The following is a 144,179-nucleotide window of genomic DNA, read 5'->3' as shown; positions in this document are numbered from 1 at the left end:
CATGTCAGGTGAAAACCAATGCCTCTTGCTGTTACCATGACAACCCTTCCCCCACCCTCATTGATGCATTCATTTTGGGAAATGCTATTGTACGTGGAGAGACTTTTACCCCTGCTCAACCACAGTGGAAGTTCTGTGGTCTTCAGGAGAGGTAGGGGCCTTTACCAATCGGAGTCACATCTGTCTTGTGAGAAGCAACTTTACCTGTCCTTGGGAAGAAGCTTCTAGAGAGTGAGGCCTGGAAGGAGCCAGGGCTACTGGGCTGAGCACCATGTAAATATCTCCTGCCTTCTAGGTGAACAAGGCTGATCACCTTTCACAGAGATAGCTCGTGTGTGCGTGTGTGTGTGTGTGTGTGTGTGTGTGTGTGACTGCAGTTTGTGAAGAAAATGAAAACGTTTGCTTCAACAGCTTCCCAAAAGTATCTGTTAAGTATGAATGTGCCTGCCTTGTTGCCTCCTGTGCCAAACGCATTCCTGGATGCATTGTTTTTAAATAAAGTGTTTTCTTGTGCATTGGAAAATGCTGCTGTCTGTCTCTGTCCCATCCAGAAGGCCCGCACATCCACCAGCACTAATATACACTCGCGAGCAAAACAAATGCATCCCCCCTCTTTTCACTCCCAGTGAGGCCTTCTCCTGCAAGCTTGTGGGACAAGTCCACACAGGTTGCCCCTGGCTGTCTTAACAATAAATAAATGCCAAAAATGCCAAAAAAAAAAAAGAGATTCATCATAGGACCCTTGAATGATATGACAACTAATAATACATTATTCCTGACAATTGGCAATTATAGGCATCGTTTTATTTAATCAGTAATTGAATGAACCACAAGGCTGAGGCAGCAGCTCAGGTGGTAAAGTTCTTGCCTAGAGTGCACAGCGCCCTGGGTTCAATCTCAAGCAGCACATAAATTAAGTATGGTGTTTTGTACCTGTAATCTCAGTACAGGCCAAAGTCACCCTTGGCTATATATTGAGTTCAAGGCCAGCCTGGGCTATATGAAACTCTGGCAGGGAAGGGGGGAGTTGGGTGAGCCAAATATGGTGGTGTACGTCTCTATAACTCCCAACAGTTAGGAGCAGGAAGTTTAGAGTTTAAGGTCATCCTCGGCTATCTGAGATCCATCGCAAAATGAAAGAATTGAGTGAGAAGAACTCGATCATAGCACACTGGCCTAGTGTCCACAAGATTTGGAGTTCAATCTTCAAGAGGGAGGAGAGGGAAGAAGAAAGAAATACTGCGGTAGGGGAGGAAGAAAAGAAGGAAGAGAGGAAAGAAAAAAATTTTAAAAAGGAAACAGAGAGAAAAAGAGTTGAGGAGAGAGAGAGAGGCACTTAAGAACTTGGTCCACGCTGCGCCTGATGATGAGGCAAAGTGAGGGTTCAGTCTGACAGTAGCCTTGGGCCTGCTACTCCCAGAATGTCATTTACAGCACCCCTTGGCCGTCATCATCAGCTTCCTCTCTCTTTGTGTCATTTCTACCCTTTGTAATTTTTTTTCCTCATAACTAGAAATGATACACTATCTGGCTATGTTTCATACTGTGTGATAAGTTCTACCTTATATAAAGCATGTAACTCAGCCTGTTTTATTTATGCTGTGCCCTTAATGCTGAGAACAGTGCACAGGTCTTCGTAAGCTAACAGGCACCATCTACAGGGGAGAGGGACAGACGTGCAAATAGGTGGTTGGTTGGACAGCACGGTACAGGCACTGGTTCAACTCTTCCTTTACCATCTCCTCTACATCTTAGAACCTGCACCCCCGCATTCACCAGAAGCCCTGGCTCTCCTCTGACTCTGCTGTCTCAGACGGCCCTGTGAGCAATACTCAATAAGAAAGTATAAAGGAAGGAAATGACAGAGAGAAGGGAGGTACCGGAGCAGAGAGGAAACAGGACACAAAATTGGCAAAGACAGTGAGAAGAGGCTGTCTGTAGCCTGGAACCATCAGTGAATGCCAAAAATGTCCAAAAAAAATTTCTCCATAGGACCCTTAAATGATACGCCTGCTAATAACAGTCTTGAAGAAATCAGAAGTCTTGTTAGAGAAATGCCTCATCATATCCCAGAGGATGCTGGAAAAGCAGGTGAAGATGCGCAGGATTTGCCATCTCACAGAGAGCAGAGGCAGAAGTTGTGGGCCTAGAGTACACAGTCTTGGGAGAGGAGGGAGGTGGGAGCGGGGGAGAGAAAGGGTCAAGTCAAGTCAAGACAATAAAAAGTTTAGAGCAAGTGCAATGCAATACTTGGAGTTTTTATTTTCTGAAAACCGTATTTAAAGACTTTCCTCCCACCCTACACATACGCACACTGAGAGAGACAGAAAATAGGGAAGGTGGGGCAATCCTAAAACAAATCACATCACAAACTTCAACAAAACATGAAATTGACATCAAGTTTATTGCAGGCTCTCTGCCTGGGGCTGATTAGTACAAATTAAATTTTTTTTTTGCCGGACTTTTTTTCATAAGAAAATTCATAGCCACGGCTTGATCAAAACAAAGAGGACTTTAAAAAAGAGAGAAATCCCCTTCATCAGGACCGAGATGAAAAAAGATGAGAAATTCCCAAGACCAGGAAAGAAGTAACGCTTTCTCTCCTCTCACCTGAACAAGCGTTGGCGCTCCTGTTCTAAACCGGCTTCCTGCAGGGCCCAGCGGAAGAGCAGCGGTGGGCTGGTGCCTCTGTGAGTGTGGGACTTCAGGGAGAGAGGTGAACTCACAGACCACACTTCTCCTGACCCTAGCTCACTTGGAGCTTAGGTTCTCTGTGAACTCCATGTTCTTGATTGAGGGTCAAGAAACTGCAACTTGGGGCAAGGATGGGAGGTGGGGGACACCTGACTGTCCCAAAGTGCTGTCCCAACAGGCTGTGGTTGAAGTGCTTCGTCAGCTTTCAGAGAAAGGGAACGAGCTTCGCTTTTATGTCAACTCATAATTCTCCACTCCAGATTAAAATATTTAAAGAGACAGACTGTTCGCTTTACGTATTTTATTGTGATGAAAAAAATTACAAAACATTAGAAAATGGAGGTAAACACAAGACTATCTTCCTCCCATTATTCTGAGTGTGTGTTTAGTATACACCATATAGTTCCATCTTGTCCGCCTTTTACATTTATAAAATGACACCAAGAACATCGTTCTGAGTTATGAAATATTAAAGGATAAGCTCTCAGAATGAGCATTAAGGCACTGTAACTTTTTTTAACCAATTCACTACTATTACTTCAAATTTAGGTAATTTGAATTTCTCATGATTATAGACAATGCTCTGAGAAATGTTAAATATTTCATTGTTTCCTTGGGGGAAAATGCCTTGAGGTAAATTTTCAAGAACTTTAAAACAAATTTTGGCAAAAGGGATTTTTTTTCAAGGTCTAGGGAAGCAGCATGACATATAGTCACAAGGACGTGAGTTCAGTTCCCAGAACCCACACTGAAAAGCTTGGCATGGGGCCAGCAAGACCGCGCAGTAAATGACTGCACCAGCCTGCGGACCTTAGTTGAGCCCCTGGGACCTACACGGTGGAAGGAGAGAGAACCAACTCCAAAAATTTGTCCTGTGATCTCCATGTGTGCAACACACACACACACACACACACACGAATGAATGAATGAATGAATGAATGAATGAACAAATGATTTGGGGGATATGGTAATCTGGATATGATAGTATGCACCTGTAACCCCAGCAGTAAGGAGGAACACCAGGTTCTCACTGGCCAACCAATCTAGTTAAATTGGCAAGCCCCAGGGCAATGAGAGACCCTATCTCAAAAAACAAAATGAACAGTACCTGAGGATGATACTTAAAATTGACATCTATCCTGCATATGCACATATATGTTAATCACACAAACATGCTTGTCCACTTACATCCTCATACACGTGATCATAGGAGTGAATGCACACACACACACACACACACACACACACACACACATCTTTTCAGAGCCAGGCAGAAATGTTCAAAGAGAAATTCAATGATCAAATTTTTAACACTTGCAAAAGGTTAGGAAAAAATCATATATTGTCATAACTTCCTTAATGGCAAAATGATGAGTTTTATACACAAAACTCTTAGGTAGATAAGCTATTATAGGCTTCTTACATTCAGTTTCTATGTCTCTGTTTCAGGAGCTGGGAGACCTTCACACTCAAGGAAAAACTCATCTGCTTGTATTCTCATTACTAATCAAATAAGAGGCACCTAGATCATGTGGTAAAGACAGCCCTTCAATACAATGATAAATAGTTCTTTTCTTTATTCTAAGAGTATGTTTATTGCTTACTCGATCTACCAACCTAATAATGTTTCTAATTTACATTAAGTCCAAGAAGTCAAAATGAGGAGGTTAAACCAAACAATCTACTTTGAGGCTACATAAAATGTACAGATCAGTTGTTTTTGTTGAGCTTCTTTTAGTCAATATCACCAGTTCTATAGGAGAGATATGCCTTAACCAAATTCAGAATGTGGCATAAATTTTTCGAGGTAGATATTATTAAGAGCAGCTGGAGTCGCCATCACCAAATCCCAACCACAATTACCCTTCTTGTTTTGTTTTGGTTTTTGGTTTTTGAGACAGGTTTCTCTGTGTAATAGCCCTAGCTCTCCTAGCACTCGCTTTGTAGACCAGACTGGCCTTCTTCCCAAATTCTGGGATTAAAGGCGTGTGCCACCACACCTTTAATTGTTTTTATAAGTAAATTTGCATCAAAAAAATCAAGTAACATAGTCATCTCTGTGTTCCTTGTAGTTTCTGTCAAGGTAGCTCAACTCCTCTGTTTCAGCACAAAAGCAGCCACAGAGGATATAAACAAATGACATGGCTATGTTCCAATAAAACTTTATTTGGGATATCAGATAACAACTAGACTCAGGCCATTGGGTCCTAATTAACAAATTCCGCTTAGGTAACAAACTCCTTAATATATGTTAAAAATTTAATTTGATCTTCATCATACTGGTTTCTAAGGATAGCCAAAATTAATATCTATACTCGTGGTGACTTGAAGCAATACGTGGTTCTGGAGGGCACATGTGTGTAGTCAAAGTATCAAGCAAGGTTGGTTCCTTTGAAAAACCCTGACACACAATTGTTGTACATCTCTTCTTGCTTCTGGCAGCTGCCAGAGCCCTTGGTATTCCTTGACTTATAAATGCAAAGTGCTGCGTCCATCTTCTACTCTAAGGGCTCAGCACTGAACTTCGAGTACAGCTGAGTCCAGGATGACCTCATCTCATGCTGCTTGCCTAGGTACTTTTATGCCTTGACTCTTATTATAAATAAGGTCACATTACAAGTTTTCAAGTAAACATGTTTTGAGGAGCCACAATTCAGTTGCCTACATCCATTTAAAATCCACACATAGGAAGCAATCCAAGAAGCCAAAGAGAGCCACAGAACACCACCAAATGATGCGGACAGACTCCGATACACTCTGTGTATGATTACCCCCTTCCACGGCATCTCATCACTCTACAGAAGCTCGGCGGTAGTATTGGGTGATGGAAGTTATATCTTCAAATTAATTAGATTTTTACAGAGCTCTCCACCGTCCGTTGACAGTAAATGGGTGTTCTCGTAACAGACTCTAAGACAAATTACACAACACCAAACCAAAATCAACAAATTCTAAAGACATTCCTAGCAGACAAGATCTCATTTCCCACACCAAAGAGGTGTTCAGCACTAGTGATATTGATCTTGTGTGAGTGGGCTTTCTGGCTGGGGTCCATGCACAATGTTTAGCAGAAAAACACATGGATAAAGAAAATATGAAAGTTGACCAACCTATGACATGAAGTGATAAGTTTAAAAGAAATCTCTAAAATGTTTCAGTGGACACATTTGTTCAACACCTTGAAGATCAATTTAAGGCCCATTCTCATCTCCGCAGCAGATAACTCAGACACATAGATATAGATCTAAGCAACTTTAGTCACGGACACTAACACGTCTGATTTAACATCCCGAAACCTTGTGACCTAATCAGCAAACAGAGTCTATTGGGAAGAAAAGTAGAAATTCAGTTGGAGATATTTTTCTAAAATAAAAAAATAAACAGGCTTCGGTAAAGTCAACAATGTGTATCCAGTAACAGGAGCTGATTGAGTGTCTTAAAGAGGAGGAGAAACCAGAGTTCTATAGGAAATGGAGCCCAAAACTTGCTGCCTTCCCTTGTCAGCACTGAGTCCTGGCTGTAAGAAAGTTTTCTCCATTCAGGTATGTCCAGACCAGAATGAGTGTGTTCAATGTGAGGCTCCATGTGAGAAAATGGCCTACATTTTACACAAGTAGCAAGGGGTATCCAGATGGGACATACATCCCACCACACACCTGCCCAGCCTGTGTGTCAGACAGCTATGGGGCTTTCCCCTTCTCTTTCTTTGATCCAGCTCTGAGACAGGAGATTTTTCACATGACAGACCTAGCAAACAAAGGAAGGGATGGTGGAAGAGGTAAGTTCAGAGAGCCTTTGGAGAAAGGAGGTTGGATTAACCCGGATACTATATAGACATTCATGACCACCACTAGGGACAAGGGATAAGAGGGCTTTATCACACACCCCCATCTTTGTTAATCTCTAGGTTCTTTCTGGTGGGTACCTAGACTCTTGCCATCTTACTGGTGGGGTTCATTCTCGGGTAACCCTTTTGGATGATCTGCAGTATTCTGAATATTTGGTTCTTCAATGTCTGATGTTGGAAACTAATCTCAAATGAGATTAGAAGATGGGGACCATTGGGAAGTAAGTATAGATCATCAGGTTAAAGCCACGTTGAAGGTGCTCCCTGAGAATTGTCCCTTTCCACCACATAAGGACATAACTGAAGTGTCCCATATGTGAATCAACAGGTGGGTTCTCTCTAGATACTCAACCTGCCAACACCAACCTTGGACTTCCCAATCACCAAAATTGCTGTTGCTCATAAGCAACCAAGTCTATAGTACTTTATTATAGCAATTCAAACTCACTGCCATTTTTCTGAGGCTATCAGGACACAGTCCAAGATTATGTATCAGAGTAAGCCCCCTTGTTTTCATTCTTCTATTTACACAGACCTTTCTTGTGACTCCAACCCAGAGTCCTTCCCCTAGTCAGCTCTCAGGGTTGTATCGACTTCTCTGTGCATGTGGAAAGTTAAGCAGTTCCAACTCCAGATCCCACATTGTTTTTTAAAGATTTATCTATTTATTATATTATTATATGTAGTGTTCTGCCTGTGTGTCTGCTTGCATACCAGAAGAGGGCACCAGATCTCATTATAGATGGTTGTGAGCTACCATGTGGGTGCTGGGAATTGAACTCAGGACCTCTGGAAGAGCAGCTAGTACTGTTTATTTCTGAGCCATCTCTCCAGCTCCACATTATTTTTGTAACCAGATTTCTTCAATATGCCTAAATTTTGGTTTAGTGTACCCCTCCAAACCAAAACAAAGCCCCTAGAACGACTCACCCAACCCATCTAAAGAAGACGTTCAGCTATCTTACTGTCTGACTGAGAACTAGAGATCTGGCATCCTTGGAGTGGGAAGCCCAAGTGGTAAATGGGAGGTCATAGTTGGATAGAAAAAAGAAAAGAAAAGAAAAACTTGATGGCATTAAAGCACTCTCTAGGTGAGCAGGCCCCAAGAGTATGTGCTTCCTGAAAGTGTTACAGCTCTAGGGGGAAGGTATCCTGACAGTCAAAAGCCAAGAAATACCACAAACCATACCACACAACAAATCTCACTAAAGAGATTTATTGGGAGGGAAGAATCCAGGAAGGTGGATGCCTCTGCTTGGGCAAGATGCAGCAGAGAACTGAGCAGAAGACGTGCTTTATATAGGATTTCAGGGGAGGGGGGCTTTCCAGGGTAAGGATTGGTGGGATTTCAAGTTCAGAGCTTGGGGGGAGCCCAAGAATTGGTGGGATTTCAAGTCCTGAGTTTGAGCTTTTTTACACTGTAGGGAGAGGACTGGGTCCAGCCATAAGAGCAGATAGAGTGTTCTGTGGGTGGAACCTGGTGGTTGGAGGTCCTCAGGGGAGGGGCCTGGCCACTTGTGTGCCTTTACACTTCCCAGATGGAAAGTCATGGGCTAGCAGCATAAAAAAGTAATACCAGGTGTCTCATTGGTTAAGAGCACTGGTTGATCTTCCAGAGGACCCAGGTTCCATTCCCAACTCCCACATGGCGGTTCACAACCATCTGTAACTCTAGTTCTGACAGATCTGATGGCCTCCTCAGGCACCAGGCACACACATGGTATATAACACACAAGAGGCAAAGCACCCATGCCCTTGAATGTTTTAAAAGAAAGGAACAGAAGCACATAGAAATAGACCTACTTCTCCTAAATTACATAGAGTGTAAATGGCAGAGGAAAGGCTGAAATGCAGGTTCCCTGTATCTGGCTCCTAGCCCAGGTTTACTGTACACAGCACAGAGCCTCATAAGCAAAGATAGCCTTCCTCCTGTATCCCTGATGGCACCACCTCCTCCACTTCCTGCTGCTACTGTAGCCTGCCAGGCATTTCTGATGCCAACCCCGTGTTGTACTCTTACTCCCTGGATGAAGATGAAAAGGCAGCAGCTCAGAGCTGAAATAACCCCCATTGTGCTGTAATTTGTAATTAACTTCTCGATATCACAGCAGCAGCAACAATGGACTCCACTAAAAATTAGAACAGGAAGACAAAAATAAAGCAGGGTGTTTTTTAAAAAAATACATAACTTAGCAAACGTGGTCATTGGGACTGATGCCGGTTCTTTGTTGAAGGAAAGGCAATGGTGAGGAATATACTGTCTTCGACAAAGACATTACATCATACCACGGTGCTCTTGGAGCAGGACCTTAATCTGGGGTCACTGTTCGTCTGCTCCCAGCTGAAAGTCCTAAGTGCTCGGAAATCCCTGAGCCCCCGGTAAACCGTAACAGTCGATCACCTCAGGTGGAATCACCTCAAATGATCCTTGAGACTGTATTGGAAATGGGATACATCTTTCTTTTCACTTGCCCCTAACTAAATTGACAAAACTCCTTTAAGTATAAAAGTGGATCACCAACAGAGCCCGTATTAGCCACAGCTGTGCCTTCATCACTGCAGGGGTCCTAGTTGTCTCTAAGTCACACTCAATGCCCCGGCATCTTTTCATACTCTGTGTGTATCACAACTTGAACATGAGTTCAAAGCCACCACAAGATCTTATTTAGTACATTGAAAAAGTATGTATTACTTTGTCAAAACCTCGTTATATACTATGTAATTACATTTAAAGAATTCTCGAGTCTGCAGGCTTTAGCAGAGTACTAAAGAGATCCAATAACACACACACACACACACACACACACACAGACTGCGGTATTAGGCAGAACCTTGCACTAACTTCCTAGTGATTAAAATTATGTACCAAGAATTATGATATAGAATTACTCATTTCATCTTCGCTAAACATCCTATAAAGTAGTGGGTAAGTGTATGAATTTTATCAGTGTGACCCTGGAATGTTAGCCAAATAAATCTAGCCTTCTCAGGGTGGGTCTAGCACCAGAATCATCTCCCCTGGTTTTTAACATAAGATAGATATCCATAGAAATTCTATTTGGAAATACAAAAGTAGAAGTCTGGGACTAGGGAGACGGCTTAGTAGATAAAGTATCTACTGTCCGACCATGAAGATCAGAGTTCAAGTCCCCAGAACCTACATAAATGCTGGATGAGTATTGTGACCTACCTGTAGCTCCACTGCTCCAAAGGCAGAGACGGGATTCATTGAGCAAGCTGACTAGTTAGACTAACAATCCCATTTTCCAATTCTAGGTTCCATTGAGAGACCCTTCAACCCTTCCTCAATGAATTAGGTAAAGAACAATTAAGAAAGGTTCCCAATGTCAACCCAAGAACTGCACACAAAGCCAGGAGTGGTGGCCCACACCTTTAAATCCAACACTAGGGAGGCAGAGGCAGGTGAATTCCTGTGAGTTCAAGGCCAGCCTGGTCTACAGAGCAAGTTCCAGGACAGGCAGGACTGTTGCACAGAGAAACCCTGTCTTAAAGAAAAGAAAAAAAAACTGCACACAAATATGAACACACACACACACACACACACACACACACTTCTTTAAAGTGGAAAGCTATCTCCTGCTCTAACTATAAAAAAGCTGGGTATATTGTTCTGTCTTTTTAACTATTCCATCTAAATCTCACTTCCCTCCCTTAACCTCAACCCTAGGTAGCATTTCCCAGTGTTCTTCCTAATACTCTCTGTTGCTTTTTCTCTCGGTTTGCTTTGATGCTCAGATATGCTCATTGGATATTCTCTAGGACTAAATTCCAGTCATCTAGAATTTTAGTAATGGGGACTCCATCAACTTTATGTTCTAATATTTTACAATGGCCAGAATTTGTCACTAAGGACCTGTACTATTCCTTTAAAGGTTTGGCAATGATAAGGTAATTCTGACAGCTACTGACTCTGTGACTCATAAACACAGGGTAATTGTCTTCAACATTTGGGGAGAAGTGCCGGTTGTAAAGTAGACCCATTATTTTCATATTATCAGGGCAACAGAAAGCAGAATCCATTTATCATCCTGTTGAAAAATTAGCTTCATCACAATAGTTTTTAAACTAGAAGTGTCAATATTAGAAAGTATGAATTATTCTGCCAGTGTGGAAAGCAGCAACCCATGGGCTGCTGCGGGCCTTTGTACTCTCTAGCTAGCTTGCAAGCAGCTGAGATGACCGAATGTAGCAAGGCATCAGATCAGACAGAATCCTTGAGATCACTTGGAGCACCCAGCTTCTGGATGCACACAGCCGGAGTACCACACAGTCACTGGACACACACTGCCGGAGCACCACACAGACGCTGGGCACACACTGCTGGAGCACCACACAGGCACTGGGCGCACACTGCTGGAGCATCACACAGGCACTGGACACACACTGCTGGAGCACCACACAGACGCTGGGCACACACTGCTGGAGCACCACACAGGCACTGGACACACACTGCTGGAGCACCACACAGACGCTGGGCACACACTGCTGGAGCACCACACAGGCGCTGGGCGCACACTGCTGGAGCACCACACAGACGCTGGGCACACACTGCTGGAGCACCACACAGACGCTGGGCACACACTGCTGGAGCACCACACAGGCGCTGGGCGCACACTGCCGGAGCACCACACAGCCACTGGACACACATTCCTGGAGCACCACACAGATGCTGGGCACACACTGCTGGAGCACCACACAGGCACTGGGCACACACTGCCGGAGCACCACACAGCCACTGGACACACACTCCTGGAGCACCACACAGACGCTGGGCACACACTGCTGGAGCACCACACAGGCGCTGGGCGCACACTGCCGGAGCACCGCACAGGCACTGGACACACAGTGCAGGAGCACCGCACAGGCACTGGACACACACTGCTGGAGCACCACACAGGCACTGGACACACAGTGCAGGAGCATCGCACAGGCACTGGACACACACTGCTGGAGCACCACACAGGCACTGGACACGCTCTACCGGAGCACCACACAGGCACTGGGCGCACACTGCTGGAGCACCACACAGGCACTGGACACACACTGCCGGAGCACCACACAGGCACTGGGCGCACACTGCTGGAGCACCACACAGGCACTGGACACACACTGCCGGAGCACCACACAGGCACTGGGCGCACACTGCTGGAGCACCACACAGGCACTGGACACACACTGCCGGAGCACCACACAGGCACTGGGCGCACACTGCTGGAGCACCACATAGGCACTGGGTGCTATTCAAACTCTTATTGACAGAACAGCTGTTCATTTCCACTTGCCTAGGGCAGGGATGCTTTACAACACTTCTCCATGTGTAACTATCCCTTGAACTTCAATTCACTCTCTAGAATGCCATGATTCAGATGACATGCAATGATATGATCACACTATTAATTGATCATCACGATCAGCCATTTCTTTTCATAGAGAAGAGCCCTAAAACCCAGAAACATGTCTGAGAGACTACAGCTCGGTAGGGCAAGATGATGACACTTGTCTCACTTCCTTTCCTGTTACTGTAACAAATACCCTGACAAAAGCAACTGAATAGAGATAGGGTTAATTTGGACCCACAGTTCAAAAACAGCATTTCCTTACAACAGGGAACTCACGGCTGCAGGATCTTGAAGCAGCTGGACCTTTGGACATGCCTGTGGGGGATTATCTTGACTGTGTTATTTGAGATGACAAAGCCTGTTCACCGTGGATAGCACCACGCCCTGTCTGGGAACCTGGGCTGTAAAAATGGAGAAAGGCAGCTGAACAGCAGCAAACATTTATTGACTTCAGCTTTTGGATTGTGAATATGCTGTTAAAGACCCTGCCCATCACTCTTACACTGGTCGTTCTCTATGACTAATTCTATCCGAATTCTCTGTTGCAGTGATTAGACACCATGGCCAAGAAAACTTACAGAAGGAAGAGTTTACTGGGCCTCACAGTTTCAGAGGGTGAGTCCCTGACCATCATGACAGAGAGCACAGCAGCAGGAAGGCAGACAAGTTGCTAAGCAGTATCTGAGAGCTTACATCTGATCCCCAAGCATGAGGCAGAGAGAACTAACTGGGAAGGGCATGACCAGAAACAATCAAAAAATGGATTAAGGAAGAAACACAACCTGTGTTATAATGTAGCATCATATTTGCCTAGCATATATGATGCCCTGAGTTCAATTCCCAGAACCCCTACACACCACACACACACACACACACACACACACACACACACACACACACACGACCAAACAAAACAAACAAAAAGCTAACTATAGAGCAATATAAATAAAATACTATTCAGCAATTAAAAGAGGTGAACTATTTGACTATTGATATACTCAGCAAAACTAATGAATCTGAAAATAGTACTGAGTAAAAGGAGGAAAACCTAAAAGAATATATACTGCAATATTTTAAAATGCTAATGCCAGGTGTGCAGGTAAATACCTTTAATCCCAGCACTCAGGAGGCAGGGCCAGCCAGATAACTTGAGTTCCAGGTCAGGCTGATCTATACAGCAAGTTCCAGAACAGCCAGAACTACATGGCGAAACCTTCTCTCCAGAAACTTTAATGTTCTTATTAGTGAATATCAATTATATATAATAATGAGTTCCATCTGCTTTCTGATGATATCATTTTTGAAAATTGAAATTGTAGTGAAATTATAGAAGATCACGGATTGTGTGGGAGACGGAGACTTCATAGGATAGAAATAGGGCATGGCACAGAAAGACACTTTTAGAGAAAATCAATAATTCATTGTTTTGATTTTGGTTGCTATGACTTGGATGCAACATAATCATGCCCAAACTCATGCTCGTGCTTAATTCTTGATGTGGTGGTTTGGAAGGGTATAGGGTAGTTCATGACGGGATTGGTGGAGCTCCAGTGAGAATGGGTTAGTTCCTTCAGTGCATTGTTTCACAGCAAGTCTTACTTCCTCACAGAGGAATAGCACCGAAGAAAAACAGCTAATTATCCTGGGATAAACAGTAAGAGCTGGTTCCAGCAATCGAGTTCCCACATCTAATGAGGTGTTGTTGATGAATGTTAAAGACTTAGCACTGCTTTCATATCATTAGCTGCAATAGAAAACCCCCAGGTAGGGCTGGAGAGGTGACGCCAGCAGTTATGAGCACCTGCTGCTCTCGCAGAGGATCTGGAATTTGGTTTCCAGCACCCACATTCACAACTGTCTGTAACTCCAGTCCTAGAGAATCAGGCACTGTCTTCTGACTGTTGTGGGCATCTGCACACATGTGGCCCACACACACACAGTGAATATATATATATTTTTTTTTCAAGGCATGTACACATGTACATTAAATTAATTAATTAATTAAAAAAGAAAACCCTGAGATAAATTTGTCAGATATTTCCAAGGCTAAAAAAATATTTACAAGTGAATATTTAGTGAATGTAAATTAAAAGCCACTTTCAAAGGGAGCCTTTTTGCCATACAGGGTAACTTAAGGTCAGTGTCCCATGGGCATATAATGTACTGGAGCACACTACACAGTCATGCATTCTCTTCTTCTCCCATTAGTCCCTGTTGCTCTTCACATCCACTTTTGTGTCATCGGTAGAGGGCACACATGTCAACAGAGGATTCTATGTGTCTATAATGTCTAGGGCCTACAAATGAAAGAAAAAAATGTGATGTTTGTCTTTCTGAGACTGAGTTTATTAAAAATTAAGCCCAAGAAATGTTTGAGTTGTTGAGGATACAGAAATGATGAAGGCCTGAATCCATCTTAAAAGCGCTGTTATTTAACCCATCGGTTAAGATGATAAGCAACGGTCATCTCTTCTTCGTTTACTGTGAAATCAGATCATTTAATAATAGTGTGGTTCTAATCATGCAATAACCAGTTTAAGGCTTAAAAGTTCAGGAAAAGTCTTCAATATAGCCTTTGCCTATTAGAGCTCTTTTGAGATGAAGCAGTATTGCTGGAATTAGAAACCCGTGTCTGAGGATGCTCACTCTAGCAGATTTCCCCTGCACCCCCATCCCACAAAGCAGCCACAGCTGGAGGCTGTATCACACAGAGGACAGAGCATCCTCTCCCTGAACAAATCTGACAAGCTCACTGCATTAGGTTGTGACATACAAAATATGGCATAATTGTAGGCTCTAATCATCACGATGATAGCTGCCTTGATAAGAGAGGTCAAATCCCATTTTTATATCCCGAATTTCTAAAATATTGTTTCGTCAAAAAAAATCAATTTCTCATTTTTCTAGTGTTAACTTGAAAAGGGTATAATTGATCAAGCCTAAATCCCTTACATCACCCCGGACTGTGTGAAAGGCTCACACACCCAGCAAGCCACTTGAGTTGGGGGCAGGCGAACAGCAGCCTTCAGCATCTAACACCCATGGGCCCAAAGGGCTGCAAAGCAAGAACACATTTTACATCCTTTGGTTAAGACTGTGGCGAAAATATCGGCTCATGTAATATGCTCAGCTGGCTCATTGGGGTTTTGTGGTCCAATTTGCGGATAAGATATTTATAAAATCCGGTGATTACAATGCCATCTCATTAACATTTGTTAAGTGAAAACCACAGAAGGCAGCATTTGAGCTCCAGCCCGAGAGGAGAGAAGATGAATAAAGAGGCTGACTCCCCTGCCTCAGCACAGCAGAAAGACACCCCGATAGGCAGGCACCCTCTAGCTTCCTTATAGTTTGATTTGGTCCTTCCAGAAGGAAAAGTCTGTGGGAAGAAGCACAGCTTTTGCTTTCTTTTGTTCGCTACCTAAGCACAACAAAATTAAGTCAAGACCAAATCCATTGCCCCACAAATTTACGTTCTCCACTGCTTACGCTATTTTCCAGGAAGTCACTTGCTCCAGGATGTCTGCCTAGATTAGTGATCACACTGGGTCTTTGCAAGCTCGAGGGAGTTCTAGACTTGACTGGACTTGCAGTGATGACAGTGCAATTGCTCTCTCTGCCTTCTGCTTTCCTGTCCCTAGTCCTAGGAGGAGTTCCGGTGTAAAAATGGCTAGACTGTGTTTCCGTTCTGACACGTGCTGGTTGTAGCATCTCTGACAATGTCTACTGTGTGAGAGTGTGGCATGGTGGGGGTGGAGAGCACTATACAAATTGCACAGCGGGCACTCGGTCAACAGTAGTACAATTACTGTGATCACACGAACAGCTGACTTTCTCCTCTCGAACGTTTCAACTTCACAGGTGGTTTAAGTGATGCTTCATGCAGAGAACCAGCCCTAGGGCTATCCACATGATGGGAATCCTATAACTACTGAGAGAGCCTATGCTGTGTCCAGAGCTGGACTCCATGTTCAATGACTAATCAAATCTGGTGATTATTACAGTGATGTATACGACAGTACATGAGGACTCTGCAAAAAAAAAAAATCTACAAGCAGCTCCTCTTTCTTTGTCAATTACAAATGAAATCCAAACTTCTGGCACCCCTTCCCTCCTAATGTCTACCATAATTTCTACCTCATCATGGACACATGTGTACATGGGCATGTATATGAAGAAGGGTGGGAAGAAGAAAGGAGGAGGGGGAGGGGAGAGAGAGGAGGAACAGAAGCAGGAGACTTTCTCAGTGGTACTTAAAGTCATTGAACATACAGACAGTAATTCCAAATAAAGATGCTCAGGCCCAGAGCAGAGTGCTAGACTCCGTCACCCAACTGAAAACTAGGATTCGCTTTTGTGGTTCTTACCCTCCTTGTGCGTCTGAGAGCCAGGAACAGAGAGCCACTGGCTAGCAAGGACTGCTGCGACAACTTTAAGTCCATGCTGCCTCTGGTACTCAGCCTCTGCAAGCCAGGGATGCAAAGCAGTGAACCCTCTTCAGGCCAAGTACGAAGCACCAGGTTATTACGCCATTTCCAACAAGAACAGAAGACTGGCTCTGTCCTGAGAGCCAGAGACCTGGGCTGAGCATTCCCATGAAGACAGCTTGCCAGCCTTACCAGCCCAGAAGCCATCAAATGATGAGAATGAAATTCTTGGGATGATACCCCAGGAAATATCGCACGAAGAATACACGGGCATAGCCAGTTTCCAGGGCTCAGTCTCTGTCTCAGATCTACAAGGCAGCACTGTAAAAGGCTGGAAGGGAGATGAAGAGGTAGCTTCGGTTGCAAAATTCTTGTTAAAAATTATAAAGACCTGAGTTTGAATCCCTAGTACCCACATAAAAAGCCAGGCACAGGAGCACATGTCTATAACTCCAACACCGGGGAGGCAGAGACTGGCAGACCCTTTGGGCTGGCTTGCTGGCCAGCCAGCCTAGTTGACTCAGTGAACTTCAGGTACTCAAGATACAGGGAGAGACCCTGTCTAGAAAACTCAGATTTCCAGAAAAGCTGAGCTGTAGCTCAGCAAGAGCGCTTAACTAGCATGCCTGAGACCCTAGGATCAATGCTGAGTACTGCTCCCCAAAATAAATAAATGGTTATTTGAGAAAGACACCCAACATTGAAAGCTGGCCTCTACATACACATTCACATCCTTGTATATATATCATACTAAGAAAGAGAAAGAAATCAAGAGGAAGAAAGGAAGGGAGAGGGATGGGGAGGATGGAAGGGAAAGAGGGTGGGCAGGGAAGGAAGCCGGGGTGAAGTGCTCTCCGCTTACATGGATATACCTCCTTGCTTACAGTGAAACATACACCAGATATAGTAGGTGTTATTAGTAAAGACATTTTTGTTGTGTTGTTTTTAATAGATTTTATTGAGTTTGTTCTTTGACAATTTCATACATTCATAAAGCACATCGTGGTTATTGTAACTCCCCATGCTCTCTAGCTTCCTCTCACTCCTATTACCCCCCCCATTCCTTTCCAGCATCATGACTCGCTGTTGTAAGTTTTATGCTTTATTTTGTTTTGTTTTTGAGAGCCACTAATTTAATCAGGTTCATCTGCGTGACCATGATGAGTTCCTCAATGGGTTCACAACTGTTGACAATGGCTGCCCTTCCCCCAGAATCCATCAATAGCCAATACTTCAGTAGGGAGGAATAGGGCCCCATAAGCTCCTCCTCAGTCCATGATTGATCACTAATAGGCCAACATTTGTGTGAATCCAGTGCAGCCAGCCACAGCTACTGGGAGATCGTGACTGCATTCATTGTTCCGTATACAGAATGCAGTGTTCTAAATCCCTCTCCTTACCTTCCTGCTCTTCCATTCCTTCTGCCCCCTCTTCTGCAACCCTAGAGGGTCAGAGACACATGCTGTTTAAAGGATAGGAAGACAAAATCTCTATTCTACCCATTAGAGGAGATGTTTTCCTGGTCATGTCAAGCATCAGCACTTGAGTCCTTGTCCTCTGGTGGCTTCTTCCCACAACTGGTCAGTCTTCATTGTCAACTTAATCAGATTGAGAGGCACCAAGGAGATCATGGGGCACATGTCTGGGTACATCTGTGAGACTATTTCCAGAAAGAAGAGAGAGAGAGAGAGAGAGAGAGAGAGAGAGAAAGAGAGAGAGAGAAGTCATAAGGGTTCTGACTTAGTAAATGTGTTGATCATGATGGTTTCAAATTTGGAAAGGCTAGTCGCAAGGTGGTGGATCTGTGGACACTGGCTACCATCTTGCTCCACTTCCTATCTACCATAGTGTGAACTGCCCTGCCACACACCCCTTGCCATGATAGTCAGAAACCTGTGACACTGTGTGCAAACTGTTATCCCTGTTAAATGTTTGGTAACAACGAGAATAAAGCTCACACTTTATCACAGCTGTAATATCTTAAATTCCCCACTTCCTTTCCCAGACACACACTCTTACTGTGTGTAATTCTCGCTCTCAGTTCTACCTCACTCTGTATAATTAGAAGGACCAGCAGAGAGCCCACGGTGATCGGAAAGACATTAAAATTCCTTCCCACCAGAAATCTAGCTTGTCTAATAATTTGCAATTGCCCTTGCAGCAATGACCTTCAGAGGCAGAACTCTGGGTTGAAGCAGCTCTCCCAGAAAGTCTGAACACCCTAAGTACTGAGACACGTTATCTCATGAGCTTCCAAGCAATTGTGGAGTCAAGAAAAGGGAAGAAGAAAGACCAGAAGATCTGGATGGGTAGAAAGCTGAGTGCGCAAATGAAACAGGAGCCACGGAGGAGAGAAGGGCAAATCCATGAGAAAGCATCAAATTCAGGGAGCGGCGTGAGTAGCCCACAGTTCTGAGGTAGAGTAGAAAGAAACTATCCAAACATGAAGGGCGCAGAGAAAAGGCTTCGTTGATATTAGTTTGTTCATTCACTCAGTGTGCATGTCTGAAGTTTCTATCAAGTCTCAGACACTCCGGGCACTGGCTGGTTGAGTGAGAAAGCCCCGGTGTTTGGTCAACCAGGTCTGTATTCAAACACCATCTCAGTCTCTTCTCTGCTGTGTATTTGAACCTATGAGCACTGGTTTCCTTCTTTGTTGTATGAAGAGGCTGAATGTGATGATTGTCCTCACACAATCTCTCATACATACTCACCATTTCTACCCACTCTCAGCTGATGCAATTTGGCTCAGATTTACTCTTTCAATACTAGAATTCCCAGTTGTTTCAGGAGACTACCCTACCCAAAGCATGTAACCTGAAAGCGGTACTCAATTCCAACATCCCTGGGCCTCAGACACATGGCCATCAGCAGCACTGTGTTCTCTCCAAGACCTCAGAAAGCATCATCTGAAGCTTACTCGGTGGCAAGTGATATTTTTCTTTTAAAATACAGATGAAATAAATGACTATATCAATAACCTAGCAATCTTTTGAGAGATAATGTAACCCAGGAGCCAGGCAATGTGAGATGTAAAGGAATCAACTGAGCCAACTGTGTTGATAATCTACATTTGCTTTGAAAGGAAGAGAAGACTGGTCCAGATAGCATCCACATTTGAGTGAGCCCTCAAATCATTGCACCAGGCCAATACACTGGCATAGGAGCATGGAGAACATTGCAAAGGCAGCCACTAGACTGAAGAGCCTGTGATACTTCATACTGTTTAGCCAAGCCAAGTTGTGTCTGAGTCCACCTACTGGCAGAGTATCTAGCTTACCAACAGTCTAGCAATGGTTGGATTTAGCCAATTGAAAATATCTCATTCACTTATTGAACAAATGTTTATAGAGGACGTATTATGTGACAGAAAGCTATGGTATGAAGGACACATGGAGATCTTGGGGCTTGCATATAGTGAGAGAAGACAAGACAATAAACAAGAAAAGAAAGGAGGGGGAGAGGAGCAGTCTTCATCTACTGTCTAAAATAAAACACTGGGATCCTATATGAGAGTTAAAAGATGTCACGCAAAGATCTGAGTGACATAGACTCATGCACCCTTCTTACTGGATGGGACTTTATTTTTAAACACTCACTGTATATATGATGGAATTGAGAAGTAACCAGATATCTCTGAAATCACACTGAGGATTCTCTGCACGGGGACTTTTCTGTTTATTTACTGAATAGTAATTATTTGACAAATATTAATTGAGCCAGTCTTTTGCATTCTCAGAGCACTGTGACAGCTGTTCTCTAGAGACCAAACTCCCTAATGTAACATAAAAAGCAAGAAGATGAAGAAAGCTGAGGTCCATCCTGAGCTAACTATGGCCCTGCCTGTTTCACATAAATGACAAAAAGAAGGGAAAGGGAAGAGACGTGAACTCACCCAACAAGACTGAACAGAAGAGACGGAGATAAGCGAAATCTCAGAAATGTCAAAAGGGTGATTGAAGCTCAGCAAACACCATGCAGGAAGAATGGTGGGGGGGGGGGAGCTGAAGGAAACTAGTGAGTAGCCAGGGTGAAGTGGGACATGGTTCTGTCTACCATACTAGAGAGTTCAGGTTCCCAGGAGCCTAATTGCAAAGGAGAAATGTTAGACACAGTCAGGCTCCCTTTACACTCTAAGCTTTGACACTCTATTGCTGTCAAACAACTTTGGGGACTTCATGCTAAGACACCAACAAGCAAAAAAGAGATCAGTCAATCTGGCAAGGGTAATTTGGTCCTGGTTGGCAGGAGGGACTTTGTTTCTGTTGTTATTCAACACAAACAGAAACTAGCTGCCCTCTGTCAGGTGCTCCACCAAGGACCTCTTGATGCTCCCATGCTCACCATTGAATGTCAGGTGGACAAGGACAGCAACCATAGCCTGAGATGGGCATAGGAATCTTGGGCTCAGAACCTGAGCTTAGAGGCTTGGATGACTCCAGAAGACTAGTACAGAGACTAGTCAGGTTTAGAGACTTCACTGTGTAGTGAAGAAGGGCAATAATGTCCCTTGAAGTCAGCTAGTCAACCCTGAGATCAGTGTAGCAACAACAGTTACAGTGTGTCCGTTAAAATTTCACATGAGTGATTTAAGACCAACTCAAACTCAATAGTGAGTATTCTAGTAGGGGATTTCATGATAAGCAATAAGTTTGAATACCACTAAAGTGTTCCACCAAGGCTCCCTCCTCATAATAATGCTCACGGCCCCGAGCTGATAAGAATTCTAGGTGCTGTTGATCCGAGCTGAGTGACCTTCATCTCTAAGCATTCTCTTGATAAACTCTCCCAGAGAGAAGCATATGGCCAGGGATCAGCTTCTGTGGAGATAGAACAACCCCCAGGTCTTCATGCTTCGGTATGGGACATCTCTGAAAGAGAACCCTAGCTCCCTGCAGAATCAGCAGAGGCTGCCCTGTTACAGAAATACAAAGCATTTTCTCAACCAACCCGCTCCTTTCCTCCCCATCACGTTACAGATACACATCCTGAAAAGACTAAACTTTCCGATGGAACTCTGTCTAGACATTTATTTCTGAGCCCATGAATTAGGAGGACCACGTATGCACAGCGACCACATCTCCCTAGACAAATGGACAAGAGTGGAGAGCCGTGGAGCCTTCTGTCTTGGTTTCCTCTCTATTTCACCAAATGTAATAACTATCTCAGAAATCGAGACGGACAACCCCGCATGCCTTGTTCAGAACTGATGAGACTATACTACAACCTAGTCAATAAAGCGTTATATGCAACTTGCTTCTTCTAACACAACTGGCCAATAAAGAGGAAGTGAAGGGCATTTCAACAGCAGAAAGTTAATGCCTTGGTTTCACTCCTGGAGACTGGCCCATGAGAAATGGTTAAGAGGATATTACTGAGGACAAATGACTCTAGAGAAGTCCTTCAGCTCCACCAGACTCTTTCCTAACGTATTTTTTATTCTTTTTTTAATTTATTATTTTTTATTTATTTTTCTTTTTTTCCTAATCAATTTAAAAAGCTTCTTCTGACCACACTCGAAACTTTCTCTTTCAAGGGCCTATCTCCTGGGTTACTGAGAACAATTAAATGAGGTTTTGTAACACGAATTCTCTGCATAGTACACACTAAACCTATGTCTAGTATAAATAAGATACTTGCAAATGCACCTTGGGAACTCTAACAGGTAACAAGAAGTGCAGTTATGATTACAACGTAACACATCTGGTACCTAACACGATACATTTTTTTTCAGAGCTTTAACCACATCTCCTTAACAAGAGCAGAAGCTTTCTCTCCCATTTCACTTAACTTCAAAGCAAGTAGTGATTGTTTGCTGTTGGCCAAATGCTATAGTGTTTTCCCTTACCTAGAAGGCAACAGTCTACTGCATAATACTATGTCCTCACACCTTGTGACTGCCAGGAAGTTCAACTGCTTCTGTCGTGTCCCTTAAAAGTGACACTGAGCTTTTGTTTTGCATCAGACTGAAAAAGGAGAGAGAGAGAGAGAGAGAGAGAGAGAGAGAGAGAGAGAGAGAGAGAGAGAGAAAGAGAGAGAGAGAGATCAACCTTTCCCCAAAGTCACCAGAAGTGTCATCCTGAGGTTTCAAATGCATCCCTCTGCCTGAATGTGTCCCCACCAAAACCCACTTCTAAGTACCCAGTATCTCAGGTTGCTGGTGTGTGTGCCCCCAGATCCATCTGCACCTTATTAAAAGAGGAATTGGGATTGCATCTATCCTACACTAAAACTTTTTAATGGAATAGAAATCCTTTAAGGATTATCTTAAATCTGGGCAATATTGTTAAGTGGAACCTGAATGTAGCCAAATAGCTGCATGGTTAGAAAAAAAAGTCTGTCTTCCTCCTCACAATGATCCCATGAATCAGGGCTTCTGTGTCGCCGATCCACTTCAGTGTTGGCACATGTACTATGAGGATATTAATTGATGGAAATACAAAAACTACTCAGAAATGCCAGTGTGTCTCGAAACAAGAATGGTTTGGAAACTCCATCAGAGTAATCTATCCCACTGAATCTCATCTTTAGGAGGACTTAAATCATGACCACCTTTCAGTTGAATAGAGCTAACTGCTTTCCTTGCTCACACCCTCCCCTGCTCTGGGCCAGGGTCCTGTCCCTGCCGCAGCCAAATGGCTCACTTTCCCAGAGTTAACTCCACTCTTGTTTCTTCTCATCATGCAATTAGTTCTAGAGCCCGACCCATTTAAGAAACTTGGAAGACACCCCCCTCAGATGAAAACAAGCCAGAAAATGTGACCGGTTTTGTGTCTCCGTGCAGGCTTTTTTCAAGGCACTGGCGGCTACACATCATAAAGGTGTAATCATAATAATTATTTAATGCATTAAGTAGTTTTTGGTCTCTGAGTGACAAGTCTTCATTTTATAGAGAAGATATATTGCCAAATATTCTTTATTCATTCCTATTACAACATGCTATTTCTTCCCATTAATTATTTGCGTTGACGTTGTGCTGGAAGACACATAAGATGTGCTCAGAAGTTGAGTGCAGATGCCCTTAAATGACAGAGGTTGGGTATTATCTGACTTATACAGCACCTGAAAACATTTCTGGTGAGTTCTACTGTTGGAGGAGGCTGCTTGTTGGTTCCCGGCTACCTGGCTAGCTTAGACCCGAAATAACCACAAAGAAACTGTATTAATTAAATCACTGCTTGGCCCATTAGCTCTAGCTTCTTATTGGCTAACTCTTACATATTATTTTAACCCATTTCTATTAATCTGTATATCACCATGCGGTTGTGGCCTACCAGCAAAGTTTCAGCACATCTCTCTCTGGAAGCTCCATGGTTTTTCTCTGACTCCGCCCTTCTTTCTCCCAGCATTCAGCCCAGCTTTCCCTGCCTACCTAAATTCTGCCTTGCTATAGGTCCAAAGCAGTTTCTTTTATCATTAATGGTAATCACAGCACACAAAGGGGACTCCCACATCATTCTACACCTTTAGTAACTTCTCTATGCTAAAATAATGTGGTTAAAACAATATGCAGGGGTCTTTGTGGCTGATTACGTGTGTCTTTTCTGTGTCGTCTCAGTTTTTACACAAGGTGCACACTGGCTAACCTTAAAGAACTAAGAAGGAACTGAAATGTTAAAACAGTAACAAGGCAGGGAAATAGCCACATTTGCAAACTAAAGTTCAGAAGTGTTACCAAGTCCATGCCATATAGGTGGTCACTTTTTAGGTCAAGGAAAGGCTTCAGAGCGCTCAGACGCTATTTATCACAAGGTGTAAACAGTACAGTTGTGTGAACATACAGGGGCTCCTGAGAAGGGTCCAAGCTAAGGAGCAGGACTCTTCTGGTTCCTCAGACCGAAAGCTGAGATAAACAGTTCATTTGACTTGCCCATCGTGCAGCTGTCCAAGGTACCGTTTCTGTCTTCTCCTTTTCCCACAAGCTTCAATATGGATATCACAATAAACACCAGTGCTTCTAATTAACTAGACTTAAAATATTCTGACCACATTGAGTGATAATTAAATACATAGTCAGGAATACCTCCGTTATAATTCCAGCTTCACAACTTACTGACAATATGATCAAAATACTAGATCTAATCCTCAGTTTTTCCTTCTTTGAAATGGGAGGGGCCATAGCACTTCCAATTTCACAGGCTTAGTTAAGGATAAATGAGATAATGGGTAATCATTAAACAAACACAGCCCACAGAAAAGGTTCAATCATTGCATTATTTTAGCCAATATTTGACTGCCTAGAAATCCAGCCCACTACCCAAACATATCAGGGGCAAAAACATCATTGGTATTTTCTTCTCCGACCACAATTGCAAGGGCAGTTGAGGGAGTGAGGAGGCAAACACCTCTAAGATAGAACTAAGAGACTGAATACGTTCCAGTCCTTGCTTTGTCAATAACTGGGTGAGTTCATGGAACTGACAGGTCTTTCCTAGGCTTCACGTTCTTCCTAGATAAACCAGGAGTGAAATATCACATATGCGCTCCAGCAAATAATGTAGATAAGTATATGATATCTATTATAGCACACTGAAGCTACAGAGTGATGAGAGGGTGTGCTGATAATAGCATAAAACCTACAACAAATAAAAAGCAATCAAAGCAACGGTCTATAGGATACTATTCATATGGTCTATAGGATGCTATTCACATGGTCTATAAGATGCTATTCATATGGTCTATAGGATGCTATTCATATGGTCTATAGGATGCTATTCATATGGTCTATAGGATACTATACATATGGTCTATAGGATGCTATTCATATGGTCTATAGGATACTATACATATGGTCTATAGGGTGCTATTCATATGGTCTATAGGATACTATACATATGGTCTATAGGATGCTATTCATATGGTCTATAGGATGCTATTCATATGGTCTATAGGATGCTATTCATACCTGGAGTCAGACCCTCATCCTCCCACCTCTCTAGATGAACAAAAACATCAGTTCAACTGAAATAGAGATTCTTTGTTGAAGTCCTTTGTGGTATGAATTATAATTGCCTGTCCATGTTTGGCCACAATAATCTGCAGTGGTGGACCTTCATTCTTACTCCAAGTCATTAACACAATTGCTGTGTGGGATTGTCACAATCAAATCTGTCTTGTCTCATTCATCTTTGTGTTCCAATGATCAGCGGCATTATATGAAGTATTTTATGTGATGGTCGAATCACTGTGTAAAGAGAGAAGGAGAGGAAGGGAGAGCAAACAGACAAGAAAGCTGGCTCATGTCCAGTTCTCTTCCTGAGCAACATGCTCTAAGCCACATGACATGGAACTCGATCCTATATGACTTATTTGTGAAAGATGGATAATGATATATCATCTCTTGATATAGAAAACTGGAAGAAATAAAATCTTATTTTAAAGACTAAACATGGGAGCTACTAACATCTTGTCAGTACAAAGGAGGGGTCAAACTAGGGTCCTAGGTCTTAGTCTTCACAAGGACTTCTGATTCACTCTGGGATCCAAAACCCTCTGGAGTATATAAGACAGTCGGCCTGATCTGACTAGGCAGGGAGCTCCAAAACTACACTTGTCTCTCTCTACCCAACGTAGGGATTGCAAGTGTGCCTTTAGGCTTAGCTTCAATCAGTGTGTTCTTCAAATTAAACTTGGGTCCTTCCTCATGCTTTAATAGAAATCACTTTTCCAGCTGAACTATCTTTCAATCTTTTATTTTTAATTGAAAAAAAGTGTATATATTTGACAGAAACAGCATGATCTTTTGATATATGCATCTACTGCAGAAAAGTTAAGTCAGTCTAATAACATACATATTGCTTTGCATATATATATGCAAAATGTGACAATATAATCTACTGAAAATATGACACCCATACATATACACATGTACACAGAACATATATGTATATACACACACATACACAAACCTATACACATATACATATAAAAATTTAGAAATCTTACTCGTTAGTGATTTTTCAGAATATAGTATCTTGTTAAATATGGCCCTCAAGTTGTAGTGAAACCTTACATTATTTGACAATATCTCCCCAAACCTCCCTTCCCCAGACTCTCAGTAATGGCTACTTAGATTTTTGTCAGCTTGACCCAAATTGGTCATAAAAGGTTTTTTGCTAATTTGGCAAGAGTAGATTCATCTGGAAAGAGGAAACATCAATTGAGAAAACACTTCACAGGATTAACCTGCAGGCAAGTATGCGGGTGTTTTCTTGATTAATGATAGATGTAGGAAGGCCCAGCCCACTGAGGGCAAGGTGGTCCTGGGTTGTATAAAATTTTAATCTGAGCAAGCAATAGAAAGCAGGTCCATGAGCAACAGTTCCCCTGATGGCTGTTTCAGTTCCTGACTCCATGTTTTTGAGTTCTGGCCTGACTTCCCTCAGTGATTGCTGTGACCAGGATAAGCAGGCCAAAGAAACCCTTTTATGCACGTGTGTGTGTGTGTGTGTGTGTGTGTGTGTGAGAGAGAGAGAGAGAGAGAGAGAGAGAGAGAGAGAGAGAGAGAGAGAGAGACATTTTCAACCAATTCATCTTCTGGTGTGCAATTAGGTTGAGTCCATCCACATCTTAGATAATGTTAATTATTGTTAGCAATGAGTGTTTAGTTTTCAGGTACAATTGGCAGTGTCCTTGTCGTACTGATTTCATGTCCTTTCACTGTATGTACAAATACGGTTCTACTCTAACAACTTTAAAAACCCTCCATATCATTTCCCTAGAATTTGTATTAATTTACACTCCCACTGACAGTCCCTAATTGCTCCTCTTCCTAAAATCCTCTCTAAAACTAAGCTCCTGGTGTGTGTGTGTGTGTGTGTGTGTGTGTGTGTGTGTGTGTGTGTGTGTTCTGTAACAGCCATTGTGTGTGTGATTAGTGCAAAATCTGTCACTATCTTTAAGAATAGGAGAAGTCTTCTCAATTTATTTTACAAAGCTAAGATTGTCCTGATATTAAAACCAAACAAACACAACACTTTAAAAGAATAGATCTGTGCACCATTATTCCTCATAAACATAAATGTAAAAATCTTTAACAAAATATTAGCAAATAGAATCTAGTAGAATACAAAAAAATTATAAACTATGACCAAATGAGTTTTATTACAGGAACACAAAGTAGTTCAATACTAGAAAATCAATCAATGTGGTGCACTATATTAACAGAATAAAGAAGAAAATTATACAATCATATCAGTCAAAGCATAAGATGCATTTTATAAAATTGAACATCTATCCAGAAAGTCTTATAGGAATATGGAGAAATTTCTTCAATTTCCAAAACAAAGCCACAAAGCGTTTCAGTTAAATTATAATAGCTGATAAAATAAATAAATAAATGTGGTTCCTGCTAAGATTAAGATCAAGGATGTCCATTGTTACCAATCAGTGTGTTAAACACAGTAGCTGTAGTGAGAACAATCTGAAAAAGCAAGTTGTGCAGACCAGAAAGGATAAAATAAAATCTGTCCTAATTTCAAGATGACATAAATATCTATATAGAAAATTCAAATAGATCTACAAATAAAATAAAGTAGAACTAACAAGTTGCAAAAGGCAAAAAATATCGATTATGTCCTACACAGCAACATTATGTGGACATCAAAATTGTAAACATGATGTTATTTATGATTCTTATCACCTAGAAAAGTGAAGTTCTTGAGAAAGATAAAACATAATTTTCACACTGAAAACTAAGTGAAAGTGGTAAAGAAATCAAGCAAGATATAAAAGAACAACATGTCATACCCATGGGAGAAGTAGTGAAGATCTCAGATGCCTCCAAAATGATATGTGGCTTAACACAATTCTTATCAAAGCCTCTGAAAGGTTCTTACAGCTATAGGCATGATTATCCTAAAACTTAAATAGAAGGCTAACCAAAGTAAAATGGATAAAAACAAGTATTTAAATAGAATAAGAAAGGTGTAATAAATAACTAATCCACCTAATTTGAAGACTAACATAGCTGGAGTAATCAGTAGCACGCAATAGTAGTGGAAGGAACTTAGACTCATAGAGAACAGAGAATTCATGAATAGAGAGCCCACATGTTTGTCAAACTAATTTTTCAAAATGGCACAAAGACGATTCATGGGAGAAAAGGTATGCTTTTCAATGTTTGGAACTGAGGCGATTAAACACTCACTCATACAGAATAAAATACTAAAAAGCATTATAAATTTCCTTATTAAAAAATTGGCTAAAATGGATCACAAATGTTAGGTTAACTACAAAGCTATCGGGAAAAAATGTGTGAGGATATCTTTAGGATCCAGGTCCAGGGAAAATTATTCCTACCCTTGAAGCAAAAAACATAGTCCATAAGCAAAAATAATAAATTGAACTTGATGAGAATTAATATTTACTTTGTGAAATGTATATTTAAAGGGTAACAGAAACATTAAAAGTGAGCAAAAATACTTATACATAATATATATGGCCAAGGACTGCTATCTAACGCCAAAAGGACACTCAAGATTCAATAATAAAATATAAATATGCTCAAAAACTCCACTTAGGAAATGGGCAAGATACATGAGCAGACATTTCAATGACACATACATAGAAGTTGCAGATACACTCATGAAAATATTGTGTTACATCAGAGAGAAGTCTATAACGTGAAATTATTACACACTGCAAAACTGTCTTGTCTTCACCTAAAACACCATCAACAGCATCAATGCTGGCAAAGGTGTGGTGAAACTGAACTACTCTCCCGTTGCTGGTGGGAATCGAAAGCCGGAGTCCCTCTGAGTAGCTTCTTCCTAAAGTGATGGAGGTGAGGTGAGCTGAGATTATGGCTCAGGTGGTAGAGCGCTTGCCTGGTATGCTGGGTTCTCTCTCCCCCAACACTGCATAAACAGGGTCTGGTGGTCTGTGCCTGTAATCCTAGCACTAGGAGATGGAAGCAAGGAAATCAGAAGTGCAAGGTCATTCTCAACTCAAATAATAATAATAATAATGGCGATGACAAGGCAGCCCACTAACTACCATACTGTAGGGGTTTGAATGAGACTATCTTCTATAGGCTTCCATATTTGAGCACTTACTCCCCAGTAGGCTATGCTGTTTGGGGAAGTTTAGGAGGTTTGGTCTTGCTGGAGGAAGTCCATCCCTGGGGACAGGCTTCAGGGTTTAAGGTCTCACCCAGCATGCAGTTCACTCTCTCTGCCTCTCTGCATTGTCCTTGCATTTGAAGACGTGAGCGTTCAGCTTCCTGTTCCTTCCACAATGCCTGCTACTTTCTGCCATGCTTCCCGGCCTTGATGGACTGATAGCCCCTTGGAATCACAACCCCAAGCAAACTCTTTCTTCTGCAAATTTCCTTGTTTCTGGTGGTTTAGCAGCAGAAAAGAAACTAAGGCAACTACTGAGCATTTGTTCCAGAAAAAATACAGATGTCTGTTCACACAAAAGCATGTGTGTTCATACCACCTATGTTTATAACAGCCTCAGACTGGAAACTGGCTTTAAAGACTGGATGTTTACAAAAGTTAACATCTATGATACATCTTACTATGAAATATTACTTATCAATAAGAGAGAACATGCCGTTCATACACAACAACTTCGGTGTGTCTACAGATAACTGAGTGGGATGAAAGTCTATGGGTGACTGTACCTTTAAAACACTCTTGACTCTAGAATGACAGAACTGAAAGTGATAGAGACATGAGAGAGCCGAGTTTGGCTCTAAAGGGTAACACTTAAAACCCTCGAGAGGAAGGAAATGCTCTGTGTCTTGACTATCAGTGTGACTATCCTGACACTGCACTTAATTTTCCAGTATTTGTATTGGTGGAAACTGTGTCAAGGGTACAGGGGGTCTGTGTGTATTATTTCTCGCACATACATGAGGATACACAATCTTAGAAAAGAATCCACTACTGCTGCTTTGCTAAACCAGCTTAATTCCTTATTACATCTAAACCTTATTCTTAGACCCACAGGTAACTATAGCTACACGCCCCCCCCCCCCCTGTCGCAGAAGCCCCTCTTTACAGCATCACAGAGAACCACAGTGGACACAAGGGACCACTGAAATCAATGGACCATGGGGAGTCCAGCTCCAAAAGATACGTCTACATCACAGCTCCTGCATCTATGGTTCTGAGAACGTGGAGGAAGAGGAGGCAAAAGATGGGGAAAGCCAGAATACACAGAAGTCTGCTGGGAAACAATCTTTCCTAGAAACTGCTACATAAACCAAAACTGAACAATGGCAATCTCCGTGGACATACTAACACGGGAGAAGGGAGTGTTCCTGGGGTCCCACCCTAGACAAAGAACTACAGGCAGTTAATGATTGCCGAGAGAAGGAGAGTTATCCACCCCCAGGCCCCTCATTACCTGTCCAATGCAGAGTGATCGATCAGTATGGAAAAAAATATACACACCACCAACAAAAATAGACTCGTCAGATTATATTTATACACATTTGTATACACACACTCATATGCATATAACAAGGTCCAAAAGAGACTATCAACTTGGAGGGGTCAGAGGAGGTAGTTGGGAGGGGGTGGAGGGAGAAAAAAGAGAAAGGAATACTGTAATTTGATTTCAATTAAAAAAAATCTTAAAAAAATAGCCAGACATACCTTTAATCCCAGTACTCAGGATTTAACATATATATAATGAATTTTTAAACAAATCTCTACACATAGGCATGAATTATTCTGAGGATTCAGGTAAAAAGAAGTCTACACTAACAGGCTGATAAGAAAGTGACTTTTTGTGTCAAACAACAGTCTCAGTAATGTAGGTGTGATACAGTAAAAATATAACTAGAATCTGAATCAAAGCCTTGGACCCAAGTCCCAGTGTGGCACTTACTAGATGTATGGTCCTTAGTAAGTCGCATAAATTCCAGACTTCACTTTTCCATCTTTAAAATGGGAGCAGTAAGGACTGGAGAGCGGGCTCTGCGGTTAAGAGTACTTAGCTACTTCTGCAGGAGACCTGAACACACAGAACCCACATGGGTGGCTCATGAACACCAGTTGCTCCGGTTTCAATGGATCTGAGGCCCTATTCTGGCCTCTATAGGCACCTGCACATAAATTCACACAGGCACATACATGCACATGTACACACACACACATGCATGCACTCTCACACACACAATATTAATAAAGAAATGTTTTCAGTTAAAATAAAATAAAACGGGAGCAGTAATATTTTCCCTGCTCCCTCACATATCCCCCGGAAGCCCTGATGAATGTGCGATTCCACCGAGGAGCAGCCCCCGGCCTCATTCATCTATGTGACACTCCTGCCAGCTGAGGACCAGCAGGAGCAGGTATCCCATAATAGCTACTGAATGAAGAATAGTTTTAGGAAGGAGATGTAAAATGAAAGCCATTAATTAAGTGTGATGCTAAATCCTCCTGCTCAGCCAGCAAAGGGTGCTGCTGTCATCTAGAGCCAGCTGCAGATGAGATCACGTATTCTTTGGGAAGAGACCCTCAACACTGACCGTTTTGCCCAATCTCTTTATTAAAAAAAAATACGGAAATGGCAGAACGACTCACTGCGTCATCATATAGTATGGCTTTATCTGATAAATTCTTTCTGTGGCAAGTTTTACAGGCTTATTTATCCTGTAAATAATTCGAGAATTGTTCTAGCATGAGGGGGTAGGTACTGTATGGCTTGTTATCTAGATTTCGGGCCAATGAATTCAAGTCACTCTGAGAGAATAGGAAGTATCTAGTTATATGACTACTAATACTACATTAGGGCACAATCCTTAGGGCAGACTTTTTAGAGATAACACTTGAAGGTTCTCAGATACTTGAAAGCTATAAATGGTAAGTATCATATATTACTACCTCCCGGCAGAGTCTGGGTCCGTACCTGTTCACTAAACATAGAACCATGTCTGCAGACATATATATGTGTGTGTGTGTGTGTGTGTGTGTGTGTGTGTGTGTGTGTATACGTATATATATGTATGTATATATATATGGGTGTTGTCTTTTTTTGTTTTGTTTTGTTTTGTTTTGTTTTTGAGACAAGGTTTCACTATGTGTCCCTGGCTGGCCTAGTACTCACTGTGTAGACCAGGCTAGCCTCTACCACATGGAGAGCTGCCTGCCCAGCTTCCTGAGTGCTGGGAGGGAGTCAAGGTGAGTGCCAGCATGCCCACTGGGGTAAATATGACTTGCAAAGTGGAACAAAGATAATAAAGTATCTCTTTAAAATATAACTGGTGAAGGTTATTTCAACGTATGAAATCCAAGAGCAATTGGGTTTTTAGAGCTTTATTTAATTGTAGAAATCCAGGCAACAAATAAACAATGACTCATACTTCTGAAAAGAAACACTTTTGTAGTGCTCTGTGATAGGAAAGTCTCAGCATGTATATTTCAAATGTATAAACTTGGAAATATTCAGCGTTAATTTGTTTTTAAAGCTATATGAGTCAAATCACTGTCACTGTTTACTTTTTTAATATTCAATTTAGGAAATCTTGTGATTCGCTTAGAGATGACTCATTTGGACCCTCTGCCTACCTCTGCTGATACCTACTAAAGGCTCCCTCACCCAGCAGTCCCAGAGCCTTGGGGGAGCCCTGCTGTGCGGCAACCCACTGTGTTCTCTGGCCTCAATTGCTAAAATCAAAAGCAGACTGTGTTACCTTTTGCTCCTAAATCTGAACTAGAGCAGGAAAAGCTACGTGGCCTGTCCCAACCATGTGACGAAGAGTCAAATATTTGAGAGGGCAGTTCTGTGCCAGACCACGTGCCTCTCTTCTAGCCTGAACTTCTGCTCCAGGTTTTTTTTCCCCTCATATCCTGAGGGTCTGTGCTGAGCTCTAATTTATCAATGTCCAGATTAAGGTGAGGTTAAAGGACAATTAATAAAACTCGGTGACAGATACTGGGGTTCAACCAGAAGATCTGAAAAGCAAAACAGCCAGCCACTGGCTCTTACCTCGACCTCAGTCTGAAATGGTGATCCTGCCTCCAGGATCTCAGAATGAGACTGAGACTGTGAGCTGTCTTCTCCCATTTTATAATCCTGTCTAGGGCTGGGATTAAAGGCATGCACCACTGGGATTAAAGGCATGCACTGCCCATTTTCTATGGCAACTAGTGTGGCAACTGGGATTAAAGGTGTGTGTCACCATTGCTTGGTCTGTAAGGCTGACCAGTGGGGCTGTTTTACTCTCTGATCCTCAGGCAACCTTTGTTTATTTATTAAAATACAAATAAAATTATTTACTTAATAAAATAAAAATGAAATTATTAATTTATTAAAATACAAATAAAATGCCACTACATGAGGTGACCAGAGTTGAATAAATTGGCAGCCTACAATATAGGGCACCCATTGTCTACCCTATAAGCTGTACATCATCTTTTTTCTTATATTTTTATTATGTTATTGTGCATGTGTGAGAGAGACATAGACAGACACACACACAGAGAGAGACAGAGAGATATGGAATGTGTGTCGAGATAGCTTTATAGAGTTGGTTCTCTCCTTCCACCATGTGACTAAATTCAGATCATCAGGCTTGGCAGCCAGCACCTTTATCAGATGAGCCATCTAGCTGATTCTGTATACCCTAGTTTTCATAATTCAGTCTAAAGTGTATTGTGCAGCCAAAGAAAACTATTTCATATTAATGCAAATTAAGCATGTTTAATTTAAAAATCTTTGAGCACCAACATGGTACCACAGGTGGAAAATTCCACACTTAAACTCATCCATCATAGACTCCCTAGAAAGACTGTGTAAGATTACTTTCAGGATATGTGTATCTAACGTATGCAAAGCAAAAATGAATTTCAATTTTATGTTTAGACAGGTAGATCTCATTTGAAAATAAATGCCCTAAAATTCCAAAATTGACACACCAAACATTTCTGGCCTCAAGCACTTGAAATAAGAGCTGCTCAACCTACAGCAAATTACCTCCATTGTATTTTATTTTTAATTAATTAATTTATTTTTAAACAACCTTTTCTCATTTTACATACCTATTCAAGTTCCCACTCCCTCTCCTCCTCCTGCTCCTCCCACCTTCCCCCACTCCACTTCCTATCCAGCCTTCAGAGATGATACAGCTTCCCGTGGGGAGTCAACAAAGTCTGACACATCACTCTGAGGCAGGACCAAGGCCCTCCCCCTATAATTAGGCTGAGCAAGTTATCCCTCCAAAAAGAATGGGCTCCAAAAAGCCAGTTCAAGCACTAGGGATAAATCCTGATCCCACGGCCAGTGTGGCCCCACAGACTGCCCAAGCCACACAACTGTCATCCACATTCAGAGGACTTAGCTTGGATCTATGCAGGTTCCCCCACTATCAGTCCGGAGTCAGTGAGCTCCCACTAGCTCAGACCAAGTGTTTCTGTGGATATCGTGATCTTGACCCTTTTGCTCATACTATTCCTTGTCCTTGGACTCCAGGGGCTCAGCCCAGTGCTTTGCTGTGGGTCTCTGCCTCTGTTTCCACCAATTGATGGATGAAGGTTCTATGATGACATTTATTGATGACAGGTAGTCATCAATCTGATTACAGGGGAAGACCACTTCAGGCACCTTCTCCACTATTGCTTAGGGTCTTAGCTGGGGTCCTCTTTGTGGATTCCTGGAAATTTCCCTGGTGCCAAGTTTCTCACTAGACCCATAATGGCTCCCACAGGCAAGATATCTCTTTTCTTGTTCTCCCTTTCTGTCCTCCCATCGTGACCATCCCATTCCCACATTGTTCTTCTCCTCCCTCCCCTTATTCCCTCCCCCATCTCCTTCTACCTCCCTCCCCCTCTCCTTCTACCTCCCCCCCCCATACACATTCCCAATATTCTCAGGACATCTTGTCTATTTCCTTCCCAGGGGGATCCGTGTATGTCTTTCTTAGGGTTCTCCTTGTTACCTAGTTTCTTTGGGGTCGACCACAGGCTGGTTATTCTTTCTTTGCTTTATCTCTAATATCCACTTCTGAGTGAGCACATACCGCGTTTGTCTTTCTGGGTCTAAGTTACCTCACTCAGGATGGTCTTTTCTAGTTCCATCCATTTTCATGCAAATTGCATGATGTCATTGGGTTTTTTTTTTACTGCTGAGTAGTACTCCATTGTGTAAATGTACCACAGTTTCTTTATCCAGTCTTTGGTTGAGGGGCATCTGGATGGTTTCTAGGTTCTGGCTACAAACAATGCTGCTATGATTGAGCAAATGTCCTTGTGATATGAGTGTGCATCCTCTGGGTATATGTCCAACATATCATTGCCACAGTCCAGGTTTATATTTATATCTTTCAACTTAAATAAAGGGTGTTCAATTGTTCATTGCTAAATTATATCATGTTGTTTGAGTCCTAACATTTGTATTTTATGGTGAACCCTGATTTTCTGTTCAGTGCATAGACTCTGTTTTCTGAAGCTTTGACGAGCAGCCCTCTAGCCTGCAGCAGAGACTTGATTGAAGGCATTATACAAAGGAGAATCAACAGTTCTGTGACTCGCCACTGGAAGCTTCTTGGCAAGGCAGCATCCTGCAGCATCAACTAACAAAATGCTCAATACTGCATATGCAAACAGGAATGCGGGCCCACCTCAGGTGGCAGGTTCTGAACGGGATGTAAAAACGGAGAAACAAAAGCAGACGAGCAAAGAGTGTGTCCCTAAGTCATCAGAATTAATCTAAAACATGAGTTTCATACTTAGAAGATGCATTTCTTTTTTTAGAAAAAGGAAACTGGGTGGTGGTGGCACATATCTTTAATTCCAGCAACTCAGGAGGCAGAGGCAGGGGGATTTCTGTGAGTTCAAGGTCGGCCTGGTCTACAAAGAGAGTTCCAGGACAGTCAGGGTTTTACACAGAGAAACCCTGTCTCAAAAAAACAAAAAGAAAAGAAAAGAAGGAAAGATAGAACTTACGATCAGATGTCCCAGAAATTTCTAAAGAACATGAGATCACTATATCAAAGAGATATATTGTTAGTTCTTCTATGTTAACTGAAACAATATTAACAGTCAAACAGGGCATCCATCTCAGTATCCACCAATAGATGAGCAGATAGAGAAATTGTGGTAGATACACAAATAGTTCATGGTGTACGTAAACACACTATTCAGCTCAGGAAGTCCTATGGTCTTATACAGATGAACCTAGGGGGGACCATTTTAAGAAAAACAAGTTGCACACAGAAAAACAAAACTGCATGTTCGCACTAATATATGAAATCTTAAAAAGTCAAAGTTATGGGACCAGAAGGGCAGAATGATGGTTGCCAGGGTCGAAAGAGTAGCAGCTTGGAAGGTTTGGGGAAATCTAGTCAAAGGTTACAAACTTTCAGTTGGAAAAGGTAAACTCAGGCTTCTATTGTACCACAGGGGCTCAATATTCTTAACACACGCAAAGTGAGTTAACACTTATGTTAGTGAGCTCCATCCAGCCATTCCATTGCACACACCTTTCAAGCTAACATGCTGCACATTGCAAGTATATACAATTTTTGTCAATTGAAATATTTTTTAAAAAATTTTTTCAGGTTAGCAACATGGCTCACATCAGGTAAAGGTGCTGTCCTCAAGCCCCAACAGCCTGAGTTCAATCCCTAAACCCACCTAGGAAAGAAGTAACCCCTTCATGTTGTCCTCTGACCTCCACAGGCCTGCACACATGCATACTAAATAAATAAATGTCCTTTAAGGGGGAATTTTATAGTGAAAAAATTATTGAGACAGAGAAAGAGAGAGAATTAACATAAATTCATTTTCTACTATGAATCTCAACCAAGAAGTTGACAAATTCCGTATCTAAGGAGAAGTAGGAGTCGAAGTAGGTTAGAGAGGGGGTAAACAAGGGGAAAAAAATCTGGGCGCATTAAGAATGAAGAAACTCGGGGCTGGAGAGATGGCTCAGTGGTTAAGAGCATTGCCTGCTCTTCCAAAGGTCCTGAGTTCAATTCCTGGCAACCACATGGTGGCTCACAACCATCTGTAATGAGGTCTGGTGCCCTCTTCTGGCCTGCAGACATACACACAAACAGAATATTGTGTACATAATAAATAAATATAAAAAAAAGAATGAAGAAACTCTTAGCACCTCCTGCTGCCAGCTGCAGTCTATTCAAGCCAAACCCCATCCTTGTAAGTAACTCCATCAAGCAGAAATCAGTATTTTAACTGTTTATAACTTTATACGGTTGCTATCTAAAGAAATTGTTCGCTTTTAAAATGGGTCAAATAGAGGACTAATATACAAGACAAGTAACTGGCTTCACATATGTCGCTTGATCGATGGCCCAGTTTTTTAGTGCAGCAAGGATGCAGAGATATCAAGGGCTGCTGTTGTTTGCTTATGTTGGGCAACAAACCTAACGTTAAACATGACCCTTGCAACTGTTCCCTCATCTTTCCGAGCCAAGGCACTTTGATGCTAGAATAAATATCACTATGGCTCCACGCTGAGGAAACTGGGGTTTACAGGGAGGATTTCACCCTGTCAAGTTGGGTTTGTTTTTCCACAAACAGCCTAAAACGCCCTTTGAAAGAAAAGTGGCATGAACGGAGACAATCACTTTAAATTATGACCGTCTCTGGGTCTCTCACAGTCTCTGCTCATTATGTCTGCCTTTTTAGTCCAAAAATGCAGAAAAGAGTCAACATGTCATAACTGGAGACTGAAAGCAGCAACCCATCTGCCAACATAAATCATTTGGACCTAGAAAGAAAATGCATTTTTGAAGAAACAATTCTGAAGGCTTTCCAAGATATAAAGTAATTTCTTACTTATAATTTATTCATCAGAAATAACTTTTTAAAGATTTATTTTAAGCCGGTGGTGGTAGCACACCCCTTTAATCCCAGTGCTCAGGAGGCAGAGGCAGGAAGATCTCAGAGTTTGAGGTTCAGCCTGATCTACAGAGCAAGTTCCAGGACAGGTGGGACTGCACAGAGAACCCCTGTCTCAGGAAAAAAAAAGATTTATTTTATTTTATGTGTATCAGTGTTTTGCTTGCATGCATGTAAGTGCACACATGTGCCTGAAGCTGGAGAAGGCCAGAAGCAGACATCGGACCCCCTGGAACTGCAGTCATAGATGGCTATGAGCCAAGATGTGGGCACTGGGAAACAAATTCAGGTCCTCTGCTAGAGCTTTAAGTTCTCTTAATTGCTGAGCCAACTCTCCAGTCCCCCAGAAATAACTTTCTAAGTCCAGAAGTCCTAAAGTCATTTGGATTCAGAATCAAGACACCTAAAGAACGAACAGAAAATGAGCCTAGACCCTATTTGCCCGTCCCACTCCTAAGACCAGTTAGGTGGCGCTCACTAAATTGGATGGGCAAAAGAGATGGAGAAGGGTATTACAGGAGGAACTGGGGGAAGGAGTGAATGTCCTCAAAATACACGGTATGAAATTTTCAAAGAATTAAAAAATATTGTTATAAAGGTAAAAATATAAAAAAAAATAAAGACCAATTTTCATAATAGTTGACCCATGCCAATAAGGCTTTAAATGCAAGGGACCATGAAGACCCTCAAAGCCCTTCATCAACTAGCTAGTCAATAATAAGAAAGGACTAAAATGCAGGTCCCTGTCCACTTTGACCTTGAGGTTTAGGGTCATGGACTAGATATAAAGGCCTCCTGAACCAATAATTTTTAACTTCTCCTCACCCACAGCCAATCATACCAAAAAGAACCAAAAGATAAAATATAAAACATTTTATAAATAGGATCTGAATAATTCTTTGTTGTTTTTAGAGTTTACATTTTAAAAAGTGAGTAGCTATCATCTTATTGAAAATACAAGATTCGCAATAGCAGGAGCCACATGCAGACTGCTCTCTGTTTGATCCACAGCATTCCTGCGGTTCTATGGTTCCCGGTGCTCTGTTTTGTTCCCACTCTTCAAGCACTCTGTCCTGATGTGTGCACTGCCAGGGGGAACACAATGCCCTTCTTTCCTTTTTCCCTAAAGTCCTAGCAGCTAAGACTCTGGTGTGTGCATCAGTGGGCAGGCAGGCAGGAGGCAAGCAGGCACGCACACACACACACACACACACACACACACACACACACACTCCTAGATCTTGTACAGATGACGGAAAGTCAAGCGGTGGGATGGGAGCTATTCATATACAGCAGCGGAGATGCAGACGGTTCTTTCCTGTACTTTGTTCTCTGTGGCCTCTGCTTGGCTTTCCTTTAGTTCTGTCAGTTGTCTGGTTTAGTCCACTGAAGTTCTTTCCCTCTTAAGTTAGTGTAAGGCAAATTCTGTTACTTCCAAGTAAAACCACTAGTAGACAGATAGTAGACATTGAATATTTCTTAGGTGAAAAGCTAGGCTTGAAGGATTAATTAGCTATGATAATTTTATATCTAAATTACAATTTCAATGCTCCCACAGCCTGTATTTTGCACCTACTTGATTCACATTCCAGATAAGTCAAGTTCTTCTTGATGCCAGAGCTAAGTTTTTTTTTTTAAAAAAAAAAATCTTTTAAAAATCTATTCTAAACTAGATTTGCTGTTATTTCCCCAAGTATGCTGTAAAATGTCTTAACTCACTATCTCGCTGTGCATAGTGTCACTAAGGAGACTGACACCAAGAAGGAGAGAAACTTAGAATACTTACTGTCTGGAGAGCTAAAACCAGCAAGGGGGAACATGAGAGAGAGTTAAATATTTTCAAATGGAGCATCTGAAGGTGTGCTAAGTGTGTGGATGGGGAGGAAACTGGAAGAAGGAAAGGGGGAAGGAAGGAAGCCGAGAGAATCTAGAAATAAAGACTTAAACTTTAAATATGGGCTGACATTCACCCTGTGCACTGAGGTGGAAGGGGTTCAAGTAGCTTAGGGAACAGCTTCTTAAAAGACAAAAAGTATTCTCTCTCTCTCTCTCTCTCTCTCTCTCTCTCTCTCTCTCTCTCTCACACACACACACACACTCTCTCTCTCTCTCTCTCTCTCTCTCTCTCTCTCTCTCTCTCTCTCTCTCTCTCACACACCTGCTTTCATCATTGTCGTCTGACTCTATGGAATGGACAGAGTGTTTTGTCTATAAATTCACCCATCCCATTCTGCCTCCCTCTACCATAAAGGTCTCCTTGCCTCCTAAGAGAATCTACAGGGGATGGCACAAACTTCCACGTTTACAATTTAAAAGACTTCTTCAGAATTACTTCAAGAAGTCTACTATCTTGCTATCCATTTACGCCACAGAGTGTATCCTGCTTGGTTTGTGTAAACACAAACCTCCCAAACTAGGTTACCCCAAATTAAAAACCTATTAAACCAATTCAAGTGAGGAACGAAGGAAAGGGCTTTTTCTGAAACCTTGCTTGATCAGCAGGAATTCAGTGAGAGCCACCCACTGCTATATCCCCCCAACCCCACCCCTGCTATGTCCGATCTCCAGGGAGCTGGTGCTCACCCCTATCCAAATAGGGCCCGAAGAAGAACAAATCTCACGAAAGAATATCGCTAATACTTAAGAGAAGTTTTTTAAAGAGTGGGCGGGCTGGGGTGGGATGAAATACTTGAAGGAGCGCTTACCCTGTGTGTATGCTGCATAACGCGATTTCTATTAAAAAAATGAAGTATGAAAAGAAGTTCGAAATATAATGAAACCCCGTATACATGTCTTTCAGTGGAACAATAAAGAGACATGAAATCTTTACGTGGGCTTCCGGTGCTTTTCCGCTGTAGATACGGAAGACAAAGGCCTTGGGTCAATGGATTCCGCAAACGCCTTCTCTGTTGTTGCATCAATTACGCAGCTCTAACTAGACCGGCCCTTTAGCACGCACTCTCCATTCGCGCTCCCTTATTCTGAGGACGCTGGCATTTCTCTCAGCCCTGGGACAGGGGGACTGGGCCACCCACTGCCCTGGCCGCTGCCAAGACACGGGGACTTGTTGCTGGTGGCGAATTTTCTTGCACTTCCAGCGCAGGGCCGGGAGTCCTCCATGCTCCCTGGGGCTCCTCGGGTCAGCCCGAGGGTGGGGCCTGCTGCCCCCGCGCCCCATAGTGCTAAGAGCCCGTCCGAGGGGAGGGAAGCGCTCGACTGGACTCGGTGCTCCGAGCCCAGCCTTCCTGCCCGCTGAGGTCGCCGGGTCGAGGGCACCCGAGGGTCCAGGCTCGCTCCTGCCTTCCCCCGCAGCCTCCCCACCCCCATTCGACCCTGGAATCAATAGTGGGCGCTGATTTTTCACAATTGCAGCTGTCTGATTCATCAGTGAATAATTAAATCAGAGGCAGCCAGGCCTGCCTGGCGTCGGAATATAGGGGCCCCCTTCTCGAGCCCTTCAAACTGGGGGTCAATGGGAAGCTGAGAGGGCAGCCTCTCCCTAAGCCTAGGCTGGGAGAGCTACCTGGAAGGGGAGCCTTTCTGTGTGTGGCTGCGGAACCAGAGCCAGGTGTGGGGAGCAGGCCTGACTGCTGGGGAAGGTGAGAGAAAACGGGGCGCTCCACAGAGACCCAGCTCAGATTCAACAGCCCCTTCCTGTGAACCACAGGCTGCAGATCCAACCACCACACTAGAGTCCCTCGCTCCCAGTCGCAGCTGTGATTTGTGCAGACACCCTTCTCGGGCTGACTTTCCGAAGGGACAGGAAATCCACCCTCGGAAAGCCAGTTGCCTTTGAGGAAGATAGAAGCGCCTAGAAACGGCATTGATTTAGACATCAATCCTGACCTACTCCCTCCTCCTCCCCACTGGCTGGGCCGTGCCGCCCCCTCCTCGCAAAGAGAACCTTCGCCAGCCTCAGCAACCGGACTCGGCTGGCCGGCAACCAACCCCGCTCACGCAAGCCCCCATAGCCAGCGTACCTGCCCCTCAAGGTCTCCAACCTACCTCCACAGCCTCAATACCTACACCCACCATCCACGTCCACCCCTCCTCCATGATCTGCACACCAACCTTCACTACTTCGATAGCCGACTCTGTGACCTCCAACCCACCTGACTCAGCCTCCAACCGGTCTCAGTCTGGCCAGCACCCAGGGCCTCCGTGCCCAGTCCCTACCTCATCGGCCTTCCTCTGAAGTGTGTGGAGCCTCTAATTCCACACACACACAACCTGCAGCCCAAACACCGAGGCCTCCACACCAATCCCCAGAGCCTCGACGCCCTCCTCTGTGGTCTCCACAGTCACCCTCGACCGGTTGGGCTCCCTTCCCACCTTCTCCACCACCACCTCCAGCCCATTCCACTCCTCCAAGCTTGGCCCGCCCAAACAGCCAACCCCACACCAGGGCCGTTCCACTGCCCTACAAATGCTACTTGGGGGAGGGGGGGGCAACAGGTCTTCCGGGCCCTCCAGGTTGCAGGGTGGCTACTTTGCTCTCTCAGCCCGGGGTCTGGATCTCAGTTTTCTTCTCCATAACCTTACCGATTGAGTCCGGCCAGGGAGCACACTGGTACATAGTGCAAGTCTTTCTTCGAGAATGACTATAGCCCCCTGGCCACCTGCAACTCCCGCGGTAGCTAGTCTTGATTTCTAACACTCGTTTGCAAACAAAACGATTCAGAATTCGTATGGTGACATCAAGACAATTTTGTGGTCATGAAACTCTCCTAAAACAACCTTAAAGTGTTGTGTGCCTTTTAATAGTGTTACCCCGAAAGATCGACTCAGAATGACTTAATTTCTTAAATTTCTCTAAGAGCAGATAGTCGAAAAGCCTTTAAAAAATGCGCGAGCTTAATAAACGGACAGAATGCACAGAAACATTTTTAAACCCCTGTTATATTAGTTTTCGACTAAAAATATCTATTTTAAAATCGAAATTTCTATTTCTCAAGTTTCAGTTCTGGCCAGGGTATAAAATACTTTATGCTAAAAATCTTCTCCCGTGGTACCTACAACAAATGAAAGATATTTTAAATTCATTTTCACTGAGAAAGTACTAGGCATTCGTAGTAATGAATAAATAATGTTAAGTCCTCAAAAATCGTGATTTCTAGAACAAATAAATGATGTTTTTTAGAGGTTAATAAATTTTTAAAAAGTGATACCGTACTTAGTGTCTCCAGGCAACTTTAAAAAAAGCTCCACTTTCAAGGAGCTAAATTTGTCCTTTTTACAACCAACTGCAACTTTTGCCTTTCTTTAGAAAAGACAACAAAAAGATTTCACGCACAACTTGACCGGGACAAAGAGACCTCACGCCCGGTCTCCTTTTGTAAGGTGACAACTGACAAAAAGAAAAACTTCATCTTCAGCCCATTTGAGTAGTGTGTCTGGAAACACTCTGTAAAGGGAAAGCGTAGCGGAAGTTACCCGAAAACTCTCCTAACCGAGGCCGCGGGGCTTTGAGGTCAAGGTGACAGGTAATCCTGTGAACTGAAAGTCGAGTGGGAAAAATGCCTCGTTCTTGGGCTTCAAGTTACTTATTTATGTGTGCCATATAATTGTAGTGAAAATTAACCTCCTCCCATCTCGGAAAATGTCACAAGCTTCCCCAAGGAAGTCCTCCGTATTTGAGTATTCGCAAATTAGAGCCCTCAACTTCCCCTCATACCTTATTATTATTATTATTATTATCATTATTGCATTTTCTACAAAGAGAAAAATGTTTCTCCATGCAGCTTCAGCAACGTTAGCAGCCTAGAAAACAGACCAAGAGAAGGGTGTGGGTGCAAATTCCAGACAGAAAAGGTAGTGCTGGCCCAGCCTATAGTATCTAGATTCAGCTAAGGTCTGTCCAGCTCAGAGGATTCACTACCATTAGAACTCCTCCAGCCGTGAAGAAAGGGGACTAGGGAGCAAGAGACAGTAACACAGACAGATAAAGTGGGCACCTAACTTTAGCCGGTTTCAAATCTACGAGGAGAGAGAAAGATTGGGGTAGGGGACCTAGTTCTTGGCTTTCTTTACAACCAAGCAGGTGGATCCGTTGGTGTCTCCGCTCAACTGAAGTCTAGTTTTGGCTGCCTCTGCAGAATTGTCAGTTCCTGTAAGCAAGTACCTATGCTCTTTAGGTTGGTGGCTGTCCCTTCTCACTTGTTCTCAAACATTCCCCCCCCCCCCCACACACACACCCCTTCAACTCCACCTTCTAGTCTTATGGTTAAACTTGTCATTCCAAGAAAAAGCTTCTCCTGGAACCCGGCTTCTTGTAGCTCCAGTTTTCCCCCTAGGAGGCCGGATAAGCTGGAAGAAAAGATTAACTGACGCCAGCTCTCTGTACCCCTCAGCAAAGCGTCTTTTGCCAACCTTCTGCAGTTAGGGGCAGTCATTTGAAGGTTCTGTTCACCTAGAAATACTTTCACATGATCCATAAGAGGAGGCAGGAGTTCCCCCTCCAAGGACTGATTTGACTTCAACCACTAGAAAACTTTTTTAAAAAATTATTATTATTATTATTATTATTATTATTATATTTCCTAGATCAACAGGACATTTGAAAGGTGTCAGTGGATTTACAGAGTGAGAAGCTGAAAGGACTTGGGCTGGGCTTTGGCTTTAGTTTTAGTTTTCTTCTTCCTGTGTTCAACCAGCCCAAGCTTTCAGACAGAAGAAAATTGAAGCTAATGGAGATATCAAACAGAGCCACAATTCTGAAGGCTCCCTCTTCGCCACAAACACCTACCGTGCATCTGCACGTGTAATCACAGAGACTGGCCGGGTCTTCATTACTACAGACTCTGAGAAAAGGGAAGAAAATTCTCCAGCATTAAAGGAAGCCTCTATTATCACTATTATTATTTGTGTACAGCAACATAAGAATTCCTTTCTCTTCTTGAAATTCCCCCACAATATTAAAACGCCATTTGTTGTCCGATTCATATAAACGCTTGAGGCCTTACTGGAAAACCATTACCATTCAATGGCTGGAAAATTGCTCTCCTTCCTTTAAAAAAAAATGAAAGACAGAAAGAAAAAAGGAGAAAAAGGCTGTCGCAGCAGCAACAGCAGCTACACACAGACAACAAAAACTTTCTCCTGCATAATCCTCCTTGCACAATGACAAAGAAATGATATTGACTTACCCAGAAATGGATGATGTGTTTGATAAGGGGGGGGGGCTTTTTGTGTGTGAAGATTTCTGTCCCGGAGCTATACAGACAGCTGCAATTCATGGGCGATGCTGATTGCTAGAAAGGCTATGGATTGGCATGGGGTCTGCAGCTCACACACCCTGATCAATACCCCTACACTCACACGCCAGATGGTTTGGGGAAGGGCAAAAATAAAATAGTCCAAAACAGCCCACCATTAGACCCCCCCTCCCTCCTTTGGTACTGCTCTGATCAACCTAGCTGTAGCATAAATGTGTTAGAGCCAACAGAAAACCTGGGTATATGCTGAGCCTGTGAGTGTTTTTCTAGCCCTGTGCCTTCTAGACGAGGCTATGGCTGCTGTTGGTTTCTGTCTGTTTGTTTTGTTTTAAGTTAAAACAAAGCCGTTTGTATCTTATCCAGATTTTATTGATTTAGGGTCTGTTTGTATTTTTTGTGAATAATTTATAGAGTTCCTGTTTTAATTGAGTCTCCCCAGTTTTAATATAGAAAGTACAAATGGAAAGCTGATAGCAAATATTTTCAATGTTCTCATGCCATTTCTAACTGAAGCTTTGAATATTTCCTCTTCCATTGTGCAAAGATCTAGCTGTCGAACATTTTTTTCCATTCTCATTTACATTTCAGATTGTGAAGGATGTGTGACCTGCAGATGTGGATCTCCGAGTCCTGACACAAAGCCTGACACAGGTCCCCAGATTCTAACAGAAACGGCTGCTGGGCAGCACAGTTCCATAGACTATTTGTGAATCAAATGCTGGAGAGGGAGGGAGAGCAGAGCACAAACCCCTGACCTAAAGAACTTGTGAAGCTTTGACCAGAGCATGGGGCTAAACAAGGGATGATTAAAAAGTAGCTCTTCCCTTCTGTTTTATTAATGACATAATGAGAAAGAAACACCAAAGTGTTTCAAAACATATTTCAAAATCTCATTAGTATTGTTACTGTTCAAATTATCATGATGTGGAAAATAAATAGTTTTTCCTTTTTAAAAAGGATGGGAAAGGGACATCTAAAAGCCAAATCAGTAACAAAAAAAAATTAGGATGTTGACTAAGCAAGCATTTTCATTATCCCTTTAATTGGGTCTGAGTTGGAATATAAAACATCAAAGCTATTAGAAAAACATCGTGGAAAAATCTGCTTTAATTTAACCCAATGAAATTATATACAAAGAAGCCCAATGCGATTTCATCATTTTCCTGAGATCGTCAATATTGATTGAGAGGAGGTGGAGGGGGGAGAGGAATGGAGGGAGAAAGAGAGGAGGGAGGAAGCCAGGCAGTGAGTGAGAAAAAAAAATGCAGCTCACCTTTCCGTTCTCAGCACAGAAACACAGTTCCCAGGAGCAGAGATACCTCGGTGGTCTGGCAAATTAGTTTATCATTGTGAAAAATATTTAAGTGGAAATTTATATGCTCAGGGTTCTGTGTGTTTGCTGCATCAGCCTAGGGAGTCACTGGCTACCACTTGAGCCTGAAGCCAGGGCAACAGCAACTTCAGCATGGGAGTCCATCAAAGAGACCTTTTCCAGCCCTGCCCTTCCCTGTAGTTTGGGGTCCTGTCACTGAGCACTAGGGGACCAAAGCAGGTTGCTGTCTGGAGAACTTTTGTTTTACACGGTGTGTGTTTCAAACATTAGCTGGTTCAAATTCTCGTGTGTCCAACCACCAAAGATACAGTGAAGGAGGCAACATGGGAAGAAACCAGAGCAACAGAAAACTGTATTTTATGTGTCTCTTCTGTGACATTAAAGATGTGAGAACTGGGGTGTGCTGCTTTCTTCCCCAAGCTTTGATGTCACCGAGGATGCTATTTGAAAGAAAAATTGGCAACATATTGACCAGAGCTCAATACAGTTGATCTATGAATAACATCACCGGTACATTCATAGGTGGTGGTGGGGTATGTCTGTAGCTGGAAAAAAGAGGAGACCCACAGAAAAGGTCACTTCGAGAACTGTTTTCTAAATGAATTAAACCATTCCCTAGTCCCAAGAAGGCACATACAGTATTCTGGGCTGTCCTTGTTTTCTTATCAAGTTTTCTCTAACAGCTGGAAATGGTCGGAGGGGGCTGTCTTAAGAAGACCCCCTGCTCTTCTTTTGACAGCTGATCAAAAGAAAATAGGTCACGCTTCTCAAACTTATGTCCACCCTTCCTTAATTACTGTCTCTTTAAACAAAGGCAACATCTGCGCAACCTCGAGCTAGCTTGAATCTTCGGAGGCAAACGGAGCGCAACCTGCTTTGGAAGAGACTGTTACTTTTAAGGCTTTCAATGCCGGGTGTTGGCCTCTCTGGCTGTCTTCTACCACCCCACCACCCCCACACAGTTCGCGGAAATGACTACCTCCTCCTCTCTGACCTCCCGACCTGGGTTTGCCAAACAACGGGAATTCTAGAAAGACAAAAGTGTACTTTTTAAAGCTACAGCTTTTCCGAGAGCGTTTTCCCTCGTATTCAACGCCCCGGGCTCGAATCTTTTTAGAGACCAGAGTGGAAAATGCAAATACGAGCGGAGTCTTACAGTTACCTACCCACAGCACTAACCTAGGGTGGACGATCCTCTCTAGAATTTGAGATAATTGAGTGGTGTGTGTGTGTGTGTGTGTGTGTGTGTGTGTGTGTGTGTGTGTGTGTGTGTGTGCTGATAGAGGAAAAATACGCCAGTGCTGTCCCCACTATTTTGTATACCCCTTGCCCCCAGGAGAAGTTTGCGAAGCTGTGAATATCAATAACAATATTCACCCCCAACCCCACTCTCTCCCCCTCCCCTTCCCTGTTCTCTGAAGGAGCAAGCATTTGGTCACCTCGAAACCGCAGCTTCTGGAATTTTAGTTTTGTTTTGCAATCTAGTAGGGCCCTTCTGAAGCCTCATAACTGGGAGATTTATGGGCTGGCCAAGTAATTAAATGATGTTATTGTGTTAAGTTTGCATGCATTAGGGCTGCTTGCGCCGCCGACAGTGTGAACCTTCCGCCGCGGACGCCTCAGCTCTTAGGCAGTGGAGGCGTTCGAGCTGCCGTCCCCGCATAGATTATGCACATCCCAGTCTCGGAAATTTACCGTGCATTAGAACACATTAGCGCCTGCATTTTAAAAGCTAGACTGCTAGCTCCCGGCGAGGGACTCTCGGGAAGTGGCTAGGTAGGAGACGCGCGTTTGTTTTTACCGTACCACGAGCTTACAAGAGTGAAGAAAAGCTTTGAGGTGAGACTAAAGAAACCGAAGCAATCAACCCAAATCGCAGCTGCCCAGAAAGAGGCATCTCTCACATAATCCCCCTTGGTCCTCGCACTCTTGCTTCTTTCTCTCTCCCTAGTACCCCCCTTCTTCTCCTTGACGCTTGGTTCCAGGAGCAGAAAAAATGGGGGGCGGGGGGAGCGAACCGAGCTGTCAGCCAAACCTGAAACGCTGGTCCCCGCCCCTTCCACATTCATTGGCAGCTGCTCCGAGAAGGTCTGCCTTCCGAGGTACCTACTACCGCGGATTGGTTTCTCTTGATGCTCATCGAGCACGGTCCCGCCCCGGGCCCGGGAGGATAGGTTGGCTGCTCCCGCAAGCGGCAGAGCCCTTCTGGACAGCTCCCGCTCACCCAAACAGAAGACGTCGGCGCCAGAGTGGGCTCGGACATGGCGAGGCAGCGCGCCCGCACAAGCAGCGGGGCCCGGTGATCCCTCCCTCCTTCCCTACCCCCTCCCCTCTCCCGCACGCACGCCCTGTCCGCCCCCACCCCACCCCCACCCCGGGCGCGCCCGCCCGCAGCCCGGGGCACACACCCGCACGCACGCCCCAGCACACACTCCCGCACTCCCACGCCCGCCCCCGAGCCCAGTGGCCGAACCACGCCACGCGTGCCTAGCCAGCCCACCGGCAGCCCCCGCCGCTCCCACCGCCCCCGGGCCCCGATGGACTGAATGAAGGCTGCCTACACCGCCTATCGATGCCTCACCAAAGACCTAGAAGGCTGCGCCATGAACCCGGAGCTGACAATGGAAAGTCTGGGCACTTTGCACGGGCCGGTCGGCGGCGGCAGCGGCGGGGGCGGCGGCGGGGGCGGAGGGGGCGGGGGCGGGGGCCCGGGCCATGAACAGGAGCTGCTGGCCAGCCCCAGCCCCCACCACCCGGGCCGCGGCGGTGCTGGCTCGCTGCGTGGCCCGCCGCCGCCGCCGGCCGCGCATCAGGAGCTGGGCACCGCGGCAGCGGCGGCAGCCGCGGCGTCGCGTTCGGCCATGGTCACCAGTATGGCCTCGATCCTGGACGGCAGCGACTACCGGCCTGAGCTTTCCATCCCGCTGCACCACGCTATGAGTATGTCCTGCGACTCGTCCCCGCCAGGCATGGGCATGAGCAACACCTACACTACGCTGACTCCGCTCCAGCCGCTGCCACCCATCTCCACGGTGTCAGACAAGTTCCACCACCCGCACCCTCACCACCACCCTCACCACCACCATCACCACCACCATCACCATCAGCGTCTGTCGGGCAACGTCAGTGGCAGCTTCACCCTCATGCGCGACGAGCGCGGGCTTCCGTCCATGAACAATCTTTATAGCCCTTACAAGGAGATGCCTAGTATGAGCCAGAGTCTGTCTCCGCTGGCTGCCACCCCGCTGGGCAACGGACTGGGTGGCCTTCACAACGCTCAGCAGAGCCTACCCAACTATGGTCCGCCGGGCCACGACAAAATGCTCAGCCCCAATTTCGACGCGCACCACACTGCCATGCTGACCCGCGGTGAGCAACACCTGTCCCGAGGCCTGGGCACTCCGCCTGCAGCCATGATGTCTCACCTCAATGGCTTGCACCACCCGGGCCATACTCAGTCCCATGGGCCAGTCCTGGCTCCTAGCCGCGAGCGGCCCCCTTCGTCCTCCTCGGGGTCGCAGGTGGCCACGTCAGGACAGCTAGAGGAGATCAACACCAAAGAGGTGGCCCAGCGTATCACCGCCGAGCTGAAGCGCTACAGCATCCCACAGGCTATCTTCGCACAGAGGGTTCTATGCCGGTCTCAGGGGACTCTCTCCGACCTGCTCCGGAATCCCAAACCCTGGAGTAAACTCAAATCTGGCAGGGAGACCTTCCGCAGGATGTGGAAGTGGCTGCAGGAGCCCGAGTTCCAGCGCATGTCTGCCTTACGCCTGGCAGGTAAGCTCAAAGGCATCGGTAGCCAGGCTGGGAGAAACTGTACGTGCTCCAGGGGCTGGTCTGTGCGCGAGCTCTGGTCTTTAGCTATACTCCCTTCTCTCCCATATACTTCCCTCTTTCTTCTCTTTCTTTTTCTTCCATTTTCACTTTCTCTTCTCCCCTTGTTTCTCTTCTCCCTTTTTTCTTCTCTTGCTTTCTCACTCATTGCCTCCGAGTTTTCATTGCCCCCTCCCTTTCATTTGTCCTCTTATCAGTGTGCCAACCTTTCCCCTCCTACAGTGGGAGGCGGGATCGGGTCTCTTAGCGTCCTCTAGAAGCCCTGTTTTGTGGACTCAACGCAAATCAAGAATTGCCCTTAGCCCAAACCGGTGTACTTGAACTTTCTTAGGACAACACTCTTCTGTTTTCCAGGGTGCCTAGTCTCCTTATGTAGATGCTTTTGACTGTTAGGGAGTTTTGTTCCTTAGAAAGGGAAAAGAGTTCTTCACTCCCCTCCTACCCACCAAAGCAGGCAAACTTCTTTGGCCATTGGCAGGAGGTACACCCTTGCGGCTCCGGGAACTAACGGCCAGAACCTCTCTGAGGCTTTGGTGTTAGCCCAAGGACTTTATGACCCACTAAAAGAGCGGAGTCTGTCTGGCTCCGGTGTCACTGACTGTAGAAAAGAGGGTGCAAAGACGAAGGTTGGCGCGGCCGCATTCATTGCTTTAGGAAGAAGCACCAGAGTAAAGAGCTCCCTGCCTCACTAGCCTGCAGCCCTTGCTGGGCTACAAGCTAGGGTTTGCTGAGGTTTGACAGTACTCCAAGAGAGATTAAGCTCTTGGATAGAGGTGCCGAGAAATTAAGAAGCGAGTTAGTTAAGGTTTCTTGGCCGCAGCAGGCTGTAAGCTCCGCCTTTGCATTAAGCGGGCGCTGATTGTGCGCCTAGCGGCGGCGTGGCAAGGAAAGCGAGCAGCAGCGGCAGGGGACCGGTCAACTCGCGGGTTACATTGTTCTGGAGCGGGCACGGCTCTCTGTGCCTCCTCTAGCGGCCGAGAGGCGAGGTACAGCCCTCTATTGTTCTAGGAACACTGAAACCTCCGGTGTGGGCGGTGGGTGCAAGAGCAAAAGACGTAGGCTGGGCTGGGCTGTGCAGGCTGACTCAGTTGCGGAGCTTTTGTGCACGCAGACCCCTTTCCGAGAGTGCCACCACCGTACTACCCCCAGGCCTGAACCGCCGACCCAGACGGGCTAGGTGTCCAGACCTCCCACTGAGGAGGACATACAATACCCAGCTGCAAGCCTGACTGGGACCTCTCCGGAAAGACTTGGCGCTCTAGAACAATTAGTGTTCGTCTTAATTTGCGTAAAATCTCTATTGAGATTCGCGTGGTTCTGAATCGGGCGCTCACTGCTCACTAGCGCTCTGAATCTGTTAGCTCAGTTGTCCTCTCAGGTCCCCAGGACTTTCTTCCACCACCGAGCCGGGCTTGTCCGGTGCATCTTAAGGTTGCCTAGCAGGACTAGGTCACTGCTCCGGAGGAGGAGGCGTTTCCGCCTACAGCCCCCGCCTTTGGCCACTGCTGGATTTTGTTCGCTGTTCAATAACCTTCCCTGCTAATCTAAAAGGGTAAAGAAAAACAAAAACAAGCAAACAGAGAAACAAACAAACAAAAAGATTTGTTCCAGAGAACTTCATTCAAAATCAGTGGGCTTCGGCATTTTTGGAGTTCAAAGTCGTCTTTATCTTTGTTTTTCCTCCCTTGGTTTATTCTTTATCCTCTCCTACATTTTCTTTGGATTTGCTCCTGGCCCCTAGCAAAGATAAAGCTGGAGGCCTGGCGACAGCTCCCAGTGTAGTAACGCTTTTGTTTTAGACTCCCCTCTCTCCAATACAGCAGGAGCTCTGAGGGGTCTCCAGCCTCGGCTGGCTTCCAGCGCTTGGGGGCTAGAAGGAACTTGGCAGCTGCTCTTTGGGGTACAGTAAAAGGCTGGAAAACAGCTGTTCTACTCTGGCCCATCTCGGAGCGCTGCCGCCCCCTCACGCCGGTCGGGCAAAGGACAAGGCTGTTGGAAAACGCTAGGTTCTGCCTGTGTACGTCTTGAAAGTTAAGCCTCGCCTTGCTATGAGTTTTTAGGATAGCGCGTGAGAAAGAGTGTGGTACCTGGGTCTCTCAGCCCCACTCCTGCAGAGTTGCCTAGTGGTACCTGGAGGCAAGCTTTCCAGACCGTGGAGAGATTCTCGGCGGGGACGCCTAAGGGAGAAGTGCACTGAGGACCCGGCTTTGCTCAAACATTTAAATGTGAGTCTGTTTTATTACCCTAGGTGAAAAGGGACAAGAGCCATTGCCTTTTTATCTCACCGTTTTATCAGCAACTACAAGAGTGTGGAGTGGTTATTATTACATAGGAAGCTTTTCAGTACGGGGTCAGTAGATCAGTCTCTTCAGACACTGCGGCAAAAGCCAGGACAAGTAAATAGGTATTATGTGCTCAGGAGAGTAGGGAACAGAAGCACAGAGAGGAGAAAAGGGAGGCCTTTTGATTGTTATTGATCGATGGGAAACCCCGCTGGGAAGCAGCCGGGACGTAGGCCTTTGGGACCCGGGGTTAAGCAAGCCAGCGACTCCCCGGGATGGCCAACCCAGTCCAGAACCTACACGACCTGGAGCCACATCTGGCCGCCCATTCATATTCTCTCGTTCATTCATATAGTGTTCTCTCTCTCTCTCTCTCTCTCTCTCTCTCTCTCTCTCTCTCCCTCTCTCCCTCCCTTCCTCCCTCCCTCTCTCCTTTTATCATTTTGAGACCCATCTGGACAGGAGTCTGAGGGTCTCTGAGTTTAAAACCTTTGGTTTGCCCACCATCTTCAAACTCTAGGTCAAGTATATCCAGTCACCCGGAAGATTGGGTCTTCCACCAATCTGCCCGGTCTCTCTGCTACCTGCACAGCCAAACCCAGGTTGCTCTAGAGAGGATGCTGGAGGATGCTAGGGAAGCTCGGAGTGTCAGAGTGTCCCAACTGAGAAGTCTGAGAAAGGAACTCTGTGCGCCCTGGGTGGTGAGAATAGCAAGTGGTTGCCACTGGCCGAATAGGCTGGGAGTGGCCCAAGACGGGATCCTGCAGGGCGGTTATTATTAAGTCCTGGCCAGAGAACAAACTCACGCAGTTTTGAGCACACTTCCTAGGGCTTTGATCCTCAAGGGCCTCGGCAAGGCGCACAAAAGCAAGCTAAGAAGGACCTCGAGGGTTCAGGGAAGAACCCGAGTCCATCACCAGGTGGAGGAAAACCGAGATTTTAAAGATGAGGGATTTGGGGTTTTTGTTTTTTTTCTTCCAACGCAGGAAAACAATAGCATGGCTGTTGTTACTTTCATAACTCGGGTTTCTGCCTCCTGGGAGGTAACCTCCGAGGTTTGCCCTCCCGGAGTCCGACTCTAGTGCCAACTGCAGGAAGACAGTGTGGCCTTCTCCAAGACACAGTCCCCAGACAGTCAGGATGGAGCTCACTCAGTTCAGGCGGTCTAAGGCCCTTAACCAGCCCGATGTCGTCGGACACACTTGATGCCCGCCTTAGTGGTTTGGACAGAGCGTTGGTTGCTCCTGCCCAGACACACGTACCTGCGCGTCTCCAGTCGCGTGGTGCGGGTGTTTAGATGACGCAGGAGAGCGTTTTTTTTGCTAAATTGAAGGGCTGGAAGAGGGCCTGCACCTTAGAGTTCCTTCTGTCCTCCACTCAGCCTTCCCCCACCATCGTGTTTCTTCAACCGGGGGGCTAGACCGCCTCTCCGGAGGACTTAGTTTCGGGACCCGTGCCGGGAGGCCAAATCCTACACACGTCCGTGCAGAACAGACTGATCTGTTAGCCTGCTGGCTGAGCGGATTAATAACTGCAAAACTCACTACCGGTGTCAGTGCTTCAAGTCCCTAGTCCCCAAAGAATGCCTTCCTAACTCAGATTGAGGTCGCCTGGAGCTTGCGGAGGAGGCAGGACACGAGGGAGCTGAGTGGTTCCGAGTTTGAGATGTATTTCACGCCGCCGGGAGCGGTGGATTAGAGGGGCCGCGCTCTTTTTATTCCAGGCTCTCCTCCGTGTGGTTATGTCACTTTCTCAAACAAATGTGTATATGGAGGGAGATCGATGCTGATAATGTTTAGAAGATTAAAAGAGCATTAATGCTGGCAACAATAACGTAAACGTGTGGACCCAGATTTCATTGATCTGGAACCTGATCCGGCGCGTTTCCAGTAAGTCCGACGTCGGCGTGCTCTTCCCAGAAGAGCGTTCGCCAGTGCCCAGGATCCCTGGCGCTCCGGCCACGCCACTTCACCAGCTGGGGCCCGGTTCTCAGGTCTGACCGCAACTCCTCCCGTGACCAGTCGCCGGAGCCAGCTCCATTCTCGCTAAGGTTTTCTTAGCCTTGCACGGGACTGCTGGACCCCCTTCCCCACCCCTGTGCGCGTCCTGTACACTCTCTGCACTCCTGGGTTCTCCCTGTCCTTGACCGTGTTTCTCTCTCTCTCTCTCTCTCTCTCTCTCTCTCTCTCTCTCTCTCTCTCTCTCTCTCTCTCTCTCTCTCTCTCTCTCTCATCAAAACTGTTCCGGAAAGCCCCCCCTTAATTTTGAAATTCGTTCTCGATTAAGTTTAGAAGGAATGTGTCTAAAGCTGCCTGGAATGTCGCATCTCGGTAACAAACGCCTGGGTTTCATTCCCCAAAATGGCCCGCTCTGCAGTGAACCAACTGGGTCAACCAGGGGAAGGATCTTGTCTTCTGTCTTGACTCTTGACTGTGGCAGGGATCTTAGGGCAAGGCTACTAGGAGAACACCCACCCTGCACTTTCCCACCTGACTCTGAGGCCACAGGCCCATCCGGGGTGTTTGGGGGGAGAGGGGGTTTGGGAGGAGAGGGGCTTGCTCTGAGACACACGTCCAATCCGCCAAATAAGAAAACTCTAGAACTTTTTCTTTCTGTCTACAGGGGAGAGGAAAGAGCTTAGTTCTTAACCCCTTTCCTTGCTAAATGGTGGCTTGCTCTTTGAGAAGCATTGGTGTGGGTTTTCTAGGAGAGGGCAAGAGCTGTTTTAGTATATATATGTTAGTTCTGTATATATAGAGAACTAATATTTTCTTTCAAAGAGGGTGTTTTCCTACTTTCTCCCAAAAGGGAGGAGGGGGAGAAGAGAGATAGAAATCTTGTGTTCTGCTTTGAAATGTGGGGAAAAGCAAGTGGTCATTTATCTTCCCACCAGTGACTTCTCTTAAAGCAAGGGAGCCCCCGCAGAGCACCCTAGTTTTGAAGATCACAAAGTACCCTATAGACTCCCTAAAAGCCATGTGGTCACCAGATTCCCCCAAAAGCATCGATGGTTTCCTTTTGGACTGGAAGGCAACTGGCCCACTGTCCCTCCAGGAGAGCTGGTGTGAGCCTTTGTTGAGTCAGAGTCTTGGTTTATCCCCCCCCCCACCCTCCCACCCCATTTAGAATCTAAACAGCGGGATTCCGGATGAGAGGTGTAGGGTGAGGATTAAATTGATTGTTCCACATTCTCTTTGTCCCCATAATGTCTTATCAACCCCTCTATTCTTAAGTCAGGAACGGCCAGAGAGCCCAGAACCCAAGACTTACTTTCCAGGAATTTCTTTTTTTTTTCTTTTACATATTCCTTTTTTTTTATTTTTTATTTATTTATTTATTTATTTATTTATTAATTAAGGATTTCTGCCTCCTCCCCGCAACCGCCTCCCATTTCCCCCCCCCTCCCCCATCAAGTCACCCTCCCTAATCTGCTCGAAGAGCAATCAGGGTTCCCTGACCTGTGGGAAGCCCAAGGACCGCCCACCTCTATCCAGGTCCCCTAAGGTGAGCATCCAAACTGCCTAGGCTCCCCCAAAGCCAGTACGTGCAGTAGGATCAAAAACCCTCTGCGATTGTTCTTGAGTTCTCAGTATTCCTCATTGTCCTCTAAGGGCTTTTTAAAGAGAGAAAAGCCCACTTGCACAGGAGACCAGAGTGACTGAGGCGGAGAGCTCTTGGGAAGGAAGCACTGCTTCTGTCATGGCTAGTGGTGAGGGTTTTCAGAAAAATACCTTTGCAAAAGGCGGTATCATTCTGGGGAATCCCTAGAGAAATGAAAACCTCATAGAAAAAGCAGAGAGATTTAGTTTCTGGATTCTTACCAAAGGAAGAGAAACAAAGAGGGCATAAATAGAAATAATTATCTGGACAAATGGTCCTGGGGAAGAGGCCGGGATTGGAGTGCCTTGGAGTTCATCCTTCATTTGCACACTCTCTGGGTATGCACCCTTTGGGGGACACTTTTCTCCCCCACCAAACTGAGGAATGCCATTTCCTACAGAGGAGTAACTCCTCTTCCTGGACTGAGTGCATCAAGAGAAGTCCTGGGCTGTCCTTTAGTCTGTCTGGGGCAGAGGAGCCAGGGCAGCTTCCTCCTGGTGAGAGACAAGACCAGGGTTCTTCAGTCCAACCTTCCCTTCAACCACCCTCAGTGCCTTTGAGGGAGATATTTCTCAATTACCGGCAAAAAAGAGACTGTAAAGATCACACAGGGTGGTTGGAGTAGAGAATAGGGGGCAGGGAAGTTGGCTTAGGTATCCCAGACTTGTGACTTCTGGTGGACAAGGTACAGAGGCAGAGATTGTCTCACTCAGAAAGCAGGATTCCTAGAAGCTGTGGGCGCTTGTTATGAATAAAAATCCCTGTCCCAGAGGGCTGGCCAGGAGGCTCGGCATTCCTCCTTGGTGCCTCTGTCACCACGTGGGGATCCATTACTCTTTCTGTAAAAAGCAGACTGTGTTTGGGTTGGAAGCACACCTCCAATGTAATTTAATCAGCATTGGACTTTGGCTCCTGTAATCAAATATACATATACTTTCTCCTGTAGGAAGAAAAATAATTTCTCAGTAACTGGTATTGACTTGAAATCATGTAATTTCTGGAAGGCACCACATTTTTAAAGGGAAAGGTAAAAATTAACCGAGAAAGAAACCACGATTTTCGTGGTTTGCCTGGCCATTACTGAGAAGACCCAGCTACCACCTAAGAAAGGGCAAAATGAGTGCTCACAGAGCTCAGATGTTTACCTCTCCAGCTGTAGATATGTTCAGTACAGCTCCTGTGCAGTTGGCCTCTTTGATCTGTAGATCTTAGATTGATAGGAAGCTAGATCACTGGCTCACCAGATCCCAGAATGTGGCTTTATATTGCCTATGCATTCTTAAAGGAACCTGCCTGTCTTGCATCTTTCTTGCTCCCCTCTTTGGGGAGGGCACAGGCAGCGGGATCTGAATGTGCAGTACACCAGTTGTTGTTTGGTGGCTATTACCAGCATATTCCCCATCCTTCCCTACAGCATCTCCCTGGGGCAGCTTGGTCTCCTCACCTCTAGGGTGAGGCCTTGGGCTTTGCCCAAGCTGAGTCTGTTAGGGAATCTGTTGTAAACACAGATCCATTGATTTGCATTTGTCAGAGAGTAGAGTTAAACCAGTGAAAAGAGAAGCCCTTACCCTTTTATGCAGGGCCAGGGAAACCTTTCATATTGATCCTATTGATCCAGCCTTTCCCTTTAAGGAAACCACATAGTTAAAGACCCTCGTTCAATAGATTTACCCTTCGTGCTTATGATATTCCTCTAAGTGTTCTCATCTAGGATAGCTGGGCATTAAGCCCACATTCCAAGCCAAACAAAAAAAAAAAATGAAAAGGGGAATGAAAGCGGAGGGAGGGGGTCGGGAGGCAGAATCGTGGGAAGTGAAATTAAATCAGACTGAAATGTATAGTGACACAGCTGGGGATGTTTTGATCATTCCGAGATGACATGCAGAGATAAAGATAAATTAGATGCATTTAGCATCTTTCTCCCCCAACCCACTTTCCCCACAAATGAAAATCAGTTTCCACACATAAATTAGCAATATCTTTTCCTAATCTAGGGTGATCTCAACCAAACCACTAACTTGGCTCGTGTAAACTGGCTCATGTAAAAGCACCATTGGTGCCACAATAATTATTTTGGTGTGTTTGTAGCAAATCAAGAATAGAGTTGTTCTTCCAAGTGCAATATCTTGAACTCCATATACGATCATGGATACCGAAACCACTTAAGAAGTGGGGGTTTCGAGCCATGTGCTCTGAGGGAAACAGTAGAAGCCAGTTTAAGAATAAAGTACAGGGTTTCATGGAGAGCACTATAGACGAAATGGACGCTGCTGCATATGGCTCAGTGCTCTTCTTGCTTGCAGATACGAAAATGAAAGTCCCTTCGTCCCTTGAAGTATTGGCACAATCCCATCCTTTCTTTCCTGGCCCCTTTGTGTTCTGTAAGTAACTCCACTTGCGATATTTTTTAACATGGCACATGGATTATTCTCAATTGGCTACCTCTTGGGTTGTTTTTGGACATTTCTGTTTGTTTTATGTGATTGAAAAATATTAATGATTCCGTAGGTGAGCTAATGTATTTATCTGCCGAGTGAGTTCAAAGGGCAGAGTTCAGCTATGGTTCAGATTAATTGAACAGGAAGCAGTGGGCTCGCTAGGCTGTGCTGAACAAGGGACTAGCCCCTTAAAATAGCACTCTTAACAAACACACAGTTTCACTGTCCTTATCCTGGAGCGGGGGGGGGGGGGGTGACTTGCATTGCCTGTTTAAAAACCTAAAGCAAAGTGCAGCAACTGCAGCAAACCCCAAGTCCCCCTCCAGGAAGAAGAGTTTTCTCATTGGCTAATTGCTTTATTGGTTGCCTGACCTGCAGAGCAGCTGCAGGGGCCTAGATGGAGGCTTAGACCTTGGAATAATGTGATCCATTAGAACAGGGAAAGTCATTTTTTGTTTACTCAATTGGAGCTCCCTGGAAGGTGCCATTAACCCCATCCCAAATGTGTGTGCGCTGCAAAAGCCAGAGGTCACCCTGGTCATCTACTGGTGGAGCCAGCCTCTGTCTCCTGTCCAAGGGAGAGGGCGGGCATCTTGCTGGCACTGCCTGCCTTGGAGTTTGCTGTCGTCTTTTGGGTCCGTCTAGGGTTTGACCAAAGCTAGCAGATTCACCACTTGTTTACATTTCTCAACTGCTGAATCATGTTCTTGCTGATTAAACAGTTTTGATCTGCTCCCCGGCGTGCCTGCGCATGCGTGAGTGAGCGAGCACACACACACACACACACACACACACACACACACACACACACAGACACCCTCCTCCCCTGACTAACCCTCTCTGTTCTATTTATGTTTCCTCCATTACTGTGCCTTACAGTAAATAGAATTGTGCACACGATGCTTTTAGCAGAAACATAGTATGGATACGTTACTCGGATCCAGCGGACGACGGTATGGACTGGAGCAGGCGCAGAGTTAAGACTTGCCACACAGACAGTAGTAACTACAGCTTCCTCTGCTAGAAGTCTCTAATCAGCAGTCTGCTTCACCGCACCTCCCCCAAGCTCATTCCTCACCTTCCACGCTGCTGCCTGTTGCAAACACTGTTTTTCTAGATATATCATAAGGGCGTCTCTGCGTGCTCATTTGAGCATCCATCCTCTTCTTCTAATTCATTGCCAAGGCAAAGCCAATGAACAGTTCTGCCTGGAGTGAGGTCTCGTCCCACGGAGCTGTTGAGGTAACACTATCCTGCTAAGTTGGGTGGTGTTTGGGGTGGAGTGGGCAGAGAAAACAAGAAATGTGTGTGGGACCAAAGAGAAGTGATTACCTGTGGAAGGAGATGGCACCAGGGAAGGCCATGCCTAATGTGCAAAGGTAAATAAAGTGCTGTAAAAGAGAGAAGGGGTGTGGAGAGAGCCAGGAAAAGTACAGACCTGAGCTAGTGAGGTAGACTTGAGGCCTAAGGGTGGAGCTGGCTGTAGCTCCAAAGTCTCCTCAAGTCCACCCCAGCCAGGAACCTCACCCCACCCGCCCCAGTGCCTCTGGGTGGGTTGCAGACTCACGCCTAGAGAGCTTCAGCACCACGAACAGCGCCAGCTATCAGCCCTCCAGTGGCTGTGCCTGGTGGCTGGACCCCCAGCCTAGACCACAGAGTGTTCTGGCATGAAGTTAAGCAGAAATGTAGCTCCAGCCCTGGATATTTTCGTGCCCAGAGCAAAAAACTAGGGCCTCAGGTTTTCCTCATGCTGGACAATTTTTGGGTGAGAAGATGCTTGAAAAACCAAACAAGAAAAGCTCACCTAAGGGGAAGAGCAGGACATCTGTGCGAGGAGACAGGGCAGAGGTTGTCTGGATGTAGCTTTTTCTCTTTCCTTGTGATGTTCAAAGTCACCGATTGACACTCTCAACATGGTTTTTAAGATGTAGGGTCCCTTTTAAGCTCTACTGCCTAGTCACCCTTTCCCCCAGGTATGGTGTGGCTCTCCACCTGCCTGCTTCTGGTTTTTGAAAACACAAGTCTCGTCATAATTAGCAGCATTCTTAACAGAAAAACCAACAGTGACGTTTCAGAGAGACCCAATTACAAGACACTAACTCATATAAACCTAGGGTCCAAGCTTAGCTGCTCAAATGTCACAGGTGACTCAAATGTCATTGGTTATGGGGCTGTTTAAGAAGATATTTACTACCGGGTCCTCCCTCACATGGAAAGAACCTAGAGCCAAGACATTGAGGCTGCCTGGTGGAGGGTGCGAACTGACTTAGGCACTGACTGCAGATCCTGGCAGGCCTGCTACTCAGCAGGTGAGTTCCCTTGGTCACATAATTTGCATCTCATTGGGTTTTAGGAAAATATCCCTTGACTTCCCCAAACTAATTAACATGCAAAGCCTCCTTTTGCTTGATTTCAAGGGACTGCAGCTTTGGCCTAATCTATTACTAAGTGACTGTTGGGGAGGCAGAGCCTAGGGACAGAGGAGTGACTCCTTAACAAGAAGGCCAAGGGCAAAATGCACGAGGCTCTTTTCTACTAGCAATCCATTTTGAAATTTAGGCGGCTCTTTATGAAGATAACTGATGATCATCTAAAATCCAGCTCTGAGTGCATTCAGATAGCTCTGATGAAGGTAGTTTCTTCAATTCGTAATTGGATCTCTCAATTTTCAGACATCCGTTTCTAAGCAGCTGTTGGGTTATGCTTTTAAAATCTTTTCTAGTGAACACCAACAGTGTTCATGGCCCCTTTAAAATCTCTGTCTCTGTCTGTCTCTGTCTCTGTCTGTCTGTCTCTCTCTCATATTAACACTGCAACATGTGGTACTGGATTCACTGTCTTTGTGGTGAACTCAGTATGGCTTTTAAAAATACTTTGACAAGAAGCACGTAGTAGGGCCTTTTCTGTAGTCTCTGACTCTAAACATTAAAAGACATGTGGGATTAAATAGCTTCATATTCTTTCCAAATCAATGGCAGAGACCCCTAACTCTAAAATATACAGGAATTTTTTTTTCATGGATCCACTTGCCTCCTACTGTGTACCAAAGTTCACCTCAAGTCACATTCAAGGTACAAGAGCAGTTTGTTATTTCCCCTCAGTGTCGTACCCCTGGTCCTTTCCTTATCTTGCTGAAGGGAGAAGTGGACTGGTATGGAAGGCTAAATCCGCTGACTTGTTCTCGGCTTCTGGCTCTCCTCTCCTCAGGACCCCGTCCTTCCTTTACCTCTCTCTTTCAGTTGGCTTCATTACATCAGCGTTTTCCGGCCCCTCACTTCTGTCTACTTTTTAAAATGTGCCCCACCCATCCCACCTCCATTTCTGTAAAGAGTTATTGTAGCTCTATGTGTCTCTTGCCTCCGTGGTTGGCCTCAGCGCTAGGCAGTCTGGTCCCAGCGACTCCTAAATCCCAAACCTGCTCCTGCTTATCCCACCACTGTCTTTGTATCTAAGTTCACATCTCAGTTTTATATATATATGTGTGTGTGTGTGTGTGTGTGTGTGTGTGTGTGTTATATACATTAAATATCTTATTATTATTACCTGGTCTCTGCAGTTGAAACTGTTGGCCACCCTCATCCCCACACTTTTTTCCCACTGATTTCTAACATGTTATTCTCCCTCTCTTTCCCTCCCTCTTCCCCCTTTCTCCTACTTTATCTGGGTACACCTCCCCAGTCTCTTCTCTAGCCTCTCTCGAGTGTGGTGCTTTTCCCTAAGCTGTTTGATTTTTTTTTTCATTTATCATACTCAAAATTGGGGATCTTTCTTTTTAATATTTTCATTTGAATTTTATCTTAAAGAACACAAAATAATGAGTTTCATTTATCATTTTTGTAAATGCATGCCATTACATTTTCTTCTTATTCCTCTCCTCACTGTAGTCCCTTTCTCTCTCCCTGGCTCTCACAGGCTCTCTTCCTTCCTCCCAAACAGCCCCTTTCCCATGACGTATGAAAAGCTGGGATTGGGTGGTCTGGGCTCTCAGGTGGAGAAACCACAGCAGCCCGGAAGCTCAGAGTGTTTATTACATAGAATTGAACATGAAGGCAGGGTTGTTACACAGCTGAACGTGGAGGTGGGGTTTATAGTGTACAGGTGGGTCAAGGAGACAGGTTTAGCTAATCTCAGTACAAGCAGTCTCTATATAGAAGAGTCTTTGGGCTGTAAATATCCAGGAGGAGAAAGCTATGGTGGACATTTTCTGCTCACACTATCCACATCCACACATGGACTTCCTACAGTCCTATGTTCAGTGTTTTGGGGGAAACTCCACAGTAATTTCTGCACGGTCTTGACCATTTGTGCTTCCGTCAGCTGTAAGGGTTCCTGGTCCCCTGTTGCCTCTCTGATGTTTGCCACCGTGGTGTTTCCTTCATGAGAGCCATTCTAGGGTGAAACGGAACCACAATACAGTTTTAATTTGTATTTCCCTGATGGCTAAGGATATTGAACACTTTTCAAATATTAATTGGCCATTTGTGTATCTTCACCCTGGAAGATCTTATCGATGTGGTCAACATCTCCCTATACTGAGGACCTCGGGACTCTCTCCAACTCTGGTATCTCTCCCTTCCTCTCAAGCTCCAGGAACCCGTTTCCATCTGTGTCGGGACATCTTTGCCTAAATGGCCTCAAGCACAATTTATCTGAGAGTAAACCCATTTACTTATCCATCAGCATGACTCAACAGTCACCACATTGGAGACTTTTTGTTCAATCTTTGAATAACGATACCAAGTGTATAAGCTTTTAATTCAGAAGTCAGAATGTCAACACAGGTGGTTTTTTATTTTCTTTTTTTTAAAAAAGATTTATTTATTTATTAAGCAGACAATGTACTGCTGGTAAGGAAGGCACCAGGTCTCATTACAGATGGTTGTGAGCCACCATGTGGTTGCTGGGAATTGAACGCGGGACCTCTGGAATCTGGAAAAGCAGCCAGTGCTCTTACCCTCTGAGCCAACTCTCCAGCCCCCGTTTTTTTTTTCTTTTTCTTCTTTTCCCATCAGTCAGTCATAAATTAGCCATGTGGGTTACAACATTTAAATATGCATGTCTGTTGCTCACTCCTGATAATGGCCCGATATTCATCAGTGACCTCTGACTAGTTTATCACCAGTGTTACCCTCTGTCGTCCGTGTTCCAGGATTAAATTAGAGTGATTTTTCTGGAATCTAAATATGACCCAATCATTATCAGTCTTCATAGCTTGAAACATGTTCCAGGTCCCTGAGTGGAATACACTGTCCCTGTGTGTTCTGACCTGTGTGTTCTGACCTCTGTGTGTGTTCTGACCTGTGTGTTCTGACCTCTGTGTGTGTTCTGACCTGTGTGTTCTGACCTCTGTGTGTGTTCTGACCTGTGTGTTCTGACTTGTGTGTTCTGACCTGTGTGTTCTAACTTGTGTGTTCTGGCCTGTGTGTCCTGACCTGTGTGTTCTGACTTGTGTGTTCTGACCTGTGTGTTCTAACTTGTGTGTTCTGACCTGTGTGTCCTGTGTGTCCTGACCTGTGTGTTCTAACTTGTGTGTTCTGACTTGTGTGTTCTGACCTGTGTGTCCTGTGTGTTCTGACCTGTGTGTTCTGACCTGTGTGTTCTGACCTGTGTGTCCTGTGTGTCCTGACCTGTGTGTTCTGACCTGTGTGTTCTGACCTGTGTGTTCGGACCTGTGTGTTCTAACTTGTGTGTTCTGACCTGTGTGTCCTGTGTGTCCTGACCTGTGTGTTCTGACCTGTGTGTTCTGACTGTGTGTTCTGACCTGTGTGTGTCCTAACCTGTGTGTCCTGTGTGTCCTGACCTGTGTGTTCTGACCTGTGTGTTCTGACTTGTGTGTTCTGACCTGTGTGTGTCCTGACCTGTGTGTCCTGTGTGTCCTGACCTGTGTGTTCTGACCTGTGTGTTCTGATCTGTGTGTTCTGACCTGTGTGTTCTAACTTGTGTGTTCTGACCTGTGTGTTCTGACCTGTGTGTTCTGACCTGTGTGTTCTGACCTGTGAGTTCTGACCTGTGTGTTCTGACTGTGTGTTCTGACCTGTGTGTTCTGACCTGTGTGTTCTGACTTGTGTGTTCTGACCTGTGTGTTCTGACCTGTGTATTCTGACCTGTGTGTTCTGACCTGTGTGTTCTGACCTGTGTGTTCTGACCTGTGTGTTCTGACCTGTGTGTTCTGACCTGTGTGTTCTGACCTGTGTGTTCTGACTTGTGTGTTCTGACCTGTGTGTTCTGACCTGTGTGTTCTGACTGTGTGTTCTGACTGTGTGTTCTGACCTGTGTGTTCTGACCTGTGTGTTCTGACCTGTGTGTTCTGACTGTGTGTTCTGACCTGTGTGTTCTGACCTGTGTGTTCTGACCTGTGTGTTCTGACTTGTGTGTTCTGACTGTGTGTTCTGACCTGTGTGTTCTGACCTGTGTGTCCTGACCTGTGTGTTCTGACTGTGTGTTCTGACCTGTGTGTTCTGACTGTGTGTTCTGACCTGTGTGTTCTGACTGTGTGTTCTGACTGTGTGTTCTGACTGTGTGTTCTGACCTGTGTGTTCTGACTGTGTGTTCTGACTGTGTGTCCTGACCTGTGTGTTCTGACCTGTGTGTGTCCTGACCTGTGTGTTCTGACCTGTGTGTTCTGACCTGTGTGTGTCCTGACCTGTGTGTCCTGACCTGTGTGTTCTGACTGTGTGTTCTGACCTGTGTGTTCTGACTGTGTGTTCTGACCTGTGTGTTCTGACTGTGTGTTCTGACTGTGTGTTCTGACTGTGTGTCCTGACCTGCCATCAGCTTCTCCCACATCTCCATACACGCACTCTGGGTTAGACACAAACTGCCCTTCCTGGAGCTCCTCAAACATCAGACCAATATTTTGGCCCAGAGTTTTCCCCCCTTTACTTAACCAATTGAAGTCTTGGCTCTAAGGAATTTTCCCTGGTCTCCTGAACTGGGATATCTGTGAGCTGCTCTTCCTGGTGCATCTAGAACACAGAAAAGGGCACCTGCTCACTTGACGATGTGACCCTATTTGATTAAGTTCAAGAGAACAGAGATTAGGTACAACATCCACTAGGTCAGTAGGTATTTGTGAATAAATTTAGAAATACTTCTGCCCATCATAGATTCCCTCCCCAAGTTATTACACAATATTCTAGGAAAAACGTAGCCAGAATTGTCCCGTCATTTAGAAGTATTGAGTAGTTCTCATTCTCAACTTCCTATCAATATCATTTCCCTCCAAAGCTCACATACTAGTTTGAGGATTTATTTTAAAGGGGGTCGTAGCGTGGAGTCTCAGTCGGGCTTCAGATTGGAACAGTGAGACAAGGAGAACACAGTGACAGGCACTCCAAAGGGAGCCCACTTTCCCATGCCTCCCTCCCCCAGGTAGCCAGCGCCAGGCAGACAGCTCTGCTTCCTTTCACGTGTCGTCCTGTTTATCATGCCCACGTGTTTGTTTGCGTATCTGCTTCCCTGGAATGCATCACCCCTTCTTCATCCTCCCTTGCCTCCTCCACTCACCCTAATGAAATCATTCCAGCTGAATTGACCTATTCTTTCCCCTCGAGTCCCTGAACGTCTGGATACAGTCATCTGCCCCAGACTGCACAATATAACTTCTTGGCTGATCTGACAATTCTCTTTAGCTATTTTCTCCCCATGGCTCCCCTCTCTGTGGCTTTAGGGAGAAGGCTATATCCTTGCTTCCGGTGGTTGCTGTCTGTGGTCATACCCACAGGAGGCAATGTTTCTCGAATCACTCTGGACTATAAAATCTATTCCCTGCAGTCATCCTGAGAATAGGTTGTATATGTTTGCATATGTCTACCGTTGTTTGTTTTCTTTTGTGTTACTGGGTATTGAACCCATGGCCTTATGCATGCTAGGCAAGCACTCTACAACTGAGCTCTGGTTCCAATCCTTTCCTCTTCCTAGCAGCTCTTTTAAAATGCGTCTTCTTTTCTAGAAGCGGTAAGGTCTCAGATAGACACGTCTGCTTACATAATTAAAAGTAGGTGTCAGCGTTATCCCACAGTCTGATGAGGATAAAACTGCTTACAGTGGCTTGGTTACTACCAAAGAGTGGTCTGCCTCAATACCAAGCGGAAATGCAATGCCGCACACCGTAGAGGAGCAGAGCCAGCAGCCTGCTTAGCAAATCAGAGAGACTAATTTGTAAAACATTTTAATTATTGGTAACCTAAATTTATATTTAAATGATCATAACTTGATATACTGCAAATTCTTAGACTGTTGTTGCCTTAGTTTGCTGAAAACAACAAAGCCAGAGGTCACAATTTTCTATTTATAAACTTAACCTCATTTTTATTTTTATTATGTATTGACAAGCAAATACATAAATAAGGCCACAGGATAGCTTTGGAACTCAGCAGTTCAACATTTCTAGGATGAATGTAGTTTTGCCGGCACAGTGCTAGGCCAGATAATTAAGATTGGGAGAAAATTAACCATATATACATACATGGTTAAATATTGGAGATAGTATCTGGCCTGGAAGTCACAGAGACCTGCCTGCCTCTGCCTCCCAAATGCTGGTGTGAAAGGCATGAGCCACCATGTCCAGCAGCTTCCCCGTCTGCTATCTCTGAATTTTAAAGATTTAAGTGCATATACTGTATTTACAATATCTATATGTTGTAGGGTAGGATTTCCTCTTCACTTTAGTAAGAAATAGTGAAACCATTTATTTACCATATCATCTTGTGTGGACGCAACACATTGTACTGCGATGCTTCCCTTTTGAGTTGTGCTCCGACAGCTCTGCATTGTAAGCATAAGAGACTACAGAGAGCAAGAGCAGAGCTGAAAGAATTACCGAAATTCAGACTTTTTAAGGCCGTTGGGTGTCATTTCGTTTTTCCAGACAGGGTTTCTTTGTGCAGCCCTGACAGCCCTGGAACTCACTCTACATGAGCTCGCCTCGAACTCAAAGATCTGCCTGCCTCTGCCTACAGAGTGCCTTGTCTTATTTTTTGATTCTTGACATCGGGTGCATCACTGTGCTGCCTGATAGTTAGGTGTGTAAGGTTAAGAGCCTGTCAGTTGGGTGGCTGGCACAGCCAAGTCAAACTCCCTTTAATCATGAGGCTGGGAGATGACAGGCTTGAGTAGAAAAGGAGGCAGTTCTGAGGCCACCGTGAAGGGCCTTAGACTCCCACCTGCAGGTAAGTCAATGGTCTCCTCTTTGGTTGGGCACCAGGGTCAGAATACATAGCATCATATCCTTCCTTTGTTCTCTTGCCTCCGCCTTTTGTCTGCCAAAGAGCTGGAAGGACCAGGAGGAGCTGGCAATGCTGGCTGGGCTCACCACCCCTTCTCAGGAAGTTCTCCATCAAAAGCCTCAGAGTGAGGTTTCCAGAGGTAGATTCTGGAAAGCCCCTTAAAAGTCATCATGGGAAGTGGTAGGTAGGTACGTTGGAGGATGAAGGAAGGCAAATCCTCGTTACAGATAAGTTGGGTTTTCCACCTTAAGCCATGCCAGCTCAGGAGCTCTCTTTAGATTTCTGGAAATCCTGAGGGTATGAACGTACAAACATCCCTCTTCTAGTTGTGGGGAGGAGCCTCAACTGAGACACCTTCTCTCCCAGGCTGCTCCAAAGGGGTTAAAGGAGCAAACTCTCCTCCTCCCCTCCCCTTTCTTTCTCCTTCTCCTCTATTTCTTCCAACCCCCTTGCTGATCTTTTAAGAAAAATCATATCACACACACACACACTCCATGATGTAGGTGAAGATCAGAGGACAACTTATGGAATTTGGTTCACTATTTTCTACCAAGTGGTCTCAGGGCCATCTTTCTGAACCTTACCTTGGCTGCTCGGAGAGGAACAGTAAGAACTACAAGGCACATAATAATGTAATGAGTGATCTTTGTGTTTGGAATCATATAGGAGGTATATGTAACTTTACCTTTGTATAATTTTAATTCAATCTCCCGGAACCTCAATTTTCTCCCTTATGAAACAGGAGTAGTATGTTCATCTTAGAGAGCACATGCAGGTATTAGACATGATCCATTCAAAGTAACTGTCAGGTAGCAGACCGATGTATCTCCATGGTTTCTCCACAGAAACCCCTGCCTAGCGTAATGATCCAAGAGGCAAGATACCTTTGGGTGTTGAGGGGTAAGAAAGCATATGAAGTATGTATGTTACTGAAGGTCTGTTATATTAAAATCTATGTAACACATCACCTCCAGACTCATGGCACCCAACAATTAATACTTATTTCTCATGTATCTGCAGGAACCAGCTAATATAGGGTGGTCACAGATGGCTTTGCCCGTGCTCTGTAATAGTAGAGCTAAAATACTCAAGCAATAACCATCTCTGTCATCCCATCAATGAGAGCAAGTCACATGACTGAGCCAATTACTCGGTTCTATGTCTATGGCAAGAGTACAGAAGGGTACAGAAGAAAGTGAAATCGAAACTTTCAAATGTGTCTAGGGACTCTACCTCATGACACAGATTTCTCAGAGGAAGATGCTCTCCTAGTGGCGTATGGATATTAAGGAATGTCTACTAGAATAGCTTTAATGCTGGCAGTGAAGAGAAGGTAAATGTGGAAACAAAAGTATTTGATATTCATAAGGAAAGCAACTGTGTCTGACTGCTGTGTCGATGTAGGACATTCACGACCTTCCCTACTAGATCACAGCAACCAGAGACCCCAAGATTTGCCCTGCTTTCTTTTCTCCTTAGCCTGCTACAGTGCCTAAGGCACAGTTAGTCAACACTCGGGAAATACATGTGGCTAAATAACCCCAAGGTCACACAGCTACAGTGTGCTCTTGGTGTGGGTGGAATTAGAGTTTCTTTCCAGGAATTACTAGTGGATTTCATATTGTTGGATATGTGCTTTGCAGATGTTTATTTGGGGAGTTAGATTGTGGTTATATCTGTGTTTTGTGAAAAAAAATTCAAAGAAGCAGACGCTGTGTAAAGTTTTGCAATGACTATAGAAGCCGTTTGGAGGCAGTATCCAAAAGGCGTTCTTGTTTATAACTCTATTCCGCGTCTCAAATTTTGTTTTGTTTTGAAGCCTCAGGTTCTACTTCTGGATCATGCCTTCTTTTTAATGGAAAGCAGCATTTAAAAAAAGAAAACAAAACACTTGAGTGTTTTGTCATGATTCTCCCTGCAGGTGTTAAGGGATGTCTTCCATTAGGAAGCATGCCCCCAGATAACGTTCATTTGCATTTTCTTCTCTGCTTGTCTCTTAATGGTCTGGTACACAGAGGGCTACTTGAGCTGATTTATATGGATGTCAGCCGCTCTCATTTGTGCATACTTAATTCAAAGAGGTGATCCCATTGATTTCCAAGCCCTGTATTCCAGGACATGGTACCGGTGTAGATCTTTCAGCTGCTCTAACTACGCTGTCTAAAAAAGGAAACCACTTTCACCTTCTAGAAGTAATTTTGATGGGCACCTCACCGTGCTCTATAGTACTCGCACAATTAAATTCTCTTTACTTCGACTTTAAAATTAAACTGGCAAGCATTTTTTGAGTTCCCTGGGTAAATAACTTCATTCTGCATGCAGAGGAAATGGCACCTATAGCTTGATACACAGTTCCCCTTTCTCAGGTGTCCTTGTTTGCTTCTCTTTTGCTGTGATAAACACCATGTCTAAAAGCATCTGGAGAAGGGAAGGGTTTATTTGGCTCCCAGGTTATAATCCATCATCAGAAAAAAAGCCAGGGCAGGTGCTCAAGGCTCGGGAACCCAGAGGCAGGAACTGAAGAGGAGATCACAAAGGAGCACCATTGACTGACTTGCTCAGATACCTTTTCTATGTAGCCCAGGCACCTGATCCTGCCCACAGTGGCCTTATGTCAATCAGCAGTTAAGAAACTACTCAGAGGTCAGCTCGTAAGGCAGTTCCTCAATTGAGATTCCTTATTCCCTGGTACGTCTAGGTTTGTGTCGTCAAAACCTAACCAGCACACCATGGGCGTGAAGAGGCAACACCCTCAGTAGGCAAGTGTTGTCTCATTATATTAAGCTTGCTTACCCCAGAATTCCATAATCTTTGTGTTTTGTGCCTACTCGGTGCTTAGTGTTGAGAATACAATTTGTAACCTCCTCCCCCGTGGAACTCCCATTTAGTACATACAAGTGATGTGAATCCCAATGTCCCCCATCTTTGGGAAGGAGACACAGGAGTAGCCTCGTCTCTGGCCTGGTCTGCTGCCAAGAACAGGTAGCATGCTTCTTTTGTCCTGGAGATAACTGTTCCATCGATCCCCTTTGGTGTCAGAAATGTAACTGGAAAGCTGGCATTCCTTAAGCACGGGATTAATACCCTGAAAACAGTCCCGAAGAGGTGCACTGTTACTTTCCCTTTGGACACTTTAGAATTCATTAGACTAAACGGTCTTACAGACTCTTCAAGGCTTATTTTATTTATCTCTGGGCTTAGATAAGGTACCTTAGTGACTTCATGTATGTAGATGCTTGAAACAGCTACTGTGTAGCACATGGTTGCTAATTGCTAATACAAATAATATTCATCGCTAACCTTGTTATAGCTTCTCTGAATATGAGCAAGGGACTGCCTCAGTGTGTGTGTGTGTGTGTGTGTGTATCTGTGTGTCTGTGTGTGTGTGTCTGTGTCTGTGTGTATGTTGTTTGGCATTGTCGCTGAGAACATGAGCATGGAAGTCACTTGCAGTTTCTCAGTCACCATTACGAGCCCAGTAGCCCCAGGCACATCCCCACCCCCAGACCTAGGAGATTTTGGTGCCCACTTGAGCTGGTATGCAGATTGAAAGAGGAAGTGTGAGGATGCTCCATGCTGGCACAGCCACCTCGGATGACCTTAGTGAAGACATCTACTTGTCACACCTGGACACATCTGTTTCCTGAGTGATCCTAGCGCCACTTTCAGTGGTAACATTAAAGATGGATGAGAGCTGGACATTGCCGCCACTGAATCCACTCTTTGTGTTCCCAGTGACCCTTCAGCACATTATGTTACAGTTATAGCCTTTGGCTAAGTTGGTGCTTTGAGCCCAGAAGTTAAATGTGCGCACAGTGGGTCCAGCTGAATCCTACTGTGTCATGCTGGGAAGAATTAAGTCCATTTTGCAAGTATTCCGCCACAACGTTCTCTGCCTGACATATAGTAATTGCTACTGAGACAACAAGGCTCGGTTCATCCTTGTGAATAATAGTTCCAGTGTGGGACGTGGGGTCGCAATAGAGAGTCAATTTCATCAACACCAAGGGGGTCCTGGTGCTTGGGAAAGCAACTCCCTCTTTCACATCCTTGCTGGTTTCAATGTGCCCGGACTCTGCCCTTATGCTACCATGCTGGCCAAAACCCATTTCAACTGTCTCTGAAGGGTTCCTGTTTGGTCTCACACTAGCGTGTTTGTTTCCACGTCCACAAACCTCAACAAGAAAAAAAAATAGCCTTTGCCTTTTTTTTTTTGAAGCAACAACTAATTTGCTTGCGTAAGATCTTGAAATCATAGCCTCTGAGTTGTCAATGTTCCCAGTCTGTGTAAACAATCTCCAGAATCCCTGCCTGACCCCAAATTACTCCGGAGCATTAATTGTCCTGGTGGTTTCGTGGCCACATTATTTCATATTCATTAGTGTTTTCATGAAAAATTACAACACTAATTAGAGCAGCTTCCAGTTAATTCACTTGGTGATTCATTACCTCTCTCCTCTCTTGGTGTTCTGCATGTGGTCATCCTGGAGAAAGCATCCGAAGGGTAATTACAGTTGTATTCCCTGAGGGAGCGCCTAATGCCATTAGTTCTGATCCACCTGCACAGCCCAGCAGCTCTGATGCAGTCTGGGTGCAGCTGCACCCTGCTCCATGCCCTGTGGATGTCCAGGGAGAGGGAAGGAAGAAGGGAAGCTCCCAGTGAAGACCGGTGATTAAGGAGGTATCCAGGACAGCAGAGGGGAGCAGAGCCTCAAAGGAAGGGAAGCCAGGGAGCTTAGGCATATGAACATCCCTATGGTGCCTTCTGCAGTCCGGAGTAAGGACAGGGTGGTGGGCATCCGTGCTTTGAACTTAGCACGCAAATGACCAGGCTAGACTTTTCCTTCTCAAAGTTCTGGTGTCTTGTTCATCTAGTAAGAAGTTTCGGGGACCTACTAGCATGGATGCTATAAAAAAAAAAGTAAGAAATAACTGTTGGGAAGGATGTGGAGAAACTGGAAGCTTATGCATCACCAGTAAGAGTGGAAAATTCTGAAGCTGTGGTGGAAACAGAATGGTAGCTCAAATTAATGCTTTGCTTGGAAAGGCCACCTTAGATCCATACTGTAAAAGAACAGAAAACAGGGTCTCAGGAAATGTGTGCACATGCATTCATGTTTATTGCAAGAAGAGGAACTTGAGCATTCATCCACGTATGAAGGGGCAAACAACATGCAGTACATATGAGTCTATATTGGCCTTTTACTCAATCTTCAAAAGGAAGGAAATTCCGCCAGGCCTACTGGCACATGCCAATAATTCCAGGACTCAGAAAGCTGAGGTAGGGGATTGTGGCTTAGAGACCAGTCTGGGTTACAGAACAAGAGCCTGTCTGAAAAAAAAAAGAAGAAATTCTGATTCGTGGTGTGATATGGGTGAGCCTTGAAGATATGATAAGCCAGTTCCTAGAAAACAAATGCCTTATGATTTTACTACAGAGTGTCTAGCATGGTGAGCCTCGCAGAAACAGAAAGCAGAAACCAGGTGTGGGTGTTCTGTGTCTGTCGTCTCAGCACTTGGGAGGTGGGAAACTGGGTGATCCAGGAATTCCAGGTCATCTTTGATTGTGTAGCAAGTTCAAGGCCAGCCTGATCTATGTGAAATCCTGTTCAAAATAATAAATAAATAAATAAACCAGAAGTAAAGAAAGCGGGGTGTGTGTGTGTGTGGCGGGGGGAAAGAATGGCAGTTGCTGGGGAGGAAGGGAAAGAGAACTACTTAGTGGGCTATAGTTTCTGTTCTGCAAGATGAAAAAGTCTGCTCAGTGATCTTGTATACTTAAAAACGGGTAAGATGGGCCCTGAGTGTGGCGGTGCATGCCTGTAATCCCAGCACTGGTAGGCTGAGACAAGTATTCAGCCTCTGCTACACTAAGAGACTCTGTCTCCCAAAAAATGTGTGTGTGTGTGTGGTAAATTTTACGTCACATATAATACAGTTTACATAAAGAAAGATGTAACTATATTGTAATGGGCGCTCAATTTTTAAAACTCGGAAAATAGAAAACAAAGTTTTGCTATAATATATTTTTGTTCTTTTGCAGTTTTCCTAGGCATTGCATTAAAATCTTGTCCTTAGGGCTGGAGAGATGGTTCAGTGGTGAAGAACACTGCCTGCTCTTCCAGACGACAGGGGTTCAATTCCCAGTACCTACATGATTTCTCACCACTACCTGGAACTCCAGTTCCAGGGGATTCGGTGCCCTCTTTTGACATCTGCAGCCCCTGCATGCACATGGCGCCTAGACATTCATGCAGGCAAGATGTCCCTATACATAAACATAAATAGATAAAACCTTATCTGTGTAAAAATCAAACTGTAAATAATTTGATAAAGTCCTATTTACCTGCTCCCTTTAATCCCTTTCTCCCATATTACTTCTCTGAGGCAACCTCCGTTTGGGCTTCAAAGGTGTCTGCCAATCTAGCATGCATTTATTTGCCTACATATACACTTGTATGTAAGTATGTGTGTGTTGCTTTAATATAAGGGCGTTCACAGAGCCCATACTGTTCCAGGACTCATCACTTTCATATGCAAATGTCTGTCAGTTTTTCACTTTGAATGAGATCCTCCCAGCTTCAGTCTGCAGCAGAGCAAACCATGGAACTGGCAATTTCCTTTAGTCATTCTGTACTGATGAGCAGCTTGGGCCACCTTTATTACTGTTCCTGTTTGAGATGGGGTATTCCTGTTTGGCCCAGGTTTGCCTAGAACCTATCCTCCTGCCCCAGATTCCCTGGGTGCCAGAATTACAGGTGCAGACCCACCATACCAAATGATAAGGCTGTTGATCCTTTGGGTTCTTTTATTGACAAACTACATTGCATGAACACTTATGTGTTCCAGTGCAGATGCTTCCAGAGGTAGACAGTAAGAGGTGTCTCTCCACACCTACCAAAACTGGAGCCATTCTGTCTTCTTCATAGTCAGTGTGTTAAAGTAGAGTTTGTGGTTTCTTTCTGGTTTGTTTGTTACTTTTCATGATTTCTAGTGAATATGGAGATATATGCACATACTTTCCAGACAGATCCATTTCCTTCTGACAAAGTCCTATTCCCATCTTTTATCTCTTTTTCTTCCTCTAATAATCTCTCTGTGTATCCTTCATATATTCTGCTTACAAATACTTTGTATTTTGCAAAAATGTTTTTTCCCATGTTAATTGGTTTTGGTTGGTTGTTTGAGGCTGGTATTGGTTTTGTTCACTTTAGTTTTGATTCTCTGAGATCAGCTTAGACTGTGCCCTAGACCTTTCTGTATAGCCCAGGCTAGGTCTGAACTGAAGATTCTCCTGCTTCGGCCTCTAGGGTGCTAGAATTATAAGTGTCTGCCATCATACATGGTTCCAGACTATTTTATGAAACCTATGCATTGCTTGCTTTTCTGTTGCTGACTAAATCACCATGACCAAGGCAACTAAGAGAAGAGTTTATTTGGGATACAGTTCTAAAGAGTTAGAGGCCATGATGGTGGGCAAACATGGCAGCAGGCAGCAGGGATGGGGGCCAGAGCAGGAAACTGGACATGCATATCCTCAAACACAAGCATGAAGAAAAGAAAATAAACTAGGAATGGTCCTTATGTTCTCAAAACCCTTCCCCAGTCACTTACCTCCTCCAACAAGGCCACACCTCCAAGCCTCCCCAAACAGTGCCACCTACTGGGCACCAAATCTTCAAGTCTGTGAGCCTATGGGGGATGGTCTCATTCAGTCCACCACGTCCAATAAGGTATCTTTTAACTTAGTTGTGGTCAAATTCATCTTTCTGGTGGTGGTGTTCTATTTTATGTTCTCTTCCTAGGTAACTTTTAAACCTTGAATCTCTAATGCATCTTCAGGTTCATTTTATAAGCGGCATAACATTGAGATCATAATGTCCCTCTCAGATGAGGAGCCGCTCAGTCCAGAACTACTTTCTGGTCATTCTTTTCTTCCCTATTATTGGAACTGCCTCTTAATCACACGTTAAGGTCCCTTATACACTTGGGTCTATTCCCATAAATCTGCTCTGTCCTGTGGAATATGTTGGTTGCTCTGCCAACATCAGACCTTTAATGGCTTTTACTAAAAGTGTCTTTTGCTTTGCCAAGGCTTATTTTTCTTCCTCTCTTTGGTTTCTGTGTTTGCTTTGCCTTCCTTACCCTTCCACTCTTCCAGAAAATTATAGAGCAGGCTGTAATTTATGAATGATTTTAATCTTCCTGATTGCATATAGGCCAATGTACCATTTATTCCAATCTTTATGTCTTCCTTAAGAAAAGAGTTTGGGATTTGTCCTTTCCACTGTTTGGTTAAGGTCATTAGTAGTCACTCATTACTGTTGAGAAGGCATTATCCTTCTGTTCCCTTTTAAACAGATTAGTTCTGATATATAGAAAAAAGCTATAGCCTTCTCAAACGCATTTTTGTGAAGTAAAAGATAGATTGAAATACATAACACATTGATGTGTGACATTCTTTCTGGGAAGACAAGAACAAATATCTGCTTACCCCAGACAGGGAGCCATGACAGAGCAAAGAAAAGAGACCCCAAGATTCCAGCTTGGTAAGCAATGAGCTTTATTGAGGTTACTCATAGGAATATGAGCAAGGGGCTACTTATAGGATCAGAAATGACTCAGTGACATCACCAGGAGACCATGCCCGTATGGGTGACAGCTCACAAAACCTGGGAACCTGGAGCTCCCACAGCTTACAGGGAGCTCAACAAGTTGGAGAGTGTCCTTTGCAGATGGCCCAGTTGGTCTGGGCCTTTTCCAGGCAACTTGGCCGGTCTGGGCCTCTTCTAGGAAACTCAGTTTGTCTGAGATTCTCTCACAGCCATCCTTGCTGCTTAGCTATGCTTGTGGAGGGAGGATCTTAGTGTTTCTGCTCAGTTTCAGAGACTTCCAGAAGCCTCTGGGTTGTTTACGTCCTGGATTTCAGGAACTTCTGTATAGGAGGGAATGTTTCACCTCCTCTTTGGATACTCTGTTGCTGGACTTTTTCTAACATTCTGTGCCTTTACAAGCTCCCCGCCCCCAAGACAGAAGTTTTAATATCAGAGGGAACATGCACAGCACACGCAAACACACACTTAAATTCTGAAGCACATTGAATATTGCTAGCTCTCTAGAGGGAATAGGCGATGTTCCTTAGCAAAACTCCTTCTCAGAGACAAGAAACATCTCAGTGGTCTGACTTAGGGGGGTTGCCTCTTGATTGGTTTCACCGCTCTTAACATTCCTGTCTGTACTCCTAAGCGCCACGATTAAGTTTTCCTCATTTTAACATTGATCACATAGGTGTAGATTTTCCCGGTGTCTATTTTTGTGTCAAGGTTCTTTTCTTGAAGCTTTTTTTATGCTGTTACATGTCATTTCGTGTAGAAGCTATCCCTTCTTTCCAGAGCCATGCCGTCAAACCAGAATCCATCCATCCTCCTGTTGGTGAGCTCTTAGGGCATTCCTAGTCTTATCTTAAAGAGAGCCACTCTGGGCACTCCAGGTGCAGGTAATACCCTCAGTGTACACAGCGTACATCTCAGGAGAGTTTTAGATTTCCTCAGAAGACCTTGCAACCGTGACTTAACAATGGGTGGTCTTTTTGAAAAAGGATTCTACAAAGCGCTTCTACACTGCATCTCAACCTTCCTAATGCTGTGAGCCTTTAATGCAGTTTCTCATGTTGTGGTGATCCCCAACCATAGAATTATTTCTTGTTGCTACTTCATAAGTATGATTTGGCTACTGTTATGAGTCATAATGTAAATATCTGATGTGCAGGATATCTGGTATGCGACCCCTGTGAAAGGGTCGTTCAGACTCCCCAAGGGGCTGTGAGCCCCAGGTTGAGAACCCCTGCACTAATAGAAGGCTGGAACAGTGACAGAAAGCCCAAGGAGAGTTGTTTAATGAGATGCATTCCCCGTGTCAGCAAATGGAGCTTGACCTTCTGTGACACTCTGTGCTATGCCATAGAAACCACACATTATGGATTTCTTGGTTTCGGTGGTGGATAAGTGCATAAAACACATTCGATACTGAGTGTAAAACTTAATGTGCAGCTTCACGGCTTCTGTTCCGAACGCCCGTTCTAACTGTATGGAAGTTCACTGAGTTGTGTAAATTCAAATTTTAGGTCCAGTTAATTTGGGCATGTGGTTTTTATTTGTGATTTTTTTAAACAATAAAGTTTATTTATGAAGGGAAGAAAGAAATAGCAAGGACGCATACATTCAGACACACCTCAGAGATGCCCTACCCAAGGAAGCCAGTTCATCTGGTAGCCCTAATTGCTCATTGACTGGGGAATTATCGAAGGGGTTCTCCGGTCTTGCCCATGGGCAGGGTTGGGCATGGCATACAGAGAAAGACTTCAAGCAAGGAAATGCCAAAGCTGACACTTGTGACTTGGGAGTGATGCTGGCATGAACTAGAGCAGTGAGGGCCCCTTGCGGCATGTGCATGTGCCTGGCACAAGCTGCTGAAGGAGCGTCTAAGAGCAGACTGCCAGCCATGGGGTCCCATGTGTTCACCCACTGAAGATGCTGTCAAGCTCTCCAAATGTTGTACCTTCCCAGATCAGTCCAGTCAGCTCCCTACAGACCCTAGCTGTGCAGTTCTTGAAGAAAAAGACTTTTACATTTCTTGCCATTTTGGTGTGTGTGTGTGTGACATTTTAATTTGTATTCCTAGATTACCAATAATTTTTAGTAACGTTTTATATATTTATTGGAAACTCAAGTGTCTTCTGTGAAGTACAGTGTAGTCCCTTGCCTATTTTCATATTAGGATGTCTGGGTTTTGCTTATTGATTTCCGGTAGATTTTATATATTCTGGCTCCAAGCCCTTTGCCAATAACACGTATGGCAAATATCCACGACTTTCTTTCTACTCTGATTACTGTCTCCAGTAAACAGACGTTCTTAATTTTAATGGCTCCTAATAGATGGTTTTCTTTTGAATTAATACTTACTGAGTCTTGGGGCTGGAGAGATGGCTCAGTGGTTAAGAGCATTGCCTGCTCTTCCAAAGGTCCTGAGTTCAATTCCCAGCAACCACATGGTAGCTCACAACCATCTGTAATGAGGTCTGGTGCCCTCTTCTGGCCTGCAGACATACACACAGACGGAACATTGTATACATAATAAATAAATAAATATTTTAAAAAAATACTTACTGAGTCTTAAGAGATCTTCCCAGGATTATCGGATGTTAGCTTGTATTATTTTTCTGAACATTTCATTTTTTATATTCATTCTAAGGTTTATGATCTGTACAGAGCTGTGTTATGGGATGGGGGGATGACTCAGTAGGTGAAGCACCTACTGTGTGTGCAGAAAGATCTGAGTTTGAAGATCCAGAATGCACAGAAAGCCTGGTGCCGCACATATGGTCTATCATCCCTGCGTTCCCAAGGTGAGGTGGACAAGCTCTGGAAATTTACAGACATGTTTTGTCATTAACCAAGTGTTCATGGGTTTGAATCTCTCTTTGTGTCCTTGGCTCTGTTCCGTGGGCCTAGAGTTGTGTGCTTTCTCCTCCCCCACGTGGCACTATGTGCCTTACCGAACATCTGAGTAGCTGACACAACAGGGCTTTGCCGAGAGCAGCTTGGGCATTCTTTACCTCAGCGTTCCCTGTACATTTCCAGATTAGCTAATTAAACTCCAAAGACTGTCAAGAATGGAGGAAGAAGGAGAGGGAGGGAAGGGCACTGGTCTTCCGATTAGAGGTAGCATTGTATTTATAGACCAATATGGGAAGAACTGAATCTTGTCGGCATCAAATCTACTACTCCAGTTATTTAGATCACCTACCTGTATTTCCTTTAAGAAACAGGAAAACTTCTACCAGAGACTTGTACAATACACATTGTTAGATTGAGTCTCTCTACTTGTTTTGATATTAGTATAGATAGTATTGACATGTGTATGTGTACATGGTACATGTGCATATACATGTTAGCCTGTGTATGGGGACATGCACATATATGTGCATGTGCAGGCTGAAGTAGCGTGTCTTATTTTATTTCACCCCGCCTTCTATGCTAAGGCAGGTTCTCGCATTTGAACCCGGAGGTTACTGATTTGCCTAGTCTGTCTAGCCAGCTTTCTCCAGGGACCACCATCGCTGCCTCTACAGGAGACTGCCATGTCCACCTAGCATTTACATGGGCATCAGTGGTCCAAACTCTGACCTCCACTCTTACACAGCTGGTGCTTTCCTCACAGACCCATCTCTCTAACCCTGATACACAATACTTTTAATATTCTATGTGTAGCATTATATCAAAATACCATTGATTTTTCTCTACTGTCTAAGAATTTTTTTTAAATTCTTGTATTCATTTTAGCAATTTGTTTGTTTCCCTAGATTTTTTTTTATATAGGTACCGTATTGACTTTTGTGTGTGTTTATCTTGTTACTGGTCATCTTATTGAACTTCCTTATTAGTCCTAATAATCTGTCTCAGGGACCCTTGAGTTTTCTAGGTAAAAATGAGATTATCGTGTAATGGTAGCTTCTGTTTCTGTCTGGAGAAAGAGTATAGAGTACTGTAAATGCAAGGAGTCTGGAGTCAGGCCACCCTATTTTTCATTTCTTTTCTTTTTTATCTTTATTTTATTTTTTTGAGACATGGTCTCTCTGTAGCTCTGTCTCTCCGAGGACTCAATCTGTAGACTAGGCTGGCCTTGAACTCACAGTGATCCTCCTGCCTCTGTCACCCAAGTGCTGGGATTAAAGGCGTGCACCACTATGCCTGACTGTATATACGACCCTAATTTTTATCCCAGTTTTGCTACTTGCTCTGGGGCTGAAATTAATTTGCTTAATTCTCTTGACCTTGGTGTTGCTAATTATAAACAGCCCCTCACAGAGTGGCTGCAGTAATAGATGAGTTCTTGCCAAAAGGAAGGAAGAGCCTGCAAAGAAAGAGAAGCCCCTGCTCAGTTTCTGCAGTCCGTTTCCCCACTTCCTAAATCTCAACACTGTATCTGTTTGTTGTTAGTTTGTTTCATTGTAATGGCTACTTTCCCAGTGTAGAGCAGGATCGTAGTGGTGCTTGAAGGCCTCATCTAGAAACTCTGAAGCATAGCCTTTTGATTTTATTGTAGTAATATATTTTTTCTATATTTGATATATCTGACACAATTTGATATATTATTGTTCACCTCTGAGAGGTTGTGCTATTCACATAAAAACAGAAACACTGGTGCTGGGATTGTCTTTACCTACCACTGAGATGTGAAAGGAGAGACCGCCCGCCTGCCTCCCCATCCGCAAGGCTCCCCACCTACAGACCCATTAGTGTAACTTTTCCAGAAAACATGGTTTGATATGTTGTAAACCTCCTGAGGCTGTTCATGATGAGATCATCACAGAACACGCTGGCCGTCCACTTTTGAGAAGAGTATCAAATTCCTGAGCTTTTGTGTTTCACTAAACTCTTATTAACTTGAAGGACATCTTCAAGTTATTTTTCTTTTCAAGGAGAGAACACAGACTATGTTACTCCAGTAAAGATCAACTGACCAATATTATGGTCACTGTGTCCATATGCCTCAATGCTTCCTCTATATTCCTTATTTTTCTGCAGATTTTTAAAATGTTTATTTATTTAGTGTGTACACACATACACAAACATAAACACACACACACATATGTGTGTGTGTGTGTGTGTGTGTGTATATATATATATATATATATATATATATATATATATATATATATATATATATATATATAGCCTGCTTAGTCTGTATATGATTTCAGGGCTGACCATTTAGTAATTTAGTATTGGACAACCAATTAGGGAACTCATCCCTGGAGAAAACTGTTTCTTCCACTTTCAGCATTTTGTCCTTGTCTTCAGTTCTTTGTCTATGGGTAGGGGCACCATGAGATTCTTTATGTTAGCATGGTGTACTTCTTCCGGTCTTGTTTAGGCAGCTATATCATTGAGACTTCATGGGCACAGCTTCCCTGCCATTTCTAGGAGACACAACTTCACAGCAGCCTTCCTGATCCTCTGACCCTTACGTTCTTTCTGTCCCTTCTGCAATGTTCCCTGGGCTTTGGTGCAGGAGTTGTGTTGTAGATTTATTTCCTGGGGCTTGACAACCTATAACTTATTCTCTGTGTTTTCACTAGTTTATGGCTTGACAGTGGTCTCCTTCTGTTGCAGAGAGAGAGGTTTCTTTGGTGAGGGGTGAGAGCTTCACTTATCTATGGATGTAAGGCTAGATATTTAAAACATATTTAGGGATTATTCAGGTTTAGTAAAGTATGAATCTTAGGCTCTCCTCTATGATCCATAACCTTACTAGCCCTGGCTGGTTAACTAGGTTTCTAGTACCAGGTATGATTTCTCTCCTATTGAGTAAGCCGTAAGTCCAATTAGAGAGCTGTTGTTTACAACCACGATGTGAATGCCACTGTTGCACTCATGTCTTGGGGATATCATGCCGTTCTGGTCATCACTGTGGTTCACAGGCATTGCAGCTGGGTAGGGCTATAGGATGCTTTCCTACCTTGGCAGTTTGCATGCCTCCTTCTGATATGTTGGCAGCTAGTCCTCAATGGGGGGTGGCTTCCAGGTCATATCCAACTCAGCTCTCTGGGTCTTCTTTGCAAAATGCATGGTGTCTTCAGCAATAGAGACTTACCTTCAACCTTGGGGAGACAGCCCAAGAGCTACAGCCATAGACTATATTGTTCTGAGAGTCTTTTGTTTTCCCCTGACCAAACATTCAAAGGGGGTGACTCATGATACTGCAGTTTTTTGTTTTTGTTTTGGGTAGTATATGGTCCTCGGAATGAGTATTATCAGACCAAGTGCGATAACTTCATTTATACTATATATATCCATATATAGATTTACATTATTGTATGTAGTTTAGATAAATAAATAATGGTATGATTCCTTGTGAGTTTTTCAGACTTCTTTGTTGTTACCATACCCTCCTCTCCTCCTCCTTCTGTGCCGACATCCCTCCCATCACCCCCAGTTGTAGTTTTTACTGTAGTGAGTTTCTGCTTTCTTTTTGGTCTTTAAAATGGTTTTAGTGGGAAGTTGAGCCTTCCCTGGATCTTCTAGCCATTTGAAATCAGGCATTCCTACAACTGCTTTTGAAGCTTCTATTCCTAGCTGTCTCCAGCTATGTAGGGAGTTGGTGATTTCTTTAGGGCAGTGTTCTGCTTGAGTAGAGTGGATGGTCAACAATTGTGATTTCAAAGAGTGGGTTCTCCAAATTTTTTATCATAGCAGCTAAATGAGAAACCCTTACTGGATCAGATGGGAGGACAGATGGATTCTCAGAGCTTGGTCATTCCCTGGCAATGGTTAGGACCACACAAAACGAAGTCACCTCTAGGAGTTGTAGCCTCCTGTTCTTAGCTAAGTGCTTTCTAAATTCTGTCGTCTTTGAACTTCATGGTTTTACAGCCGAGACCATCTGGCTTTGGCTGCCTGGTTTTTAGTGTTTCTTATTTCTGCTCTCAGAGCTTCGGCTGAAAGGGAAGCAGAAGCAGAAAGCGTAGCTGCTCTCAGTGCAGGCTTCCGCATGCTTCCTGATTGCCACCGGAGCCAGCTGGTAACGAAGAGAGCGACATCTGAGTGCTCTCATTTTGTAAGTCTCAGACCCTCAGTGACTTTGCATTCAAAGTAAAAAATAAGGACAGGAAATAGAGCTAGTTTTATACAAAGACTGCCCTTGAGGCATTGGAACCGAGATCAGCCCCTGTGCTGCCAGCCTTTCGTTGGAGGAGAGATGGACATTGCAAGGTTGCCGTGACGCTTATCCAAACCAGCCTGCTTATAACCTGCCCAGCACTCACGTGAAAGCAGAGGATCTGGGGTGTGAAGAAAGAGCAGAAGTTCATCATCAATCACCCGTGTTTTCCAAAAGAGTAGAGGAGGAGAACCTCAGAAACACCCACACGCTAAGCTCAATGCACAGAACAGACATGCGTGGGCAGCACCAAGCCCCTTTGGCCTCCTGAATCTGTGAAATTAAGGCTACCTCTGCTGTCTGGACTCCAGAATGTTTGTATGTTCACATGTATGCAGATATTTGAAAGCCAGAGGTCAACCTTGGGTGTCATTCCACAGGTGCCATCCACCTCGTTTTTAAGACAGGGTCTCCAGTGGCCTAGAATTCCGAATGTAGTCTAGGTTAGCTAGCCAGCGAGCCTCAGGAACCCACCTGTCTTTGTCTCCTCAGCATTGCGATTGCAAGTGTGCACTACCACACCTTGCTTATTTTTTTATTTTATTGCCTTCTGGAAACATTTATTTTTTTTGGAGAATTTCTTCCATACTAGTAAAATACATAGTGACAAACTAAATCAATAGCACAATTAATTGGAATCAAAAAGACTGATTTATGTACATATGTGCATACATATGTGTGTCTATACCATACATACCTACACACATGTATGTTATATATGTGAATTATATATATCAGTATGTATATATAATTTATTATCCTTCCAGTTCCTGGGTAAAGGGTCATTTCTCAAATTTCTGAAAGAAGCAAGACAAAGAAACAACTTAAAACTGAATAAAAGATATCATACTGCTCAGTATGTATTGGAACCTCAGGTTTGGGTCTGGGGCATCTCTGGCTGAGTCATGTATCTCAGTTTCTAGAACTAATGGAGTTCATTAATGCAGTCATGTCCTATGCAAAATAAATGAGCATAATTATCCATATTTTTAATGACCAGGACCAAAAATCATGTTTTTTTGATGTGAATAGAATCAATATTTTTTTATTGTGGCATGCATCCTTTTTTATCATTTTTATTGAGCTATACATTTTTCTCTGCTCCCCTCCCTTCCTTCCCTCTCTCCTTCTCCTGTGACCCTCACATTCCCAATTTACTAAGGAGATCTTGTCTTGTTCTCCTTCCTATGTAGACTACATCTCTTAGGATCCTCTTTGTTGTCTAGGTTCTCTGAGGTTGGGGACTGTAGGCTGTTTTTCTTTGCCTTGTGTCTAAAAGCCACCTATGAGTGGTACATATTACATTTGTCTTCATGTGTAATTCAATTGTTTTTTCTAGATCTACCTGTTTGCCTGCAAATTTCAAGATGTCATTATTTTTTTTACCGCTAAGTAGTACTCCATTGTGTAATTGTACCACATCTTCTATATCCATTCTTTTTTTAAAAAAATATTTATTTATTTATTTATTATGTATACAATATTCTGTCTGTGTGTATGCCTGCAGGCCAGAAGAGGGCACCAGACCCCATTACAGATGGTTGTGAGCCACCATGTAGTTGCTGGGAATTGAACTCAGGACCTTTGGAAGAACAGGTGATGCTCTTAACCTCTGAGCCATCTCTACAGCCCTTCTTTATCCATTCTTAAGTTGAGAGGCATCTAGGTTGTTTCCAGTTCTGGCTATTATGAATAATTCTGCTATGAACATAGTTGAGCACATGTCCTTGTGGTATGATTGTGCATACTTTGGGAATATACCCGAAAGTGGTATCACTGGGTCTTGAGGTACATTGTTTCCTAATTTTCTGAGAAAATGCCATACTGATTTCCAAAGCAACTATACAAGCTTGTGCTCCCACCAGCAATGGAGGAGCATTCCTCTTTCCCCACATCTTCTCCGGCATAAGCTGTCATCGGTGTTTTTGATCGTGGTCATTCTGACAGGTGTACGATGGAATCTCATAGTTGTTTTGATTTACATTTCTCTGATGACTAAGGATGTTGACCATTTCCTTAAGTGTCTTTCAGCCATTTTAGATTCCTCTGTTGAGAGTTGTCTGTTTAGTCTGTACTCCATTTTTTTATTGGATTATTTGTTCTTTTGATGACCAGTTTCTTGAGTTCTTTATATATTTTGGAGATCAGACCTTTGTCTGATGTGTGGTTGGTGAAGATCTTTTCCCATTCTGTAGGCTGCCGTTTTGTCTTGTTGACCATGTCGTTTGCTTTACAGAAGCTTCTCAGTTTCAGAAGGTCCCATTTATTAATTATTTCTCTCAGTGTTTGTGCTACTGGGGTTATATTTAGGAAGTGGTCTGAGAGACAGTTTCTAAGGAAAGCAGCTTTCTCCTTTGAGAAAAAGCCAGTGTGCTTCCCATCTGACTCTAACCAAGGGAGAACTGAGGTAGTTAAGAGTTTAGCTTACAAGAACCAAGTTCGCGGTACTGCCTCTTTGGTCTTCTGGATCATAGCGCACCTTATTGATAAGCCAGGAATTCAGAAAGGTAGGTGTAGCGGTGTAAACGAATGCAGACAGATTGTAACAAAATATGTATAGTTTTAATGTAGAAATAGACTTACAGAACCACTGTTCCCGCGGAGACCAGGAAAGCAGAAGCGACAGCTCAGAGCACGCTTGCCAAATTTATAGTCAGACATTAGCCCGAGGCGAATACGCCCCCTAAGGGGCAGGACTTATCCCTACATCTCCCCTTTTTGTCTAAATAAGACAGAACTAAACCAAATACAACTACATACAATAACAACAAATAATAAATATAACAAACAATATTGAGAACAAAAGCTTTGCTAAACATTCTATCTCAAGGAGTCCAAATAATGTAAAGAGTAACTACAATTATATAATCTTCAACTCAGTCAAAGATCTGAGAAGGGAATAAACACTACTCAACAAACGAGATATATCCAAAATGTGCAACAATTGACAGAGACAACTGACTACCTGGGCAATCACCCAAAGTCTCGTTTGCAACGTTGAGTCAACCAATTTTGTCTAAGGCCTAACATAATTGACATACCATTATTAAAGGCAAGGAACTTTTCAAAACTATCTTACCCTGTCTTGGCAGGATATGACAGTCCTGTTTTATCCATTGATGCACGCTCTGTATCTGTGTCAGTGGTTGAGGTATGGGCATTTCTTTGCCCAAAGGCCAGTTCTGCCAGATAGAAAGGCTCCAGGTGGAGTGTCCTTGGTGCTCAACATTCTCTCGGGAATAGAGCGGTGTTGCCAGGAGCAATTGTGTCTCACTATCACGAAACTCTGAGTTAGATTAAAAGCCATTTTCTACAGCTCTTTGAAGAGGTTGAAGATTATCTATCTATACTGAGTATAATCTCTATATATCTAAAGAACCTGATTAGTCTGATTATAAATGACAAACTAAGATGACTATTTATCTATATAATTCTCAATATCTATCTAACTTAAAGACTAAGACAATAAACAACTGTGTAACAAATGAGGATAATGACCTCCAAATATAAACACTGTACAAATATATATTGCAATATGGCAAATATATATCAATACACAAACATTATATAAGTATCTTAATCAGAGGTAGAAATGTACATTGCAATATGGTAAATATATATAATATATATCAATAAAATATATGTCAATACATAAAAATGTTTTAAACAGACATAGAAACATGCATGCATACAATAGTCAATATAATTTAACTTTGTTTCAATATACAAGAATTGATACCAATATATTTGTCTAAAAACAGTAACTCACAATTATAAATCTATTATCCTATCATTCCCTCTTTTTTTTTTCAAAATGATCCCTGAGCTTATAAAATTCCTCCCCCAACCTCCCAACCCCTAAATGATGTCCCTAAACCCAGGGGTAAACTTTACTGGGAGAGGGGACGTCTTCCTCTAGAATTACTTCCAGCTGTCATGGGGGCGACGTTCTTTCTGGGGGATCCTGTGAAAGTAAAATGATGGTTAAATTTCAAGATCAATGTCTTTTAAAATTGCAAATAGTCTCTGAGTATTTTGTGGAGGTCTGGCCAGAATGTTGTACAAGATGTGCACCATTTCAGCTAACCAAGTTGGGATCGTCTTGTGCAGCTGGTATCCAAAACAGGTCTTGTAGTAGCGCTATCAGTATCATGACGTCATATCAACCAGGTAGAGTTGTTGTTGTTGTGGAGCCCCATCTTCTTCCTGGAAACTTCAAATGTCACTTAAGGAAAAACTCATTGTTCATTGTGAAAAACTTAAACATTAATCATATAGACATATATATACATACATATATTCAATAAAAGGCATGATAGATATATTCAATGAAAAGTATGATAGATATGAAGAAAAGCAAAGATGTTTTCTAAACTCATATTTCTTTCTGTCCCATATCATGGCTCTTGACATGAGACAGAAACTCCAGAAACTCTGGGTTTTTCTCTTACTAACAGGCTTGGAATTGGAGAGGGACTGAGCCAGAGTCCAACTTCAAAACCAGCTCTATATATTTATAAAGAAATATTTAATAAGACATATAAATAAAAATTAATACTTACAAAATGTGTCCATCCATCAGTAATTGAATATTCAGGGTCCCTCAATTTCTTTGAATATGAGTATTTTCCTGTGGAGATAAGAAAAGAACCCTGCCTCCAACCTATCTGTATTTCTTACCATCAGTATGTTCGCCATCCTTATGAAAGAATTGTTATTTATCTTTTCCAAGTGGCTTCTCTTCTTCAAACCTAACCTTTATTAATTTTGATGGTATCCACAATTTTTCCTCACCTGTGGAGATAAGAGCAAAACCCCTTCCCCAACGTAGCACATATCCTGGCTTCCATTGTGAGGTCATCACATCCTTGAAATAAACTGGTTGATTTAGTTCAGTAGACTTTTCCATTATCCAATGTCTTTCTGCAGTCGTTGTTCCCTTCTCATTAGTGTTGGGAAAATTCAAGGTTAACAAAGCATTATGTAGCCTATTTCTGGGGGTGTTTTCCACCCCTTTCTGTTTGTTCAACATATCTTTTATAGTTCGATTTGATCTTTCTATGACTGCTTGACCTGTAGGATTGTATGGTATACCTGTAACATACTTGATATTGTAATAATCAAAAAACCGTTTCATTTTCCTAGAAACATAAGCAGGACCATTGTCCGTTTTTATTTGTGTAGGTATACCCATGATAGCCATGACTTCTAATAAATGAGTGATTACTGAATCAGCTTTTTCTGAACTTAAAGCAGTTGCCCACTGAAAGCCTGAATAAGTGTCAATGGTGTGATGAACATATTTTAATTTGCCAAATTCTGCAAAGTGGAACACATCCATCTGCCAGATTTCATTCCTTTGGGTGCCCTTTGGATTAGCCCCTGCAGGCAGTGGCGTTTGGTTATAGAAAGAGCAAGTAGGGCATTTCTTTACAATCTCCTTAGCTTGTTGCCATGTAATTGAAAATTCTTTCTTCAAACCTTTGCTATTAACATGATGCTTTTTATGAAATTCAGAGGCTTGTAGCACACTGCCAAACAATAATTGATCAATTTCTGCATTACCTTGTGCTAGAGGACCTGGCAGACCCGTATGGGATCGGATGTGTGTTATGTACATAGGGCAAAGCCTGTTCCTGATCAAATCTTGAATCTGGAGAAACAATGAGGTTAGTTCTATATCATCAGGTATAAATTCAGCAGTTTCAATATGTAAAATAACTCTTTCTGCGTATTGTGAATCAGTGACTATATTAATAGGTTCTTTAAAATCCCTTAGCACCATAAGAATGGCATATAATTCCGCCTTCTGGACAGAATTATACGGACTTAGTTCTACCTTACCCAAGTCTTCTGATTTGTAACCTGCCTTCCCTGATTTATTGGCATCAGTATAGAATGTACGGGCTCCAGTTATTGGAGCATCACGGACGATTCGAGGAAGAATCCAAGAAGTTCTCTTTATGAAGTTAAGCCGCTTGCTTTTTGGATAGTTGTTATTAATGTCTCCCAAAAAATTAGCACAAGCTCTTTGCCATGGTTCATTATCTTCCCATAATTTCTTTAGTTCATCAGCAGTGAAAGGCACTATAATTTCTGCTGGGTCTATGCCTGCTAGTTGACGAAGTCTCAGCTTGCCTTTTAACTCAGAGACTTTTTCCACATAAGTTTTCAGTTTCTTACTTGGTTTATGTGGTAAAAAGATCCATTCCAAAATAATATCATCTCTCTGCATTAAAATTCCTGTAGGAGAAATTTTTGATGGTAGTATGACGAGAATACAATCGAGCTCTGGATTCACCCTGTCCACATGTGCCTGTTGTAATTTTTCCTCAATCATTGTCAGTTCCTTTTCTGCTTCAGCTGTTAATTCTCTGGGACTGTTTAAATCTTTATCACCATCCAAGGTTTTGTTCAAATGAATTATTAGATCAGGTGTTATTCCAATAGCTGGTCGTAGACTGGAAATGTCTCCTAACAGTCTTTGAAAGTCATTAAGAGTCCGTAGGCGATCTCTCCTAATTTGTGCTTTTTGTGTCTTAATTTTTTGCAAGCCTATTTTATAACCTAAATAATTAACAGAATCTCCCTTCTGAATCTTTTCAGGAGCGATTTGCAATCCCCATTTAGGTAAAAGTATCTTTATTTCTTCAAACAGTCTGTTCAAGGTATCCATGTTTGAATCGGATAACAAGATGTCGTCCATGTAATGGTATACTATAGATTTGGGAAATTTCTTGCGTATTATTTGCAATGGTTGGTTCACAAAATATTGGCACAGGGAGGGGCTATTTAACATACCCTGGGGGAGAACGGTCCAGTGGTACCTCCTCGAAGGTTGAGAATTGTTATAAGTAGGCACTGTGAAGGCAAATTTTTCTCTATCTTCTTTTTGCAAAGGTATAGTGAAAAAACAATCCTTTAAATCAATAACTATGAGAGGCCATCCTTTTGGTAATAAAGAGGGCAAAGGAATTCCAGATTGCAGAGGGCCCATAGGTTGAATAACCTTGTTGATGGCCCTGAGATCTGTCACCATTCTCCATTTACCTGATTTTTTCTTAACCACAAATACAGGAGAATTCCAAGGGCTGGTAGATTCTTCTATATGTCCAGCATCGAATTGTTCTTGTACCAGCTCTTCTAAATCCTGTAACTTTTCCTCAGCTAAAGGCCATTGCTTTGTCCATATTGGTTTCTCAGTCAACCATTTTAGCAAGGCTGTTGGTATCTCTGAAGGGACATCAATTGCTTGTTCTTGTACAGCCTGAATGGCTGGTTTTCTCCGTTTGTAATATCTTTTAATATTATTCTCAGAAATATAGGCTCTAGAAGTAGCAGGAATGTTAATTTTGGTATTCCATTGTTGTAATAGGTCACGACCCCATAAATTCATTGTGATATTGGCTACATATGGCTTTAATTTTCCTATTTGTCCCTCTGACCCTATACATTCAACCCATCTCGTGCTCTGCCTTACTCGAGATAGGGTTCCAATTCCCAGGAGCTGAACATTTACATTCTGAAGAGGCCAATACAGATGCCAAGATTCTGGGGTAATGATACTTACATCAGCACCTGTGTCCAGCAGGCCAGTAATAAAAATGCCATTTACACACACTCTCAGTTTAGGTCTTTGATCATTTATAGAAGTTTGCCAAAACACACGTAACTTATCTTTCTGATCATTACTGCTTGTAACAGTAGGCATGGGGCTTCCTAATTGTCCTGATGAGGCACGTTCTCTGCAGAAACTGGATATGACTGAACCATGGTTGCCATGGGGGCCTGTGAGGCCCCCCCTCTCACCTTTCCCGACTGTATCAGGTTGCCTTGTCTATCTCTTGTAGACCTGCATTCATTCGTCCAATGTCTGCCTTTTCCACATCTTCTACATAAACCTGAAGGCTGAGTCCTCCTATTTCTGTTATTTCTAGAAGATGCATTATTATTATTATTTCTGAAAGATGCATTATTATTATTATTTCTGAAAATCCATTGTCTACAATTCCTTTTCATATGACCCATTTTGCCACAATTAAAACATTTGGTATTCTGGTGTCTCCTTTTACCACTGGAAATTGCTTCTTCTACCCATGCTTCAGTGCCATAATTAAATGTATCAACATTGAGTGTATGCAAGACCCATTCTTCCAAAGGCGCTGATCTGAGCTTTAAAGGCCCCAAAATCCTTTTGCGTTCCACATTTGCATTTTCATAAGCCAAAGACTCAATCATTATACGTCTTGCTTCTGGGTCAGATATCCCTATTTGTACAGCCTTAGTTAATCTTTGTAAAAAGTCACTAAAGGGTTCTCTCTGACCCTGTTTAACTCTGACAAATGATTCCATTCTCTGTCCTGGGTCTTGTACCCTGTCCCAAGCCCTTAAGGCTGCTGTAGTACACATGGAGAGTGTGTTTTCATCCAAATTAGCTTGTTCTTGAGGGTCGGAAAAGAGCCCTTCACCTAGAATTTTATCTAGGGAAATGTCAATTCCCTTCGCTTTTTCCTGCTGTTCTAAAAGTCTAGCCTCTTGCCTGAATAAGCATTGCCATTTCAGTTTGCGGTCCACTCTCAAGTACTGCAGAGCTCAGCTGGAGCCAGTCCAAGGGGGTTGCTCTGTTTGTCGTGGCCCAAGATCTTAGCATCTCTTTAACAAAAGAGGCTTGCATCCCAAAAGTCATGACAGCCTGTTCAATTTCCTTGAGGTCATTCATATGGACAGGCTCCCATGTATCCTCCTTGATGACCCTAGGGTTTCTGGAACCAATCACCTTCTCTGTTGTTATTACTGGAAAGGCAGGTAGAGCTGTAGGTAGAGCTTTGTGGAAATTGTCCCGGAGAGATTTACCCACAGATGTAGTTAAAATTTGCCTTTCTACCCTTTGCTCTTCTTCATCAGAATTTAGAAATTCCTCAATCTTTTCGATTCTATTCACCATTGCCTTCTGCAATGTCTGAATCTCCTGTCCAGAATTATGTTCCAAAGCCTTCATTGAGGATTCTAAAGTATGAAGTTTGTCCGTTAGAGATAACATCTCATCTTTGGACATAATTTTTATGGCATAAACCGTGCCTTCTTGTATTGACAATCTTTCCGTCAATCTGTCATAAGCTTTAGACAAAATCCGATTGTCACATTCAGCAGTTTTGATTCTCTCAGTTAATGTTTCATTTCCTACAGAAAGGGGCTGAATCTTGTGGTCCAAATCAGCTGTTCCCTCTTCCATAGTAATGAATTTCTCCTTAATATCAGCCACTAATGTTTCAGTTCCTACAGAAAGGGACTGAACCTTAGGATCCAGATCAGCTGTTCCCTCTTCCATAGTAATGAATTTCTCCTTAACATCAGCCTGGAGAACTTCAAACTGATTCTTGAGAAGATTGTTATCATCCTGGAGAACTTCAAACTGATTCTTGAGAAGATTGTTGTCATTCTCAATTGTTTTTAGCGTTCAATCTCTGCCTTAAGAATCCTGGATTCGTCTCGTAAAGACTTTATCATATTTCTATTATCAAACCATTTGGTGCCAATGAAAACTACGAATCCCAGAAGGATCCATAGATGTGGGGTGATAGACACCTCTTGTAAAATCTCCCACATGGTACAATTAAAAAAACTGTTAAATTCTTGAACAGTAATGTGTTCAGACATTTTATTTATAAAAGAAAATTTTTTTACCTGCAATGATCGGTTCCTGCCAGTGGTGGTCTCTGTGTTTTTGGAGCCTGTCCTAGAACTAGCTCTTGTAGACCAGGCTGGCCTCGAACTCACAGAGATCCGCCTGTCTCTGCCTCCCAAGTGCTGGGATTAAAGGCGTGCACTACCACGGCCTGGCAGGCCTCAAACTCACAGAGATCCGCCTGCCTCTGCTTCCCAAGTGCTGGGATTAAAGGCGTGCGCTACCACGGCCTGGCAGGCCTCAAACTCACAGAGATCCGCCTGCCCTTGCCTCCCAAGTGCTGGTATCAAAAGCGTGTGCCACCACTGCCCGGCCAAGTCATTTTGTATCAGACCAAATCGGCCGCTGTGGCAGCTTTTGTTGCAAAACCGCAGGTACTTGAGCTTCTGCTAATTCAGGCAGTAGGGTTCCGCTGCAAAACTTAGCCAAGGCAGGCAGAATGGGCCTATGTGGCCAAGTATGTCTCGGACTCGGCACTGGGGCCGGAGTCACGAACTGAAAAACAGCACCCGGGAGGGTGCTGTGTTAGCTAGCAGGCTACCCACTTGAGTCGGGGGCAAAATAGCCCGACGGTGGACGCCAAAATGTAGCGGCGTAAACGAATGCAGACAGATTGTAAAAATATATATAGCTTTAATGTAGAAATAGACTTACAGAACCACCATTCCAGCGGAGACCAGGAAAGCAGAAGCTACAGCTCGGAGCACACTAGCCAAATTTATAGGCAGACATTAGCCCGAGGCGAACACGCCCCTTAAGGGGCGGGACTTATCCCTACATAAAGGCATGCACCACCACTGCGGGGCTACTGCTACCCCTTTTAAAGTTGTTCTCTCTATTCTCTCTTTCTCCCCCTCCTTCCCTCCCTCCTTCCCTCCCCTCCCTCTCTCTCTCTCTCTCTCTCTCTCTCTCTCTCTCTCTCTCTCTCTCTCTGGCGTGTGTAGTGTGCCCACAGAAGCCAGAGGAGGGTGTTAGGTCTCCTGGAACTAGGGTTGCAGTTGTGAGCTGCCATATGGGTGCTGAGAATTGAACCTGAACTCGCAGGAGCAGCAGCTAGCGAACCACTCAGCCATCTCTCCAGTCCTGGAGCCTTCTGGTCTGTACATGGGATTTCTTTGTTTGCCTGTGAATGAGTTGTTCGCCATGTCTTTCCCAATGAGGAAAATGGGCTGCTGTGTGTCCACCCAGGCATGCCCTGAGAAATGGGCCCAGTGACCTCTTCTTTGATTCCAATTATGTGTCCACAGACTAGAATTAAACCAGAAAAGGGCCTTGCAGAGGTCTCTAAGCAGCTCAGATACTGGGATGTGTGGCACTTTCTGTCCTTGACCTTCCTTTCCCTCCAACCTTGTTGAGAGACCTTATCCTATAGCCCTTGAATCCACCCTGTGGGCACAGTAGGACACAGACACAAGTCTCAGGGTTAGACTTTATTGGATACAGTGGGTGCTTCTGGTCTTCAACCAGGGGAGAGCAGATTCCACAAGGGGTTTCCAGGGTTCAGGGCAGGAGAACACACTTGGCCTCCAGCCAGCCAGCCCTTCAAGGTGTTGCTGTGGCTTCCTAAGGTCTGAGAAGTCCTGGTAGGGAGGGTGGGGTTTGGAGAGGGTGTTCCATAGGGTCTCCGCTGCTCTGGAATTAAGGTGGTAACTTTTGTAGAATAGATTCTGGAGACGCCAACCTCTTTGGGGCTGTAGACAATCTGGGCCTTAGGGAGGCAGTGACCCATCTTGGTGCCTGAGCTGGAGGCACGGAACATTGGCTGGATTTTAGTGATTGGAGGCCTGCAAACTTGAGGGGCCCGGCCTGGGAGAGTGTGTCCATAACTTGAGCTTCTGGGGTCTGGGTTGTAGGCGGTTGCCTCAGGACGACCTCTCCTTAAGGACTTGCTTCCTGCCGTTTTTTTGGTGGTAGCAAATGCAAGGCTTTGGCCTGGCCCCGAGACAAGTGGAGGCCGAAGCCAATACCTATGCGGAGAGGCCCAGACTCCTGGCCCTGAGCACAGGGCAGTAGTTGAGGGAAGGCAAGAAGCCTTGCCCCCATCTTGTACTTGGGGGTGGGGCAAGACCGGGTGCGGGGCTGGAGGCACTGTAGACAAATGGGATACTCCACGACTGGGGCCTGGCCGGGTGTGGATGTGCCGAGCCGCAGGCGCTGCAGAAGCAGTAGCTGGAGATCTGTTGCAATTCTGCGGCGCCCCACACGGACGGCTAGGGCTTGGGCGAGGGCCATTGGGTCCTTGAACTCTGCAGGGTCCACCTTGCTTGCCTTGCATCCCCCTGCCACCCCAAGGGACCTGGTGTTTTTGGATTGAGGACACTGCCATGTTTGTTTGTTACTGGAAATCCCTCCAGAAGGGGGGCTGGGGCTGGTGGACGTGGCTGTGGAACTATGGATGCCCTGGAGGTGGGGAGGAGACTGGCAAGAGTGAGGAGAGGAATTTTGTACCTGGGAAAGAGAAGAGTGATGGGAAAGAGGAGGGGAGGCGCCCAGCTGGTAGTTGAGGGGAGGGGATGAGTGTTGTGAAGGAAGACAAGGGTAGTTCTGGTGAAAGAAAGTGGGGGAACTCAGGAGGGAGGAAGAGAATGGGAGGGGAACACAATCAGAATTTGAGTTGGAAGAGTAGAAGTGAGGCCCAGGAGAGTGGGGCTGTGGCGGAGAAGAGAAGGAAAAATAGGCTGGCCTGTGAGAAGGCAAAGGTAGGTGGGGAGGAGGGAGGGACTGATGGGGGGAGAGAGATGCTAAGTTGGATGGAGGGGAGTCAGCAAACTGTGAGAGGACCTGAGGGGGACACCCTGGGGGTACTGTGTTCTGTAGCAGCACCTGGTCCTTGTTTTGAGGCAACATTGCCTTGGATCCAGGAAAAAAAGTGGGCGGGGCCACAAGACTAATTAGAGATCTTCCTAGTTGGTGACTGCCTTCTGCCACAGCAGTGTGACCGCTGCCTAGTTTCACTGCAGATGTCAGCAGCAGGCCAAGGGAACACGAAGCCTCTTCTGCTTGTCTCTCGCGTGCTCAGTCCGGAGCCTGCATCTAAGCTTGGCTCTTCACTTTTTCTTAGCCATTCGCTAGAGATGTACAGAAATGGGGAATGAGAGTTGTCCCTTGGGAGCCGAGGGGCAACCCTAACTCTGTGGGTGGAACCAAGAAGACGACCCAGTCTGGAAGACCTGCAGAGAAAAAGACAGAGATCAGGATGTTGGAACGATCGGTCCACTTCTGGACTCTGCTCCAGGCACTCAGTTCCAGTGTGAACTTATCACAACCCTAAATGTGAGGTCTTCGGGTGTAATTCAGCTGGTAGAGCCAGCGCTTGCCTAGCATGCATGAGTCCTGGGGTTGATCTCCAAGAGCACATAAACATGGCATGCTGGCTAAAGCTTGTATCCCCAGCAGGGACACAAGGAGATCAAGACCAACCTGGGTTACAGGCATCTGTCTCAACATAACAGCAAAGACACTAGCTGTTTGTCACCTTTAAGGTCAGAAAACCTGGCGGATGCTTTAGAGAAGGGTAAAGCAGCGGAGCAGATCAGGAGGATGGAGGAAAGGATGGAGATGGGAAAGGAATGGAGATAATAGGCAGTTTTACCAATGTGGATTCCTTCTGCTGTTTCCAAGACACTTCCTCAAAAAGGGAAGAGAAAGCAGAGTCACAAAACAGTCTCCTCTGCCTCCAGCCTCTGACCCCTACACAGACTCTTACCCTGAATTCCACTCCTAGTGGTGCCTCAAGGCCTCTGTCAGGCAGAGCTCTTCTGTGGTGCAGGGTTTTGTCCCTCTATCCCTGACACACAGATTTTGTAAGCATCCTGACTTCCTGGCATGCTGGCTCCCCTGGCCACTTGTCACCCTTCACAGTGGTGTCCCTCTCACTCAACCTGGCCTTGACAGAGGTGATTGTCAGACCCAGTGGCAGCAACAGTAGGGTCAGCAGGTAAATGGCTCCCAGAGACTGAAGCTTTGCCTAAGGGGCGGCATTGCTGCCCCCAGTGGGAGCTGAGGGGCTCATTCCCTGGAAGCGGCTTTCTCTGGTATCAAAAGCCTATGTCACAGAGGTCAGATAATGACATCATAGATTCTGTCCCCCCTCCCCCCCATGCTCCAGATCTCTCTCTCTCTCCTCTCTCTCTCTCTCTCTCTCTCTCTCCTCTCTCTCCTCTCTCTCTCTCTCTCTCTCTCTCTCTCTCTCTCTCTCTCTCTCCCCTCCTCTCCTCTTCTCCTCTCCTCCTCTCCTCTCCTCCTCTCCTCTCTCTCTAAGACAGGGTTTCTTTGTGAAGCCTTGGCTATCCTAGAACTCGCTCTGTAGACCAGGCTGGCCTTAAACTCACAAAGATCCGTCTGTCTTTGCCTCCCAAGTACTGGGATTAAAGGTGTAGCGGCGTAAACGAATGCAGACAGATTGTAAAAATATATATAGTTTTAATGTAGAAATAGACTTACAGAACCACCGTTCCCGCGGAGACCAGGAAAGCAGAAGCGACAGCTTGGTGCAAGCTCACCAAATTTATAGGCAGACATTAGCCCGAGGCGAACACGCCCCCTAAGGGGCGGGACTTATCCCTACAGGTAGGGAGAACTTGCAAACTACTTATAGTTTCTTAAATTCCAGGAGCACAAAATAATAGGATAATGACTTTCAAACTGCCCCATGTTCAAAGTAAGCCATTGCTTCACCCAGGTCATTCAACTGGCCCTCGGTAGCCAAGATGACATTTTGGAGCCTGAGACCACGTCTCCCGTGCATCAGCCTCTACTCCCCATGCTCTTTTAGCAGTGTGCTGGCACCTGTCCCTCTGCTGGCCCAGGCAGCCTGCAGGACAGATTTACCAGCATCGATGGCCAACCCAACACTAAATCTGTACCAGCCCAGTCTGTGCGGCCTGCTGGCTTCCTTGTTTGAATGTGAGGGATCCCTTTATTTTCCCTGTAGACTCTTGACTGTGCAAATTAGCTCCAGAGACAGGGTTGGCTCGCTCTCTGTCAGTACTGGAGTCACCTCTTACAAGCCCGGAAGTGAAGGGAGTTAATTTCCTTTCCTCTTTTCTCAGAAGCCCATAGACTGTGCAAAAAGAGCAGCATGAACTTTTTGCCCTTGGTGTTTTCCAACCCTGTCTCCCTGCATCTCTCTTGGGATGGCCTCCTTGCCTTGAAGGTCACTCTCTCCCCTCTTTGGACAGTCCCTAGCTTCAGGCTCTTCAGCTGAAAAGACAAAGGATTTTTCTGCAAACTTCAGACCTATAGACTTGCAGGTGCTGACAGATCCACACCAGTGATAGTTTCCTTTCCCCACCTCTGCCTCCATCTCCATCCTGGTAAGAGCGTCATGAACTCTTCAGGGGAGTATTTACTGGACGCAAGGCGAATAAAGCGTGGCTGCATTATTTCTTAGGTGCTAACAAGACCCATCACAGATAGAATGTATTTGTACATAAATTAGTGATGTTAGGAAACAACTGTGGTCAGGAACCTTTTAGGCCCTCTGACACAGGCAAAAAAAGGAAAGAAAAGAAAGTCCACCATGGTCTTATCTTTTGCATGATGCTGGGAACTAAACGAGAAAAAAAGGAAAAACAAAACCATGAATTTTTATTTGCCACTAGCCCTATGGCAAGTTCATGTACTGTTAAGTAAGGTGTGAAAAACACTTGAAATAATGAATTAATTTTTTAAATATGTGTGTATGACTCTGCCTTGAGTGCCTATCACATGTGTGCAAGTGCTCAGGGGGCCCAGAAGTGAGCTCCTGGAGCTGGAGTGACTGGGAGGCCATCATGGGAGGCCCTGCGTGGGCCGTTTTCCAGCACTGCAAACGCTTTTAACCATGGAGCTATCTCTCCAGCCCTTCAGGTCATGAACTCTAAACCTCCCCTTCTGAAACCACGTTCCTTTTTGTCTGTGAAGGAGAGACAAGAGTCATGTTTACTGAACATCTGTGTATTGAATGTGACAGCTGGCATTGCTTGTGTGTGTGTGTGTGTGTGTTGTGTGTGTATACACATGCGCATGTGGGAACATGTGTGTACGCATGTGTGGAGGCCAGATGTTGATTGAGCGATGCTGGCTAGCCAGTGAGGCGTGGGGATCCTCCTGTCTCCGTGCTCCTAGTGGTGGGGTAAGAGACACCACCAATTTGCTTGTTTTTTTTTGTTTTGTTTTGTTTTGGTTTTGTTTGTTTGTTTTTTTGGTTTTTCGAGACAGGGTTTCTCTGTGGCTTTGGAGCCTGTCCTGGAACTAGCTCTTGTAGACCAGGCTGGTCTCGAACTCACAGAGATCCGCCTGCCTCTGCCTCCCGGGTGCTGGGATTAAAGGCGTGCACCACCATCGCCCGGCTTGCTTGGTTTTTTACTTAGGTTCTGGGGATCCAAACTCAGGTCCTTGTGTCTGCATAGCAGGCATGTTACTGACCTGGTTCTGTCCTCAGCCCACAGCGAGCTTCTTGATGTTCTAGAGTGGTGGGCATTAGAGTTCCTAGTAAATGAGGACACTCAGGCCGAAGGGAATGCAGCTGCTTAAGGGCCCAATGGCTATCTGGACGCGGCTTGGCTCTGAGATGAAGCTTCAACCCTGCCTTTGACTCAGTCCATGAGCAGAGAGGCAAAGGTTGTTCTTGGCTTTGGTGTCTACTGGCTCTCACCACAATCAGGTTGCATAACATAACCACAAAGCAGGTGGCAGATGTCAGCATTTATTTCTGCTCGGGAGTCCGTGGCTTGGCCTGACTGTTTTGCTGATCCAGGCTGCACTCGGCTGATCTCAGCTGTGCTTCCTCAAGCATCTGCAGTCAACTGCGGGGTCAGATGGGGGTGATCCAGTATGGCTGGAGTTGGGTCAGCTCATCTCCTCCCACAGTTAGCCTTGGTCTGTTGATAGCATTCCCAGAGCTGAGACAAACTTTTATCCAGCGTGTTTGTGCTAAAGCCAGGCCCTTCATCACCAGCCCTCAGACTAGCTCCCCTCACCCAGCTCTGAGAGTCTCTGGCTGACTCTGTGTTTTGCTGACGGAGCCAGGACTCTCTTGCCTTATCTCAGCTCCCTGTAATGACCTCTATTTTCTTTGCTATGATGAAATACCTTCGACTGGGCATCTTACAAAAAAGAAAGGTGCATTTAACTCATTACTGGAGTGATATGGCATTGGTGTCATTGTGGCTTTGATGAGGACAAATAGCAGAAAGTTATAGGGCAGAAGGCTTTAGGCCAAGTGAGAGCTAAAATGGAGATCAGATAGCGGGGCAGGAAGCTAAAGGGAGACATGAGGCCAATGGACATCCTACAAGAATGACATTCGTTACTTTGGTGGCACACGTTAATAACCCCAGACCCTCCTACTAGATCCTGCCTCTTAATGCATGGCGGCAATCTTCTAAACATTTAAACTATATCCAAACTGTGCCTCTTTTTGGTGCAAGCACTCATGGTTTCAGAGTGGAGAGGGTTAAAAGAAAAAGCCATTTGCAAAGACTCTGGGTCTTACCAGATCGACACAGGAAGCAATGTCATACTTGGAGGTGACACATGAGCTGGGGGGTGAGGAGGGAGGAGGGAGTGTGGTTTCGGGGACAGAAAGGACATTTGGGTTCTTGGAGGACAAGGGTGGACAAGACAGTCCCAGAAAAGTAAGTGAGAACTGAATGGAAGCAGAAACACGTCTAGAAAAAAACATAGAAAATCAGAGAGGAAGGGACAAACCATCATCCCCAGACACTGGGCTCCCCTTGGACCATATTCATCCTGCTGCTGTTTGGGACCAAGGACTTGCTCAGGCCTCTCTCTCCACCAAATAATTCATGAGCCTCCACTATGACAGTACAATTCTCTCCACGTGCATCCCCTAAAGCTGCTAGTATAGGAAGGATGAAAACCCATCTTTTCCTGTTGAATGAGGCCACTAGATGGGGGTTCTATTGTTATCTCATATTAATAGTTCTGTTTCAGAGTTCCAGGCTTAAAGAGGGTCTCAGCCCAATATAAGAAAGGGCCACATACTGGTGAGAATCAGAATTCATGGTGCAAAACCCAGGCAATGGGGTGTGTTTCTGCTCTTGAAAGGCAGGGCGATTCAAGCCATGCTTTAAGTCACTTTTACTTCAAGGAGGGCATTATTAAGGGGTTGAAAAGGGAGGCTCTGAGTCTGCTGACTGTCAACCTCAGCAAAGAGGGGTCACTGAACTTTTATGAACTGTAAACAGGAATCCGTACCTCTGCTTTACCTTCCTCTAAAACATGTGGAAAGAAAGTTCGATGGGGCATCTTGGTACTAACTTTGGTACTAACTTTGATTATGCTGGTTCTTATTTTTTCTGGGTTCCTCATTTTCCTTATGAAAGTGACAGCCTCTGACCAGACAAGGACCCCAAAGATCTATGACTATGGCAAAGACCAGGCTACAGGAGGTAAAAAGATGTTCAGGTGACCAGGTATGGTAGCTCATGCCTAGAATCCCAGCACTCATGTGTTAGAGGCAGGAGGGTTGCCACAAGTTCAAGAAGAGCCTCGATGAAACAGCAATCTCTGTGCCAGTCAAGACTACATGTATCTTGTATTAAGCAAAGCAAATAAGTGTTCAGAGGCTTTGGAGAAACTAAAGGCACTGAACCTATGGGATAAATGATGAGTCTAGGAGAAATGTGGTACCCGAATGACCTCACCCAACTGTACGTGCCTCCAAAGCCAGTCAGACACTGCCTTACACACACACACACACATACACACACACACACACACACACACACACACACACACACACACGCACACACCACACCACACACCTCCTGATGTCTTCCACAGATACAAATTGTCTCTGGCTTGATAAATCCCGACTCAGGTCTCCGACCACAATTCCTGCACATTGCCCAGGGTGACCAGTGGGCACAGCTAAAGACCTGAGTATCAGAGGACAACTGAGACCACATAATTCTAGAAGAAGCTCCCTTCCAAAGCAAGTAAGACTTGGCCATCTAGGGAGTTGAGATGGAGCCATGTGGAAAGAGAATCAGTCAGGAGAGAACTGATCTCTCCCTCCTGGTTAAGAGGAATCAGCTATGGGAAGTATCACATCCCAGGCTATTCAGTGTCTTATCTTATTAATCTCCTTGATACACCAAAGGCAGCAAATCAAGTGGTGACCAGGTAAGAGGCAAGTTGACCTGTTGAGATGTGAGAGTTGGCTTGTGCCTGGACCAGAGCCTCCACTAGAAACAAATGGTTAATACCCCAGTCTATCACTGCGCCTGCATCTGTAGATAGGTAGCTGCCTGCTGTTCTTTCCTGTTAGTCACAGGTTATGGACAGATCCGTGGATTCTTGTCTGTCCAAAATTTACCAAGCTGAATCAGCGGGATTCCTTCTGGGAAGAGGAAACAGGCCTGGTGGCAGGGGCAGGTCACCTCGTGGTAGATAAACAGACGGCTATCCCCATCTCTGAGCTGGAGAGGAGCTTTTGAATGTCCTTATGCTCCACATAAGGAAGGTGGGGACAGTCACAGATGGCTGGAAGCTGCCTGGATTCACACCAGCCTCATTAGCATGGAGTTCATTCATTGACTCAGCTATGTTCTCTCTGCTTTTTTTTTTTCTTAAAGAGAAACGGATCCAGGTAGTCAGGATGCCATTGACCCACCTTCCAGTGTGAAATTCCCTTCGGACTGGCCAGCATTCGGCTGTAGCAAGACTCCATCAACACTGCCTGTGAACACCTGCTGTTATTTGGGGTCTCTGACACATTCCTCAGTTGTAGGGAGACACTTGGCACTTTCCTAGCCACTCAGAAATGGGTACATATTGACTGTAGAGTTTAATAACAATACCGGAACCATTTACAGGCTACTTGTGTCTCTGGGGATAGCTGGGGCTGGCGCTTGTTTTAAGAATACTGAGGTTCTAGACAACAATGAAGACCCTAAGAGAGACATACATGGATCTTATCTACATGGGAAGTAGAAAAAGACAAGATCTCCTGAGTAAACTGGGAGCATGGGAACCATGGGAGAGGGTTGAAGGGGAAGGGAGAGGAAGAGAGAGGAGCAGAAAAAAATGTAGAGCTCAATAAAAATCAATTTTAAAAAAGAGTAACAACAACAACAAAAGAATACTGAGGTTCACAACCTCACGCCACCTGTCATTCCATCTGTTGACTTTTTCTAGACTTTCAAAGGTAAAACTATCCCATTCTCTTTCTGAGCAACTGACTTTGCTTTTTATTTGCTTATTATAATATACTATTTTAATTGATTCTTTGAGAATTTGATGTGTCCATGCGATGTATTTTGACCATGTACTTCTGTCTCCCCACTTCCAGATGCCCTCTTTCCCATCTCTCTCCTGACTGCATGGCCTCATTTTCTATAGCTCACTGAGTCCAACCAGTGCTGCCCATATGTACATGAGTGAAGGGCCACAACTTATCATACCGCTAAAGAAAATGATCTCTTTTTAAAACTTTTATTTATTTATTTTTTAAAGAGTTATTTATTTATTATGTATACAGCATTCTGCCTGCATCTATCCCTACAGATCAGAAGAGGGCTTCATATCTCATTATAGATGGTTGTGAGCCACCATGTGGTGGGTGGGAATTGAACTCAGGATGTCTGGAAGAGCAGCTAGTGCTCTTAACCTCTGAGCCATCTCTCCAGCCCTATTTATTTATTTTTACAACCAGACAACTGCTTCCTCCTCCTTCCTCACCTCCCAGTCCTCCCCTATCACCTCCCCTCTGCACCCCCCATCCACTCCTCCTCCATTTCTGTTCAGAGATGTGCAGGCCTCCCGTAGATATCAACCAAACACGGCATATCAAGTTGAAGATTGGACAAGGCAACTCAGTATGAGAAAAAGGGTCCCAGGAGCTAGCACAAGTGTCAGAGACAGCCCCTGCTCTCACTGTTAGGGAGTCCCACAAGAGGACCAAGCTACACAGCTGTCACATATATGCAGATGGCCTAGGTCAGTCCCATGTAGGCTCCCTGGCTGTTGGTTCAGTCTCTGTGAGCTCCTATAAACCAGGTTAGCTGGTTCTGTGGATTTTCTCATGGTGTCCTTGATCCCTGTGGCTCCCACAGTCCTTCCTCCCTCTCTTCTGCTGGATTCTCTGAACTCTACCTAACATTTGGCTCTGGGTCTCTGCATCTGCTCCCATCAGTTGCTGGATGAAGTCTCTCTTACGACAATTGGGCTAGTCACTAATCTATGAGTGTAGCAGAATATCATTAGGGATCATTTCATTGCCTTTATTTTTTCTTGGCGGCCATCAACTGCCAAACATCAATAGCGTCTCAGCTTGGGATGGGGCTTGAGAGCCCTTCTTCCAGCCTGGCTTGAGCTTATGTGGACACTTATAGCTTCTGTGAGCTCAGGAGGACAGTGGTCTTCTTGTGTCCAGAGACACTGTTTTGCCCCAGTCTTCCCCAAGTTCTGGCTCTTAGAATGTTCCTGCTCCCTCTTCTGCTATTTCTTAACCCTCGGGTGGGACGGTTGCAATATAGATGTCCCACTTATGGCTGAGCACTCCCCAAATACCTGTTCTCCACACCTGGACCAGTCACTGACCAGCTGACTTTGTGAGTGGAACTCATGAGTTGCCAACTTCCAGCTGTTGGTACTCTGAACAAGTTCAATCCGGTTATTTCATTACTTGGGCCTGCTTGACTTGGCATACATTTAATGGAACATGGTCTCTGCCGGTCTGTATTCTGGTGACTTCAGAAAGCCATTGGAAGAGCATAGGAAGAAAGTATCGATCCGTTATTTCTTGGCAGTGCTGAACATTTTAAGCATTTGATATTTTTCTAAGTATATAAATCTAATATCTATCTCATCTGTCTGTATCTTACCAAATACAATCTGACAAACCAAGGTGGACTTTTCCCACATGGTGTAATCGCCCTACTAAAAACACAAATAGAGGCTTCTCTGAAGGGTAATCAATATCGGTATAAAAATTGAGGGCTTCAGGACTAATCCAGAGGCGGGCGAGTTGACAGAGGACCCCAGCCAATGTTTACAGAAGCTATTTGCTCAGATTTTATCAGGCGATAATTGGGCATCCCTATTTATTAAGAATCCTCCAGATGAAGGCTCCACCCCCAGGAGGCTGGGACAGGACTGGGGTGTGAGGACCTGAAGTGGCCATGAGTAGCCAGGCGCATTGTTTCCCACATCTCAGAAGAAGCTGTCCGGAGTGTAATAGCGCAGCACTCCACAGGGTCTCTGGAGAGGACTAAACATTGCCCTGCACGGAGGCCCCTCCCCTTGCAACAGGAGCTGTTCCCTGGAAGGGAGGGAGGAAGCTTGGCCTCAGGACCATCACTCTCATTGTCTAGGTGTCCTCTTATTTCCTTTTCCTGGTGGTTGCTGGAGTAACCCAGTGAGTGGAGACTGGCACTGTGAGCTCTTCTTATTTGGCTCAGAAATACAGGCCCTGAAGGGTTAAGCTCTCTGGGGTCCCAAGTCTTAGAAATGGGAGTCAAGACTTGAATCCAGGTACCTCTAGCCGCAGAGCTTCCATGCAGCAGCTGCTTCGGAAAATTTTAGAAAGCAAGTAATTCAGACTGAGGCATGTGGACCACTGGGGACAGCATCACCTAGGAGCTAATGAAGAATGCGGACCCTCAACCCACCCCAACCCTGGCTGCACCCACATCTGTTTGTAAAATGCTCTTCAGATGCCTCCTGCATGCCGTAACGTTCAGGATCACTTTGATAGATGCCCTGAAATATGGCACGAGAGTCTCAACATGTGCTTATGATAGCCAGACAGGAACCCACATAATCCAACAAGCCGTGAGAACTTGGTGGGGTGTGCAGGGGTGGGACTGAGCAAGGGAGTGTGCATGGGGAATCCATCCAAGGGTGGCAGGCAGTCTCAGTCACTGCTGCCTGAAATCACATCGCCAGGGAGCCTCCCTTCATGAGAAAAACCCTAAAGCCTCCAAGAAAAATGTACTTGTGTGGATATATTTACTTTTGAAAGATAATATGGTTCGTTTTCTTTGTTTCTTCTTCATTTCTTCCTTCCTTCCTTCTCTCTCTCTCTCTCTCTCTCTCTCTCTCTCTCTCTCTCTCTCTCTGTCTCTCTCTTTCTCTCCTCTTTCTCCTATTTTTTTCTTCTTAATGAGAGGACAAACCAGGAAGAAATTATTTACCCAAACTGACAGGCCCCAGCAGTTTTCCCAGCAGAGGTCCCTCTGTTCCTGCAGCCCTTAGAAGGTACACATCTTGTTTACTTCAGGAGTGAGTCCTCTTTGTTTCTGTATGGTACATAGACAGCATCTGTGAGTTTGGTGAGAGAAGCTTTAGTTTCCAGAGTATTTTCCCTATGAGTGTCGTCCTTGAGTTAAACCCTCTTCAAGTGCATTCCAGCTGCTATGGTAAAATATCATGAGCTGTATTATAACAACTGCGGTTCATTTTCTCAGGAGACTGGAAAGGAAAAAGAAATCAAGGGACTGCTTTCTGGTTCACAGATGATAGTATCGCCGTGCATCCTCACACGTTTGGAAGGCATCCACAAGCGCTCCTATAAGAGCACTAGCCGCAAAGCCTCGTGAACTAGCTACCTCCCCCAAGCCCCACCCTTCTAATGTTGACCTTGACTAGGATCTCAGCATGTGAATTTAGTAAGGGTATATAAGCATCTACATAACAGCAGATCCCAAGCTCTTCAAGAATGTTCCACAAGCAGGAATGCCTAGACGAAGGTCTAGGCACATTTGCCCATGAGTACTCTGAGATGTGCAGAAAGGTATCTGCTCACCACTGAGCATCTGTGGTTCCCATCCCGGGAGTCAGGTACCCAGTGGAATTTAACTGTAGAGGAGGCTGCCCAACCTCGTCTTTCCTGCCCTTCCCCACGTAACACTGTTGAGGCTATGCAACACCCCCAGGAAGCTTAAGACTCTCTCAAGTCATGTTAACCCGTGTTTTCGTGTCTCAACACAGTGGCTGAATGAATTGCATTATTTAGCCCTTATAATCACTTTTCTGAAAGCTGTGTGTGCTGCTTAGTTTTATATCAACTGCATACAAGCTGAAATTGTCTGAAAGGAGGGAACCTCAATTGAGAAAACTGCCTCCATAAGAGTTGTCTGCAAGGCATCTTTTTTATTACTAATTAATGGGAGAGAGCTCAGCCCATTGTAGATGGTACCATCCCTGGGTTGGGAGTTCTGGGTGCTATAAGAAAACAGGGTGAGCAAGCCATGAGGACTAAGCCAGTAAGCAGCACCCCTCCATGGCCTCTGCACCATCTCCTGCCTCCACCTTTCCACCTGCTTGACTTCCTGTCCTCGCGGCTTTTGATGATGAACTGTTACAGGGAACTCTTAGTGGAATAAAACCCTTTCCTTCCCAAGCTGCTTTTGGTCATGGCATTTCATCACAGCAGTAGAACACTGCCTAGGACAAATTGGCATCAGGAGTGGGGTGTTGCTGTAACAGACCTTACCATGTTGATTTGGGGAGATGCCATCGTGGGAGGACTTTGGAACTTCAGGCTAGAAAAGTCATTGAGTGCTGAGAGCTCAGTGAGATGCTCTTCAGAAACTTGGACGATCATAATGTTGAGAACAGTGCAGACAATGGAGGCCTGGTTCTGGAAGTTTCAGTAGGAAGAACTTAATTCCCTGAGTCAAGATGCCTTTTTTCACCACTGTGCCAAGTAGAACCTATATGCCTGCTCCAAAGAGTCAGTTAGGAATGTCAGACACGATTGGTCCCGGCCTGCTAAGAAGTTGCAGACTAAGGGAGAGGTGCTGCTGGCTAAAATAATGTCCTGGTCACATACGTCATTCACATGTAGCTTCTCACGTCTACTATATCAAAGCGTATGGCAATAGAGATATTTAGGACCCTAAAGGCTGTCGTTGCATCTTTGGCTTATTTCCTACCCCTCCACTCACACAAACACACACCTGTTTTCCTGTTCTGGCTTCACTTTAAAGTGGCCAAAATAGAGCTGGCTGAACTGACTTTCCCGTGATTTTTGTATGATTGGTTTTGCTATTTGAATGTCTGGATGGACAGGATTTGGGTCAGGATGCTTTCGTCTGTCGCCTTGTGTTTCATCCTGTTAACAACTTTTGGGGTTGCGTGAATTGAAGCCTTGCTTGTGTGTTGGGGGGGGCTTTTAACTTCAGAAGTGATTTCGGCTTAGCAGAGAACAGCTGCAGAGGGTGAACGTGCAAAGGGCACCCCCTTGCCAACTGACTCTCCCCCTAATGCAGGGCTGCCCCACCTTCTTCACCACAACTGGTTCTGGGGGTGGGGTGGGGGCAAGGGAAGAAGAGAGAGAGGGAGAGGGAGGGAGGGGGAGGGGGTGATTGCTAACTGAGGCCTCCCATCACCAAGATGAACTAGGTAGGTTTGCTATTGACAGCTGAGCAATCCACACAATAAAACCTAACAGTTTCCATCCCCTATACGATGTTGTCAATGTTTTCAATGGATCACCTTCCGGCTGGGTTCTCACACTACCACTGACCCCGTTCCCTTTTCTTTTCTCTCCCTCAAGCGTGCAAACGCAAGGAGCAAGAACCCAACAAAGACAGGAACAACTCCCAGAAGAAATCCCGCCTGGTGTTCACGGACCTCCAACGCCGAACGCTCTTCGCCATTTTCAAGGAGAACAAGCGTCCTTCGAAGGAAATGCAGATCACCATCTCCCAGCAACTGGGGCTGGAGCTGACCACGGTCAGTAACTTCTTCATGAACGCCCGGCGCCGCAGCCTGGAGAAATGGCAAGATGACCTAAGCACGGGGGGCTCCTCCTCCACCTCCAGCACTTGTACCAAAGCATGATCCAAGGATTTTCACCTGGGCACAAGTCACCTCCAAATGAGGACAACAGATACCAAAAAAAAAAAAAAAAAAAACCAAAATACCAAAAAAAAAAAAATCACAGACATCAGTTTCTTAGCTGGGGCCCTTCACTGGTGACTTGAAAGCACAATTCTCTTGAAACGTCTCTTCTAGCTGTAATCATAGGCCAGGTGTTCATTGTGTTCGCTTTTGTTTTAAATGGCTACGGAGTCTAAGTGCGCGCTGAAAACGAATCTCTCTGAACCAGACAGTGTCCTCTGAGCATGCTAGGCATCCCAGAGATCCAAATGGGGCCTTCTTGGAGCGAGTTCACCACAGCAGGGTGTCAGCCAAGCTCAGCATGGCTGTAAGCGTCAACAGTCATTGGGGCCCCCGTCTATCTCTTGCGTCCGTCCGTTGCCCACGGGTAATAGTGGGAATTTGGCCTGAGTAAAGACACAGCGTAGGATTCCAAGACTCTACGTGATGAAAAGAATTCAACAACAAGAAAGACCTCATTTGCTTCCCAAGTGCTTAGCGTCTTTATATCACAATATACTAAAATTCTCAGCCATAACATTACAAAAAAAAATCAGAATGGTGATTACTGAGCACAAGTTTTAAATATGAAAATCAATAAAAATCCAAGGACCTGTTTTTTTCCAACTCAGGCATTTTTTCACTGGATAGTTTAGAAAGTTTTAGGTTGATTAATTTACAATGTTCCTTTTCCTTACCTCCTGGAAATCTCATGTGGTCTTTTGGATCCGTCGGGAGAAAAAAATAAAAGTCAGTTCACTTGAGCTCAAAGTATCAAGCACAACGAAGATAAAACACATAAGGAAGGTTCTGGTTTCAATGCATCCAGTTTGACAAGGCGGTTTAGATCTGCCTTGCTGTTGTGAAGTCATTAGGAAATCATTGGAAATATGGCTTCAAGCACACTTTGCAGTTTGTTACAAATTCTATTTGTCCATAAGGCAGATGCACACTCAGGAGGCCAAGTTAACTGTTACAGTACAGGAGCAAATGCATCGTTTAAAAAGATGTAGATTTTTTTTTAGATCATTACCATGCCCTTGATTTCCTAGTCACCGGTTCCTCCTCAGTGCGTTACGACTACCATGCTGTTCATTCTCATTCTTGCTGATTTATGTTGTTCTCCATCCCATCCCATGAGTTGGGATGCTTCTGTTGTTTTCTAGAAAGAAACAGTTCAATAAGCCACATCCTGTCGTCTCTTCCTAACTCTCTTCCATTGTTGATTCATCCTTGTAAAACAGCTGACTGAATCTGGAAAGAACACAGCACACCAAAGAAGCAGAATACTGCAAACCAAAGACATTTATTACCTGCCATTTTCTAGCCTACAAATACTGTGATTACTTTTAGAGATCAGAACACCTCTGTAACTCCGAGTGGCATTCGGCTCTTGTCTTGGGCTCACCCTCTGGCTGAGCAACCCAGCTATGCCAATGACATTCGCCAGGCATCCAGGCGGTGGCTTCACCAAGCCAGCTCTGGTTGTCACTTTCTCATAGCGAGTGGAAGAGGACCCACAGAACTCTGGGAGGTTACAAAGGTCACTATGTGCATATTTACCAGTGAATGGCCCCAGGTGGGCACCGTGAGGTGTTCCAAGCAAGCCAAACGCTGCAATGACTCTTTACAGACACTTAAGACTGACTTTTGTATGAATTACTTAATTGAAACCAAAGAATCTTTTTTCTGCACCTACTTCTGCAACAAACAGAACTGTCCCATTAAACTGAGTAAATGATCCCATCAGTCACCGGAAACCACCACCAACAAGAAAAGCACGCTAAAATAAAAACAAAAAGGAAAAAAACACCGAAGACACACTGTGTTCAAACAGGCCTCTTGGGACATTTTTTTTTTTTGGAAGCAGATTTGAAAGGGTTGAGACAAGAATCAGAACACAGAAGAGCCTCAGTGGCCGCTGCTTCATTTGACAACTCACTCGGTAATCTTAAAGCTGAAGATTGTCTTTAATTTGTGCCTATGCAGTTTTTTCAAAAGAACATGGAACAGAGCAACAGAAACCTCAACAGCTACAATACCAAAGACGAGGATTCTCACACCTTTTGTCTCAGTTCGTTACCTTCTTTTGCCCGGCTAAAAATACTAATAGCGTCATTGATCTGTACAAAGGTAATTGATTTTGTTTCTTTAAGCAACGAAAGGAAAGGGTCATTCATTTGATTTCATTGATTCCCTTTAGTTTTGTCTTATGGTTTTTTACTCAGCATGGAATCCCCCCAAAAGGTTCCATGGACCCCAAATTTGAGATGTTGGGATACTGAATGCTGTTCCCCTCTCTCTTCAACAGAGTCTGGGATATACTATTGTCGCTTGAATGTTTGTTGCTTAACCCTTAGACTTGGTTGCTTCTATGTTCAGTGTCTCATCATTAGGGGAAGGGAGGGGAGCAAGGGTCAGGGGTAGGAGTCTTGGTGATACGTCCTCTCCAGAGCCACAGAACCAAAGAATTTATAGAGAAATTTACAACCTCCTCTTCATGTGATTGCCACATATTAACAGGGCTTCATTTGGGGATGGGGAAACATGTAAAAAGAATTGCCAGTTTCTACTTTTCTATTAGCTTTTTAAAAAAATCAGCTGTAAAGTTGCATTTCTGAAGAAAGATATAAATATATATATATATTAAATGTATGAGTACATATATAGACCAACCTGCATTGGTGACAACCCAACGTTTTCCTGTCAACATGCCATCTTTTTGTCATATGTTCCATTTTCTCAGTATTGGGTTCACAACTGTTCTCATGTCTCATACCATTCCAGAGTTAATTTGCCACTATGGTTGTCTGGCAGTATTCGTATTTCTATGTCAATTTATGGGAAAAGTTGAAAGTCACATTTAAGTATTATTACATGTAACCTGCTGATGAATGGATTCATGATATAAATGAGTTTTATTTGCATCTAGTCATCTCTATTCTATGCTTCAACCATGTTAAGCAAGGTTTCTCCACCAGGTTAGCTCAGAGCTACTGTGGCTGGCAGTTCGAGGAATGCTTAGTGGTCCATTCCCACCCACTGTGGAGTAGAACTTCCAGAAATCCACCTTCCACTAGGTGCCCCATCCATCAGGGTAGTCTAGATTCTTCATAGTGAGCAGAGCCACCAGGGACTTCTCATGGGGAAGTCCAGCGCCTATTGCAATAGGTTGACCAGGTGTCCTTAGGGTAGTAATTACCAATTTGTATTGAGAAGCTTGACTGCAACCATAGCTCCCACTGGGGTGGAACAGGGTCATTGGGGGTGGGGGGGGAACATAGCTCAGCCCTGGAGAAAAGACATATGGCAGATTGTGAGGAGATCCCAGATTCCCATCCCTGGGGAGCCACATTATCTGCTCTGCCCCCTCCTTCCGTGCCCAGTGTGGCCTATTCTGTGTATGACCATCATTTCTAGAGCTCTGTGTGATGTCTATAGTCTGTCCTGCCTGGAGAATGTTTCTTTCACCCTTCCCTTGTTTCCCTTTATCTCCTGCTTGTATTCCATGGGCCCTTGGTCAAATGACCAAGAGAAATGCATATTTCTTCCAGAGGTTGCTCCCATTTCAGCTTGTCCAGGTGAATTTTAGCTTGGGCAAACACTAAATGGACCCTGGGATGTGTGCCCACTGGGAACGGTGGTTCTGATGGAATGTAGGCTGAGGAACCAAGCACCTTGTTTTGGTTGGTGACTGACACACGAAGTAACAGCATTTGGGTCTCTACATCCTTGGAAGATGGTGACATGAAGACAAAAAGTAAGAAAAATGTCTCACCTATCTCAGATAATATCAAAGAGAATGCTTGCTTTAAGAAGTTATTTGTACACACACATATGTATATGTATATGTGTCTGTATACATATGTGTCAAAATTTTAAGCCCTACAAAGTATAATTTTGCTAGCTGGCTAGCTGGAAGAAAAAAAAAGTGCTATACTGAAAGGTTATAGAATTTGACCCAGTGTTTTTTTCCCAAAGCTTTTACGTTTTTATTTTAAATTAATAGTTTCAGATAAAATAACCATTGGATAAAGTATAGAGTCAAAATCCTCAACTCAAGGAAAGTTCCAGACTGCCTCAGCCATCAGCAACAGCTGGACACTATGCAGTAATAGTTCACAACCCAATTTCACATTCTTGGGGTGACAGAAACCCAAATGCTCTATGTTTGTGGGTGAAACGAGTCTTTCTTTAAGCCTCTGCGTAACTAAACTTGTGTTTTCTTTTGTTTTCAGTGTGATTTTAGTGGATGGAGATTCAATTCCTTCATTACCAGAATTCTTTTAAAGGAGAGTCAATATATTTCTTTTTTTTTAAAGGACAATAACAACAATAATAAAAATTTGATTCCATTATTTAAAAAAAATTCCCCACAGTATTATAGAGCATTTAGTTTGTGCCACAGACTAGTCTGAGCCCAGAAGGAAGACTGTGTGCACAGCTCTGGTTTTCCTAAAGGCTCTTGGCAGCTTCGGCTTTGGAAAGCCAATCTCATTGTCACTTCAAGCTAAAGCAAACCAAAAACTAGGAAGTTAAGCCTACTAGACACACACACGCATACACACACACACACACACACACACACACACACACACACACACTTTCCTAAGGTAAGCAGTTTCAAAGCCAAATATTAACAATTCAATTTTAAATAATCAAACAATGTCTATGTTGGGCATCCATGACTTAGTGCCAGTAAATTAAAATTGAATAGATTTTTAAACAAGTAGTCACTATTTGGTAGGTACAGAGGGGAAGTATCCCCATTATATAAAAAAAAAAAAGTCTAGGGATATGTCTGTTAGCTAGATAGTATCATGAAAAATATCACGGAAATACACTTTTGGAGGAAATGGGTCCTCAGGAGCTTGTCTAATTGGAATTTTTCAAAACCTACAAGCAGACTAAATTCCAAGGTTGTTAAAGAATAATTGTCTATTGAAAAATGGAGAAAGTAGGTCAAAGTTGTGGTTAGTGTTGACCACATAGCCCAGACACTGCTTTTTCAATATCTCTTCTAGCTTCCGGCCCAGTCACAGCTGACTTTACTGTCCTGCTGATGCTGATTCAGACTTGCTAGTCTAACCAAGTGAGTGGGAAGCAGAAGAAGGGCTAGAGCCTTTCTGATGATTACCTACAAGGTTTGATAGCTGGACAGTGCTGTGCAGTCGGCTAACTGGAGAGTCCAGCTGTAAAATCAGCCAACATGAATCCCCACTTATGAAGAGCAGTATTTCTGGTGGCTGCTTCAACTATAGATGCCCGAATGCCTATTTTCTATCTACACTTGTTTCTTTGCAAGGTAGGGGATAAGGGTGGGAGGTTGATTGGTTCGTTTTAGAAAGTCCCAAGTACTTGTGAAACAAACAAAATAATTCTTAAAATAACTTAGGATCTCATATACGCAGAGGCAGAACTTTTCATCAAGGCCATGTCTTATGCTCTGAGTCCACCTTAAGGGCTTATCAACCTCAGTTACCCAAGTGGCTACCAGTTGCAGGGAAGGCGGAGCCTCGGCTTTACCTCTGTGTGCTTTGAGTTAGGTTGATTGACATTAACCAGTTCATAGTTTTGAGTAGAGAAAAATGTACGTAAGGAAAAAAAAATTCACCATAGGTTTGGTCATTCCATGGGAATCTTCCATTTAGCTCAGTTTTTAGCAACAGGCATTTTATATGGCACAGACCTTGGTAGATGAGTTTGCTTGATGCTTATACAGTCTGTGGGCTTGGATGTATACAGGTCTAGATACGTATTTCAACATAGATCCTCATAGTTGACTTTATATCCACATACATTGCCTAGAGGTGTCTAGACTGTGTACATGCAAGTGTGTACAGACATGTTTAATACATATATATATATTGTAATCTGTTACAATAAATAAATTTCAAATCATCCTGCAACATGTATGTGATACTTTGACAATGTACCTTGTCTTTATTATTTTCTTGTAAAGCTGAAAACCAAAGTGCAGAAATGTAAGCAAAAGTATCCCACATCGTCATTCATCTTTATACTTGAAATTACTTTCATTTGGGTCCAGCCAAGACCAACAACTTATTGATGAGACATTGGATATTATTTAATTGTCTGTGTCCGATGTTTGATGACTTTGGTCGAATAGCTTTATTCTGAATCTCTCATAACTAAAGCTAAATCCAAAGACCTGAAAAAGAACAAAAAAGGGGGGGGGCGGGGGGGGGGCTGGGGGATGCAGAGGAAAAGTGCACATCAATGGGGAAAAAGTGGGCTCTGGTTTCCAGGGTGGAAACAAGGGTGGGGTGGTCTTGTGGAGGTTACATTAGCTAGTGGGGGAGGGGTGGTTTTTTCCCCTTGTGTCTGTCACATCAAAGTGGTCTTTAATGTGATAAAGCTTTAAATGTTATACTTTGCTGCTTTGTGTTAACTTAGAATATAGAAAGAAATGACCCGTTTTGTCCATCAAAAGAAAAACCAAAACATGAAGACAACCCATCCCCACCCCTCAGATATATTTTAACGTAATCTCTTTCAGTTGTGACCCAAGAAGCTGTTAGTTAATATAATTAAGTTATTTAAATTAGCTTCCTGTATGCTTAGCATGTAGCATTTTGGGTAATTATTTAATTCTCTTTCCTTAGTTTGATTTGACTCCTTATTCTTATTTATGAAAATGCAGAGCAAGCAAGGCTGCATCTGAGATGCAGAACCCTAGCCACCGTTCTCCTCCACTGGACCCTGCTTCTTAAAACGGTGAGCTTCTGTTACAGACAGGGAAGAATCCTAGGTTACAGTGAAACTGAAAAACAATCGGGGGGGAGAGGACATTTCCCCTCTCGGATTAACTTCTAGAATGGTTTGATGGTTTTTAAATTATTTAATTTAAGTTCACAGTGCCACCAGGTACCAGGCGAACTTCACCTCTTAATTCCTGGGGCCCTCAAAGCCTTTCTATTGTAACTTATTTATTTAACTTATTCGGCATCTGCGACAGGTGCGCTGTACAGTTTGTGTTTGTTATTTAAAACAACAGAGAGCACTGCAGTTTGCTGTCAGAACAACAGAGCAGATTTGTGGACAAGCAGTGACTGCTCAGCCTGAACCTTCTTCAGAACACTCAAGCTGAGATCCAACATCACCGGCCCGGATTTTGGGGCTTCTATATGGAAACTGGAAAAATAAATTAAAAAAAAAACAAACAATAAACCAAAAAGAGAGAACCCTTACACTAGCTGCTTCCAAGAAAGAACCCAGTGTGTGTGTAAAGCAACAAAACAAAAAAGGGAAAAAAAGCAGAAAAAAAAGGAAAAAAAAAACGGAAAAACTTTCTATTTGTAGTGAGAACCAAAGAAGGCTACCTCACTGACTTTTTCCATTTGTAATTTTAATCGTGTTGATGACACCAAAGATACCAAAGATTCCTTTCTCTGTGCGGTCTGCATTTTGCTTGTGCTCTTCTATGATTTGAACTCTTCTTGCTGACATATGGTATGTACAGCCACAGCTCAGACACCCCAAAGAAACAATGATGTTTGTGAAGGTGGCTGCTAACCCTAGAGGGGATCTTTTCTGTGTCTCTTACCTTTGCCTGCTGCCGGTCCCACATGTTCAGGATGCAAGCTGGGATGCTGCTGTCCCAAGCTGGGATGCTGCTGTCCCTGGGTTCTTTAGAGTTCCAGTTCCAATTTGGTGACGAAGACTGCTTGGAGGTGGCCTACAGGCCTCTGTTTTCTGGAGCTATCACTGGAAAAAAAAAAGTGCCAGGCTATTGCCAACTACAAAAATAAGCATTGGATAGGAGAGCTGGAAGGGACCTTAGGACACAGTCAGTTACCACACACACACCCCATGCCCCAGGGCCAGGTTGAATTAGTTAATCTGTGTCCAGTAACCCCATAGCAAAACCCAACCCATGCTTCCTGGCTCCAGGTCCTAGATCCTGCTGATTCTGTGATGCTCTGCGGGTTGTGCCTGACACTGGTCACATGTTGTCAAGTAGGAAAGTAATCATTCTTTATCAATGAACAGAAACTGTAGCTTAGGGATTAATACTTTCATCCTTTAAGGATACTCTTCAGAGTCATAGATGATCTGTTGCTTAGTAACGTGGCCAGCCTTGAACTTATAGGGCCCACTCAGGGGTTCTGCCTGGGAAGCATATTGACCCAAACAGTAAGATGACTTTTGAACACACCCATTACAAAATTTTGAATAAATAAGCTTAAATCAGTGGAAGGAGAAGGCTCAATCCTGAACCATTGAGTTTATTTACTAGGCTATTCTAAAGTCAATATTTATCAAGCAAGGAACCGTGGCTACCAGTTTTGGGAGGATATTTTACCTGTCAGCTTTTTTATTTGTTTGTTTTCTTTTTACCTAAGCGTGTTCCCTTTTAACTTCTAAATTAATTCAATTTACACGATAAATGTAAGCCCTCCATCGCTTGATGTGAAGATGCATTCCTTGCAAATGAAAAATATCCCAATAGCAGAAGAATGGATATACCCGTTTAATAATGGTTACATAGTTACTGCTGTCCTGTTTTCCCTTGTCAAAACTTAATTGGTCTTCTTTAAGTTTCTTTCGATTCTATTAAATGACTAAATCACTATTAAGATCATTCACCAAAGTGATTGGAACGTTAGCCAGTGAATCTTTTTTTAGCTTTTGGCCACGTGAGATTTAGGTACACACAAGTTCCTATCTCTAGTCTATAGAGCTCTTTATTGAATACTGTGATTTTACATTTCACGTAATAGTTATCACTGAGCTTTTAAAGAGACTATTAGATAAAGCTAAGAAGGGCAGATCAATTAACTCACCAGCTCCATACACCAATAGAGTATAGCTGATAGAAGACTTTACAAAACTTACAAACAAGGAAACATATCCTTTCTCTCTCTCTCCTTTTCTTCTCTTTCTTCTTTAAAGACAGGGTCTCATGTGGTTCAAGCTAGCCTTAAACTGACGGATAGATGAGGATGGCTTTGAACTCCCTCTTAATCTTCCTGCCTCTGTGTCCCTAGCGGTGGGACTACAGTTGCGAACCACCAAGTCCAAACAGTTATCTTCTTTCTGAAGTTTGCAAGTTCCATCCTGGCGTATATAAAAATCCTTTCCTACCTAGATGGGGCTAAAACTTCACAGTCTCCCGTATTCAAGGCAAACCTGCAAGGCCTTCTTTCCAAGCAGCTGATCACCAAATTCCTATTCAAATTCAACAAACATTCTTAGAATGTTTGTTGCGAACACACTAAGCAGCAGAGTGGTTCCCTGTAAGCAGTAGCACCCTCTCCAGTCTTCCTACCACTGAGCCCTAGGAGAGAGAACCCAGAAAGAGCAATGGCAGCCTGAACACAGAAAAGATCTCAATTGGCAGACCCCTCTTCAGCACCCCCTTTCCTCCCCAGCCTCATGCTTCACTTTCAAAGTGTGACATAACCACGGGACGAGTGCCTTGCTTGAACCAAAGCAACGATTTAGCCAGTCTGGACCTCTCTGTGCTTTTTTGGTTTTTTTAATCCTTCCTGTGAATACCTCAGCTTCAACTGGGCCTCCATACAGTAAATTGGTGGGCTTATCGTACTGCGGTGCTTTGCAATGCAACCCTGCAGAGAACAAGATTTGTACTGATACCAAAGGTTCTTTCTCTACGTCTCTTCCTTCCGCCTCCCCATTGTCCCCCTTTTCTAGTCCCTCACGGTTCCAAAGCTTTAATACGAACCTGGGCATGTTGGCAATGCAGACCGCGCAATTCCTTACTGAATTTTCTCAGATATACCTCATAGAGAATAGTGTTTAGAGTAATGTTATTATAGCGTATGTAATAAATTATTCACTGTTTCTTTTGGTAACTGTGATTTAAAAAAAGAAAAAAGAAAAAAAAAAGCTTTATACAGTTTAGGTTGTGCTTTTGTAATAGCTGAAAATGTGCGCTTAAAAAGGAAATGTATGTTCTTTTTATTTTTCTTCTCCCCCTTTGGATTTTATTTATTCTGGATTGGGGAAAGTTGCAGAATGAGCCCAAAGTTTACAGTTTCATATTTTGCTGAAGAAACAATCTGTGTTCATTTGCTCTGTTGAAGAAAAAAAAAAGTTATTTTCTACATTTGTGCTAATTGTTCTGTGTTAACGGTGTAGTATTATAATTAGCAACTGCCAATCAGTGCTATAATTTTATGCATGAGGCTAAAAACTTAGCAGTGTGATGCATTGTGGTCTTAATAGCAACGTTTTTCATTTTGTACTAGCTCCTCCCCTTTGGTTCAATGGACATTATTTATGCATGGGCGCCCATCATTTGTTAGCAGACGTGAACAGTTGTGTATACATTAAACTGTGAAAAATGTACACAGTTTGGCCTCAGACAGTGATAATACTGGTTTTCTTGGGAGATGTATTACCTTGGAAATCCCTTCACCTCTTGTTGGGATTTTGAAATGAGTCAGATGGAATCAGGGTTGAATTTTATGATGAGAAAGGTCATCCAAGTGGCCGTTAGCTTACTCCAACCCCGCCAATTGGGACCCTCATAACCCAGATATATCGCGACATCCGAGAGAGCTGAGAATTAGCAGTGGAGAGTAACTCACCTCTGCATTTTTAATTTCCACTAAAGGGAGTTGTAGCTTTATGTTTATGACCTCAGACCTATTGGGCCATGTATACGACAATGCTAATTCATCTAGGTCTCTTTCTTGGATTTTCCCATGGGGACCGGCTTCTTCTAGGATTCTGTTGTCAGCTGCCAGTTGAAATGCATGTAACATCGATATCAGTAATTCATCTCTGGCTTTTTGGTAAACTGTCACAGATAACCCCAGCAGTTATTTGGATATATGATTATTCCCTAAACATTCACTCACGTGGCCCTGACATATTTTTCCTCCTTAGGGTCAGAAATGACTCTAGATTCCTATTTACAAAGTTATGTCTATATTCTAGAGAGAAGTATTAAGAATTTTGAGAATCAATTTTGGAAACCCATCTTGGTTTGACTTCCCCAGCCTTTGAGGTCTCTCTATCTCAAAAAAAAAAAAAAATTTCAGTCCCAGTGGATTGGGCAAACATATCCTTATATTTGGGTTCTGAGATCCACTCTTGAGTTTCCTAACTATTTCCGACACCAGTTTGCTCCCCGCAAAGCCAAATCAGCTGCCAAGTTCTGCAGTTGTCCTGCGGAAGAGAAAGAAGCCGAGGAAACAATGGTGGGGGCACAGCAGTCTGCCGTGCAGAATACTGGAAATTGCCAAGAGACAGCAGAGCATTGCATGTGTGTCTGTCAGTAAGTATGTTGGAGATGGTCATTCGTTGAGGACGCAAAGGAACGGTTTTATAAACAGGCTGTGATAATGAAAGCTTTGTAATGTAGTCTTTTGGTTTGTTTGCTTGCTTGTGTTTCCTTCTTATTAATCTGCCAAAGATGGGAATGGATACAAGAACTTTAAAATCAACCTTTGTAAGCGAGTTGTTGATTGTAATAGTGTTTAATCTCCCAGAAAGCTTTGCATATTCTTCTGCAATAAGTCAAGTTCCTATTTGTTTCCGTAAGCTCTCTTCACACGCACAGGCCTGCAAACTGTTCCTCATGATGCAGATGCTAGCGGATGCTGTAACATCTACAACGTTCTAATGCATCTTTTTGATCCAAAGCCGACGAAGGGGTGTGTGAGGCAGGAGCATGCCTGGCCTTCTTTACTACAAACAACACAGGGGTCTGGCTCATTAGAATTTGCCAAGAAGACTTGTCTTATGAAATTTGAGGTATATTTTGTTATGCCGTTTTATTTCCTTTTTTTTTCTTAAACTGTGGAAAGTGATACATTGAATCAAGTGTAAGCTGAGTTTTCCAGACAACTGAAGTAGCTACATTGTGAATGTTATTTTGTTATTAAAGGGTTTTTACTCAATCTTTGTGCCAATGAATGTCCTTTTCCTTGGAAACACAAGAAATACGGAATTATCTCTGCTTGGCCTGGATTTTCCTCCTGTGGAGGTGTGTGGTCCTGGCCTGGGAAATAAATGGTTATGCCTCTGCTTAGAAGGTAGGTTTGGGACACTAGCAAGAGGTCTTCATGTCTATCAGCTTTGAAAAGTCCTGGGTCCAAATTTTCCAACCTCAATCTCTCAGGACCCCATCATATCTCTAAGAGCCCATGAGCAAAACAAACAAAACACCGACCCCAATTCATACAGGAAAGGGGACCTGGTAATCTCGCATCTTCTGTGAGCCACTAAGTATTCACCCACCCCCCAGCTCCCCCCAGCGCAAGCCTGGGCCTTCACGGAAGGACTTTCTCCTATCTTGACTCCTGTAAGGGAGTCAGTTATTCACTCAAGCCAGGGGGAGGCTTTTGCTATAAGCTGGCTTCTCAGCCACGCTCTACATCCCCTTTACCTAACACCTCTGTCATTTTTGAGGTGATTCCTTAAGAATCAAAGGTATGGCTTTCTAGTGTTTTATTTCTAAGTGATTGTATCGTCACAGTTCTTAGATCTGAAAGTCTGTAGGTGAGGGGGAAAAAAGATCCTTCCTGTAGCTCAGAGTGTAACATGAGGGGCTGTTTGTTGGGGTTTCTATCCTGCCCAGTTCCCACAGCTGGCAAGTCCCAAAGTCACACAGAGGTCTCCATAACTTATAAACTGATTGGCCCATTAGCTCAGGCTTCTTGTAGCTTATATCTTATATCTTAGCCACATAGCTTTTTTCAGTGGGGCAGGTCACATACTGCTTCTTCAGTGGTCTGGGCAGGACTGCGAGAAATGGGCTTCCTCCTTCCTATAATTCTCCTGTTCTCATCGCCCGCCTTTACTTCCTGTATGGTTGACCCGCTTATACTTCCTGCCTGGCCAATCAGTGTTTATTTAAAACATGATTGACAGAATACAGACAATTCTCCCGCACCATCAGAGGAGCCAGGCAGGTTACCCATACTATAGACCGTGTTTGGAGGCTGTTTGAATCACAGCTACTGAGCCTACTGGAAATATGGTCCACCAATGCCTAGTTTATTTCTGCTTAGAAGTCCTTTTCAAAGAAGTTGTAGGACTTGGGTTATTCTCCCATTTCCCTTACTTTGGCATTTAGCTTGACTCAATTTACTATCTAGGACAGGTTCTTTTTTTTTTTTAACTAAAGTCAGGAGTCTGCTATTTGAGAACAGTTAAGTGTATACAAAATACCTAGCTAACAGATAGTCTCATAATTAGAAAACATTTCCTGAAATGTAAAATACAGCCCCGCCCCACCCCTGCCTTTTTTTCTGTGTTGCTTTTTGTCACACAAGCCCAAACAGTGTGAACCAGTAGCCCAAAATGAAAGTTTACAAAACACCTGGCTTATTGAATCTCCCAAAACAAGAAGGAGCTTCAAGCTTGAGAAGTTAGGAACAGAAGTTTGGAGCTGAGGGGATACCACACCATCTAGTTAGGTTGCTTTTAATCTCCATCTCCAATCAACACATCTCTTCTTCCCTCTCAGTCCCCAAAACAGTTCAATGTCCTCTCTGCACACCCAGGATGCCAAAGAATTGCATGGACCAGGGGACTCAGGAGCCGACCAACATCCTAGTGAGTTCTGGGCTGCATTTTCTCAAAGAAAGTGAGCCAGGTCTCCCCTCTCCCCCTGTCCATTCTTCCTGTCTGAATAGTTCTACCAGGTGACTGCTTTATTAGCAGAGATCTGTAGAATCTTTCTTGCTCAGTGAGTTCTTACAGCTCCCACCAAAGAGAAGTGAAAACAAGTTCCAATGTATTTTCTTTTATCCAGTTTGTTTCCCAAGATCCAACTCTCACATTAGGACTTGGCTCCTGGTATGTTTCCTTTTGGTTTAGAAACCACTATGGAATTTCACATGCTGGCCCCTGTGCCTTTAGTCCTTCCGTTGAGTCTTTTGGTTGCTTTATGGTGGTGTTTAAAGGTGACTGCCATGAAAGGAAAACGGGGGATAAAGAAAGAATTTGCCCCCACCTCTTTTTAAAGTTTGAAAATGAAAACGATCCATGATGTCACAGGGGGCGTGGCTGTGGAGTGGGGGCGTGGCTGTGCTACAGTCCTGGCTCTGTTCTCTGCCCTGGGTGCCCATTCCAGGACTCTAACCCTTTAGTGGAAATCCAACTGCTTGTCATAGAACTTCAGCCAGACCCAGAGAGACCAAGAGACCCCAGCCATTCACAAAACCATTATCTTCAGGAAACTGGAAAAGGGGAACTTTATTTTAACCAACCTCCTTTAAGTCCCTTTAATCGACCCTTCTGGCCTTGGGCACCATGAAAACGTACTCCCTCCTATTTTGGAAAAATTCCCCAGTGCTGATCCAGTCTTCCTTTCTCCCTGAGTTAATGTTTACAAGCACATGATCCCCAGGTTTTGCCCCAACTCAGATACACTAAGTCACACTGTACTGAGAGATTTCCCAGGGGTGGTGAACAGGGTATATATTCAGTGACTGCCCTGAAATCCTGGTGGGTGTGAGGATCATGCTTCATGATTCAGAATGAATGTCCATCACGTTCATTCTACGCTCCGCCCCCCACAAGCCCCCAGTCCTGTCTTTTTGGAAGATTTCTCTGAATGTTGATTGCATTTGCAAAATGTTTCATTTCCCACCCTGGGGTTTGTTCTGCAACAATGCTGCTTACACTGGATTCTTTTAATCCTCTCATTGAATGGTCGTGCTGTAAATTCTACAATTAATGTCAAATAAACTGCTTTAATTCATGGATCATGGCTCAGTTGCTTTCATTGTTTCTCTCTCTCTCTCTCTCTCTCTCTCTCTCTCTCTCTCTCTCTCTGTGTGTGTGTGTGTGTGTGTGTGTGTGTGTGTGTGTGTGTGTGTGTGTGTGGGTGGGTGTGGGTGTATGTGTATGCATGTTCTTCTAGCATGCAGGTTCCAGAGACCAAACTCAGGTCCTCTGGCTTGGCTACAACTGTCTTCACCAGCTGAGCCATCTTTCAGTCCCTTCTTCCTATTCTGGTTGAAAGAACTAAGTGTTATTCCTCCCATTGCAATTTCGTAGAGAGCAGCAAAGTTGTTCTATTTGGTTCAGGACACACAGAATGTTCTATGATCAACTAACCTGTCATTCTTGATATCAGTCACAGAACACTTAGAAATGCCTGCCAGCTTTCTTATTCTTCACCCATTAAGAGTTGAGAGATAGCCTATTTCTATTCAGCCTTGCCCTTGTACAGGTACAGATGAGGTCACTTTGTGGCAACTCAAAAGGAGGATTGCCACCTATGAAAGAATCAAATCACATAGACAAACATACACGGAGCTGGGAGGCCCCACTGTGAACCTAGACTCTGCCAAAATATATAGTTTACAATTATAGTGGTTGCCACCTTGAGTTAGCACCAGCTTATTGGTTCTTTGGTCTTGGCTATTTTCACTTATGTATCTGCCATTGGTTCTCTGTTTGACTGGGACCGGGCTAGATTAAAGTGGCATTAGTTTGGATGACTCTAATTTTTCTTAAATTAGAAAGCTCAGCACCCAAAACTCCTTGAGGCCCAAATGTGAATCTGATAAAGTCATTTATGCTGTATCCTGTTGACAGAAGGAAACCAAAGTCCATCCCAGGCTCACAAGGGAGAAATGGGACAGCTCTGCTCCTCAGTTGGAAAAGTGGCAAGATTACATTACCAAGAGAAGACTTAGACTGTGACCATGTTTTACAATCTGTCACAGCCTGTATGTTTTAAAAGATCTCGCATAGGTTCAAATGCTCAGCTAAATTTTTCAAAGCACAGCAGAATCTTGCATTGTGGGAATTCATTCTGCCAATAGCTTTGGGAATGACTTTTTGTCTGCAGATGTGCTCTCTTAAAAGGGGATAGAAAGAATTCCTGGTGTTGCATGCCTTTAATCCCAGCACTTGGGTGGCAGGGCAGAATATGGGTAAGCCAAACTAAATACAGAGAAAAGAAGGCAGAGTCAGGGAGATGCCAGCAGCCACCAGAGAAACAAGATGTGAGGTAACAAGCCACAAGCCTCATGGTAAAATATAAAATAATAAAAATGGATTATATTGTAAGAGCTAGTTAGTAATAAGCCCGAGCAAATAGGCCAAACAGTATGTAATTAATATTAAGCCTCTGAGTGGTTATTTTAAAAGCAGCTGCAGGGCCAGGTGGGATGAGAAACCTCATCCAGTTACAATCTTGTGTTTCTCTGTTTTGTTTAGTTTTTGTACCGAGCCAATGCTTATTCTTATGGGTCGACATTCTCTCAAATGCTGTCATCGTGATCATAACCTCACTTTATGAAAAAATGATCTACAGCTTTCAGACTTGCAAAATAGATATCACCTAGACTGGACCAATACAGGTTAAAAGAAAAAAAAAGCCTTCCGCAAACCAGAGTGAGCCAGGCTCTTGTTGACAAGAAGTAGCATAGAAAACACGTAACCACTCCTGGCTCACAGTAAGACTAAGCCAGATGATCACTGGACCTCATCCTCATCTGCTACCCTTTGACTCCATGACCCACCATTGTTGCTCAGAATATGAAGCTGTGATTCCAACGGGCACACATCAAGACTGAGGGTCCCTGGTCTCTACTGAGGCCCCTGTGCTTTTATTAAAAAAAAGATATTCCTGACCCTGAGAGGGTATGCAATACCATAGATAAGACAGCAATGGAATAAAGACTTACAACAAATCTTCTGTCTCAGCCTCTTGAAGCTGGCACAGTAGGGGCACACCCCTACTCCTTGCTAAACAATTAGCCTTGACGATAGGAATACAATGAATAGATAAATTTTAAAATGTCTCTGTTGTTCCCATAACGACCATTCATGCAAATTGCCATGAACTAACAGCTTCGATTTAGTCATAACAGACACATATTCTTTTGGTGGCTCACTGTACCTGCTCAAAAGTTTTGAGCATGTGTTGGCACAACCTGTAATCTAGCACTATGGAGGCAGAGGCTGGAGGAGCTCAAATCTGAAGTCAGCTTGGACTTCATGGCAAAAAGGGAGGGCTGGCAAGATAGCTCAAAGGGTAAAGGTGCTTTTGGAACCTGATGAGCTGAATTCAATTTCTGAAACCCATAAAGCAAAAGGAGAGAGCCAACACCTGCAAGTCATCCTCTGACTTTCGCATACACTCCACGGAGCACACATGATAAAGTTTAAAACAGAAAAAAGGGAAAAGAATAAAATGATTCAGGTAGGCAAGATGTATACCTGGTATCTTGAGCATGCTATGTCGGAAATATGGATGAACATATTTGTGTCTTTACACGATAAATTCACTAGGTGCGGCACTTTCTTTGGCAGCCATTTGCCAGATAGTCCCTTTTTCCTTGGTACCCTGGTGAAAGCAAACACATCTACAATGAAAGTCTTCTCCATACTTTAGGAATAGCTATTGTTCTGGTGGAAGCTCCACCCCAGCCCCCGGCATTCATATACCCTGTACCCAGAGAGTCTAGAATGTTCTGGTTTGCTTAGAGTCTCACAGATTTCACCCAGAGAGTCTAGAATGTTCTGGTTTGCTTAGAGTCTCACAGATTTCGTCCATTGTCATCATGGTGGGGAACATGGCAGGCAGATCTGGCACTAAAAAGGTAGTTGAGAGCTACATTCTGATCCATAGGCAGCAGACAGAGAGAGAGAGAGAGAGAGAGAGAGAGAGAGAGAGAGAGAGAGAGAGAGAGAGAGAGAGAGAGAGAGACTAAAACTGGGCCTGATAAGGGCTTTTAAAACCTCCAAACCTACCCTGATGGCATACTTCCTCCAACAAACTCACACTTCCTAATCCTTCTAATCATTTCTGAGTTCCATTCCCTGGTGACTAAGCATTCAAACACGTGAGTTTATAAGGGACATTCTTATCCAAGCCACTATAAACCACAAGCAGGAAGCAGAGGGAGCGAGCAAGCAACAGTGTCAATCTTTAAACTCTCAGAGCCCACCTAGCAGTGGCATATTTCCTCCAACAAGGCCACCTGCCAAGGAGTGCAATGATCTGGGGATCAAATATTTCAAAGCCCAGGACCATGGTGACATTCCTCCTTTAGGGCATTACACATCATCATCATCTGGAGGTTGGTGGCCGAGGCTGTTAGAGATGAATGTGGATTTGGGCTCTCCTCCAAGTACCAGCTCATTTGCAGAGATCCTGGTTTCCATTCCCTGTTTCTATTTGATCTTCCTTAATTGCTGCTTCTGCTGTTGTGGTAGCTTCAATGTATTTGGTTCCATAAACTCACAGGGAGTTGCGCTATCTGGAGGTGTGGCCTCATTGGAGGAAGTGTGGTCTTGTTGGAGGAGGCAGGATGACCTTAAGGCTGGAGGGCACACCTTTAATCTGGGCCACACCTTCTGTTGGAAGTGTGTCACTGTGGGGGTGGGCTTTCAGTTCTTTTTCTCAAGCTTCACTCAGTGTGACAGTCAGTCCACTTCCTGTTGCCTGTAGAATGTAGCAGCCTCAGCTCCAGCATCAACACTGCTTGCTCCCTGCCCTGTTCCCCACTATGATGATAACTGGCTAAACCTCTGAAACTGTAAGTAAGTCCCCTCAATTAAATGTTTTCTTCAGAAGAGTTGCCATGATCATGGTGTCTCTTCAGAGCAATAGTAAACCCTAAGACAGCTGCCATATCTAAGAAACCACTCTCTTTGCCAAGGTCATGAAGATTTATACCTACACTTTTGTGTTGGTTGATTTGACACATCTGTGGTCAAATATCCAGGAAAAGCAGTTTAGAAAAGGAAAAGATTTTGGATTAGTAGAATTCTTGTCATGCAAACAGGAGGACCTGAGTTTGATCCCCAGATTCCATGTTGAAAAAGCTAGGCTGGGCTGGAGAAATGGCACAGCCATTAATGGGTAGCCTCACAACTAAAATATAAGAAAGAGCCAGGTGTGGTGATATGTCCTTGTGATCCCAGTTTGGGGAGGCAAAGACAGGCAGATCTCTGTGGCTGCCTGGCCAGCCTGCCTCATCCACTTGGTGAGGTCCAGGCCAGCAGAAACTCTGTCTCAAAAAATAAGGTGGCCAGTGCCTGAGGAATAAAACCTGAGGTTGACCTCTGGCCTACATGCACAAGTACCCCATGTACACACGCACACACACACACACACACACACACACACACACACACACACATGAAACCCTTATTTTGGTTTACTGTTTCAGAGGGTTCGAGTCACAGTTAATTGGCTCCATGCATTTGGGTAGAATATCATGGCAACTGGAGAATGTGGCAGAGGAGACATTTTACCTCCTAGTTCCCAATAAATGAAAATGGAAGAAGGGACCGAGAAGCAAGTATAAACTCTATAGTTACCCCACTTCACCACTTCCTCCAATGTGACCCCACCTACTAAAGATTCCAGAACCTCACAGAAAAGGTTCTCCAGAGGAAGACCAAGCTCTCTCAACATGTGAGCCTGTGGACATTTCATATCCAAACCATAAAAATTTTCTTCTACACTAAAACAAAAAAATTAGAGCTAGCTGGGCAGTGGTGGCACATGCCTGTAATTCCAGCACTGGGGAAGCAAAAGCAGGTGAATCTCTGAGTTGGAGGCTAGCCTGGTCTACAGAGCTAGTTCCAGGACAGCCAGGGCTACACAGTGAAACTCTGTCTCAAAAGCCACAAAAAAAAGAGAAAGAGAGAGGAAAGAAAGAAAGAAAGAAAGAAAGAAAGAAAGAAAGAAAGAAAGAAAGAAAGAAAGAAAGAAAGATGGGGATTATTAAAAATTTTCTTCTAAAAATTTTATTCTCTTTCTTCCCTTTCTGTATGTAGTTGAAAGTTAATTTTTGTATATGGTATGAGGAGATCTAGCTTTTACATATATGAGGAAAAAATCCTGAAAAGAAACAATGTGAACAACAACAAAAACTCCTGGGAGGATTTCTGTATCTACAGGAACTGATGGGCCCATTGGAACTTCAGAATTGTGAGGGGAGGGAGGGGAATTTTGCAGGTTCAGACGGACACCAGTTGCCCTGGTCCCACCACAGCCTGGGAAGGGGTGTCGGCACCAAAAAATGAAATGAAGAAATGTCAGATCACCAGGTGAGTTTCACACACGTGGCTGGCCCTGAATAGCTTGAGCCATCTTTATTTATTCTTCAAAAACAAGCATGTTTTTCCATACTAACAAACATGCAATGTTACCCTTCCAATGTTATCCTCTGGCAAATAACATGTCAAATAAGGTTTTACATCAAAACATCTTTAAACCAAAACAACTCTTATCATTTTGCTAGCTTGGCCAAATATCCAGCCAGGTTCATCCTGTGTTTACAAAACTGAAAAGTGACAAATACAGGCACACATTTTCAAGAACTACAATAGTGTTCAAAACTTAACAAACCATATTTACAGAAATAAGGGTGGGTTGTCATAACTGTTAGCTCACAGCCAGCCTATATTTTAACTGCCCATTGACTTTTATTCCTCCAATCATGGCAGAACTGAATCAGCACAGCTCTCAGGATCTGAAGTGATAGCTTGTGTTTCCTGAAAAGCATCAGCTCCCAAAGAATTGTAGGGGAAAATATTTGAGAAAAAAATGGGGTTTCTGGGAATGAGCACATGGGTCCCATACATGACTGACAAAGCGACACTAAGAATCATCAAATTCGGAGAAAGACGAGAGCATGTAGGCCACATGGTACCAACGGTTTCTGCACTGTCCTGAAGTCCACGGGTCCTTGCCCTAGTGGGACTGTTTCTGCTGGCTTTGCCTTAACTGGAGACCTGTTGGACAAGTGCTCGTGGGCTGGTCGCACACTCCTAACTAGGCCGCACAGCTCCCAACAGCTAGTCACCTTATCTTGGGCTGGTGTTAGCCTTCTGGAAAAGCCATTCTCTGTCCCACTCTGTATCTGAACTAACATCTTGTATTAATAAATAAAAATCTCTTAGAAACGATTGCCTTAGCACAACACTTGCCTCTGCCAACCCAAGAGCTAAGGATGCCACCAGAGAGCAGCACTTTGGGTCTGCAGAAAAGCTTCCCCCATCTCCATGGATCTGCTGTGCTGGCATACACACCAATGTATTTTTAAACCTGCCTTGTTCTGTAACCACACACACACAGAAAAAAAGTGAAACTGCTTTCATGGTGGAACATGGGATTTGGGGATAACCTATATCTGTGTTTCTGGGCCATTGTCACTCAAAATTGCTCTTCTTCCCTTTGAGATGAGAGCTCCGATTTTTAGGCTGACACATATTTTCTAAAACCTATTTGTCCAAAAGGTTATTTTAAAAACTTTTGGGTTTTTTTCTGTCATTGTTGTTCAGTTATATGCTCTGCCCATGATAAGCACACTGAGCTTCCAGCGTACTGCGGTTTCTCCAGCGCACAGCACAGACTGCCCATCCCCAGCGCTTTCTGTCTGTCTCCCCATCTATGGTTGTCTCTTTTTCATCCCGTCTCTGTCCCAGGCAGGGCCAAGGCCCTGGAGCCATGCACGACTGCAGCACTGGAGATGATCTTTTGCACGAATAAAACTGTCCTCTTTGAATGAATATCGGCTTTGCTTGACTTTCAAACTTTACCTGCCCTTTAATTTTCTAGTCAGCAGAGAAGACAAACTTGTTCCTGCACTCGAGGAGACTGTCCCTTTCTCCTCTTTTCTGTACACGCTTTCAGCACAGAAGTCCCCATGTGAAGCCGTCACATGGAAGTGGGCAATCCTTCTTCTTGCCGCCTTTTGTACCATGTTTCCCTATATTTTCAGAATCTTTATCTTTGATTTCCAGATCTTCACAGCACTGTAATTCTCCCAAGATGGAAAGCCTATTTTCAGAGACCAAGAGATGCACTGCTTCCTTCTGGTCTCTAAGGTTTTTCAAGCTTGGCCAAGGGAGCAAGGTCCTCGGCCTTGGGAATTAGAGACCTGGCTAAGTTTCTCTTCTCTTCCAGCAGAGTCCACAACACTAAAACTGCTTTCACCCTCAACTTAAGGAGAAAAACAAACAGACATAGCTATCAGATCAATATTGTCCACACACACACACACACACACACACACACACACAGTGTGTGATCTAGACCAAGCGCTCAGCAGAACTCTCAAGCAGGAAGAGCTGATTATTAAAACCCTCTCATTGGCCTCTTCAGAATTTTCCCCTCTGGTCCCCAGACCAACGCTAAAAATGCCCACCCTGGGTTCACTACCCTCTCTCTGTCTTCCCTCCCGAGCATAGAGACAATCACAGCTAATTAGTAGCTGGCGTAGCCAACTGTGACCCAGACAGGTGAGGATGCGATGCCAATTCCGCTCCCGAGGAGAAAAGAAGCCAGGGAGTGTGTGTTAGCAACAGCAGCAATTGCTCATTGTCTACTTACCTGTTATTTCCTGAGAACTTTGAAGGCTTCCTACCCTTCTGCCTTCACCCTATAGAAAAGACAGCTAACATTGAACAGTGAAAAATTGATTCCGCCTCTAGGTGTCTGCGCTTAGCCAGGGCATCTGGGGGCAGCTTTATATTTGCATTTCTATTGCTCCCTCTCCGGAGCTGATTAGGGTACCCAGCCCTTCCCAATTGCCCCATTAGTTCTCATAACAACCTCTGTCTTCTCATGGTCCTAATCAAACTCCGTTTCGGAGATACTAGTCATTGCTTGGGACCTGAGTAAGTTTTTGCTTTCTCCCTGTGTGAAGTTTTAGAAAATGGTTTCTTTTCCCCTTCTAGGCTTGTTTTCCTTAGCCAAAGTCACTGGAGACAGCATAAACTTTGCATTTTCATCAGACTGCTTTCAAATGTGCTGGCACTGCAGTTGAATTTCAATGATTCGCTCGATGATCGCAACGGAGAGTATGAGACCGCCCGCACCCGGAGCGACCCTGTTGGTGGGAGTCCAGACAGGGCAGCGCTCACGGTCCTCTTGTTTTCGAGACATACGCTGACTCCTTTTTCCTTCCACAACTAATTATGAGGACTCTCGTGCGGGTCCAGCATCTGTGTTAGCACCCAAAAGCAAACAAAATATTTCAGCAGGACTAGGGAAACGGCTCTGCAGTAAAATGCAAGCTCAGAATGGTAGCGAACATCTGAAAGCCCAGCACGAGGGATGCAGACAGGGGCAGGCAGGCCAGCCAGTCTAGCTGACAGGACGAGCTCCAGGTTCACAGAAAGACCGGGTCTCACAAAAACAACTGAGGAAGACACATGGATATGATGAACCTCTGACTTACACATGGGTGAGCGCACCTGCACACACACCTGCACACACACTTGCACACACACATCCAACACACACACACACAAATTTAAGAAATTCTACCATCTTCCAGAAGTTGATAATTCAACTGGGACTTGAAGAAAACATACATTATGGTTAAGTAACACTACAAAATAATCATACCAGGCTATGATGCCCATGAAACAGTGATGACTGGCGTAGCACCGTAACTCTAAGGAGGCTGTAGTGTCAGGCTTGCTATGGCAGTAAACAATGGCTCTCTAATTGGAATTAAGACCCACTTAACAAGTGGGAAACCATGTTTGGTACTAGACACCTAGCCAGGACTACTGAAGTCACGGATCCTGGAGAACCAATAAGTGCCACTTTCCTGAACTAGCCTCCTCCCTAGCTACATTTCAAATATGTATCCTTATACCCACAGATAAGTACAGGGTTCACCTGTACTTTTTCACAGGTTCAAGACATACCTCCTTGCAACCAACAGAGATCATTACAGAAAAGTATGATCAATCAAATATCAGAGAACAAGTAAGTGACCATGTGGTACCCAGCCCCAACTGTTAGATCTACAAATTAACTCCTGAACCTAAAGCTCGTGGATCCTGACAAAAGATGAGGCAGAAAATCTGTAAAAGTCAGAGAATCAGCGAGCGGGCAGTGAGACGTTGCCTCCTATAAACGTGAGGGACGCTCCATCCCCAAAGCCCCCTAATCTGGCTGCCTGACTAGACCTGAGAAGGACAACAATCGTGGCCTTGCTAACATGAAAGGGGAAAATCTCATGGGTCCTCAGCCCTAGACACAGGACTGCAGGCAACTAAGGGATGCTAAGAGGGGAGAACTAGTCTTCCCCGTGGAAAAGCCTTCCAGCTGGTCGTCCAATACCAAGTGGTCAGCCCTGAAATCACATACGCACAAGTAGCAGTATATGGACTGAGCAGGTTCTATTTATATATTTGGGAAATATACACAGGGTTTGTGTGTGTGTGTGTGTGTGTGTGTGTGTGTGTGTGTGTGTAAAACAATGATTTAAAGAATTAAAAATAGAGGTTATGAATTTGAGAGGGAGCAGGAAAGTGAATACATGGAAAAATGTTAGAGGAAAGGGAAGGGAGAAAATGATGTAATTACATTTTAATTTTAAAAATATTTTTTAAAAGTTTTTTAAGTAATATAACTACCTGTGTCTTAAGAAAACTCTTCCGGATTTCCATGTCCCCTCCAGGCAATGCTGCCTGTGGATCTTGAGGACTAATCCCATGTTGGTCACCAGTCACAGGGGGAGCCAGCCTCTCCTCTGGTACCCTAGTTTGGCTTTGTGATGGTTTTAACATTGCAGTTGCCTGTTTCACACCCAAGCTTCTTTAGATTTGACTGGAAGTGATCTTGAACTGGACGCAAAATGCTTGCCTGTTCTCCTGGACGTTTGGCCTCTGTCCTGTTTCCCTCATTTGCCAGCCTCCTGCCATCTTTATGTCTGCCCAGCCTAGGACACTGAATGTACTGCCATGCAACAGTCTTGCTAAGTCTCCAAGCCCCCTGCTTCTGCTGTGTCTTCTTCACACATCTCACACCCCCAGCCTGGAGCTCCTCTCATCTTCTTCCTCTTCTGATGCACACAGAAGTCCCTGGGCTCAAGCAGAGTAGTCTGTACCGACCCTGATTCAGAGGCTCCCAAATCAGCATTCTGCACAGGCATGCAGTGTATTGGTTACTAGCAGCTAATCACACTCATTGCTGTGAGGAAATACTCAACAGAAAGCTACCGAGAGGAGGAAGGTTTTATTTGGCTTCCTGTGTGAGGTGATAGTCAATCATAGCGAATGTGCGGTAACCGGTGGTTCTATGGCGTCAGTCATATAACATAGGGTGGGATGCTGGGCGGTGGTGGCGCACACCTTTAATCCCAGCACTTGGGAGGCAGAGTCAGGTAGATCTCTGTGAGTTCAAGACCAGCGTGGTCTACAAGAGCTAGTTCCAGGACAGGCTCCAAAACCACAGAGAAACCCTGTCTCGAAAAACAAAACAACAACAACAAAAAAAAACCATAGGGTGGGAGTAAGCAGTCCTGTGTTAATATTTTCACAGACCAAGATCGTCACTGCAGCCTGCCACTCTGTGACTCACTTCCCCCAGACATAGCACACTTTCTTAAGGTCCCAAAGACTCCCCAAACAGCACCACCAGCTGAGGACCAAGTGTTCAGAGACATAAGCCTTTGAGAGACAGTTCACATTCAAGCCATGGCACAGACATGTCTCCCTGCTTGCTATCAGACTCACCTCTTCCTGGCTCCTCCAACTGGCTTGCTGTCTGTTGACTGAGTTTTCTGTCCTGCCCTGTTCCCACAGTAGTTAAGTCCCAAAGAAATCACACAGGGAGTCTACATTAATTATAAACTGATTGGCCCATGAGCCCAGGCTTCTTATTAACTCTTATAACTTATATTAGCCCATTATTCTTGTCTATGCTAGCCACATGGCTCAGTACCTTTTTTCAGAGAGGAAATCACATCTTGCTCCTTCTGTGGCATGCTCACAACTGCAGAAAGAGCTTCCTTCTTCCCAGAATACTCCTGTTCTCATTGACCCGCCTCTACTTCCTGTCTGGTTGTCCCGCCTATACTTCCTACCTGGCTACTGACCAATCAGCATTTATTTAAAATATAATTGACAGAATACAATTGTCCCACACCAGCTGTCCTTGCTGTTTTTGCTGTACTGCAGATGTCCTCACTCTCTACTACACCCCATGCTGTGAGATCTCCTGCCCCACACATTGACAAGGTTTAGTGTAAACCTTCCAAGATGGTCTCAAACTCACAATGATGCTGGACTTCTGATCCTCCTGCCTCTACCTCCCAAGTACCTTAATTGCAGGCCTGCCCCATGATGCCTAGTATATGAGATGCTGTAGTTGGTACCTAGGACTTTGTGGTTAGTAAGCACTCTATCAGCTGAGCTGCCTCTACACAGCTCTGCTTTTTTTTCTATTCCACTAATCATCTAAGCCTGGGGTTGTGTCTGTTACTCCTTTTGCATTTGGTACAGACTCCATCTGTACAAGTCTGTTCCTACTCTCCTAGTCCTCCATCTCCCCCCCCCCACCGCATCAGCATAGCAAGAGATGTGTTTTCTCTGTGCATGAACATATTCGAAGCATCAGTTTACTCTTACATCATCACTGCCTTACCCCTCATTCCTCCCTTATCTCATTGCACTCTGGGGTCCATCAGGAGCATCAGCCTCAGAATATCCCTGGAAAGAAGTCCAGGTGCCCCTCTCTCCTAGAATAACTGAGCAGCCTTCTTCCATTGCAATCATTCTGTTCTTCATGCAATCCTTGTTGCTGTATCATTCCTTCCTTCCCATAATACCCTGTGTCTCTGACCATGGCTACAATGTCTTTCCCGGTGCTCAGCTTCCTGGAAGCAGCCAGAGGGCACCTCCAGTGCTGTCTCACTAAAGGATCATCCTTGCAGATCTTACCCACATACTAATAACTCATCCATCTTTGTATCTTCTGGGGTTCATACAAATATATCTATTTGCCTATGGATACCTAAGCTTCACTTAAAACTCAACTTATCCCTTTCTCCAAACGTGGCTCTAACTCTTCTTTATAAGGAATAGTACTAGAGCATAGTATCATCTAATCCACAGACCAAAAACTTAGAGTCATACGTTTTTCATTTTTTTGTTTTTTAGGGTTGTTTATTTTGTGTTGTTTTTGTGAAGTGGTTCTCAAACAGGTCAGGCTGGTCCCAAACCCACCATGTATCTAATAATGGCTTTGAATTTCTGACCCTTCTGCCTCCAACTCCCAAATGAAAGAGACAGAGGAGTGTATCACCACACTCATCTGAGACTCAGCCTTGACTTTTCTTTTTATCTCATTACTAATTGATGACATTTCACTTCCTTACTGTATCTCCAATCTTCTTATTCTGTCCCACCACCTCTGACCTAGCTCGAGGCTTCATATCTCGTCATTATTGAAAATTTAAAACAAAGCCATTTATTACTTATAAATTTTTTACTTATGTATGTGTATCTGTATGTGCATGTATGTCTGTCCATAGAGGCCAGAAGGTACACCAGATCCCCTGGAGTCATGGGCGTTTGTGAACTGCCCAACATGGATGTCAGGATCTGAATTCCAGTTCTCATGATAAGGCAGCAAGTGCTCTAACTGCTGAGCCTCTCTCTAGATGCCCCACTACTGAATCTTTAAGGAAAAGGTCTCAACTGGACTTTCCAGTACAACACAGGGGAGCTGACATCTTACAGTCCTAAACAGATAGATGACTTGTGTGAGAGAAAGCTAACTTCCATTCAAGGCAAAGCATTATTCACCGAGTGATGATTTGGTTGTGGCCTCCACAATTGCAAGCTTTGAAGTGGACAGAGGAGAGGAAGGGTGTTGTGGAACAATGTTTTGTACACGGTGAAGATGTGTTGCTGTCATTGGTTTATAAAGAACTAAAAGACCAATAACTAGGCAGGAGAAGGTATAGGTGGGCGAGACAGACAAAGAGAACCCTGGGATGAAGAAGGGCAGAGTTTCCAGACAGACAGAGTGGGAGCAAGACATGCAGGAGGACAGGTAAATGCTATGAGTCTGTGGCAACCTGTAGACTGATTTTTAAAAATGGGTTAATTTAAGTTGTAAGAGCTAGTTAGTAACAAGCCTAAGCTATCAGCTGAGCTTTTATTATCATTAATAACACATGTGGTTATTTGGGAGCTGGCTGGCAGGACAAAATATTCCAACTACAGAAGGGCAGAGAGATAAGAAAGGGGACTCAACTGATCTTACCTCTAGAACTGTCTAGAACTCTCTGGCCCTTCACCTATATTATAATCAGTTCACTTCTTCTAAATCACTAGTCTGACTCTGTCACTTCTTTACTTGATGATGTTAGAGGTTCTCCAATGCTTTCAGGATAAAGCCCAAAGTCTTTTACGTCTCTCAAGGCCTCTCTTCGTGAAGGATCTGTTTAACTCTCCAGCCTCACTTCTCACCAACCTCCCATCACACAGCCAATCAGAATGGAAAAAGCATTTGTGGGCTCCGTCTACTTTTTTTGCCAATAGCTCTTCATATATAATCTTCCTTCTTTCTGGAATTGCTTTGGCTGAGAAACCCTTGATGACTTCCTGACCTGGAAGTCTCTTACCTGCCCAGCCACACTATCCTGTATTTCTACCTGCCTGACTCCTCCTCCCTGACTGGAGCTCTACCTGGAGCTGCTTAGAAACAAGCATTGAATTGTACTCTCTTTTATATTTCCAGAATCTAGCATGTTTCCTAGTATATGGTTAGTTCTCAAAAGCATCTGTTAAATAAATAAAAGATGAGATGATGCTGAAGATATTTAAAGGAAAATAACAGCCAGTACTTATGGAGAATTTACTATGTATCAGGTTCTATCCTAAGCTCTTTAAGTGAAGTATCTTATTTAATTATTGCCAAACACCTCCAAGAGAGGGACTATTGTTATCTCCCATCTTACAGTTGTGCCAAGCAGCTCTGCTAACCTGCCCAAAGTCCCAGTGGGCTGCAATCATTAGAAAGATGATTCCAAGAGAGCTCCCAACATAGATTTGCTCCCTACGAAGAGAGCACCATTGTGGAATTATTGGTTACAGATGATGTCACACTACCAGCAGCTCCTGTCATCAAGTCCAAACAACCCCTGAAGAGCACTGAAGGTATCATCTGAAATTATTTTGCTGAATGGCTTCTCTAAGGACCTAGATTTGAGAGGAGCGAAAGCAAGGGAAGCTGGGAATCCGATCGGGTAATTCTGTCAAGGTCAAGGGGATTCGGCCCCAGTTCTAAGCCCCAGTTCATGACAACTAACTTTCCCATTGATTTTTGCTTTTTCCTATCTGAGCTTCGAAATTACTTCCATCACAGAACACTAAATTCACTTTTCTCAGGCTTCACTACCCAAGGAGAAAAAAAATTCTACTTCCAAATTAAAAAGGAGAAAAAAATCTTTGTCACAATGACAAAAACCTCTATGTTCTCCCAAGCTCTCCCCCATCCTCCTCATGACTGCTTTGATATCTACAGCCCCAGAGCTAGAGTGAGATAATTTTCCTGCCTATTCAAAGGTCCATGGCGATGTGATTGCAGGTAATTCTGCAACTCACCCCGCTGTTCCTGTATAGGTGTCAGGTCTCAGTAGCGATCTCATACTCACTTCTGATGCTCAGCAAGGAATTTTTTGGAAGCCAGGAAGCATTCCTGTTTCTGCCTCTGCTCACTTCCCCCATTTCTTTCCCTTGCTTATCATCAAATACTAGGAAGTAGTTTCCCAATAGGTCTCATTCTTTTCTCATCTCCTTTCCACCTCCCTAAGGCAATTTCACAATAGAGTCCTGAGACTATGAACTGTCACTTGGAGCTTCTTGACCGTGAACCTTTCCTGCTTTCTCATTTTCTTGTATTTATATTTTGAACCTGGTGTTCAAGGCACTGTTTTGCCCAGGTACTCTCGTGGTGGTTTTTGTTGTTTATGTGCTAATTTTACATTTTCATTTTTATAATTTTAATTTATTATTTTTTGCTATTATATACTTATTATCATATAATTTATAATGTCTAAACTTTATTTATAATTATTATTGCATGTATGCGTGCACGTGTATGTGTGTGTGTATGCGCTATGGTGTGCGTGCGGAGGTCAGAGGCTGACGTGAGGGAGTCAGTTCTCTTTGTGAGATTCAGTTCACCAAGGTAGAGGGGCTAGCACTTTCACCTCCCAAGCCTTCTTGCCATTCCTGTTTGTTTGGTTTTTTTAGTGCTTTTGTCTTGCTGGGAAGTTAAACCCACAGCCTTGTATATGCTAAGCTAAACGTTGAGCTGAACAACACCCTCAGCCCTCCAACCGTCTCCACGTCCCTTCTCAGTTCCATCTATTGAGTTCCATTGCGTTCATTACTTCGCTTGCCTCCATGACCAAATGCCTGACCTAAGGGGGAAGGGTTGATCTGAGCTCAGTCTCAGAGGCTTTGTGCATCATGGTCAGCTGCATTCTTTCTAGGCCTAATCTGAGGCTGAACATCATGGTGATGGTAGAAGCAAGTGGAGGGGAGGAGGCTATTCAGCTCATGGTGGACAGGGAGCAGGGAGAAGTTCAAATAGGAGGGGAAGAGGGGAGACAGACATCCTCCAGCGACAGATCAACTTCTCCCAACTAGTCCCCACCTTCTGTAATTCCACTGCATCTCAGTAGCCTGCTCAGATTTTAAATCCATCCATGAATTAAACCATTCCTTAGGTCAGAGCCCTTTCTGCTTGTTTCTGGCTCCACATGCCTTAGGAATCTCCTTGGCATTTCTTAGCCTAAATAAGGAGACAATCAAGATCAGCCACCACATTCCCGATTTACCCACAACCCGGAATATCCTTCAGAGCTCATTCACTACGTAAGGCTATCGATAAAGGTAGAGTAAGAAGTTCTGATGAACCTTTCTGTAGGAAATAATTAGAAACACAGATGAAACGCAAAAGCAGCCTATGAAAAGCCTCAAAGACTTGATAAGGCGGTGGAGAACAGCCATGTAAATGCAGCAGTGGGAAGCATATCGCTCGCTATAGCTTCTGCCCTGCAACATTTGCTGATATAGAAGAGACTGCTTCGTTGCTGGTCTGTGATTCTGGAAATCATTCAAAAAGCTGAAAGGACAAAAGAGAGAAATGCGGGACCCACCAATCAGTGAAAAGCTCAGAACGACAGCTCTGTCAGTCAGAGAACTGAAAGTGAATGGGTCCTCAAATGGCCATCTGTCTGTTCAGCCAAGGGAATGGTAAGCCCTAAAGTGATTTTAAAGTTGTTTACCCAGAATACAAGCATTTCCAAAAAGTAGAGCAGAAACAAGCAAACTAACGTCCCTAGAAGAAGACACTAACATGTAAGGTCCTGTATATTCATATAAGCAATTGTTCAAATACATATAACCAAAGAGCCAGACGAGCCTTCCAGGATCCAGGAGTCAACATTAGTCTTAGATAGCTCAACGGTGTATGGTGCATATCTAGAGAAGCCTCTCATGAATTGAAAAGAATGCAGATCTTCTAATAAAAAAGTAGAGAAATGGGATAATAATAACCAACTCAAAAGTAGGCTTTAAGACAAAAGAGGGGAGTGGCGCAGAGGCACAAATCAAGCTGTTTGTCTTTTAAAGAGATGCTTAGACATCTCCTGCTGTCATTTTCTCCTTGTGTGTGCTCATCCGGTATTAAGAGTTCTACTATAATGTGTGTGTGTATGTGTGCGTGTGTGTGTGGGCACACATAGTACGGTATAGACTTCCAGATGGCAAGAGCCTGATGTTGAGAAGAGGGGCCTGCACCTCCAACTAGAGCTGCGGAGAACAGCTTACCATTGGAGCACACTTTTCCATACCCAAGGCAAATCCTGACACAGGCAGTAAGGAAGAACAGGAGACAGCTTAGTCATCTGGGGACATCCATTGGTCTGGGTTACACACATACCCACATCTTTTTTTCTTGTTTTGTTTTTTTGAGACAGGGTTTCTCTGTAGCTTTGGAGACTCCTGGAACTCACTCTGTAGACCCAGAGAGATCCACCTGTCTCTGCCTTCTAAGTACTGGGATTAAAGGCGTGTGCCACCACCACCTGGCAACCCACCTCTTTTAATAATGCATTCCACAGCCTTGGTCCTTCACCAGCAAATCCTATGCACATATATCCCTCTCCAAACAATGTATTTAGCAAACCCAGAATCCCTCAAATTCTTGTGTGTATTGGGATACATGTACTCTCATCTCTGAACAGTCATATGTTCCCCAGCCCTTGGTGGCATTCCGATTTAGACAAATTCTATTCAAGTGTATTCCCAGTGCATCCAGGTATGAAGAATAGGAAGATCAATCTGGCCGGAACTGGTTTAAGATGCAAGTGTGGGAAGGTAAAGCTGTGTCCTCTAGCAACCTTTTAGGAGAATCCCCTATGTATTCTTTTATATCTATAAATAATTGGGGATATTAATGTTCACAAGCAAATGCACTGTAGAAAAGGAAAAGCACAGTGGGATAAATGAATATATACACAGAGATCATGAATTTGAGAAAGAGCAAGAGAGGGGGTATGTGGGAAGACAGAAGGGAGGAAAGAGAAGGGGAAATGATATATTCTCAAAAATTAAAAAGGAGAGGACAAAGAGAAGAACATAGGCACATGTTTAGATGTCAACTCAATCAAAGCTGTCAGATAGCTAGCAAAGTGTCATTTCTGGGTTCTTCTGGGAGGGTGTTTCTGGCGAGATCGACATCTGAGTAGTGGACTCAATGGACAAGATCCATCCTCAGTGTGGGCGGGAAGCTGCCTGATTAGCTAGAGTCCCAGGAAGAACAAAAAGCAGAGAAAAGGGGGATTGCTGTCTCTCCTGGAGCTGGGACATCCTTCTCCAGCCTTAGACAGCAGAGCTCCAAGGTCTCTGACCTGGGGTCTCCTGGATTCTTACCAATGCTCTGTTTATCCCTGGATGTACATGAGCCAATTCTAATAAACCCTGTCTCAAAAAAAAAAGAGAGATGTATGACCTAATCTATTCTAGAGTCCAAATAGAGTCACCCAAACTTGGCTCCATGGTAACCAGACCCTCCTTTCTTTAGGTCCATAAAAAAAAGGCCAGGCTAATCTCTGGGGCCTTTGAGTACTCTCATTCACATGGCCCAGTATCATCATTGGCAGTGGATGCTACTATCATTGTGCTCCAAATAACAGTATCTTGATACTTTCACAGATGTGTGTGGATAAGAGGCCCAGAAGCTGGAAATACCCTGGTCAGGTCCCAACCACCAGGAACATGGAGCATCAGCAACAAGAGCGTCACTTCTCCTGGGAAAGCTCTGAGGAGCACCTAGACACGATCCTCGATGGAGATATGCCTCTGAGATTAGAGAGGCCACAACCAAATGGAGAAACAGACTGACTGAGGCAGATGTGTAGGGCCAGAGTCACAAGTTCTGTGCAGTCCAGAGAGCCCTTGATTCTTTCCCCCATGCCTAAGGAAATACAGAGGGGTCCTGTGTGTTTTTCCATTAAGGTTTTAAAAGTACCAGTGAAATTTTCCTCCCCTTGGTGTCCATCTCTTTGACATATATATGTGTACGTACATGCACACACACACACACACACACACACACCAGCCCCAGCGAGGAGAGCCCCTCATTTATAGAAGCTCCTGTCTCTATACCATCCCCCGCAAATGTTGATACAATATTTATTAAGGCTTAAATAGCACTGTTAAGTGCACATGCTGATTTAGAATGATGGATTGTGTCATTCGAAGCACAGGAACTCAGCCGCAGAGAAAGGATCCCCAAAGGAAAAGTAGATACATCATTAGCTAAAGACTCAAGCCAGCAGATGCCACCAGCAGTAAAGAACTATTCTTTAATTAGCCCTTTCTTTGTACCTATTGTTAACACTGATTTATCACAAATATATTTCCAAAAATTTATATATAAAGTGATAGGCTGGTGTTAAATGATCTGTCCTCATCCAATTCCACACCTCAGAGAGTGTCCTCATAATCTTTTGATCTTATTATTCTGCGACATTGCCAGTATGATTCTTTTGTTTGGATTGGGTCTGTAGCCCAGGCTGGCTTTGAACTTGGGCTCCTCCTGACTCAGATAACTAGCAAACACCACTATGTTAAGCTACCACCACAATTCTGAACAATATGTTGAGATCACAATTCCTTGACTCACCAATAAATAATACAAGAATTTCCATGCTCACTGACAGAATTTAGTTTGCTTACGTTTACAGCCACCTCTGCCTATTCGTAGTTTTGATAATTGTATCAATTATGCTTAATGTTTTGAGTAGTTGTCACTATCCTTTTAAGGAAAATACACACCTTCATACTTTGTAAATTATACATACACAACCTTTGATTCTGATTCCATCGTTCCTGCACCCTATCTCATCTCTCATCTGAAAGTAAAAGGAAATCTGGCAAGACGGCTTGACAAGGAAGGTGCCTGCTGCCAAGTCTGAAGATCTTAGTTCAATTCCCTCCCTGGATCATATGGTAGAAGGAAGAAAGCTAACTCCTAAAGCTAGAGTGAAGAAACCTACACCAGAGTTGCCTTCCTATTTCTGTTCCCAACTTGTATTCTACCAGTTGAGGCATTTCCCTCCTTCCCTTCCCCCTGCCGACTTGTGCACACATATAAATGTAAAAAAGTATTTTAAAATTAATCTCCATCATGAGAGAATTAAAGAATTAAAGGTTGGGATCAGGAAGGACCCTTAAAGGGGATTACATGGGTTTTGTTTGCTTGTTTGCTCATTTTATGTGTACGCATGTTTAGGCTGCATGTATGTCTGTGCACCACTTGAGTGCTCGGTGCCCATGAAGGTCAGAAGAGGGATGAGAGCCCCCGAACTGAGTTCCAGATGACTGTGAGCTGTCTTGTGGGAGCTGGGGATTAAACTCTGGTCCTCTGGAAGAGCAACCAGGGCTCTTAACCACCGAGTCATCTCTCCGGTCCCTTTCTAGAGCTTTCATTCACCCCTCTGGGTCTGAGATGTGTCTTTGTTAAACACAAGCGCACTCGGTCATGCTGTAGGATGCCTGTCTTGCTCTGGACCTCTGCTGAGAGACTGCACTGCTGAGAAAGTCTCATCACATCCGGTT

The 144,179-nt window shown here is 44.1% G+C and overlaps 2 protein-coding genes across 2 annotated transcripts; one reads left to right on the top strand and one right to left on the bottom strand.

Moving 5' to 3' along the window:
• The first annotated feature begins 49,005 nt into the window (after nucleotides 1-49,005).
• Nucleotides 49,006-109,386, top strand: Onecut2 (one cut homeobox 2). The gene is made up of 2 exons (XM_075968483.1): nucleotides 49,006-50,473; nucleotides 108,994-109,386. Exons 1-2 carry the CDS (start codon nucleotides 49,240-49,242, stop codon nucleotides 109,278-109,280), a joined length of 1,521 nt encoding a protein of 506 aa, XP_075824598.1. The 5' UTR covers nucleotides 49,006-49,239; the 3' UTR covers nucleotides 109,281-109,386.
• LOC142848623 (proline-rich protein 30-like) lies at nucleotides 95,047-96,433 on the bottom strand. Its single transcript, XM_075970826.1, has one exon. The coding sequence runs from the start codon at nucleotides 96,327-96,329 to the stop codon at nucleotides 95,361-95,363; it is 969 nt and encodes a 322-aa protein (XP_075826941.1). The 5' UTR covers nucleotides 96,330-96,433; the 3' UTR covers nucleotides 95,047-95,360.
• Nucleotides 109,387-144,179: the final 34,793 nt, after the last annotated feature.

The sequence above is a fragment of the Microtus pennsylvanicus genome, chromosome 4 (assembly GCF_037038515.1).
Source record: "Microtus pennsylvanicus isolate mMicPen1 chromosome 4, mMicPen1.hap1, whole genome shotgun sequence".
Taxonomy (NCBI): Eukaryota; Metazoa; Chordata; class Mammalia; order Rodentia; family Cricetidae; genus Microtus; species Microtus pennsylvanicus.
Note: the sequence above shows the minus strand (reverse complement) of the source record. Positions and strands in the feature narration are given on the sequence as shown.

Coding starts and splice junctions, on each gene's coding strand:
- Onecut2 (XM_075968483.1), top strand. CDS start 49,240: ATGAAGGCTGCCTACACCGCCTATCGATGCCTCACCAAAGACCTAGAA. Junction 50,474..108,993: donor GTCTGCCTTACGCCTGGCAG/GTAAGCTCAAAG, acceptor CTCTCCCTCAAG/CGTGCAAACGCAAGGAGCAA.
- LOC142848623 (XM_075970826.1), bottom strand. CDS start 96,329: ATGTTGCCTCAAAACAAGGACCAGGTGCTGCTACAGAACACAGTACCC.